The following is a 144,179-nucleotide window of genomic DNA, read 5'->3' as shown; positions in this document are numbered from 1 at the left end:
CTCTCCAGAGCTGCTTTTTGGTTTTGGTTTTTTTCCTACCATGATGATAAACATATATTGCCAAAATATTACTGCCTAATAGTTTGTGAGACCTCCCAAAGAAAGTCATTAAACTTTAGGGTTTGTTTTTTTTTCTCCAAGTTCTAAAATCCAAGGAAGGCACTTGGGAAGTTAGGAATGGACTAATTTAGACTCACACACGAGGAAGAAACAACCCAAAAATCACTAGGTAATGAGCCACTTGTCACATTGAGTGAGACTGATACTTTTAAACAGATGTCTATCCTCAAGAACTAAGCATGTGACTTTTTTCAGACAATATCCTGCTGTCTGCAAAACTTAGGGTAGAATGACATTCAAGTTGTATCAATTCACATCTTGACTTGTCCCTTTAATTTAAAATGTTATAAATGCTAGTTGTGAATATAATGGCCACATTTTATCTGAATCTGCCCTTCCTCTGCCCTGAAAATAAATTTACCATGCCTTAAACTGCCAGGTTCTGGCCAGGGAGAGTTTAAAAGACCTGACTTGTCTCATAATTTAGAAGCCTCAGTGCTCTTCTGTCATTTTTAAATTATAGGTAGTCTTAGGATAGTGAAGTTAAATCTCTAAAATGATTTTACTCAATGATGTTTTGTTTGTTTCTTAGGGCCAGGAAACTTGCTAGGTTATATCTCTTGAGATGTGCTCATTTCTTCCTTTCTGAAAATAAATGTATTTTGAATATGGGAAAATTTATAGCTAATAAAGGCCCCTAACAGAGCCTGTTTTGATGTTACTGTCCCCCTGGTTCCACTTTTACATAGAAAAGTTTGATTTGTGGTCACCTGGGTGAGAAGTTCCCAGTGAGAAATGTTCAGTAGGCCTTTGATTATTCAATAAGAGAGAGAACAGAACTAGTAGCCATCTGAAGGAAGATACAAAGATACAAGCAAGCTACAAGAGACCACAGGAGCCAATATACTCTCTTAGTGAGATACTGTGGTGAAAATTGGGCCAGTACCTGAGGAGTGAACTTTAGGTCAGTCCATAGTTTGTTATATGAGGTGAGGCAAAATCCAATAATCAAACTCAAAAGACTTAACAGAAAACTCATTGATTCCACAATTCCTAATTCAGTTCTGTAGTTCAAGTGTTAACACTGTTGAGAGACCTCAGTTGTCCTTTCTCATCTTGATGAATTCTAGTAGTTTCCACACCCAGGACCTCAAATCAACCTGGTTTGCATCCTCCTTGGTATCTTCCTAACACGTGGTTTAGACACATCCAGCCCAAGAGGCCCACAACAGGACTGCTCTTCATGTCTGTGCCACTCTTCACCTTGACGCTCTGCCCCTTTCCACTTCAGCATCAAGTGCCATGTCTTACACATGCTAATATATATCCACTCAGTGCCAGTCTGAAGCCTAAAGTGATCTTACTCTACTCCAAATTCCTATATTCCTTTAGGCACCCCAAAACTAAACAAGTTTAAAGTACTTAAACCCTAAGCAGCCTTGCACTTTCAAATGGACAATGTTTATCTTCATCCTCCTCTAAGGAGCTAATGGGAAACAAGAGCTGTACTTAATCCTGGTTGTTAAACATGTGTGGAGAGACCCAACAATCCCTCAGCAAGATTACACACACTACCTACTTACTGTGACCATCACAACTGCCCGTTGGCAATACCTCCCCTTAACTCTGCTGGCAGCTACCTCTGCCCTCCCATGTTCTTTCCTGGTCAGAAACAATGTTGGCACTTTTGCCTGTTTGAAGTTATGGGGTTTGTCTTACAATATCAAAAGATTCCTATCTCTTGACCGAGGCCGTCATACCTACGTCCCCTCTGGGAGTTGCCAGCGACTATGAGGTTTCCATCAGCACCTCCTGGGTTCAAATCTGATGGTGTTACACTTCTAGAACCCGATCTGGTGGATAATCCACAGCCAAATACCTGATCCAGGTCTCTTGTTCCTGCTCTACCACAAAAGAGCTGTTCCAAGGAACATGTTGGGCCTCACCACGCCCAAGAATTTCCTTAATCTCGGGCGGGGGCCCAGGACTTCCGGTGACACTCGGGTTCCCGGAACCGCTGTGTTCCCTGAACTTCAGGTGGCGCTATGACTCCCGGAACTGCTGGGTTCTGTGGACTTCTGGTGATGCTATGGTTCCCGGAACCGCTGTGTTCACAGGACTTCCGGTCATGCGCAGACTGCCATTCATAGAGTTGCCAGTCTTCACCATGTCCCAATTCAAGTAACTTACAGAAAAGACAAATCTCAATTATTTTTCACTCCGCTCTCCATTTAGAATAGAATTAACTAGGCAAACAAGTCGCAGGGAGAACTCTATAGCTCTTGCCTAGTTTTCCAAGCAAGAAACCAAACTGAATCGAAAGGGTAGTCTACTTAGAGTCACACATTTTTATAATGCTGCACTAACCGAGCATTTAATCAGATCTGGGCGTTTTCTTGTCTCACTTTTGGATATCTCTTCTTACATTGATTTAATTCCTTCAAGTAAAAGAGTAAATATGATTAAAGTTACTATCAAAGTTATACACATGCATAGAAGTAGCGCAATAAAACCTCTTTGTACAATTAATATAGGCCAACAAAAATATTTTGCAAACATTCCTTCCCCTAGATGGGCATCAAGATTAGAAGAAGTATCTCATAAGTGGATGAAGGAATATTATATTAAGGTTTACATTCTGGGAAATGCCATTTCCAAGGATTGCCAGAAAATACATTCTCATTTAGCATGGCTTTTCTCTTATCCCTTTTTTCTTTTTAATTTTGTGTATAATATTATGACAGTGAACAATGCTTGCAAACATAAACATCACCAGAGCTAATACTTTTTTTATTCAAACTAAAGTTCCTTCAAGTGTTTCAAGATAAAAGTGAGCTATAGAGACACAGATACAAAATACAGAGATATAAACAAGGTATGAGTTTTACAAGTTTACCAAAGTAAATAAGAAATAAAGGCTTGATTTATTCAGCAACATATTGAGCTGAGAATTATGTTTCCTAAGAAAACTTTTCAAGAAAGAAATTAAAATTCAAACTAAAAACAACAAATCTTAGTATATTTGTAAAGGGATGCAAAATACTGGAAGTCTTGAGCAGCTTTTTCTGAACAAAATATGCTTTTAATCAAAACATTAGGGAGCTTGTTTAGGAACATAAGCAGAGCACCTGCCAAGGTATGATGTTGTACAACTTGCAAGTCTCCAAACTATATTCATTGATTTTATGCACTTTAAATGTATAAACATAGGTCATCCTGAGAGCCTCATGTGAGCTTTAATGAAAAAAATGTACCATCTCACATAGCTTTGTATTGTAATCTATAATTACACTTGGATTTTATCAGGAAATCTGTAAAACTTTGAAAATAAAATAATGTGTAGTAGAGGCAAATAATGGCCACCATTTATCAGTTTGCTTATGATACTTTCAAAAAGCTATTAATCAAATAGTTAACCCCTTGTTTTAGAACTGTCAGCTTCACCCATAGAATTTTGGTCACTCACAGAAACCTGTAGGAATCTTTTCAGACACTATGGTTGTGTTTCAGATTATTTGTTCTAATTAAAAATGTCATTTCTGAAGCAGCACATTAACAGTTGACATTATTTACACCAATGCATGTATACAATATGGCAGAAAGTGTTACCCTTAACATTTTGCTTACTGAAATTATTATGTAACACAAACAATTACACACACTATTTAGAATGTTTTGTTCCTTTTTATTTGTTAAGAAGCTATTACATGCTAGCCTTCAAAGTAAAAGTACTGACCTTTACCTTTGAAATAGAAAAGCAACTAAAATAATACAAAGTCTATTTTAGCTTTAAATATTTCTCTAACTTCCCTCATGGTTTCTTCCATACTTATATCATCCTCTCTTTCCCAGATTGTTCAGGGTGTTTTCAGGTCCTGGTTAGCGCTCAATAATATCATCTTTCATAAGAACAAAAGTGAAGTGCTTACTTCCACAGAGTAATTAAAAAGAGCTTTTTTCCTTACATGGGCATTTTGCCACTAGGTTCTTCCAAGACAGACCTGTGGGCTTTTCACTCACACCATTTTCTACAAAGAATACCCAGGAGGTCCGAGGGAGCTGGACAAGAGCATCCAAGGAGGTGAACTTTTCTTCACTGTGGTACTCAACCCAGTAAGTACTTGGAGTTATTCTTCAAATAAATAATGAAAAATTACAATGTGGATGGAAACCATTCTAACAACTGGGGGGAGGGGTCAAATCAAAACCTAACATGAAGTCTAAGCTCTAAAACTGACTTGAATAAAAACTGACTTGAAGCCAGGCACCTGTGGCTCATGCCCATAATTCTAGCTACTAAGGAGGCTGAGATATAAAGATCACAGCTCGAAGCCAGCCCAGATAGAAAAGTCCTTGAGACTCTTATCTCCAATAAATTACTCAGAAAAAGCCAGAAGTGGTGCTGTGGCTCAAGTGGTAGAGTGCTAACCTTGAGCATGAAGAGGCTCTGGGACAGTGAGTAGGCCTTGAGTTGAAGGCCCAGGACCAGGAAAAAAAAATACTGACTTGAATCACATCTACAGCAGAAGACCCATCAATTCTATTAGCAATGGTGACATGACTAACATGGCGGAGTAAGCAAAGTAAGACACCAGACCCTCCTTTGTGTTGAAAAAATGTGCTGAGTTTAGACATTCTTGCTATTGTGTAATAGATTTTTTAACTAGTAGTTCTCCATCAATACAAAGTACCAGTTTTGTTTTGTTTTGTTTCTTGCTTAAGCAACCATTGTACCTCTCTCTTTCTTCCTCCCCCTCACTCACTTTTTCTTCCTCCCTCCCCCTCTCTTTCCCTTTCTCACTCCCTTTCCCATAAAGACAAAGAATTAAATGAGAAAATAAGGTCACTATTCTACCTTCATGTTAAGTCTCGCCTTCCTAGGTTACAGAACAACCCTGTTTAATGGGCCACTGCTCTGCTTCCTTCATTTCTTAATACTTGGGTATCACCAACATGAGGAACCATTTGCACATTTGCTTGAGGCAAGTCTTATAAATAGTGTAGTGAAAGAAGAACTAATTGAAGTAAGCTGTATAAGGAAAAGCTTTTAGTGATTTTTCCCTTGTGAGGGAACATAAAAAGGGAAGCTAAAGTTTATTTATTAGATGTGTGGGTTTGCCCCTGGTATTAGCAATATGCAAGATGAAAAACTGTAATTACCTCTAAACATGAACAAAAAAATCCTATCAGCTAAAATTAGAAATAAACAGAAAAACATTTGCAAGACTCCTGTCTCAACCATCATTTTTAGCTCCTGCAAATCAAAATGCACATGTTTTTCACCATCTCATTCTAGTCCACACTGGCCCTATTTTTCAAGCATCTTACAAAAATGCCAGAGAAGTTAAGGATAACTCATCCTTGGGGAAAACCTGCCAGTGTCTTCAAAAGTCAGGATGGCTTGGAATAGTGCAGCATTGAGCCTTCTGGGGGTTTATCCCTCTAGTTTATCCCTCTTCCAGTCCCTAATGTATAAATTATTCCGAGTTAAACAGAACCATAACTGGATTCTCCTAGATTATCTGTCTTTTACAAATGGCAGTATCTTGTAAGTCACAGCCTACAGCCTTCTCTTGGCTTTTAAATAAAGCCACTAGCCCACAGGCCAAAGAAATTAAGCCAATGTGTGATTATGGACAGGAGACTCCACTAAAATATTCATGTTTACATTTCTACTAGTAACATTCATTTACAAGACTCTGACATTTTACATTTCCTCTCATGGTTGAGCCATGAACTATGAACAACTCTTCTGAGTTCCTTTAACTCTTGGTCGCTTTGGTGCCTATAAAGTTCCTTAAATATTGCTTTTAAATATGCTTATCATGGTTACCTCTACCATTTGCAAAACAGTATTACAAATTTCCTTTACTACCAGGAAAGAACCTTCCAGGTTTGTGAATTCTGCTTTTTTCCTAATTTAGGATTCCTAGTTTTAAGCTAGATGAGAACACCCTGTTTTAAAGTCTTATTGGCTTCCCAGCTTTTGTCAATTTAATTCTACCACTGGGAAAAGCTGTCACTGTCCATGTGAGTGTGAGAAACAGGCCATGGGGGGGTTCTTGTTGTTCAGGATGGCAGGGGATGGTGTGCTAGGATGTACCCAGGGTGGAAGCTATGCAAATCCCAGGCAGTGTGGGCTTTCCGTGAAACATGACACAGTTGATTAGTTCACCTGCCGCTGAGGCACCCATATAAATAATCAGAGCACGGGTTCAGAGAACTGAAAATGATCAAAATGGCAAGAAGGCCTCACTGACAGAGTACACCTAGCCTCAATATATAAATCCCTCCATATGCTGTAGAAAAGAGACTGGTAGGGGTGCGTTTTAGTGGCTCCAGTTCCACCTGTTTTAGGAAGACCTGGTCATCCTTTCTACAGCATCCTGAATGTGGTGAGTGGAATCCTCATTCAGACAGGATTGTCCCTCTGAGAACCATGTTTTCCCCTCCCAGATGTTCTGAATGACAATGTCATCTCCTTCCTCTAGCATTCTGCTTTCTAATCCCACATTTGGAGCCTCTGCTTCTGGGCAACAGGCACATTCCCAGTGCCCACACACCAGTGGCCAGCAGCGTATGTCTCACACCAAAGCTTTTTTTGTTACTAATCCAAAAATAATTGGGATTGCCAGAAGATCCATGTTCTTCCCACTCTTAGCTGATATTCAAGGAAAATAAATATTATTATACTCTATATATAAGTTCACAGAACCAGCAATTAGTACCTGTATGCCCACCTTTTATTAAATTTTGTCTCTATGTTCTGAATTTCACATAGCACTCTTTCTCCATCCCTTCAACACCCTTCTGCCTAAATCTCCAAATATAAACTGGAAGTTGTGTTTCCTTTATCAAAGAAGAAGCATAAATATGGTGTAAGTCGTGAGTACCTTAACAGGGAGTAAAAGCAGGGAGATAAAATGAAAACCACAAAATTCACACAAGATGGTAGGTTGCATGAATAGAAATTAATCCACATTAGATTCAAACAGCATAATTTGCCTGGTCATGTACACTATGTGCTTGTCTATAAGATTCATCTGAAAGAAAACAACTTTTTATTCCTTTATTTGCTTTTATTGGTGTATATTAATCATAGCAAGTATATATATATGTATTGTTTTATAAAATGGGTCTCCTATGAACTTTTCATACATTTATGCAATGTATTTCCGTGAGATTCTCCCTTACCCCTACAGTCTCTCCCACCCACCCACCCACCTCCCACTAGTTTGTCCCCAGGTAGTTGCTTATTTTATACCGTTTTTATTGAAATTGAGATCCTTTGAGATAAACTAAATAGCACATAAATGTATTTTTTTCTTTGTAAGTCTCACCTATTTTACTTAGCATACTGATTACCAGTTACATCTGTTTTCCTGCAAAGGACATAATTTTATTTGAAAACTGTCTAACCAATTTGTTTGTCCACATAGTAATTGCATTATTTATTCTTTGGGTGCTTAACATTTCAAGCTCTTTTTATATTCTAGATATTATTCTCTTGTCATATTGATAGCTGCCTAAGATTTTTCTACCATTCTGTAGGTGCTCTTCTTTGATGTTCAGACATTTTTTCATTTGATTCCATCCTAGTTGTCAATTCTTGCTATTATTTCTTGAACTACTACAGTCTTGTTAAGAAGACTTAACAAGCCGGTGCCTTGATCTTTCCTCTAGTACAATTTCCTTATTCCTAATGGAAAGAGTATATTTCTTCCTCTTCTTTCCACTAGTACTAGGAAACATTCTGATAATAGACAGCTTTTATTGAAAACAAATGATCAGAGCATCTTTACACACTAGGAAAGTAGCTCCTGAACATGCTATTAAAAAGCTACCTGAGAGGGACAAGGCAACAAACAGTACAAGAAATGTATCCAATGCCCAACATATGATACTGTAACCTCTCTGTACATCAGTTTGATAATAAAAATTTGAGAAAAAAAAAAGCTACCTGAGACACGGGATAAAACAATTTATATGAAATATTCAGAATCTCCAGAGGGGAAAGTGTATCTCATGTTTATCATATATTTTAGGTGATTGTTGTGATCAGGTAAATTTGAGACACACTTCAGGGTAACAACAAAAAAATTAAAAATGGGACCTACGTCAAAGGTGTTAGAATTGAAGATGACCCCCAAATGAGAAATACAATGAAAACTAATGAATTTTTTTCTAAGTCATTGGAGAACTCTAACATAAACTGTGGCTTATAACTCAACATAACTCCTAATCATGCTTTAAAACATGGCTTAGTGGCCACCTTTCTTCAGGAGCTGCTTCCTCCGGCCTCATGGCCCCCACCTGGTATTTTTATAATGTTTCCTGCAGACTCGTTCCAAGTGCTTCCTACCCCCACTGCACTCCAGTGTTATGCGGCTATTCCTGTCTGGTAGCAAAGTATGGCTCTGCTTATTATTCCCAAACCCTCCTGGTGCCTCGCCAGGCTGCCTTGTACACAATTTTTATGAAGAACGTAACATCTTTTGTCAAGGAAGAAAACCTAGATTTTCTAATAACCTGGTAGCAAAGTTAAATGAAGATCTGTGCACAGAGGTTCATCTCTACAATCCCAGCTTCTCAAAAGGAGGGTTGTGATTTGAACCCAACTGGGCAAAAAGTCCATGAGACCTTCATCTCAATAATCAAGCGGGCATGGTGGTTCATAATTATATTCTCAGATCTACGATGAATACCTATTACCCTCACAACCAGAAACCACACAGACTCTCTCTCTCTCTGTCTCTCTCTGTCTCTCTCTCTGCTACACTAAAACTCACAATAACAATGTAGCAGCAAAAGACAGAAATGAAATTATTTTGTGTTATCAGTGTATCAGAGACAAAATATTTACTCGGTTCAAATTACGTCTAACACTTGCCTCATGGGGTGGTTATTTGTGCATTTTTCTTCAGTTTGAGAGGGGAATCTTTCCTCTCTGAGAGATTTCCACACATTTCATCTTTGTGCTTCCCACTGTGCCTCCTCACATGTTTGCAAGGCAGTGAGAGGTCACTTCATGTTTCAGATGATCCACTGAAGCACAGAGAGTGAGGTTGTCGGCCTTGACTTGATTGATGGTATATCCAACTGCGGATAACAGCCAGTTTAATAAAACTGCCTCAGAGCAGATTCCCTGCTTGCAAGGAAAGGAAATTGGAGGTTCAGAAATTTTTGTAAATGGTCTCCAGTCTTTCATGGGTCTTCACAAGTGAGGGGGGTTAGCTTGGCACAGGACAATGAGCCCTTAGACTAGAAAGGTGATCTGGTCAGTCTCCTGAAATCAGGGGAGCAGCTGGTCTCCGCATGAGGTGCCTCAGGCTGCTCACAGACACCCTAGTATTTTTTCTGATGAAAGTTTTGTTCTTCCTAGCTCTTACTCAGTGCTGTACTGCTGCAATACGCCACTTTTACACTCTGGGTGTAACATACATTGGCTCCTAATTGGTCTATGTTACCTGGCTCTGGGGCATTTGTAAATGATTTGAAATGTAGGGCATTACCTAGGAAAAGGCTAGTGTTAAGTTAAACTCTGTGTGTGTGTGTGTGTGTGTGTGTGTGTGTGTGTGTGTGTGTGTAGAGAAAGGCTGTGATAAGTAGTTATATCTAATGGAAAATGTCTTCTGTACTTTTAAAGAACTATAAATAAGCAGCTGTGTTCTTTACTCTTCAAATGATAAATTGTACTGATGTTGCTTATAAACTGACAAGATGTTTAAACCTGTAAAATCAACATTATTGCTAGGCACCAGTGCAGCACCCCTATAATCCTGGCTACTCAGGAGGCTGGGATCTGAGGATTGCCATTCAAAGCCAGCCCAAGGAGGAAAGTTCCATCAGATTCTTATCTCTAATTAACCATAAAAAAGTCAGACACAGAACTGTGGCTCAAGTAGTAGTATACCAGCTTTGAGGGAAAGGCTAAAAAAGCTATATTAGCTAAAAGCTAAAGGAGAGCACCATGGCCCTGAGTTCAAGCACCAATACTGGCATACACTCAGACAACACCAAAACTGTTTCAGGCATTTTCTATCCTCCATATTGGCTCTGTTTTTCTACCAGTAATGTTCTTTACTATTAACTACAGTATTGCAATTAGATGCCATTGAATGATTACAAAACAGTAAGAAAGCAAGAGTCATTTTTTAATATCCACTCTTAAGAAAATGACTTAGACTGGCTATTATTAAGAACTATAACAAAGCAGATAAGTAATGGAGTCAATTAGACAACTTATTTCTCATTTGTGTTTAGTTGAATCATTTGCACCTGGATACTTACACTTTACCAAAGCCAAAAGAAAAAAGAAAAAAAAGAACATATGAAGGAATTGTTCTGATATGCACAGTAGAAGAGAAATGGAAGCATTTGTTCCAAGTCAGTCATGCCACATAAATTAATCCATACATGAGTCCTACAAATCACAATGAACGTTCCTATGACCTTCCTCTATGCTTTGCCCTGGTTCCAGTAGGACTCAGCATCTGGGGATGCAATCAGAGAGGTCACTGGAAATGGAAGTTGGTATTGTTTTGGTTACCTTTAATCATGTTGGAACCCAAAACAAGCTAATGGTCCCCATGTGCAGCCCATATATCAGAGGGAAGAATAAAGCTGGGCCAAACACCATGGTTTAAAATGAGCAACAATGTTGGTACTTTTGTGAAAAATGCCAAATAACCAATCTAGGATACCAAGAAGTTCCTCCAAGGGAGTTGGATTCTCAAATTGAGCTGGCAAAGGATACTACAATTCCTTGCTTAATCCTCTCATCACTTCCCATAAGCTTTCGTCATAAACAGAAAGTCCTTCAGTTGGAGGACAAAAAAAAAAAACAAGCAAATCAAGTCCGGCTGCTTTAAACTATTCACCTTTCCCTTCCTGAATAGAATTTATTACTTTTTTCTGTGTCTTCAAGTCAGAATACTTTTGTGAAACTCTGAGCTCATGTGTCACTCATCCACACACTTCCCCCAACACTCCAGTGTTTGATTCTGGGTGTCTCCTCTAGCAGTACCTGAGCTTAACCCCAATATATAACTTTCTCTACTTACTATAACCTATACCTTCATCTTCTAATAACTTGAGGGTTCCCTCATTTAAAAAAAAAGTCCCATTTTGTATACAAAAAACATAAAAATTTTGTCACATGGTAGGTTCTGAATGAGTGGTAACTCATTAACCCTCCATGCCAGCAGGTGCATAATATCTTTTGAACTTGAAGGACAATCTGGTTGTACTGAAGTACCCACTCCCAGGATTCATTTCTCCTCAAGAGGGCTTGCCTGACAGAACTTTTATTAATTCTCAACACAGCATCTCCAGAGGCCTTTGGGAAGACATTCAGTGTCACCAGTAATGACAGAAATGCAAAGCTAAATATACTGAAGCACCATTTCTTTTCTACTGGATGTCAAAAAATGGGAGAAAAAATTAAATTAGCAAGGCTATAGAAAATGAAGGTACTCATATATTCTAGTAGGAATGCAAAAGGACATTATCCTTTCAGTGAGAAGCTCAACAACCACTAAGAAGTCTCCATACACATTTGGCCTGTGGTGTGCCCACTCTACTTTCAGAACTCTACTTCAAGGATCTATTTTTTATACATCACTTGAATGCACAATTTAAAAGGTTTTTATGGCAGAATTATTTGTACTTGAAGTAGTAGTTATAACTTGAGTATCTACTTGTACGAGACTGGCTATTTCACACCAGAAATATGCACATAAAAACAGAATAAGGGTTAGCCTCAAATCATACATGTAGTAAGTAGTATATACTAGATTGTATAAAAGTACTGGGAAGGATCACCAAAAATAATGAAATTGTTATGTGTGAGAGTAATGAGTGGAGGGGGATAGGAAGGTAAAAGGGGGGAATATTATACTAAGTATAGCTTTGGTTTTAACTTATGCAATGCTTTGCTTGGTCAGAATAATAAACATAAAAAGAGTGTCAGTATATCAAATAGATGCAAATGTGAAAACTGAAGACAAATGCATAAGTAACCCAACTATTTTAGAAATTGCATCCATTTGATATGCTAAGGAAAATGATTACTAAGATATTTTCAAGACTGTATATATTTAGTAAATGTAAGACCAAGACCCAAAATAGAAATATTATACTTTGGTGTGTGTGTGTGTGTGTGTGTGTGTGTGTGTGTGTGTATGCCAGTCATGGGGCTTGAACTCAGGGCCTGACCACCATCCCTGAGGTTTTTACCACTTGACCCCAAGCTCCACTTCTGGCTTTTTGGTGGTTAACTGGAGATAAGAGTCCCATGGGCTTTCCTGAAAGGGCTTCCATCAAATCACAATCCTCAGATCTCAGCCTCCTGAGTAGTAAGGATTATAGCCATGAACCTCTGGCATCTGGCTGAAATAAAGGAGGAGCACTAGAGACAAAGAACATTGTCCACAAGGGTATAGCTATTGGGCCTTATGATGCTCTGCTATGACTTGCCTAAACCTGTACTAATTATTCCCAATAAGGGAGACCATAGAGTCCATGTTTCTTTGGGACTGGCTCACTTCACTTATTATAATTTTTTCCAAGTCCTTCCATTTCCTTACAAATGGGACAATGTCATTCTTTCTGATAGAGGCATAAAATTCCATTGTGTATATGTACCACATTTTCCTGATCCTCGTCTACTGAGGGGCATCTGGGTTGGTTCCAGATTCTCGCTATGACAAATTGTGCTGCGATGAACATTGTTGTGCTGGTGGCATTACTGTGATTTTGTTTGTGGTCTTTTGGATAGATACCCAAAAGTGGGGCTGCTGGGTCATAGGGGAGTTCTATATTTAGCCTTCTGAGGAATCTCCATACTGCTTGCCAGAGTGGCTGAACCAGTTTACATTCCCACCAACAATGAAGTAGGGTTCCCTTTGGCCACATCCCCTCCAACAATTGTTATTGTTAGTTTTCTTGATATATGACATTCTTACTGGGGTGAGATGGAATCTCAATGTTGTTTTGATTTGCATTTCTTTTATGGCCAGTGATGTAGAGCATTTTTTCATATGTCTCTTGGCCATTCTCATTTCCTCCTCAGAGAAGTCTCTTTGTAAGTCTTTAGCCCACTTGATGAGGGGACTATTGGTTCTTTGCAGTTTTGTTTTGGAAGAAGGTAATTTTTTTAGTTCTGCATATATTTTAGAGATGAGGCCTTTGTCTTTTGAATGTCCGGTAAAGATCTTCTCCCAGTCTGTGGGCTTTCTGTTTATCTTGCGAGCTACGTCCTTTGCCGTGCAGAAGCTCTGCAGTTTGATGCAGTCCCATTTGTCCAACCTTTCTTTGATTTGTAGCCTTTCTGGGTCTTTGTTAAGGAAGTTCTGTCCTGCGCCAAGGAGCCCAAGTGTTTCTCCTACTCCTTCCTTTAGTGTTTTCAGAGTTTCTGTTTTGATTTCGAGGTCTTTAATCCATTTGGAATTGATTTTGGACACATAAGATGATGCTAAGTGAAATGAACTCCATGTTATGGAGACAATTGTTATATCACAGTTGTAACTACTTTCAACGTCCCATGTGTATCTGTAGCTTCTATTGATGATGTTCTTGTATCACCTTCCTGTGGTTGTACCTACACTATCTCTGTAATCTTATCTGAGTATATTGGAAATCGTGTATACTGGTATTGGAAGTAGGAAATTGAAAGGGAATACCAAATTTGACAGACACAGGGTAAAAAAAGACAAACAACTACAACAGCAATACTTGCAAAACTGTTTGGTGTAAGTGAACTGAACACCTCCGGGGGCGGGGGGGAGGGAAAGGGGAAGGAGGGGGGGTATGAGGGACAAGGTAACAAACAGTACAAGAAATGTATCCAATGCCTAACGTATGAAACTGTAACCTCTCTGTACATCAGTTTGATAATAAAAATTTGAAAAAAAGAACAGTGTCCAATGTATAACAGTTATTAATCTATATGTATAAAATATGAGAACCTCTAGGTACATGAAGTACTGAAGAAATGACTAAGAAGATAGAAACACAGTAGATCATGATAAACTATTTTCAACAGTAGAACATTCAGGATGAAGATCAATAAAGAAACAGAAAATGAGAACAATGCTATATGGCAAATTGTCTTAAAAGACAGACTATTCCATTCAGCTACAGCAGAATATGCTTTTCTCAGATGGCAATCAGCATAAAGAACATGTCAATGCACAAAAAAAATTTCCTTCAATGTTAAAAATCATACCAAGTATCAGTTCCAACCACAGACAAACTAGAAGTCAAGAACAGAAGGGAAAGTGAAAAATCTACAAATAAGTACAGATAAAAAAACATTTCTAACACTCTGGAGATCAAAGAAGAAAGAAAAAGAAAAATTAGAAAATATCTTGAGGTAAATGAAAATAGAAACATGCCAAAATTTATGCAGTTTGGCAAAAGCAATTCTATAAAGTTTATATCAATAAAAAAACTCAAATTACTCTACCTCAAGGAATGTTAAGAAACTAGAAAAAAAGAACAAATGAGCTCAAAATTAGCAAAAAGGAAATAATTACTGTTAGAGCAAACATCAACAAAACAGAGGACAAAAGCACAATTAAAATTAAAAGCTAGGTGTTGTTTTGTATTTTTGTTTTTGTTTTTTAGTACCAATTCTGGACTCAGGGCCTGAGCACTGCTCCTGAGCCTTTTTGCTCAACGTTAGCACTCTGTCTCTTGAGCCACACCCCAATGGAGATTAAATATACAAAAAATGAATTAATGTGATACCCTATATTTTCAAAACCCATCACCCCTTCATGACACAAAGACTTTGGAATAGGAGGAAATCTCAACATAGCAAATAAAGACTATACAGGAACAATATTAGTAGTAATATCTCAGCTATCTCTAACTCCATTATGTCCCTCTATTAAATAGGTGGATTGCAATAGAGAATAAGAAACCAAGCCAGCCAGGCTTTCAAAGGAAAAAGAACAAAAGACTCTACCTGTGCCAGGCAGTGCACTATTTGCTGGTCCCCCTGACCTTATTTAATGACCCTATTTAATTATGAAACTGTTTTATATGTATGTTATCTTATTTAACATTGACAGCAATTCCATGAGGTTTTAAGTTTGGTTGGTTTGAGGAAGATTTTTTTGTTTAGTTGGTTGGGTTTTGTTTGTTTGCTTTGTGGGTTTTCTGGCTTGAACTTGGGGCTGGGTTTGGCCCATGAATGTTTTTGTTCAGGCTAGTGTTCTACACTTGAGCCACAGATCCACTTGCAGATTTTTCTGGTAGATTACTAGAGATAAGAGTCGTGTGGACTTTCCATTGCCCTCAGATCTCAGCTTCTTTAGTAGCTAGGATTACAGGCATGAGCCACCAGTGCCCAGCTTTGTAAGATATTTTACAGATGAGGAAAACTGGTGTTGAAAAAGAATACATACTTGACCAAAGGGAAAGAAATAGAAAAACTGCTGTGTTCATTTGTTGTTCTGTCATAAGCTCTTTTGACGACATGACCCTTTCATTTTTAAGCAGACTAGAGCCACACTTCTTGGTCTAGTTTCTCATTCTATGAAATATATTCTATAAGCAACATTAGATCATGAGAGGAAGAACGAATGACACAGTAGAAGTGGATAACGAAAGCAAATTTTAAAAAAATTTAAGTCAAAAATAGCTAAAGTGCTCAAAAGCCATGCGATTGTTTGATGACAAGACAGAAACATAGATAACCCTGAAGTAATAATGTGTTGGGTTTCTTTTTTTTTTTTTTTTTTTTTTTTTTTGGCCAGTCCTGGGGCTTGGACTCAGGGCCTGAGCACTGTCCCTGGCTTCTTCTTGCTCAAGGCTAGCACTCTGCCACTTGAGCCACAGCGCCACTTCTGGCCATTTTCTGTATATGTGGTGCTGGGGAATCAAACCCAGGGCCTCATGTATACGAGGCAAGCACTCTTGCCACTAGGCCATATCCCCAGCCCCTGTGTTGGGTTTCATTTCCCATGTACTCAACAGTACAGAGGAAATTTAGCACAACTGCTTTGCACAAAGGACACCATACCTGTGTTTCAAGGGTTCTTGATAGATGCAGTGTTTCTCTTGTTTTATTTGTATAAGAGTTGAAAATCCAGTAGAAGAGTTAAAAACAGCAAAACCAAGGCCTTTCAAAGTTCAGAACCTGCCCTTTGCTTTTCTTCCAAAAGGCTGAAGAACTGTGTTGACAGCTACTTTGTTATTGAGATGTTTTGAAGTCTTTTGCTAGTACAGCTTACAACTGGGATTGAAGCATCCACCGAAGCTTTCTGTGCGACTGTGATTTAAATTGAAGGCTACGCTTTGTATAAACATGATTTTTGTGGTTTAACTTAGGCTGTTCTCTGTGGTCTTCCCAGGGAGTAGGAAGGCGTCGGCAGCACAGCTTCGCTTCCTGTGTAGGCTGGAAACTGTTAACAGCAAAGTTTGGAGACAGTCTGAGTGAGTTCTTTGCCATATGGTAAACTAAACTTGATATGAAAAATCATATCAGTTTCCAGTTTCTCAGAGCATTAAAAAGAAAAAAGAAGCAGCTCAGGGTTTATAAAGATAAAAAGCATCTGTCTGCACAGGAAATCCTACTCTGTTATTTCGCGAATGATCCCTACTTTCCATTTACCAATGAAATCACATCCAGTGAATTTCACAGGAAGTGATGCACCATTGTGTTTAAAATTCTGAAATCTGGATTTGTAATTCTGCATGACTAACTGAACTGGGAACTCTAGTGGTGTAGCAATCTCAACAACATAGCCCAGCATGGTCCTGATGCATTTATGTTTCCAAATGAAGGGAGATGGAATATTTTGCTAGCATGATGCTAACATAAACATTACTATCAGATGTCATTTTGTGTGTGTTTAAATGGTTCCACCACCATTTTCAACTTAAAAGGTCTCCTGAGCTTTCATACACATACAAAAGAAAATCTAGCACAGCTTCCCTCTGATTTCATTATCCTTCTCCTTGATACTGAGCCTCAAAAGAATTCTCTTGAGAGTCTTTCACCTAGATGCCCCTGTCCTTGAGTGAGTCTTCAGTAGTCCTTCTGAGCACTTGTTCTCTGTGACTGGCTTTTGGCTAGCTTCCTGGGTGTCATGTATAATTTTGTCATTTCTTTTGCTCTGAACCAACCATGCCATTGCTTTCTTTCCCACTGTATCATGACCCTCATCAGAGTCATAAAAGAAATGCATGCCCAGATCTCTGGCTTGGACAGTCACCATTTTTTAGAGGTGTTAATGCTACCTTTATAATAGCCCATATGGTACCATTAGTCCTAAACCTTGTCTTACTTCATCAATTCAATACTCCAGAATTTATCTTTGACTTCATTGACAGTTTCATTTCCCAGACACACCTGAAGACTTTCCCAAAAGAATCTCCAAAATCTAATCAAATAGATCTAATAGCCTATTCATGCTAGTATTCCCAACTAAATTCCCTGTAGCTGTGGAAAAATGAACATTCACTTCTCTTTCTGTTTCTTCTTTTCCTTCTCACTGTTATTTTCAATCTTTTAGAAACTTCTTGCTCTCAGTTCCTTTATTTCCATTCATTTCTCCAGAGTCATATTAATATCATGTATTAACCAGTATTATTCACCCATTGCCAAGTAGTGACTCCACTTACTAACTTACCTGGTTTAAAAGATGTTAAAAGTTGTTTTCCCTTTTTCCATGATGTGTGGACAGATTCATGACTAGAATTCACATCTGTGGTACAAGACTGTGCTCAGAGCAGCCTGATAGATCTTTTACATGATGACTGAGGGAGAAATTACCATCACAACAAAAGTCACCAATACAAGGTGAAGAGCAAAATTTACATGCAGAAATGACACCTTTAGCAGGATGCATAGGAAAATAAAAAATGACTCAACATGAAAGGATAAGCTAGGCAAACTTAGAACCTTGATATATGAAAGAATGTGCAGAAATCTGAGCAAATGAAAAAGTTAACATCTCTTAATGTGCAAGTTGGAAGAAAATAGTTAACACTCAAAAGAATGTGCCCAGAAATTGTGAAGGAAAATGCATACCAAAAGTGCAACATAAAAATAAACCAGATCGGGATGGGAATGTGGCTTATTGGTAGAGTGCTTGCCTAGCATTCATGAAGCCCTGGGCTTGATTCCTCAGCACCACATAAACAGAAAAATCCAGAAGTGGCACTGTGGCTCAAGAGGTAGAGTGCTAGCCTTGAGCAAAAAGAAGCCAGGGAAACTGCTCAGGCCCTGAGTCTCAAGCCCCAGGACTGGTGAATGAATGAATGAATGAATGAATGATGAAATGAATAAATAAATAAATAACCAATCAGAAAGTGAAAAGTATAGAATCAACATACAAGATGTCTCTTTGTGGGCCCAGGATGACACAATATTAGAGTACTTGTCTGGCAGGAATAAGGCCTTTGATCCCATCCACCACATCACAGAACTAAGTGTTTTGCTCTTTGCCAATGCAAAGAAAATACATAGGATGGATATTAAGAGCCTGCCACAGGAGGCTAGTTCTTATGTTCTTTTCTTTACAAGACAAACCTGTAAGATAATATCTTTTCTTCCTATCTTATTAACAAAAGAATTGAAATGGTTTCCTCAGATAAAATGTGCCCTCTCTTACCTCACATGGTAGGAAACCAAAACTAGAGGCCCTTTTACTAAATGTTCAGGCTAAACTATACACCTATGGCAAATGACAACAGCCCCAGCTGTGTGGTTTTCCTCTGCCTGCTGCGAGGATGTACAGACATACTAAAATTCTCTCAGCCTGGAATGAGGCAGGAAAAGATCTCTACATTCATTTATTTTAGTAATGCAGGCAATGCCAAGGTGGATTGGAAAGCTTGAGGACGAAGAACTCAATACGAATGGGGATTCTCAGTGTGGACTGGCCTGTCCACATTCACAACTGTCTGTCTGTGCCATTTTGTCAGTGGCTGAATCTCAGGCAGGCAGAGACTGCACAGCCCATCATTGCTTCTTTTTATCCTGTTCTTTCTTTCAACTCTAGTAAATGTCACTTAGAAGATTAGAACTTGTAGCAAATTTTATAGTACATCTCTGAAATGTTTACTTTAAAATGATGGTAGTTACTATTGAATTTGAGTTTAGAATAATAAAACCTATACACAAGTCTACTGAGAGCAGAAAAAAGGCAGTAAGGGCAGAAGTACCCTCTGGTTGAGCATCCCTCCCATGGCCTTGAGCAGTCACACATGTGGTCCCTGGGCATCACATCATGGTCCATTGTCCCTGGAAGACTTGCAGATTGACAGTGGACTGACTGGACCACAGAAGTGTGCATGGAGTGGGCACCCAGTCAGAGGGGCTAAAGGATGCATGGAGCGTCTGATTGGGCCTGGGGAATGACATGATCACAGGCTGTCTAATGATCTCCTTTCCTAGAGACACCTTATTAACAGCTGCACAGTTCACAGAGGCAGTGCTGTCAAGGGAGACCCCTCCTTTCTAGACAAGCTCTGCTTAGCTTTTTCTTCAACAGATACTTGTCATTTCACTTCCCTCTGTGTCCATGGACTCATTCTTCAAAACTATAGAGACAATCATGTTGCAATTTTTTAGTATTGCTATCCCCTCTATAATTTGTAGGTTTTTTTATTCCTACATTTAACATGCTAAATTCTTTTAAATGTCTCTTCACAAATTACTTCCTCTCAACTTCTAGGAGAAAATAAAACCCTCAAAGAGTTTGGGAAGTCATGCTCATACAATGAAAGTCCTAAAGTCACTTTTGTAATATTATAGTCTCTCTATAGCCAGTCTTGTATAAAAGTCAAAGTAGTGAACTTCTTTCAAGGTTAAAGCTTTTCCTAATCACCACTATCACCCTTCAGATCCAGCCCATTGGAAAAAGGAAACCCTCAGTGGGAAATGAAGACACAGCCTCTGTCTCTTCTCTGTTGTGGCTAGCTAGTACAGGAATAAAGGAGGAGGAGGAGGAGGAGGAGGAGGAGGAGGAGGAGGAGGAGGAGGAGGAGGAGGAGGAGGAGGAGGAGGAGGAGGAGGAGGAGGAGGAGGAGGAGGAGGAGGAGGAGGAGGAGGAGGAGGAGGAGGAGGAGGAGGAGGAGGAGGAGGAGGAGGAGGAGGAGGAGGAGGAGGAGGAGGAGGAGGAGGAGGAGGAGGAGGAGGAGGAGGAGGAGGAGGAGGAGGAGGAGGAGGAGGAGGAGGAGGAGGAGGAGGAGGAGGAGGAGGAGGAGGAGGAGGAGGAGGAGGAGGAGGAGGAGGAGGAGGAGGAGGAGGAGGAGGAGGAGGAGGAGGAGGAGGAGGAGGAGGAGGAGGAGGAGGAGGAGGAGGAGGAGGAGGAGGAGGAGGAGGAGGAGGAGGAGGAGGAGGAGGAGGAGGAGGAGGAGGAGGAGGAGGAGGAGGAGGAGGAGGAGGAGGAGGAGGAGGAGGAGGAGGAGGCAAATGGACTTAAATTCTCACCAACTTCCCAGCTAGTGCTTTCTACCTTCCAGGGCTCAGGAGAGTCACTGTGTGAACTAGCTGAGGAGCACTTACCCCATGCTCTGCAGACCATTCATCTGGCTGCACCCCCTCCCAGCAATACAACATGGCATCTACCAATCTCATGCTGTGGTCTAGGGTCTCCACACATTGAGGAGAAACTCCCACCTTCTCCTTTGGAAATGCCAATAGCTCGTATTTGTTAAACCTTCCATTTTCCAAACTCCTTTAGCTGTTAAGTATTGAAAATACACATATCATTTTCATCAGAAATTCTACTTCCAAGAATATACTTGCAAACAAGTGAAGGGATACACAAGCAATGTTATTTTCAATGGTATAAAATCATAAGAACTCATTGCAGAATTGCACTTTGCAGAATTAGACAATACCTACACAATCCGTATGAGCATTATTCTCAGTGTACAAATATGGAATAATCTCCAATGCTTATTAAGAAGAAAATTTTTAAACCCTGTGTACAATTTGCTTATATTTGTGTTTATACAATAAGGAAAGAAATGCATAAATGTAGTTGCTCTTATGTAAATAAGACACTCCTGAAGAAACACACACACACACACACACACACACACACACACACAACATGATATAGCTTCCTGATATGTCAACTAGGTTGCTGAAGAACAGTAGTAAACAGGATACCTTCCTAAGCCTTCGGAATTGTATACAATGCACTATTCCCTGTCCAAAAGAAGGCTGCAGTTCTAGCTACTCTGGAAGCAAATATAAAATGAATGGTGAGTTGAGGCAAGGCAGGTAAAAGTTAGGAAACTCTCTATCCCAACAAAACTTCTAGATGCACACCTGAAAATTTATAATCCCAGCCAGCTCTATGTAAAGCAGGATTAAGGTCTAAGGCTGACCTGACCTGAAAGGGTAACCTTAAAACAGCACAGGAGGCTGGGAATGCAGCTCACACATTAGAGTTCTTGCCTGGTAAGTGCAAAGTCCAGAGTTCATTCTCCACCCTCTTTCCTCTCAAAAAAAGTAAAGCTTTATAGAACAGCTATTCAGAAAAGTATGAAGTTGCCCTTAGAACCAGAAGGATATTACTGTTCTCTACCTGAATCCCTACTTACCCATTTATCCTCCTTAATAAGGTGAATTTTCTTATTCAACAGGCATTGCTAGACTTTGGTACTTAATATTAAAACCACTTATAAAAAGCCTTGTAGTTTACGTATGAAACTGTAACCCCTCTGTATATCACTTTGACAATAAATAAGTAATTGTTCAGAAAAGAAAAGAAAGCCTTGTAGTTCTTCGAAAATAGCAATGGAGTCAAGGCCGATTGTGATGAGGAGGAGGAGGATTCAAAGGATTTTCTGAAGTTTTTCTGTCACAATGCAATTTTGATGCTATTCAAGACTGAGACCACAGTTCAATTTCAGAACCCCAAATTCCTCTATATCTCCTGTGTAGCCCTTCTTCTAAAAAGAAAGGACACAATGAAAATGCTGACTCTAACAAGCTAGTTTGCCAAGTTTCTGTAATAATTTACTTTTAGAAACTATAACTCTTCATTAAAGAATAAGATGACTAACAAACAGATTTATTTCCATATGAGTAGGTTATTTTTTAATTCATAATTCAAAGTGACAATAACAAATTATAAGCAAACCCTAAATACCTGCTTCAAATGACATTTTGAAATAGGTGCCTCATCTAGTAACAATCTCTTTGAGAACTTGTTACCTTTTATCTCAAGTTAGAAATGTCTGATTGCATTTTCTCACCTGAGAATGTCCCTCCACCTGAAAGCGGCTTTGGGGCCAGGTGGCCTTAAGCTCCACTGATTCATAACAGTTTTAATTTTTTTATGTGTCCAATATTTCCACATCTTTGCAGAAATGCCTTTTTCTAGGCAACTTACTTTTGGTTAAGTCTTTTACAGTGCTTTATCTAATTGTGTCACCTGGATTGGCCTCATCCCAGGAAAACCACAGAAAAACTTCCTCACTGCAGTATCTCAGTGCCAAGCTTTATTTCTTGGACCATCTTGTTTCGATCAAAACTCTGGTATACACACCAATTGAGTGCTGGCATTTACTGTCATCAGAAGTAGTCACTGTACTCCATGGATCTCCCACAAATGTCTTTTTTCTTTTGTTCTTTGGGCATATAGTCTCTACTGGAGTGATGAGTTTCTGTACTAAACTGGTACCCACAAAAAAAATCTCCCAACATTTTTAAGAAACACTTGATTAGAGGGGCTGTATTAAAATAAATGTGTAGGGCTGGGGATATAGCCTAGTGGCAAGAGTGCCTGCCTCGGATACACGAGGCCCTAGGTTCGATTCCCCAGCACCACATATACAGAAAACGGCCAGAAGCGGCGCTGTGGCTCAAGTGGCAGAGTGCTAGCCTTGAGCAGGAAGAAGCCAGGGACAGTGCTCAGGCCCTGAGTCCAAGGCCCAGGACTGGCCAAAAAATAAAAAAATAAAATAAAATAAATGTGTGAATTTTTGAATATTTATAAACTTAAAAGTGAGTTGCCATCTTTCAAAAACCTAACGTTGTTTGGCCCTCATGCTCTTAGCCCTGAGCTTTTATGCTCAAGGCTAATGCTCTACCACTTGAGCCACAGCTCTACTTCCAGATTTTTGGTGGTTCATTGGAGATAAATATCTCTCTGACTTTTCCTGCCTGGTGTAACTTTTAACCATGATACTCAGATCTCAACTTCCTGAGTATTTAGGATTACAGGTATGAGCCACCAGCACCTAGCTAAGAACACTTCATTTGGTTTCCTTTCTCTGTTTTCATCCACAGTAGGAGGAAGTGCCTTAAAACTAAGAAGGAAAAATACTTTTCAATTCGAACATAAAAATATTTTCATGGCAAAATCAAATATAACTTTTGTGCTATGTTTCTGCTTTAAAAAAGAAAAGATTTTTCTCCCTCACTTTTCAATCCGTCTTAAGCTGTAACTGCATTCATTATTCTGCCACCTTGCGATTGGAGGGGAAGAGCAGCTGGTGTCTGGTCTCTAAATTGCTGCAGAAGGGGGCTTGTAGTTTCATGTAGAAACAATAGGAGAAGGGCACGAGCCATGGACACAATGCAAAATTAATTGCAGATTGGTAGTCTGAGAGTTGGAGGCACTTTCATGGCATGTAAACATTTGTTCGGAAGCAAGAGCCATAGTGAAGCATTAATCCAGTCGAATTACTCCTGGCACCTCACAGAAATGTTAATTGATCATCCATCATTACCTTGTAATAAAAGGGCTGATGTTGCAGTTCTGAATGTACAGCCAGGAAAATTACACAAGAGGTGTTAGTGTGATTAAAAAGTAAAAAAGGAAAGCCACTTCAAGATAAATTGCTTTGAATTACATTGACCTCGTCCCTATGCCTTTGTAACCTGTCCCTAATTGAGAGCAGTTGATTTACCCTACCAAGTCATTTAAAGCCTATCAGATCTCTACCTTGAAACACTTAGAGCATTTTGCCAAATTATTCTACAACTGAGCTTCCCTTTGAGATTTTAAAGTGATAACTAAGGCACATGGCCGGGTAAATAAAACAGTGCTCAATGAATCTAAACCTTAAAGATAAGATGACATCTCTTTATTTCCCTTGGAGAAGGTGACAAATCAATAAAAGCACTTGTTGGCATGCAACAGTAGCAGCACAGAACATGAAAGATGTGAACAACAAGAGGTCCCCTGCCAGAATGTCACATTTCTCATCCATAGCCAGAATAAAAAGGTTACGTTTCTGGAAATGGGTAACACTTTTGGAAAGAATGGGACTGCTACGTGGTGAGTGTGACCCCTGCCACACCCACCCATGAGAGAGCCAGGGAGCAGGCGCCTGCGTGCAGCAGGACCTTAAAAGGTGTTCTCTGCAGAAACACAGCAGGTGAAAACCTGTGAGATGAGCAAAAATGGTGTAAGGGAAGCACATTTGGGAATTATTTGGCCTCTTTTGAGAGGGGAGGGAGGATTTGAACTCAGGACCTAGGCACTGTCCTTTTGCTCTTTTGATCAAGGCACTCTTACAACGTGAGCCACAGCTCCACTTCTGCATTTTTTTTACTCTTACCTAGATGGATTAGATCTCATGGAACTGAAAGCATATGGGATGAAAAACACAGAGAAATATACTCCTACTGTAAAAACTAAAATACCTCAGTCTGCCATTTCTGGTGTCAGGTGGAATTCTAAAAAGGCACCTGCGTGCAGAGATGGGTGGGGCTCTGCTCTTCTGTGGCTTTTAGAGTGATTAGCTGGGGATATAAGAGACTGAGCCAAAGGGACAAGACAGGAATGAAGGAGAGTGGAGGAGAGAGGAGGGTTGAGAAAGGGGGAGAAGAGGACAGGAAGGGAAGGGAAGGGAAATCTCCAGTAAGAGGAGTTGAACCCTGGGGTGACAGAAATGACTAAGAAGAATATGCAAAGGTTCTGAGTGTGCCTTTGAGACGGAGGACCTTATGCGTTGTGATCGGAATAGCTTCCGTTGTGCGTTCTCTGTAACTGTGCCCTGCCATCCATATGTCTTTGTGAAATAATTAAATAGAAAAAATGATTTGAAATCTCCAATTTACTGGGTGCTGAAGCAGAGATGAATCTAAGGAAATCTAAGGAATCAAAGGGTGATGGCAGGAGAGAAGTTCAAGTCACTGATGACAGAATCCTGCCTGACAGAGGAAGTGATGAGAGGACAGGTTTAGGCACATACCTGTCTCATAATTCTTTGGGGAGTTGAGAGACTCGGCGGGTTAGGCTGATAAGGATAAGGCTGATGAGCTGCTGGGAAGAAGCTATAAATGAACAGCATTTCTCCAAAATGACGGTGACATTGATAGCAGTAACAGCTACTGTCTATTAGACAATTGCTGTGTGGCAGCATTACTTTCATTCCTACATATAATTGTGATGACAACCCTCTGAAGTGGGTATTGTTGTTAGATGGTTTGTTTTTCTTTTAGATAAGCAAATTAAAGCACAGAAAGTTGGAATCATTTGCAAAGATCTCAGAACCAATTAGTAGCTGAGCCCATGTTTATAACCACTGTGCAGGACAAAGTTAAAGGCATCAAGATATGGCTAGGTTCTACACTTGAAGGCTAAGGATCTGTTCTTCCACAGAATTAAGTTCAGTCTTACAAGTACTCCCTTAATTCTGGCAAATCAGGCTCAATATCAGCAAAAGCAATGCTATCAACTAGCTCACAACTCATTTTGCATAGTCTTTATCAGAGACATTAGCATTTTTACTTTCTGTGGTCATACCAGTAGCAAAAAAGTGCTGTATTACAGAACAATATTTCTTATGATGTCAAATAGTGAGTTCAAAGAGTTCAGGTGTATTCATGTCAGAGTTTATGGTATCTCTCATTTCCCATTTTCTGTCCAATGCAGACAGCATTCAAGTAACATCTATAGGTTGACTAATAGGTCTTTCATAAAAAATGAAGCAAGAAATTTGAAGTAGCAGCTAACTCAGTTCATACATATTGTATTCGTATTTATTAAGAGAAATAAAATTTGAAGTATCATTTTACCATGTTCTTAAGCTACATTGAAAACTGTGGCATATAAAATAAAAACTCCCTCTTAAATTAGAAAAAAACTTCTACATATAAGAATAATGTTCAGGGGCTGGGGATATAGCCTAGTGGCAAGAGCGCCTGCCTCGGATACACGAGGCCCTAGGTTCGATTCCCCAGCACCACATATACAGAAAACGGCCAGAAGCGGCGCTGTGGCTCAAGTGGCAGAGTGCTAGCCTTGAGCTGGAAGAAGCCAGGGACAGTGCTCAGGCCCTGAGTCCAAGGCCCAGGACTGGCCAAAAAAAAAAAAAGAATAATGTTCAGGACTGGGAATATGGCCTAGTGACAAGAGTGCTAGCCTCATAATACATGAAGCCCTGTGTTTGATTCCTTAGCACCACATATATAAAAAAGGCCAGAAGTGGCGCTGTGACTCAAGAGGTAGAGTGCTCCAGCATCTGTATGGAGATGGATAAGTAGAATTTCTGGGAAATCTTTGACATTCTGTATCATGATTCCATGCATTGTCTATACTCTTAACTTCTATCCTGAATGATCTCCCACTCCATTTTGTCTAGTGAACGTGTCTCTGTTTCAAACTGTTTATATCAGGAGCCATATTTCATAAGAATCTGTCCCTGAACTAGGTGCATGTAGGTGGGTATTTTCCTTTCTTTAGGCCCTGCTCTGTATACACATCATCAATCTTAACTTGTTCTCTTGGATTGAAGAACTCCTTCTTACTGATTTATAATTTTCTCAAAGTTTACTTTATTTGTTATTTTTCTATAATGCTTAACATATGTTAATGTTAATAAATATTTGCTAAAGAGAACTGTCCTTGAATTACCTCAAAAAAAAAAAAGAGGTAGAGTGCTAGCCTTGAGCAAAAAGAAGCCAGGGACAGTGCTCAGGCCCTGAGTCCAAGGCCCAGGACCGGCAAAAAAAAAAAAAAAAAAAAAAGAAGAATGTTCATAAGTTTCTCAATTGCCACATATTTTGATACGTTTTGAAGAGCAAAAGAAGGGATAATAAAATCGCACCAGCTAGGCATGATGAGATACGCATGCTAGCATGGAAGGCTGAAGCAAGAGGATTGTGAGTTCAAAGCCAACTTGGGCTGCACAGCAAGTCTCTTAATAAGATATTCCAGAACCACATAATTGAAGCTAGTTAAAAACATTATTCAGAAAGGTTACTTTTCATAGAGTTCTGAAAGGGTAAAAATCTTACTTATCAATTCCATAACTGCATCAATATTCTTGTAGCTGTTGAAAATGACCGCCCAATTCTCTTGCTTGTGAGAGTCCTGAGATTTCATAAATTTTCTAGCAGTGTGAATAGAAATCAATAAAATAGTCTTGACCACAGCTGGCTTCAAGTGAGAAAGCCTGAACAATTGATAGGATTTGTTCCATTGAATTGCTATTTCCTCTTATTCAGAATTGTAACCAATTACTTTCTTCTATATAACATCAACCTGTAATATAACTTTTTTCATCATCTCTACTAATTTATCTCAGTGAATTTTTTATATTTCTCTAACCCTTTCAACAAATGACTGGTTGTATTCACTATTATTATGATTAGAGTAACCATACTTACTATTCACTTATGACTATATATTTTAGAGAAGTACTAATATTGTATGAATTATTTTTATTTTTTAAAGCAGCATAAATACAGCACAAGTTGGCTCTCCTGTTGAAAATCTCATGCAGAATTCTTTCCCCTTATCAACAGCTAATCAACAAGAACTACTTGCATTAATGAAGACAGTAACTCATTTTTAAAAATGTCCATCTGACATTCTAGACCAAGTTGATTGAAATCAAATTTCTTTTATTATAAAATGTTCCCTATATTTTCTGTGTGTTTTTCAATGCATAAATTAAATCTAGACCCACTACTTCCATAGCAAGAGTCAATTTTATGTAGTCAAGCGCTAAAAACTTTTCTTCAAGGAGATATTTTGTATAAGGAATAATGGCAGATTCAGACTCAGTTAATGTGGAGAAGGGTTTGAGGGTGTTGCTGACAAAGTGTGACATTCAGGCATCAGGTGTTGTTATTCTAGCATCAAAGAAATCTAAAGCAAAGGACATACAGTGAATGCTAATAATAATTCATTGATTACTAATACTCATTAGCTGGAAATATTATGAATTAACCAAATTAAATGGATTGAGTTTACCAAAAAAAATCTCAATCCCATGAAAGCCTGATGATCCAAATATTAATAGTTTACATATCATAAGAGTATCATACAGTAGTAATATCTAGGCTATACTACAGTAATTGGTCTTACTGATCTTGTGTATATGGGTATATGGCAGCTATTAGATTTAAAACTAATTTTTTTGTTTCAAAAACATTAAAATTTAAGGAAATAAATACTCATTAAAGCTTGCTATATTCTGTATTATGCATTAATACTACAAGAAATCCTAGGACATGTTCAACATCAAAAAATACATTATGAATCATAATTTTTAAGTAATCCTAACAAAAGAATTCATAAGTAATTTTCAGGAAAAAAAAACAATAATCTAGCATTCTTTTTTTTTGTTTTTTTGTTTTTGCTGCCAGTCCTGGGCCTTGGACTCAGGGCCTGAGCACTGTCCCTGGCTTCTTTTTGCTCAAGGCTAGCACTCTACCTCTTGAGCCACAGCACCACTTCCGGCTTTTTTCTATATATGTGGTGCTGAGGAATCGAACCCAGGGCTTCATGTATACGAGGCGAGCACTTTACCACTAGGCCATATCCGCAGCCCCTAATCTAGCATTCTTATACTGCCTTCTTGTGTCAAAATCACTGGAGTTTACAATAAAGTTCATTTGTCTTTTTCAGATCAGTATTTTCATGACCCATTTGTCCAACTATGGGAATGACCGGCTGGGGTTATATACCTTTGTTAATCTGGCCAACTTCGTGCAGACTTGGACCAACCTGCGCCTTCAGACTCTGCCTCCAGTACAACTAGCTCGCAAGTATTTTGAGCTCTTCCCTGATCAGAAAGACCCTCTATGGCAGGTAAAACTGGCTCAATAAGCAATGTGGCTAACCTAAGTGTCAGACTCATTGCTACACATTGACCCAAATTCTCTGTTCTATTGCCTGTAGAAATTATGGCATTTTCACTGAAGGATTTAGTGATTGGGATGTTTCAAATCAGAAGTGTGAGATCAATATGCAGATGGCAAGAAGTTAAAGTAGATGGTAAACAGATTGGGGTTTAGACAGGTAACTACCTGATCAGCCTCAAACACATCTCCTGTCCTCTAATTCCAAACCATGTGAAAAGTGTCTCAGAAGAGTTCAGGACTGGTATTTTGTATGGCTTTCCAGTTGTTATAACAAGCATCTTTTCTTTGTAACTATCTTAGTTGCTACAAATCATTAAATGTTAGCCATTGCAAAGATAGGCATCTTTCCTGCTCACTTAATATCTTAAAGTACTTGAAATTAGTAAGTACTTGAAATTATTACTATTTAAGTGACAAGTTTAAAATAATCTTTTCCAAAACAGCAGTAAAACCAAAACAAAATTCAGCTTTATTTTAACTTCATATATCTACAGTATTAACTGACTAGAAATAAAAGTGATCCTGTTTACTTGTTTCTGGAACAGTATGAAATTACTGTAATCCTCTCCATAATACATACTTGGTAGTTAAAAATTAAAGGGTGTAGCCGAGCACCAGTGGCTCATGCCTGTAATCCTCGATACTTAGGAAATTGAAATCTGAGGATTGCGGTTCAAAGCCAGCCCAGGCAAGAAAATTTGTGAGATTCTTATTCCCAATAAACTATTCAGAAAAAGCCAGAAATGGCACTGTGGGTCAGGTGGTAGAGCACTAGCACTAGCACTAGCACCAAGAGGCTCAGGGACAGCCTCTAGGCTCTGAGTTCAAGCCTTGGACTGGCAAAAAAAAAAAAAAAAAAGAAAGAAAGAAAGAAAGAAAGAAAGAAAGAAAGAAAGAAAAGGAAAAAGGAAGGAAGGAAGGAAGAGAGAGCGAGAGGGAGAGGGAGAAGGGAAAGGAAAGGAAAGGGAAAAGGAAACGAAACGAAACAAAAGGGAAATGAAAGAAAGGAAAGTGTTCTGAGTACATCTTGCACAGTGGTTGCTGGTATTTTTTTAAGTATCATAGACCAAAAGCAGAATCCCTAAAGTAGCAATTCACCTTCATTGTGCCCTTTTGCTAAAATATAATCATTTTTCACCATCACAGCCTCTAGAGTTGCATTTTTAGATTCATATTTAATCCAGCTTGGAAAGCCACTTAAAGGAATTTGGTATCTCTTTAAATGGCATTATTATGGCTAATCCCAACCCCTTTGAAGCACAGCAAGAAAGCTCAACATCACTTAGAATAAATATCTGACGGCTTATATTCCAGTTCATTCCTGCAATCAAGAGTATTGTAGGATAGGAGGAAGTACAACTTCTTCTCAACACCCTCATTATTTTTTTAAGCAAAAAATTTAAAAAGCTGGCCACAATGGCTCAGACCTATAATCCTAATGACTCAAGAGTCTGAGATCATAGGACCACAGTTCAAAGCCAACTTTGGTGGCTTTCCATTTAATCATCAAAAAGCCAGAAGTTGGAGGTGCCACTGAAGCCTTGAGTAAAAAAGCCAAGTGAGAGGTGGCAGCATTGAGTTCAAACCCCAGTACTGGAAAAACTAAATAAATAAGTGAAGCATGGAGCTGTCAGGAGTAGAAAAGAATTAAAACTCTCGAATGTATGAGGCTTTTTACCCAATGTAGAAATCGCTCCCTTTTCACACCACCTCACTCTCTCAGTTAGGAAATTATTCTAAAACTTCTATAACACTACTTCTATTTTCCAATTTTTTAAGAAAAGAAAGCTCCATTGTTTCTTGGGATTTCTTATAAGGAAAAAACTGGAAACGTTTGCACTCAGTGGACACACACACACACACACACACACACACACACACTAATGCATCTCTGTATTCTTCTCCCATTTAGAATCCTTGTGATGACAAACGCCACAGAGACATTTGGTCTAAAGAGAAAACCTGTGATCGCTTACCAAAATTCTTGGTAATAGGACCCCAGAAAACTGGTGAGAACTTTTACCATTATGTTTAGCAAAACAGTGTAAAAATACAGGTGACTAGATAATAAATGCTTATTATAATAAGTCTTAAATTTTCTACAAAGTTGCTGCCTGAATATGTTATTTTGACATAAAATTTTTTGCCTCAATAATGTACCTAAGTGCTTTGTCCACATGTTTTTTAAGTGAAAAGGATGAAATAGATATCACAGACTTTGCAAATCTAGCAGTTGGTTTGTTAACACACTTTCCAAAAATCTTAAATGAGAACTGCCAATAACATTTCTAAAATCAAAACTGATCACATATTTACAAAGTGACTGCCAAGATTTTGTCAAAAGTCAATAGGGACCCAGAGAAGTTCCTAGAATGTTTTATAATAAGCCCTTTCCCAAAGATCATCTAACCTTCCTGATGTCATTTATTTGTAAACTACTTTTTTGCAGAGATGACTATTTTTACAAACCGTTGATAAGGTATACGGCAAGCAGAATTCCTAACTATAAACAAAAAATTATGCTAACAAAGGTATTTATTCATACCCAGGAGAAATTGTTTGAACCTTTTTCTTAAATTCCTGAGCATTTTTCCCCATAAATTCTTTTTTTTTCTGTAAGAATCAGGATTAAAATGAAGCCCGGCGGAAGCTTTAAAATGCTAGACACTCAAGCAGTATCCTAAGTGATAAATCATTTGGGGACCTTTGGATTCACAGGAAAACGCCACATTGAATGTTAGGGGGATGTATTCCTCTCCTAGTCTCTCTGGAACTAACCAACAAGACTAAGCAAAACCTATTCATTTTTTTTTTCATAGTGCCATTTGCAAATAGCAATCTAAACACAATAGGTAAGACAAACACATTTCTCGTCCTTATTTATCTCACTTGTCCTTATCTATCTAAAGTCAAAAGGCAACCAGGAAAACATGGAAGCTGAAGTCTTTCAGTGAGCCTCCTGGCCAACACTGTCACCACCATCACATCTCTCTGAAGCTTGGTTTACAAATTTGCCTCAGAGATCTCTGTGGGATGCATTCCTCCCAGGCAGTGCTTGACTAAAACCATCTGAACACCAGTGGTAGATTCAGATTACTGTTTGCCATTCTAAACTCAAAACCCTAAGTGTTTATGTTACTGTTTGGATATGGCTTTTGCCTTAAGAATGAGAACAAAACACAGAAAATGATTTTTATAGACCTTGATTTCCCCCCACCCAGCTTTATGGAGGTATAATTTATATCCAATAAAATTCACCAGTTTTAACTGTACTGTTTAATTGTACTAGTAGATATATATTAGAAATGGTCATGTAACCAAAGCATTCTGTTAAAAAAGAAAAAGGAGACCCTCTGTGGTAAATGCTCCCAACCATCGGCAACCACTTCCAGCCACTGTAACTTTACTTTCTCTACAATGTCACATAAATAGAAGCATATGTTTTATAGTCTTTTGTCTTTTCATTCACATAATACTTTCCAGATTCTCTGTATTTATTTATAACTCTGGTATCAGTATTTTCATGAAACAGATTTTTTTAATTTGACAAAAATAACACCTCAACTAAAGTTCCACTGAGAATTAAGTAGCCTTGTTTTAATTTTAGTTTTGTCAAAAGTATTTTTCCTAGATAATTTTTTCTCCTCGTTACTTGGTTAGTTAAATATTTCTCAATATTAAAACTGACCAAAAAAAGAAAAACTGAAGCTTTATAGGTAGTTGGTGTAAAATATGTGTCTGTAATTATGTAGCTGATCTACCACAGCCAAAATAGATCTATACCGAACAGTTTTTTCAAACTCAAGAATATGTATAAAGATGGAATTCACAATTTGGTTTTAATGACTAATATTTCCACTGATTATGCAAAATAATGAGCTTATTACCATTTTTCTGTTTATCCTAATGAATATTGGCCATATAAAATACTATAAAATGCAAACAAATAACATAATTCTTAAAAGTAGAATATTTCAGACTGCATTCTAAAAGTTAAGAAAAAGTTCAAGACCTCAAACATTTATTCTTTCCATTTATTCTTTTCCTCTGGGTTTATTTGTATTTTAGTTCTGTAGAGAGACAGGCATATTTTATATATTTATTTTGTTCTAATTCTATTTCAATTAACTTCTTTTTAAAAGCATCTTCCAACAAAAGCAATACTTGCAAAACTGGTGTAAACCAACTGAACAACTCATGGGGGAAAGGAAAAGGGGGAGGGGGAAGGGGGAATGAGGGAGGAGGTAACAAACAGTACAAGAAATGTATCCAATGCCTAATGTATGAAATGTAACCTCTCTGTACATCAGTTTGACAATAAATAAATAAATAAATGGCCAAAAATAAAATAAAATAAAAGCATCTTCCAAATATTCAGGTATGGCACTACTTAGGTAGAACTTCATATAACTTATCCACTGTGCCCTTACAAAGTCTTCACAGCTTAGTATTTTCTTCCTCAGCACCCAGATGAGAGAAGTTAAAGATATAGAGTGATTCAAGTTCACACACCTGATAAAAGTACTGGAAATAAAACTCAACCCCAGCATTAACCTGCCTCTGAAAGAATATGCTTACTCTAATTTACCACAAATTTCCAAGTAAGGGAGGATTTTCCCAAAAATAAGGTGTAGATATTCTTCCATGGTTCTTCTAATTCTTTGCTTTTCAAAAGGTGGCCACCAAATCAGCACCATACGCCTTGCCAGAGAACTTAGAAGAACTGTGAATTCTTGAGCCTCAGCATGGACTGGGCGAATCAGAAACTCCAGGGTAGGCCTGGGTATCTGTGTTCTAAACGGTTGTCTAGGTGACCCGGAAGTAAATGCACAAGAAGCCAGCTTGTGAAGAATGGTTTACTCAGATCAAGTGTTTCCCCCCATACCACAACAGAGGACACAACAGAGGACACAACAGAGCTCACACGGGGGCTCATGTAACCTAGGAGCACAATCTCCTTCTGTGCAGTTTTAGACAATATTGCTGTTAGCTGAGAGTCATTTAAACCATGTTTCTAGTGTCTAGAGAGATCTATATACATGATTAAAGAGAGCTTAGCAGAAAGATAAGACAATTCTAAGTTCTGTGCAAATGATATCATAACATTACTGTGAAATTAAGGATGGTGTATTTTCCAAGTGAGAGGAATATTACAAGGCCTTGTCTGATTACTATTGCTATCATATAATTGAAGATTTACATAAAATGTAAAGTAGTGTAAATCACAACAGTGGGGCAGAAAATGAGATAGACTACGCTACCTCTTAATTTGTACTAATAAAAACACTGATTCTATAGCTTGTGACATTGCTCACTTTAAAGGAAACTACGTTTTACTCCTCAATAGTCACAAGTCTACAAAGGTACAAATGACATGCCATTCTCTCTAATAAATGATAGCACTACATTGTGTGTCTAAGGAAGGATGCTACTTTCCTTCGGATGCTACTTTCCTTCATATTTAACGGTTTCCACAATTTTGACACTACTTCTTAAGTAGTACACTCAACTTTATGCAGATGTGTTAAAGGATTAAATTCAGTCTTGAGTCTAATTAATCTTGACAGGACTCGGAGTTTAACAGAGTATATGTATCAATTTTGAAATTTTATATAATATTTAAATAGTGGTATGTTTTATTGATATAGTGCTTTATTATCATCAAAACATCTGGTACATCATATCTTTGCATCTTCAGAGAAAACCTGTGAAATAAACAAAGCAGGTGATTTTTCCATCTAGGAAACTAAAGCAAAAAGAGAATTGAAAACCCAAAGCCATGATTGAACCAAGGTCTCAAGTTAGTCCTCTCAGTTCCTGTGCCAGCTGCCCTTCACACTATTCAATCTCCATTTTTTACAACCTGTTATTTTTAAATCTGTTTATCTATTCAACTTAAGTCATGGAGTACTCCTAGTGAATCTTCTTGGATCCTGGTAACATTAACTTATTAATGACTTTGCAATGCTAATCCTGTGCATATGTCTTTTCATTAATTTTAAACCTCTGTTGTCTTTGCAGGTACCACTGCTTTGTATTTGTTCCTGGTTATGCATCCTTCTATCCTTAGTAACTCCCCCAGCCCAAAAACCTTTGAGGAGGTACAGTTCTTTAATAGAAATAACTACCACAGGGGGATTGATTGGTAAGATGGGTTATTAGTATAAATCTAAAAGTATATGTACTGTGCACACTATAAACTTAGTGATCATATTTAAAAGCACATAGTTTATAACCATAAACAAAATGTGTCCTCTATGCCCTGGAAATTCACTGAGTAACATAAAGGAATACAAGTCACTCACCACCAGCTCTTCTCAGTACATGAAAGGATTTACTGTCTCAAGAGGCCTGTGTAATTTCAATTGGCCTTAATTATCTTTGATATCACAAATTTTAATTTTTTCTACTCATAGAGATTCATTTCCTGCCTTGCTCTTGAGCACTTCTCACTTGATGATGCTGTAGCCCACATGTACAACTTTTCATTACATAAAAGGCAAAGCAAACAAAGGAAAAAGAGAAATGAGTGTGTTTATATTTCATGAGTAATTCAAACTATTAAAAACCCATTAGCGATATGTGAAATTTAATTTTTTTTGGTTTTTTTTTTGTTTTTTGTTTTTTTTGTTTTGTTTGGCCAGTCCTGGGCCTTGGACTCAGGGCCTGAGCACCTTCCCTGGCTTCTTCCCGCTCAAGGCTAGCACTCTGCCACCTGAGCCACAGCGCCCCTTCTGGCCGTTTTCCACATATGTGGTGCTGGGGAATCAAACCGAGAGCTTCATGTGTAAGAGGCAAGCGCTCTTGCCACTAGGCCATATTCCCAGCCCTGAAATTTAATTTTTGCCTTTCCATTGAAATTAAAAATATATAAAGTATGCAAAGAAAATAGAATCAAGAAAAAAGTGAAGATATAGATAAACCATACAGTAGAAATGGATGGCACAAAACCACATACTAATCATATGTCTACAGGCATTTCTATTAATCCAGAAAAATGTGGCATAAAAAAGGTTTAATTCTTACAATAGAAACATATTTTGCATTTATTTTTGTGTAAAGAGCATGTACATTGCCCTCTATTGTCAAAGAGCATGATCTCCATTTTAGTAGAAGTACCAACAATTTCAAGAGTTGCTTGTGGATATTCTGAGTTAAAAGAGAAAGAAATAGGATATAATTTGAATACCTAATAGGATTAACATATATTTCAACTGCTACATAGTTTACAGTATTGCTGATTCTTTCCTAGTGTGCTTGGTATTTACTAATTGTGGGTTATTAAATGAGAATAGGGAGAATCAAGAAACCACCAGCTACGTCCGTTTCTATTTAATCACTGACTCTAATTTTTTAAATATATATAATGTTATCCTATTATATCTAAATATGTATGTATGTATATGTATAAAGGCATATACACTCTATATTTATATAGGCATATATAAAAATATTTATATGTGTATGTATGTACATATATATGTAAAAGAATAAAATCTTAACATCCAGACTAGAAGAAACGATTGAAGATTTCTTTGGACATAGAAGCAAGTACAATATTGAGAGTCATTGGGACTTCACCAAAACTACAAGCATAATCAATTTTTATCGTAAATTGTATCAAATAGGATCTTTTTGTTCACAAGCCAGGAATGTACATATGTACACAGCAATAATAACAAGAAGTCCTTCAAGTAATTTGTAGGAGATGGTATAAATAAATATAAAGCAAAAGTTCAATAAAAGATTTTAAATATAACTCACTAAAATTTCCCTAAGTACTAACACTTTTGATTGATAAATTGCACATTTATAAAAGGCAGTTAATGCAAATAACAACTAATGGTAACTGCAAATGTCAATTTTCAGCAGTAATTGCTGCTTTGCTCTCAGTCACATTAAATGTACTCACAGGATGCATCAGCCTTGTCTGCCGTCCTTTGAAATCAAGATCCCACAGAGTGGACGGTTGGGTGCCTCAGAAGCGCTAGGGCCATTTGAAGAATTACTTCGGGCACAGTTAATCTGGCTGCCTAAACTGATAAGCAGCCCTAAGCATAAGCTAAGGGTAAAACCAGAAAACTGTACCCTTGACAAAAATCACCAATATTTGCAATCAGAAGCCCTCCGAAAAAAAATAATATTTGATTTATACATGCATGTAAGTTTTATGCATCATTATTTTAACTGCATGACGATGTTGCAGACGGTTGGGTGGTGTATGGAAAGCCATTAAATCCTGTTAGTCTTGAAGACTCTACCATCGTGTGACCTGACTCTAAGTAAAAGTCAATTAAAGGGGCTGGGGATATGGCCTAGTGGCAAGAGTGTTCACCTCATATACATGAAGCCCTGGGTTCAATTCCCCAGCACTACATATACAGAAAATGGCCAGAAGTGCTGTGGCTCAAGTGGGAGAGTGCTAGCTTTGAGCAGAAAGAAGCCAGGGACAGTGCTCAGGCCCTGAGTCCAAGGCCCAGGACTGGCAAAAAAAAAAAAAAAAGCCAGTTAAAAATACTCAGGGCTAATGACAATCATGAATAAATTTTATATACCATAAAAGTCACTTCTTTCTGCTTCAAAAATGAAGCTCGTGTGTTACATGTTATGGAAGTAGAAAAGTTTAAGGGAGATAGCATTCACCTGTATCCCTCAAATTACATACCCACTCTATAATGTTCACATTATCCTTTGCATACTTGAATATTCAATCTCAAAAAAATACAAATAAACCTTCTTAGGGAACTTTCCGGTTCCATCCTGGAAACTTGAGCCTAAATCTTTTTCATTTTCTTTCTTGTTGATCAAACATATTTCAAGTGTCTCTAAATCCCAACCCCCTGCTAGACAAAAGTGAACCTACAAACACACAAGAACTGACCTCGCTTTCTCTATAAGCCAGGCAAAATCCACCCACTACAGTAAGTCCAACATCTGGAACAACTTCTAGAGATCCTCACAGGCATAACTATTCTGGATATAAAAGACTTCTGGGATGTCAATGCCATTTTTAAAAGCTGAAAGCTGTCTTAATTTTTTTATTAATTAAATTTTGTTGGCAAGATGTTATGCAAAAGGGGTACAGTTACATAATAGGGAAGTATCTTGTGATATCTTACATCTTCGTTTTTCTTTCCCTTCCCTAGACAATACCCAGTGTACCAACCACCAAGTTGTCTAATATTTTAGCACACATCTGCTCTCTTTTTTGTGGTTTTGGGGGGCTTTCTCAGAATGAACATGCCAGAGACTCACATGGATCAAATAGGGTACTACTAGACACCTGTCAACACCTTTGTACCCCTGAGCCCAGAATCAGCTCTTAAAGAAGAACCCTGAGATGAGTCACAGAAATCTATAGAGTGTACAACGGAAGAGATAGCAAAATTAAATTCTTCTAAATGTTTTGTGTATCTCTGAAAGGAAGTCATAAGGCCCTGTTACCAGCAATGAAACATCCAGAGGATATAAAAAAGATTTCTTTGCTTCTCTGAGTCTCCAGACATCACCTTGGGGCAACAGTTCTATTTTGCAATGTAGCCACAGCTGGACTCCTACCAGGAGTTTTATAATATGGAGTGACAACCTCTCACAGTTCAATGCTGTGAAAGTATCTCGTGATCTTTTGGCCAAAAGCAAACAACACACTATCAAAACTGTCATCACATGAATTCTAGTGATTGTCTTGTGTAGCAATTACTGAACTAACTTCTCTTGGCTGTCCCAAGTCTTGGTGGCTTATGAACTAAAGGGGAAGGTAGTAGCATTATTATAAAGTGTAAGAATCCTTACATGTGAAATTTTATAGCCTTCCTATAACAAAGCATTTTCTTTTCTCTAAAAGATATCCCTTTGTGCTTCAGGAATGCATATTACTATATGCTGGTTTCATTGTACCTGACAACTTTTCTGCAGATGGGATGTTAAGCACAACCCTTCATTTCAGTGCTTGAGCTGCAGGTGTCCATGCCTGTGTGCTTACTGCTTGTGATCTGAATTCCCATCACACTTAAGGATGACAACACTGGCCTTGGATTTTTTTTTTTTTTTTTGGACAGTCCTGGGCCTTGGACTCAGGGCCTGAGCACTGTCCCTGGCTTCTTCCCGCTCAAGGCTAGCACTCCACCACTTGAGCCACAGCACCGCTTCTGGCCGTTTTCTGTATATGTGGTGCTGGGGAATCGAACCTAGGGCCTCGTGTATCCGAGGCAGGCACTCTTGCCACTAGGCTATATCCCCAGCCCTGGCCTTGGATTTTTGATAGGCATTTATGATTTGAAATATGTACGTACGTTTCAAACCTTTCAGTAATTTTTCTGAGATATAAATAACTCTTTATGAAAATATTTAAGCAAAGAGATATGTTCTGTTCATTGATATTACATGATTAAATATCAAGTTAGAACAACACACTCATGGAAATGAAATTGTTTTACTGGGACTTTAAAAAATCTTGTCTAAATCTTTTTTTTAATTGAGTTGACCCAGGTTCCAGTGGCTCACACCTGTAATCCTAGGTACTCAGGAGGCTGAGATCTGAGGATTTCAGTTCAAAGCCAGCAGGGAGAGGAAAGTCCATGAGTCTCTTATCTCCAATTAACCACCAGAATACCAGATGTGGCACTGTGGCTCAAGTGGTAGAGTGCTAGCCTTGAGCTGAAGAGCTCAGGGACAGTGCCCAGGCACAGGATTCAAGCCCCATCACTGACAAAAAAAAAGATTTTTTAAATTGGGCACTGGTGGCTCACTCCTATAGTCCCTAGCTATTCAAGAGGCTGAGATTTGAGGATCATGGTTCAAAGCCAAGCCCAGGCAGGAAAGTCCAGAGACTCTTATCTCCAATTAACCAGCAGAAAACCAGAAATTGAACTGTGGCTTAACGTGGTAGAATGCTAACCTTGAGCAGAAAGGTTGTGGGACAGCACCAAGACCCTGAGTTCAAGCCTCACAACTGACAAAAAAAAAAAATTGAACTGAGTATAATCTTTTTGTTTTTCTACTGGTGGGAGCATGCGCGCGCGCCCACATATTTCACTCAAGGCTCTACTCAAGCACTCTGTCACTTCAGCCTCACCTCCACTTCTATCTTTTTGCTCGTTACTTAGATATAAGAGTCTCACAGATTTTCTGGTTAGTTTCAAACCACCATCCTCAGTTCTCAGTGTCCTGAGTAGCTAGGAGTATAGGAGTGGGCCACCAGAGCCCAGCTATATCCTCTGTTTTGATCAATATTTTTCTTTTTGTTGGAATACTTACATTTATATCTGTATAATATTTCTGAATTTAGATACATTTTATGGTTTGGTTATTATTGCAGCTTTGATCACTGTGTCTATACTTTTTGTTAACTCATATCTTTTTTCTGCTACTAAGCAAAATGAAAAGTTATTCAGAAAAAAGATTTCCAAATGCACTATTAATGTTCTGGACATGAATCCCTTGCTAACTATGAAGAACAAATGTCTTTTTTAAAGACAGAAGGGTTTTACTTAAGAGATAAATGAATTTGTGAATACTTAATGTCTTCAGTTAGCAGGATAATGTCATCAGACTCAACTATCCTCAGTAAATCAGCCTTATTTTGGGAAAAATATTCCTTTTGTAGGTACATGGATTTCTTCCCAGTTCCATCTAATGTCACTACTGACTTTCTGTTTGAGAAGAGTGCCAATTACTTCCACTCAGAGGAAGCTCCTAAAAGAGCTGCTTCCTTGGTTCCCAAAGCCAAGATCATCACCATTCTCATTGACCCATCAGACAGAGCATACTCCTGGTATCAGGTAAGGAAAAGATAGAAGCCATCAGGGGAAAGAAAGTATGCACTCAGAACTCAGAGGGTTCCCTCTTGTTACAGCCACCATCTGGAGTTCTAACAACAAGGAGAAAAGGAAAGGAACACCAACTGGATTATATCTGCAGGAAAAAAAAAAATTTCTTGTTTCCCTGAATAAACCAGATTTCTCAGTAATTTGTATTAATTTAGTCAATTTACTTAATAAATGATCCATGAAATACAGAAATTGAACTGACATGTTGAATTGAAACACCTTTGTACAGCTACTTTAAAATAATTTTTAAATTGTATATAAAAAAAATAAAGCAACTAAGGTATAAAAGGAGTAATGTTGCTGGGCACTGATAGCTCATGCCCCTAATGCTAGCCACTCAGGAGATCTGAGGATCGTGATTTGAAGCCAGCCCAGCAGGAATATCCTTGAAACTCTTTCTCCAATTAAGCACCAAAAAAAAAGTAGTTTTTGTAAAGAAATATGTATTTGTATATATCTGCTTCTTTTTTTTTTTGTGAGTCCTGGGGCTTGGACTCAGGGCCTGAGCACTGTCCCTGGCTTCTTTTTTTTTTTGCTCAAGGTTAGCACTCTACCACTTGAGCCACAGCGCCACTTCTGTCCATTTTCTGTATATGTGGTGCTGGGGAATTGAACCCAGGGCTTCATGTACATAAGGCAAGCAGTCTTGCTACTAGGGCATAACCCCAGCCATATCTGCTTCATTAAAAGTTGAATGTTTTAATAATTTAGAGTCTTTTCATTAGTCGACTTTTTGTATATGCCATAAAGGACAAGACAGCAAAAATTCAATGACTGCATGTTTTATGGCCTCTGTTGAAAGTCTGCCATTGTATTGCAAAAATGGCTATGATGATATGTAATTGGTTAAATGAGTAAAGGTATCTGTGTTTCCATAAAAATCAGTAGAAACAGACTATAGACCACAGAATGCTGACCCCAGCTCCAAAAGAACTTAAGTAATGTTTGCAATGAAGAACCGATTTAATGATAAAGTATATACAGTAATTCTTCCATCCTGAAATCCTAACATGTCTACACCTGCTCTTTTTCTCATATATTCATTTTCACTATGTTTCTGATATTGATTTGAACCTAGTGTGGAACCTATCACTTTGATACAATAACAAACTCTACTAATACTCATCAAATATATTTTTTACTTTAATAAACCATGAATAATAACTAGGAAAAAAGGCAAACCTCTTCTAGTCATTTTTTGTTGTTGTACTAGGGCTGGAACTCAGGGCCTAGGTGTTGTTCCTTAGGCTTTCACTCCATGCTGAGGAACCTTATTCTGTAGTATCATAATGATCAGAGGCTAATTCCCTGTATTCTCAGTGACTCACACAGCTCCCATCTCCATACAAGTGTGATTTTAAACAGCTCACTTCTTGATCACTGTGATACTACAGATTAAGGTTCCTCAGGATAGAGCTCTTTGGTCAGAGTAGCTGTCCCAGGTCCTCAAGTGAAAGGACAGATGGTCATAAAAGGCTCTGTTTCAGGGACAGAGTGGAGAAGGGCTCTCACAAAGCAGATGGAATCCTATATGGTGCATGGGTGATAACCTAAATAATAGTAGAGCCACCCTCGAAAGCTAAGACCCAGGGAAATCCACAATTCCTTATCCATGCCAAATATAAAGCCATCTTTTAAGTAAAAACGTACATCAAATTTTATGCTGGCAGATTTGAGTTTGTGCCTTTTACCTTTTCTGTCAACTATCTTGGAAAAAAAGAGAACGAAATCCTAATTGACTCAAAAGGAGAAGTAGAAATTGGAGCATGGGCAACCACTTAGCCCTTGAAAATTGGGAATTTGCAGAAAAGGAGGTTTCAAGGCTAACAAAACAGCCTAAATACTGAAAATAAATCACGCTCCTGTGGCAAAATGCAAGCCTTAACAAAATGTAGTTTGTAGTACAGTGCTTGAATCCCAATTGCAGCAAATTTGCTATTCAACTAGATGTGGTAAACATCCACAAACTCCTCACTAAGCCTGAATGTTTATTGCTCAATTTAAGAAAAAAAAAAAGGTGATTTTTTTTTCAAACCCATGGGCCTGCGCCTCAGCCATTATGAGATACTTTCTGGTTTGGATAGCTGCTTTCTACATTTTCTGTACAATAAACGATCCTGATTCACTGCAAAGGTTACCATTAGATAAAATAATCTTGGCTTTTAGATGCTAGGTTATGATAAAAGCTATGGATTTTGGATAATGTACATGTCAAGAGTTTTCAGTGGTTTCTCCATTTAAAATAGCTGTTAGGGCTTTTCTAATCTGAAACTGCATTACTAGGTAGAGCAAGAGCTAGGAGAGTGCTTCTTTATTATGGATATTCACAGGGCATGATAAATGATTTGCTTCTGTGCTGAAAAAGAGACGTCTGTGCCGCTTTCAAAAGTTTACTTCCAGAATAAAAAATAGACAGCAAGGAAACAACTCAGGAAAGTTGGTTAAGGAAGCCTGTCAACAACAACAATAACAACAAAAAAACTCAGCTTTTACTATGTAAATTCTTTTTAAAAATACACTCTGTCATAATTTTAAATTTTGGTGCTCCAAGTGAAGAGTTTCACCCTTTATTAATTTCAAAACAAATAGCTCTCCATCAGAGATGACTCCTTCCTTTCGCTCTGAGACTTGTCACAAAAAAATATATATATATATATATGTATATATATACGTATATATATACATACATACGTATATATATACATATATATATTGGGGGTTGGGGACATGGCCTAGTGGCAAGAGTGCTTGCCTCCTATACATGAAGCCCTCAGTTCAATTCTTCAGCACCACATATACAGAAAACAGCCAGAAGTGGTGCTGTGGCTTAAGTGGCAGAGTGCTAACCTTGAGCAAAAAGAAGCTCAGGCCCTGAGTCCAAGGCCCAGGACTGGCAAAAAAAAAAAATGGTTTTTCATTATTAATGTCTCTGGTTCAAGTCAGCTGAGTTGGCCACCTTCTCCTACAGCATCAGCGATCACACGAGGACCCTGCGGCTCTCAAGTTCAGCTTCTACGAAGTCATCACAGCTGGGCCGCGGGCGCCGCTGGAACTCAGAACCCTGCAGAAGAGATGCCTGGTCCCCGGGTGGTACGCCAGCCACATCGAGAGATGGCTTGTTTATTTCCCCCCATTTCAGGTACGAAGCAGTAAGCATTTTCATCATGAACAATCGCATTAAATTGATGATTTTGCCTCAACCACACAGGGATTGTAACTCACTAAAAGATTACTCACTTCCACTCCTTAGCTGTAAATAATGGGACTGTGGCAAAGAAAAATAGATAGGCAGAGGGATAAAAATGGTTTAATTTCCTTTCGAAGAGTATTTCAGGACAAGTGTCCCTGCTCCATTTTCTAGTGGAAGTCTGTCCTTATAGAATTTCTGAAGCTTCTGCTCTCTGGTGCTTATTCTGATGTGAATAAAGCTTGAAAGGACAAGATAAATATTGTTTTGTTCAATTAAGTGCCACTGCTTTCCTTCTGAATTAACTTGCTGTACTTTTCATAAATCCCAAGGTTTTTTATCCCCTCAGATTCCTAGCTTCTCTTCTGCCCATCATGAAATTAGAAGACAAAGCCAGTCCATGTAATGGGCTGGATCAGAAATCCAGTGACAACAGATGCAGTGCGGCTTTGTGTACTCGCATCTAAAACCATGCTGTCCAGGATAGCAGCTGCTACCACATCTGGCTAATTAAACTTCTATTAGAATTAAGTAAAAGTTGAAACTCAGCAATTCATTGGCATTAGTCATATTCCATATGCTTACCAGCAATGTTAGATACAGAAATTGCAGGATATGTCTATCATTGAAAGAAGTTCTATTGTAGATTAGTTCTGGTGTAGATTAGGAACAAACACTAGAAAAGAGGTATGCAGAAGAATCACATTACAGAGGGCTTCATTAGTGCCTACTAACATTTTCCTGGGTCTACCATCACCAGAATAACAAATTCCTGGGTTTCTTGAGGAATTTTCTATCCCCATAAAGGTTCTCTTTGAACCTTCTCTTCTCCATGTGAATTACTGAAGAATTTCTTCAAACTATATGGAGTTTCTATAGAGTTTATTTAGAATTTCTTCAAGCTACACTGGGAGTTCTATGCTAGGGTCCCACCTCCATGGGTTCCGCATATCAAATCTGGTCACTGACTCCAATGTGCTAAATAAAGAGATGAGCAGTACCACGTGAAGAGAAAGGTTTATTACACAATGGAAGCACACTGTGGGAAGAGGTAAAGCAAGCATGTCCAGGTATAGACCTGAGCTTTAGGTTTTAGTAGAGGATGAATTGGGGCAGAGGGGAGAGAGGCAGGCGCCTTGCAGGTAAATAGTTCCAGTCGCAGGTGTCATCCAGTTGATCTAGGTGACCAACATCTGAGCATGCTCAGGCAGCTGGTGGCTGGTCAGGACTAGAGAGACATTGTTGTGTAGGGGCCGGTTTCAACTCTTGTCCCAAAGTGTGATTCACCCCTCTTGCCTTCTTGGATTCCAAGGCAGCTGCAGAAGGGACTGCAAAGAGAAGAGCTTGGAGCACTGGCACACAAAGTGGAGGCAGACATGCCAAGTGTCTCCTGCGCTTCATGATCATTGTGGGCATTTGCAGGTACAAGCAAGGAGTCGGTGCTCTGCAGGAAAAATAGTTTCCAATACCCATCATATTCTTCCTGATTGAGTTGTGAAGGACACATTCTCAGTCTCATTACAGCTGTGTTTATCATGACCCCTCTTTTCTATATCCTCTGTCATCAACATGACTGAGGGAATTCATCGCTTTGTTTTCAAATTTGGTTTCCATTCGTGGTTTCTGTAGTCACCTTTTTAAGCACCCTTGGTCCTTACGAGAGGTGTTTGTTTTCATAGTGTCTGCAGACTTTTCAGGCAACAAAACACACTAGCGTGCTTAATGATCATGATTTATTTCTTGTTCCAGGTCATTAATGAGGATGACCTAGTTGCATCTAACGGCATGCAAATCCCCTCAAGACAGTCTCTGAATAAGTGCAGAGCATAGAGATTTTTTTCATTACAACAACTGACATATATTTCTTCAACTGTCTCTTCCTTATTATTATTCCTTTGGTAATTTAGTTGCTAATTATCGATGGGCAGCAGCTAAGAACAGACCCCGCCACAGTGATGGATGAAGTACAGAAGTTTCTAGGCGTCTCTCCTCATTATAATTACTCAGAAGCTTTAACGTAAGTTTATATTTTAATTAGTTTACTAAAGTTTTACCAGAGAACTTACTTGAAAGAAATTTGTGACTACATGATATAATTGTCTGGTGAGCTGTTTCTTAGGTATTAATTATCTTCTTTCTCTCTTTCTTTCTTTTTTTGCCAATCATGGGACTTGAACTCAGGGACTGGACACTGTCCCTGAGCTTTAGCACAAGGTTAGCACTCTACCACTTTGAGCCACAGTGCTACTTCTGGCTTTTCTGTTTAATGTGCTACCCAGGGCTTCATGCATGCTAGGCAAGCACTCTACCACTAAACCATATTCCTAGCCCTTTAATTATTTTTTAGATTGGCATTCATCTCTGGGGAAAGAAGCTTTAAACTGTGTGACCATGACATGTTCTGAGCCATCTGTTGATTCCTAATTACACAAAGATTTGCCCTGAAAAGAAAGTAGAGAAACAAAATAGTTGTAAGGCACCAAATCAACAACTGACCTTAAGAGACAATATAAGTTGGTAAGGGCCAAGCCTACTTAAAGGACAGCATTGGGTATATCAGAAAAATAGAGAGGAATTCATTATGGACTTTCATGTGGATTTCAAAACCAATGTCATGCACCAGAAAATGACCCACTAGGTGGCTGAATACACAATGGTGGGCTTCTTGACTCACTGTAAATCTGACTGTATCATTCCACCTTCAGAAACCTCAGGAGTCATGGCACTGGTTTAATATTTGGGGTTTGTTCTTGTTATTTGTCTTGTTTTGTTTTGTTATTGGTTTCCTCTGCTTTGTTTAGGTAACTAAGACTAGGAACAGGTAAAAGAGGCATGAGAATATCAGAAAGCACTCCTTATAGGATGCTCATTTACCTGAGCCTCTTTACACTTTGCACTCTAGGGAGGCCCTCACCCACCTAGTCCTGAGTCTATGTTTTTATACCATTACTGGGCTCAAACTCAGGGCCTGGGCTCTGTCCTTTAGCTCTTTTTTGCTCAAGGCCAGCGCTTTACCCCTGGAGCCTCTGCTGGCTTTTGTTGTGGGTAGTTAAAAATAAGAGTTTCATAGCCTTTCCTACCCAGGCTGGCTTCAAACTTCAATCCTCAGATCTCAGCCCTCTGAGTAGCTAAGCCTGCAGGTGTGAGCCAACAGCTTCTGGCTCTGAGTCTAGATTTTTAAATAGGATTTCTACATGACACTGTCCTTTCATAGTGGTTTGCAATCTTACGACGGCCAGGCTTCTTCCTAGCTCATGTGCCTGAAGCACAGTTAGATGAGAAGGACAGGGTTATGGAATCAGTCCATGGTGCTTTTCAGTTTAAAACTCAGTTCCAGAGATAAGTGATTTTCCTTTCATTATACATGTTACCAGGTGTCAATTTAGAAAAGTATGAACAAAGTATCTTTTACCTCTCAGCCTCCCTGGCAGTGACCAGTTGGGAAGGAAACCTCAAACACTGCTTGCTGCTTACATTCCCCACAAGTCATACACAGAGACCTGGAAGAGATGCAGTTTGCTTTGAGGACAATAGAGACGTTTTGAGCTTTCTTCCTGAGAGTCGCTTACTTTTCTGTCACTATTAACCTACAGATTCTGTTCTATGTATCCCTACCACTGCTAAAGTCTTGTAGATCTGAGTTCAAGTATTAACAGACACTAGCCTTAAGCATTTAACATCTGACTTAACCTTTGAGAAAGCTGGGTGACTTTTGCTACAGTTTGAAATCCAAGTCCACCTTCTGCCTTCTATCTTTTTAAGTATCTCTTTAGAAGAGAAAGCTTTTATTTTCTAAATCGCTTTCTATTTCAAGTCAGCTTATCTTCGGGTGTTTTCTTTTATAGAGCATATGGCAAGGCATTGTATTTTCAGAAAGAAAAGAGAAGTAGAGTATTCTATAAAGACATAATCTCTTTCTTATGGAATGGCCCTTGACCTGCATGCTGTGTATTTGTCTCCTCTGTATCCAATTCAGCAGCAAGGTCTTTTTATTATTATTATTCAATTTCATTGCTGAGAAAAGGCAATGTAAACTAAAAAGAAATTAATGCCAAAGAAATGTGCTATGTACAAAGAACAATGGGCCATTTCATACCTGGGATGTATCTGCCTAAAGTTCCCTATTATATGATTCTCTTTCCTGGTTGGTGGGCTCAGTGGGTAAGCAAGAGAGTAGAATCACAAGATAAGCAAAGAAACCACAGTTTCTGGTCCAGCAGGGACCCGTGGCTCTCACCCTGCTGATAAAGATAATGCAGTTCCAGTCAGTTTCTTTCTCTATTTTCTTGCCAATCATCCATTGGCCTGACAGAGCTTGTAAAAACCAGCAGTGCTCTTGTAGAATATCTGGAAGCTTTATGTCATTGTCTTGGGTCTACAGTGGCCTTTCTTCATTCACCCCATGCCCTTTGAAGTTGCTTATCTGAGTTCTGTCCCCACTGAGCAGTTCCTTCAGTAAAGTAATGTTGTACTCACAGCTGTTTTACGGTGCTCTTTGAAATGACCGTAAGTACTAAATGTATATTCTCAGAAATGACCATTACACAATTACCAAGAGACCTTTTTGTTTACTTTAGTATTGCTTATTTCCCTGCTAATGATAGTAAAGGTTATCTCTTCAATGCTTAAGAAGGATTTCTTTCAGTTAGTTTTGCATGGATGTATTAAACTATAAACCAATACAAATCCTCAAGTAACCACATAAATTTGTAGCTAGTACAACAGAACTAGGTAAAGGACTTGTATACTAAGGGTTATGCTATGCAATCTTGCCATGCAAGAATACCCTAAGAGGTGTCTAAACTGGTAGTTTTCAACATAGAAATCCTAGTGTCTACATATGTAACTGTAATCTTTGTACATCACCTTGACGAAATTAAATTTTTTAAAAATCTTAGTATCAAAACTATTTTCAAGAAGAATGATTCCATTCTGAAAAAATCTTCCACTATCAAAGTGCTGTTTATTCCTTCCCATAATTTCTAGGGTATGTGTGTAAGAGAGAGGGACACACACACACACACACACACACACACACACACACACACACACAGAGTATACTGGGTCTTGAACTCAAGGCCTCACATTTGGCTTTTTCTCTCACAACTAGTACTCAACAACCTGAGCCATTCCTCCAGTTCCAGCTCTGTGCTGATTAATTGGAGCTAACAGTCTCACAGTTTGTCTATCCAGGCATCTTCAAACCAAGATCTTCAGATCTCAGCTTCCTGGCTACTGCCAGGATTCTAGTGTGACCCATCAGCACTCAGATCCTTCCCACAATTTCTAAGGAAAGTGTCAAGAGTCCCAAATATGAATCATTAGATAGTTTGACATCTTAAAATGGCTTACTACAGTCATTATGTGTTTTAAACACTTCAATTATGTTTAAAACAAATCTGTTTTTTCCAATGGGTTTGAATGTGATATAAATGCAAAATTCCCCATTTAATTAAAGTAAGTTGCTACCATTTTACACCTCTTGTTCAGCATAACTTTAATTCCAAAATAATAAATTGGATTGATATAGTGGTATTAATTTTATTCCATCTACATGTAATACAGTGTTTTCAAACTGATTAATCATTTGAAAGAACCGAGGGAAAGAATGCCTGACATGGATGTTTCTAATTCATAAACACTAAAATGGAAAATATAAGCTGTTAATTTTCCCATAAACATATCCATTCACAGCTATCACCTAGCCATCAATGACCAAGGCAAAAGAAGTCTTCACATTCAAAAAATACTAGTTAAATACCTGAACCTGGCATTTCTCAGTTAATGTCATTATTAAGCCTAATGAACGAAAGAGTGTTACATGAATTTTTAATTTGCTCTGAAAATTGCACCAAGTGAGCAATGAGAATCTAAAGGCCAGAGATTGAACATTGTATGTGTGTGTGTTGTGTTTTGTTTTGTGATTGAGCTTTAGCACAATCGTAAAAGACAGAATCTACTTCAAAATTCAGAAATATTTCAGTCATTTCTAGTATCCTTTTCCTTGCAACGAAATTTATATTGCCCAGAAATTCTTTTCCAACCCACTGCCAATGAGTTTGAATTTTTAAAAAAAATACCATATTTTTAGTAAAGAATAGCAGCACATTGACTATAATCTGTTGTTTCTTCAGATAACCCACAAGAGAGTACCTAGAAATATTAAGTATTGAAAAGAAAACAAAGTCTATCCAGTTTCTTTTTTATAATTATTATCTTTAAGTAGCACAGAGGGGTGTCATTTAGCAAAGCTGTAAAGCACACACACACACACATACACATGAAGCAGAATTAGAACTCAGTCAATTATCTCTGGAACCCACACTGCCAACTGCTTAAGAGCTTCCCTTCCCATTGGCAAAAGATGTTTGAACAAGAGAAAAACAATACTGTGCATTTTTCCTAATCAACAATATGTCAACAAAAAATACTTCTTTAAGAACTAGAATGTTCAAACTAGCTTTTTAAAGTGGCATCTGGTTTAGGCAAGTCACAGCAGAGGATCACAAGAGCCCAATAGCTATACCCTTATGAACACATAAGATGATACTAAGTGAAATGAACTCCATGTTATGGAAACGATTGTTATATCACTGTTGTAACTACGTGCTATGTGTAACTGTAGCTTCTATTATTGATGATCTTCTTGTATCCCCTTCCTGTGGTTGTACCTACACTATCTCTGTATCTTATCTGAGTATATTGGAAACCGTGTATACTGGTATTAGAACTAGGAAATCGAAAAGGAATACCAATATCGAGAGACACAGGGTAAAAAATGACAAACAACTACAAAAGCAATACTTGCAAAACTGTTTGGTGTAAATGAACTGAACAACTCATGGGGGGTGGGAAGGAAAGGGGGAGGGAGGTGGGGGGAATGAGGGATGAGGTAACAAACAGTACAAGAAATGTATCCAATGCCTAACGTATGAAACTGTAACCTCTCTGTACATCAGTTTGATAATAAAAATTAAAAAAAAAATAAAGTGGCATCTGGCACAGAGACAGAAACCATCTCCTGACACACTGTCACTTTACAAATAAATATGTAATCATACTTAGGCAAATTAGAACCACATTGATATACTACTACATGCCCATCAATATGGCTAGAATCCAAAAAACAAACCAGATAGTTATAAATCCAAAAGAAATTACTAAATGTTGGCAAGAATATAGAGAAACTGGAGCCCTTGCATACTAGCCATGTTGGAAAGCAGTTTTGCAATTTCTTAACAATTAGACAGAAATCCACCAAGTATCCAATAATATTGCTAGGAATCAACCTCAAAATAAATAAAAACCTAAGACCATTAAAAACAAAAACTGCTGGCAGTGTTCTTCATTACAGCTAAAAACAAGAAATAATCCAAGTCTCCAGCAACTGGAGAATGATTTAATTTGGTGAATCTATACTAGAAGATAAAAAGGAAATGTCCTTAAGCACCAAACTTATAGTCGAAAGGTTGTGTGTCTAAGATCGAGAAATGGGAGATGATAATTGGGCCCCAGTAGGCTTCTTTGATTATTTTTAGATGATAGAGATATTCTAAAATGATTGTGGGGATAAATTTACTAAGTATCCTTGAACTGTATACCTATAACAGTAAAGGTTATGACTTCTAAGTTGTGCCTTAAGAATAAAATGTGGGAAGGCTGGGAGTATGGCCTAGTGGCAAGAGTGCTTGCCTCCTACACATGAAGCTCTCAGTTCGATTCCCCAGCACCACATATATGGAAAACGGCCAGAGGGGGCGCTGTGGCTCAAGTGGCAGAGTGCTAGCCTTGAGCAAGAAGAGGCCAGGGAAGGTGCTCAGGCCCTGAGTCCAAGGCCCAGGACTGGCAAAAAAAAAAAGAATAAAATGTGGGAAAGTGGCCTTGTGGCTCAAAATGCTCAAAATGCTAGAGGGCTAGCCTTGAGCTGAAGAGCTCAGAGACAGCACCCAGGCCCTGAGTTCAAGCCCCACAACTAACCAAAAAAAAAAAAAAAAAAGAATAAAATGTGGGATTGAAAACATGGGCAGGGTGGCAAAGTGCTTGCCTAGAATGCACAAGGCCCTGAGTGGCTGAAAGGATAGGAGAATAAAATTTGCCTTACTAAAACAATTCATTAGGGGCTGGGATATGGCCTAGTGGCAAGAGCGCTTGCCTCGTATACATGAGGCCCTGGGTTCGATTCCCCAGCACCACATATACAGAAAATGGCCAGAAGGGGTGCTGTGGCTCAAGTGGCAGAGTGCTAGCCTTGAGCAAAAAGAAGCCAGGGACAGTACTCAGGCCCTGAGTCCAAGCCCCAGGACTAGCCAAAAACAATTCATTAGATCACAAGAAGTATGGCCACTTTTGGAGAGAAACGATGAAAAACAAACCTACACTAATAACCACAATAATGATATTTCAATTTTGCACTTCATCTGCCGTTTTTATACGGAAATGTTACTTAACAGCATTTCAGACATACTTTAACCTTTTAAGTGTTATCTGAATCCTCCTTTGTTTTCATCTGCTTGAGGTGGATCATGTTTCAGTGCAGAAATTAATGTAGAACTGCCAGTGGTTAAATGCTGATATTCTCCTTTGAGAATCTTGGTACCCAGCCCACAGATTTCTTCCAGTTCTTTCTAGATATCCCCTGGTGATAATCCATAGAAGCATGAGCCCGTGCAATCAAGTTTTGTGAAAGACTACTATGTGCAGGACTTCAGGAATGCAGAGATAAACTAGTACTGTGGGGGGCTGGGAATATTACCTAGTGGCAAGAGTGCTTGCCTTGAATACATGAAGCCCTGGGTTCGATTCCTCAGCACCACATATACAGAAAAGGCCAGAAGTGGCGCTGTGGCTCAAGTGGCAGAGTGCTAGCCTTGAGCAAAAAGAAGCCAGAGACAGTGCCCAGGCTCTGAGTCCAAGCCCCAAGACTGGCAAAAATAAAAAGCTAGTACTGTGTCCAAGACAATAGAGTCATAAAGGCAGACACCACATCACACATGGCCCTTCTTCCGGAGGGGCTGAGCTATAAGTATGGCAGCCAGTGCTTATGCAGAAAGCTTGTTTCCTTCCTGTTCCATTAGACCTCTGTAGTTCTAAGGCTGTTATTAGTGGTCCAAAGGCTATTTTTGAGAAGCACACTGCTGCTCTTAGGAATAGATGTGGGAGATCTTTAGGTCTGCCAGACTTTCTCAGATGAGCACTGGCACAGTTTGGTTTGTGGGCTCAAAATCACAAGGCCGCTTTTCAGCAGCAGGCCCACATCCTCTGACTGGTCTCTGTGAGGAAGTAGCCTCTCCCCTAGGCCACCTAGAAAATGATGACTTCCCTTCCTTCTGCTTTCCCATGCTGACACATTCACACACCCCTACCTGTTATCTAATGCTCAGACATTTGTTCTTGGTCTCTCTCACATACAGAATTTTTACCTCAATAAAACCCTGAGTGATATCCTGCTGCATGATATCTAATCAATTAGCAGATATGAGAAAAGAGCCTTTTTATTCTTTTATTCTTAATTTCAATACATGTGAAATTCAAAATTTCTTAGATAAGCCTGTCACCAGGCTGCTCAGTCTAACACACAGGGCATACCTGTCCTAGCCATGTATACTACCCGAGGTAGTAGCAAAATAGCAGCAGCTGCTCAGAGTCTGAATTTTGATCATGAATATTTAAAACATGTCAGAATTCAAATTCAGAAATGGATGATAGCAAAATATTAACGAAAAATAGTATTCACAGAAACAGTGCTTAGTAGTTTTCCCAAGGCTTTTCTGCATAAATTTAAATAATACTGTGTTTATTAATGCCTACTTCAGTCCTCTGAACATAAAATTAATTAATTCAGTTGTTTCATCTATTGAAACAAGAACATACATTTCATGAAGATGTATCATGTTGGGTCATGATCTTATACTGCCTTTAATAATAACAAGGAAGAAGTAGGACGTGATTCATTTATTTTGTCTAATAGCCAAAGCAAGACAGGCAGTAACCTGAGTTAACATTCTTTCTCATAAGGCTGTCATTATAAGTTCCACAAAATTAGCTACATACAGACCATACAAACACACATTAAATCAGGCAGAGTTGAAAAGATTTTATTGATGTGTAATTTTGCATACAACAAAATTTTCCAATCACAATTAGACAATTCAATTACTTTTAACAAACATACATAGTTGAATCCACCACAATGAAATCAAAGAACACTGCAATTCATCTTGAGTTTTGTCATGTTCTGTGCATTCGAAACTTTCCCCTCATTCCTGGATTCTACTAAGTAGTCCATGTGCTTTCCAACTTTTAGCATATTTTTGACATTCTTCTGTTTTATCAGTAAGTAGCATTCCTTTCATCAACTGATGGACAGAAAAGTTGTATCCATTGTTGGCTATCATAGACAAATAATTTCTATCAGCAACATTGATATTTCTATTTGTTTCACATATCAATCGTTAAACTTAGACATGCCCATGAATTTTTAGTTTTAATTTTCATTTTCCTGATGACTGATGATAATGCTGAGTAAATTTTCATTTGGTTATTGATCATTCACATTCATTTTTTTTGGTTAAATGTCTCTTTCAGCTGGGTGCTGGTGGTTCATACTGTAATCCTAGCTACTCAGGAAGCTGAGATCTGAGGATCAGTTTGGAGCCAGCCAGGGCAGGAAAGTCCAAGAGACTCACCAATTATCTACTCAGAAAAGGCCAGAAGTGGCGCTGTGGCTCAAGTGGTAGAACACTAGCCTTGAGCACAAAGAAGCTCAGAGACAGAACAAGCTTCAGGACCAGTATTTTTTTAAGTCTCTTTCAGTGTTTTACTCCTTCGTCTTCTTCTCTTCTTCTTCTCCTCCTTCTCCTTCTCCTTCTCCCTCTCCTTCTTCTTCTCCTTCTTCTTCCTTCTTCCTCTTCCTCCTCCTCCTCCTTCTTCATTGTCAAAGTGAAGTACAGAGGAGTTACAGTTTCATATGTAAGGCAAGTACATTTCTTATCCCCTCCTCCCTCATTTTTCCCATCTTCTCCCCCTTCCATCACCCCCGCCCCGAGTTGTACAGTTGGTTACACCAATTGGTTTTGTAAGTATCGCTATTGCAATGGTTTGTCCTTTGATCTTTTGTCTCTGTTTTGATATTCCCTTTCCCTTCCCTAGTTCCAATACATGTATATACAGTATCCAGGGTACTAAAATCAGTTGCAGTAATAGCAGAGGTAAAAACCACAGGAAGGGAATATGAGAGAAAAAAATGTTACGATTTCACATGGCATGTTGAAAATAACTACAACAGTGATATACCACTTATTTCCATACTCTGTTTTATTGGCATTGTTATCTTTAAGTTAAATTGTATATGCCAAACATAAGTCCCTTAATAGATATTGTTTCACAAATATTTTCCTCACAGTCTGTGGTTTACAGAACATGACAAAACTCAAGATGAATTGCAGTGTTCTTTGATTTCATTAAAGTTTTGCCTGGTTTAAAGTATCTTAGAAGAGCAAAGCTTAAAATTTTGTTGAATTCAAAATTATAAATATTTTTAATTCATCCAAAAATTTTTGCTGAATCCAAAGGCTGAAAATATTTTGTTTTCTTTTGGGGGATGTTTTTTGGGGGAATTTTATTATAGTTTGATCACCTAGGTTTAGTTCAATGATCCATTTCATGTTAATTTTTATAGAGTATAAGAGTTAAAGTTCTTTATTTCTAGGTAATATCCTGAAGTTTTTCCTAGTGTAATTTGCCTAAAAAATCAATTTCTTCTCATTGAATTAGCCTGGAACCTATTTTTTTAATTAGTTGGCCAATTACTTTGTAGATCTAATTCTAGATTATTTGTTTTGTTCCATGGATCCATTGGTCTCTTGATGTAAATATGACATAGATTTGATGATTGTAGCATTACAGCAAATCTTGAAACCAATAATTATAAGATCTCCAGCTCTCTTCTTTGTTTTCAAAATGTTTTAAGCTGTTTTAGCTTGTCTAGGTCCTTCATATATATATATATATATATATATATATACATATATATGTATATATATATAATTTTCAGTTTCTCTGACTTTATAAATCATATTGAGGTATTGTAGAAAATGTACTGATTCATTATAAATAGCATCTAAAACTGTTTCCTTTTGTATCACCCTAACTTCTATCAAAAATGAGCTATAAAAAGTATTGGAAGGAAAAAGAGGATTTGTAGAAATCCTAAGTGAATTTCTCAATTTAGTAGGTAAATTCCTGGTAAATAAAAAAGGAAATATTTTTCTTTAAGATTTCAAAAATACATTTACTACTATAAGAAGGGATTGCTAACAGAAACTACACTATGGTTTATAAGTGCTCTTTTTAACCATCTTTAGCATGAAAGTAAGGCAGGATAAAGCACTTGTTGCTAATGACGGGGCAGTGAGGGGAAAGAACTCGAACACTCAGGATGCAGAGGTGGTTTACTTGGCGCAAACCCAAGGGAGAGCTCTTGTTAGACAACCAGGGACAAGATGGAGTTTAGAATCACAAGAGATGTACTAAATACTTGTCAGCTTATTTTCTCAACTATTTTTTTACATTTTATTTCATTGTAAAGACGATGTACAGAGGGGTTACAATTACATAAATAAGATGAGTACATTTCTTTTTGAACTATGTTACTCTTTAAGCATTTTTATTATGTATTACACACCTCAATGAAACTAATAAAAACGTAAATGATCGGAAAAAAATAATTTTCAGTTTCTGCCAAACAAAAAGGCCAATTAATCTTTTAGATGAACTCACTCTGAATCTGTAGATGAATTCAGATAGAGTTTACTTTTTTTTTTTTTTTTTTTTGGCCAGTCCTGGGGCTTGGACTCAGGGCCTGAGCACTGTCCCTGGCTTCTCTTTGCTCAAGACTTGAGCCACAGCGCCACTTCTGGCCATTTTCTGTATATGTGGTGCTGGGGAATTGAACCCAGGGCCTCATGTATATGAGACGAGCACTCTTGCCACTAGGCCATGTCCCCAGCCCTAGAGTTTACATTTTAGATAAATTTGGAGAGTTGACATTTTTTAAGTACTTAGTCTTCTGATCTAAGAACATGATATAGGTCCTTTGTTTCTTTTAATAATGCTTTGCAGTTTTCAGTATGGCAATTTTTTGTTAACTTTATCCTCGGGTATTTTAGTGTTTTATGCAACTTAAGTGCTTTTATTTAAATTTCCAAAATTGTTCACGAAATTTTTGAAAAATACTGGGAGTAGCATTCAGAATAATATAAATTGAAAAGCAAAGGAAAAATAATTACAAACAGTAATTCTAACAGAAAAGAAAGTATGGTAATAGAACTATTGTACAAAGGCATATTGTACAAAGACCAAAGAAAAAGTAATTATAATAGAGAAGTATGGTAATAGAACTATTTTTAAAAAGACAATATGGGGCTGGGAATGTGGCTTAGTGGTAGAGTGCTAGCCTTGAGCAAAAGGAAGTCAGGGACAGTGCCCAGGCCCTCAGTCCAAGCCCCAGGAATGGTAAAATAAAAAAAAAAAAAAAAGACAATATGAAAGAATTACCATTAGTCTTATTTTCACTTTTATATCCAATCATGTTTATTATTCAAAGTTTAAAACTTACTCAGAGACAATGAAAACAGAAGTCCTGGAGCCTGGAAGCCAAACTTGTCATGAACAGAGTAGTGAAAAAGTATATAGTCCTAGAAAAATAAACCTTTCTCCCTTTTTACTTTTGATTAAATTTGTATTTAGTGAGAGAAAGAGCCAAACTGTGCTGAGTTCTATAGGATGGAAGGAACGATTTCCTTAAAAGATTATACTAAAGACACCAATGAGAGTAACAAAATATTTTGGTAAACTGAAATGCAAATTTAATATGCCTCTGTTACTCTTATTATCATAATGGCATAAAAATCTCATTTGCAGGCCCTGTTACTTTAATATGGAATTCATACCAAAAGACTATAGCTCTGTAGGAAAAAAAAAGTTAAATGAGCCAGACACTGGTGTTACACACATGTAATCCTAGCCACCCAGAAGTCTGAGATCTGAGATTCTATTCAAAGCCAGCCTAGCAAGGAACATCTGTGAGATTCTTAGCTCTAATTAACCACCCCAAAACCAGAAGTGGAGCTGTGGTTCAGTGCTAGAGAGCACTAGCCTGGTGCACAAAAGCTCACGAACAGTGCCCAAGCCCTGAGTTCAAAGCCCCATGACTGCCCAAAAAGAAAAAGTTAAGTGAAATATAGTTGGAGAATTCTAAAAATAATCATTCCATAGCATACTGAAATTTTTTCTCTTACCTGACTCTGTAGTTGAATGATACAAGTACTATCTAAATCCACAGACACAGATGAAGACTGATTTGTCATTTTTAAAAGGAATTTGAAAAAATGTAGACTGAAACTTCATTAACTTTTTTCTTTCCAGATAAGGGAGACAGCCTTATTAATTTCTATTAATGGGAGATCTTGTGCTGAATTTTTTTTCTATTAAGAATCTGGCAAACTTACAAATATGACAGATGGATTGAGAATTCAGAAGTGTGCCAAAATATTTTATGGAAAGGGCTGAGCAGAAAATATTCTAGTTTCTCTAGTTACAGACTGACACCCAATTTTAAGTATATATGCTAATGGTCAAGATGTTATATAAACTGCTTAAAAATACTTTTTGAGTTGGTTTTTTTGTTGTTACTGTTTTCTAGATTTGATTCTCACAAAGGCTTCTGGTGTCAGCTACTGGAAGAAGGTAAAACGAAATGCCTTGGGAAGAGTAAAGGGAGAAGATATCCTCCAATGGATTCTGATGTGAGTATGGCACTCACAAACCAAATGTGCAAGGTGATGAACAACAATACCATGTAGATTCTCTAAAAAAGCAACTAAAGGCAAAATTCAGTCTTCCTAAAAAGTAAAAGTGACATTTGGGTTTCAGTACATCTAAGTTGGCTTGCTTTGATGTTTCAATTACATTTTATTACTGGCAATGCAAGAATAAAAGAAAGAATAATAGAATTTGCAGTGGTGAAATCAAACAAAAAGCTTAACTTCTCCCTGCAAAAATACTGGCACCTGCACAGAAATTTTAGCATGAAAAATGTTAATGAGGGGCTGGGGATTTAGCTCAGGGGAAGAGCACCTGCCTGGCAAGTGCAAGGCCTGGAGTTCAGTCCTCAGCTCTGGGAAAAAAAAAAAATGTTAACTAAAACCATGACAGGAAATATACTAACTTGAAATTGAAAATAAGATCCAAAAAAATTTTATGGCTAAATCATTCTGTAATAGTAAATGTACTAGAATAATACTATTGCTTATTTATATACTAAGCTTTGAACTGTTCGTATGCTAGTAAGATAAGAAATTAATATATTTTTCAGCTATTAGACATTCTAACAGACAATTTAGGTCTTAGAGAAGGGAGACATGCCTACCATAGTACCTAGTGTTCTGTGTTTATTCTGTTCAGAATGGTGGCATGGAGAACAAATTGCTATATAGCTCTTTCTTAGTTTGTATAGTCTGCATTTTTACAACAATGCTCAGTTCATATATAGGAAAATGTATTCATATTTTTATTTCATAGTCCATCTAGATAGCTTATATACCTGGAATATAAGAATGCAAGGAGGTTATGAACCCAGAAATTTAAGTAAGATTTAACAATAAATCTGAATTTATTTGAAAAGTCTTGTCCCATTATAAGGCTTTGAGGACCATTTGTGGTGTCAGGCCTGCTTCTTCTCAATAAGGTCCCAATTATATTCTGAACAGAAAGCATGGCAGAGGGAAGTTCTCTTGTTTTGCTAAAGAAATTACATTCTCAGGACTCTAGTACCAAAATACACCCTTGAAGCTGTGAAAACATTCCTTAGACATTAAAAGAATGAAGAAGGCAATATTTGAAAAATAGTTATAGCTAGAGTTGATAGAGATATTGACAGTACTGGGGTTTGAACTCAGAGTCCCTCCCTTGCTAGGCAGCCACTCGACATGAAGCATGCCTCTAGTTGTATCGCTGCACTGGTCATTTGGAGATAGGGTCTCCCTCCCTACCTGAGCCCACGATCTGCCTGTCTTGTGCTTCCCTCCAGAGCTGAGATGACAGATATCTGTCACCTCACCAGCTTCCTCCACTTGGAAGGAGTCTTTTTTTTTTTTTTTTTTTTTTTTTTTTTTTTTTTTTTTTTTTTTGGCCAGTCCTGGGCCTTGGACTCAGGGCCTGAGCACTGTCCCTGGCTTCTTCCCGCTCAAGGCTAGCACTCTGCCACTTGAGCCACAGCACCGCTTCTGGCCGTTTTCTGTATATGTGGTGCTGGGGAATCGAACCTAGGGCCTCGTGTATCCGAGGCAGGCACTCTTGCCACTAGGCCATATCCCCAGCCCCTGGAAGGAGTCTTTTGAACTCCTCGGTCCAGGTTGGCCTGGATCCATGACCTACCTCAACTCACCCTCCCATACAGAGTGATGAGAGGTGTGCAACACCACACCGCCTCCAGCTATGTGGTTGAGGGGTCTCGCACATGTGGCTGAGCTGGCTTCATACTGGGACCCTCCCAATCTCAGCCTCCAAGAAAATTAGAACAACAGGCATTAGATCCCAGCACCTGGCTAACACATCCTTACATGAAAGCTACATATTAAAGCTAACACATTTCAAAAACAGTATGAAATGTCTTTTTCTGGTACTGAATTTTTCTTCCATTAATGTAGACACACTGATATATTACACACACAAAAAATGGTGGTAGGGACAGATAGGGAAAAACAACATTTCAAGATATAAATTCTAGATCTCTCAACAAGATACCATGAACTGGGCACCAGTGGTTCATGTCTGTAATCCTAGCTACTCAGGAGGCTGGGATCTGAGGATCACGGTTCAAAGCCAGCCAGGGCAGGAAAGTCCATGAGACTCTTATCTCCAATTATCTACCAGAAAACTGGAAGTGGCACTGTGGTTCAAGTGGTAGAGTGCTTGCCTTGAGCTGAAGAGCTCAGGGACAGCACCCAGGCCCAGCATTCAAGCCCCACAACTGACAAGAAAAAAAAAACATAACATACATAATACAGATTGGGTTTTTTTTTTTAAGGGAATATAGCAGCTGGTTTGTGGAAATAGCTTCCGAGAGGAAGTAAAAATTAAGAAGCCTCCACAGAGGTCATGGAAATATAAACATGTAGATGGACTAGGGAAAACAAGTGTTCACCTTGCTCTTTTCCTCTCCCAGTGTGCAGAGAAATGCCAGAATCCCTCACCCAAGATTGTCAACAGCACATTGTACGATGTGCTAACTCAACAGTCCCCCTCCTTGATAGAAATTCTAATCCAGATCTGGTTTCTGATATTTAATCATAGTCAAAATACATAAAATATGCTTTAATAAGCAAGCTCAAATGTGCTTTTCTTTCTTCCGGCCCTCTCAGAGCAGAGCATTTCTGTCCAGCTACTATCGCGACCACAATGTGGAGCTCTCAAAGCTGCTGCACAAACTGGGGCAGCCTCTACCCTCCTGGCTGAGACAGGAGCTGCAGAAAGTGAGATAGCACTGAACAAAAGAAAAAAACTTCTGAAGAAACCACCCTCCATGAGATAACACATACCTTTCCCAAAGCTTCCAGAAGCTACCAAAAGGCTGTCAAAATATAATATATACCTCTTCACAAAAGAAAAAAACAGTTCCTTCCATGTGCTGGCATGTGGATGATGAGAAATAAAAGGGAGGAAAAAAGGAGACAAAATTTTATTACAAGCCTTGAAGCCTATGGCCTTCCTCTTAACCCATATCTGAGCCTGTGGGATTATCCTAGACTACTGTGCACTCTTGTGGAAGTCAATAGCAACCAACATAAATAACAACCACAAATGCAGGACTGCTGCATTTCACAGTACTAGATACACTTTTGTATAGCAACGAAGATTGTGTCTCTGTAGATTTTTAGATCACTGTTTTCCTGTACAATGTTTTCTTATTTGTGGATTCTATAAAGTATCCTACAAAATGAGAATCAAATAAGTAAATAAATAAATCACAGTGTAAAATAAAATTCCAAAAGCAACACTTGTGAAAAATGCCTGCCAAAATTCAAATCCACCCCAGTATTTAAAAGAATTACATATCATAATTTGTGCTACATTAGAGGGTGGAAGAGTTATCTATGGACTTTATTTGCATCAAAAATCAAAGGGAGAGATGTGCTATTGCAAAGAAGAAGTCATGGTTTACATATATAATCTAGGGCATTTGTATAAAAATTACTTATTCTTCCATCATAATAAAACATATAGTATTGCAAACCTGTAGATGGTGAATAGAAACAGAGTAAATGACATCAACAAGCAATAATGTATTTTTTTCTCCCTCTAAGAGGGAGATATGGTTGAGAACTCTATGCCTATAAGCTGAAAATCTATTCCAGTCCTCTAGTTCTGTAGAAATGCATGCATACAGTCTGAGGTATGTGTCATCTCCAGAAGCAAGCTGACTTTAAAATGTGAATAGCTTACTTTTGCTGTTTCCCAAAACACAACCCACTCAGTGTAAACCAAGGAATTTCCCTAGATACTATGTTTAGGGTATTTACATTTAAATTTTTGATAAAATGACATTTGCCAGGTAGTTCAAAATGAAATTGTACAATGTACAAATTTATAATTTTTTTAAAAATCAATTCATGTCAGGCATTGGTGGCTCACGCCTGTAATCTTAGCTACTCAGGATGCTGAGATCTAAAGATTGCAGTTTGAAGCTACCCCAGACAGTCTGTGAGACTCTTATCTCCAACCAACCAGCAAAAAGCTCGAAGTGGAGCTGTGGCTGAAATGGTAGAGAACTAACTAGCCTGGAGCACAAAAGCTCAGGAATAGCACCCAGGCCTTGAGTTCAAGACTCAGGACTGGCACAAAAGAAAAAAAATGTCTTAAAGCAAAATCATTTGGTCAAAAGGTGAATCTTTATGCTGACTGCTGTCTCCTTTGAAGCATCACATGGCAAATGTACTAAGAAAATTGCCATCCTTTTTCACTAGGAGGCTCAAATATAGAAAGGAACCAGTAGTTATATCCAAGGTCATGTTTTCCTTTGGCAACAATGTTTCTACCAATAAAAGAGAAAAAAATGAAAACTGATCCATATATAATTTTAAAGATGAGACTGTACTATTGAACTTCTAAATAAAGTTACCAGTGGCATCCTGTAGCTTGGTAAATAAATCTACTCAATAGCCAAGAGCTCAATCACGCTCAAAGCAAAGGAGAAAAAAGAAGAGATGGTACTACAATCAATAGTTTTGGAAAGAGCATCACATTCTAGAAGTCATGAATGATTTCTGTACCATATGCCCAAGCAGATTATATGTTAATCAGAAAGTAACATGGATAGGGAGAAATGAGATGTAATGTCATTAAAAACTAGCTCTGTATAAAATGCCCTTTTCATTGCTTAAAATATAGAACTTCCTCGGGAAGAAATGAAATGGTGTTTATAGCTGTAATACTCTTGTCATTCACATTGAATGAAAATTATTGGAAACATTTTTTTTCTCTGAGCTTTTTAAAAGAAAAAAATCTGGATATAATTCTGATAGTGGCATGGTACCTCATATGTATAATAATAAACTGATAAGAAAATGAAGATTTGGGATCTGGTGATTTTAAATATTAAGTACTGAAAGTATACACTATATTGGGTGAGTGTGTATATGTGTGTGTGTGCGTGTGTGTGTGTGTGTGTGCGTGTGAAAGTATGCACTCCTTTTCTCTGGGGAAGCCTGATTGATACATACAGTTTGGCATGGAATCCATCAACAAGAAAATCTACAAACTATTTTGTGTGTGATTCTCACCAATAGCAATAGGATTGAAAGGCAGCTAATTCTTTTCTTTTACTGTTCTCTATATACTTTGTGATATTAACTGTTTCAGAACCTTCAATTAATTCACTTATTAATATATTAAATTTATTTTAGTTTCCCCGTTGCAATGCCCTGTAATGATCACATGTATACATATATACATATGTGTATATTTACATATATATGTGAAATGATACATAAAGCCCTGAGACTATATAGCATTTTAAGCTTGCATATAATCTGTCTGTCTGTCTGTCTATAGATATAGACATATAATTCTATTGGTGCTATTAATACTTATAGTTAGTTCAACCCTCTTCCAACTTTTATGCTCTTTTCAAACATTTAGTAGACTGGAGGCTTGGATGTTGGATAACATAACAATTTAACTGCTAATCTTATCCAAAAACATCCCTATCACCATACCTCAAGATAATGTTTAACCAGCTATCTGAGTATCCTGGGCCACAATCTAGCTGACACATGAAATTAGCCATCATATTTACCCAGCAATCCCTTTCTTTCAAGGGTGTCAAAACAAATTTTACCGACTAAATGCTTACAGCATAAAGTCTCCAAGTACTGTTAGGAGGAATATATTTGTTTTCCACATTTTACAGTACAGAAAAATGATTTAAACTGAATGAAATGTGAGACATTTCCAAAGCACACAGAATCTGTGACAAATTTACATCAAGCTGTCTATATCAAGCTTCTTCTTGGTTATGATGGAATAAATTAAATGTGGGAAATGCCTGCTGTCTACATTTCTGCTGCCAAAATGTTCTATTCAAATCAATAACAGAAATAGAAACAGGGACTTGCTCTGAAACATTATGCACAGTTTATACACTTAGACCAGAAAGATAGGTTTTCTTTCTTTATTTGGTACACAACATTCTGAACCAGAATAGTGTGTGTGTGTGTGTGTGTGTGTGTGTGTTGTCATCACTTTAAATAGAAATGCAAGCTAAATATGTTATATATTCCTATATTCCTAAGGTTTCGGTATGTTATGTCAAAATTTAACATCCTTCCATAAACAGAACTTTTAAAAACCACAAGACAAATACACAATAAAAAGTAAAGTATCACTTCATATATAAATGAAAAGATAGGTAAAGTTAAAAGAATTTAAAGATTATGGACTGGAAGATGTGGATCAAGTGGTAGGCCTCCTACCTAGCAAGAATGAGACCCTAAGTTCAAACCCTAGTACCACCAAAAAAGAAAATTTAAAGATTGTGAATTGTGAAGCAAGAAAAAAAATAAAAGTAAATTCTCACTCCCATTTATGAGCAACTTGAGAAAGCCCTAACATTTTCTAACCCCAATTAATGTCCACAGTACAATTAAAATAGCAAAGAGGGTAAACTGGACTTCAACCCTATATCTGTGATAAGTGATGAACATGGGGAAACAACTTTGGGGGTTCCATTTTCCTAAGGGGAGTAAAATACAATTATCAGTAACAAGAGGATATGGTTTGTTACCCTGCTTTTATTTTACCATATGGAGATATATCCATTATTACCATATTTGATTCTGTTTCTCACCTTCTCTGCCACAGGGGCAGGACCATGATTGACAAAGTAATAAAAATGGAAGCAGAAATTAGGCTGAATAGTTTAACTTTCCCCATGGATCTACCATCAAAAAAAAAAAAAAAAACAGTTATTCTAGTCTCTTCTGGCTTGTGTTAGGTTTAGCAGGAATTGACATGTAGGTATATTTTTATTAGTGTATATGTACATGGTAAAGGGGTTTTTTCATAACCTTTCTCTACACTCACCTAACGTACTTGGATCATACATATTCACCCCTCTGTCGCTCTAGTATGACTCCTCCTTTGCTGTTCACCTCCATAGTAGCCCCCCCTTTGCCTTCATGATCTTGTTTTTTGTTTCGTTTTGTTCTCCCTTCGCTTCCACAAATGTGAAAAAAATGTAATAGCTGTCTTTGTGGGGCTAGATTATTTCTCTTAAGGAGATGATCTCCATTTTCATCCATTTTCCAGCAAATAAAATATTTCAACTAGGGCTGGGAATATGGCCTAGTGGCAAGAGTGCTTGCCTCCTACACATGAAGCTCTAGGTTCGATTCCCAGCACCACATATATGGAATATTTCAACTAAATTCCACTGTGTATACATACCACCTTTGCTTTACCCATTAATGATCACCTGTGTTCTTTATCTGGGATATTGTGAATATTCAGTGATAAACATAGGTAGGCAGGTATCTCTACTGAATGCTGACTATATTGTCTTGAGTATGCACCTAGAAATGGGTATGTCTGGGTCAGCTGGTAGTTATAATTTTAATTGGGGGGGGCTTCCATATTGGCTGGACTAATTGGCATGAATGAAGTGTATTTATTAGTGCTTAAGAGTTTCTTCCCCACCTCCTCCACAGCACATGTTAGGTTTTATTTTATTTATTCTATTAGTTTAGGTGGTAGTAGAGTTTTGAACTTGAGGTTCTGTGCTTAGTAAGCAGACACTGTACCACTGGTTGTTTTTTGAGATAGGGCCTCCTTTTTTGTCCAGGTTGGCTTGGACCACAATCCCATTTACATTTCCTGTCTTGGGATAATATGAACCACACCCAGCTTCTATTGAGATGGGGTCTCCCCAAAGTTCTCCTTAGAGTAACCTTAAATCATACTTTTCCTGATTGCTACCTCCCTAGTAACAAAGATTATATGCATGATTTACCAGCACCCAAATGTTATTACTGCTACACTTGTTATTATTTTCTTGACAACAGCCATTCTGACTGAGGTGAGACAGAATCTCAATGTAATCTCAGCTGACTTTTCTTTGATGGCTAAGAATGTTGAATTTTTTTCAGGTATTGATCTAAAGCTACAAATATTACCAAAAGAAGAGTCAGATACAAAACCGAAAATATAAATACATACTGAAAACCTAAGAAAATGTAGAAAAGTATAAGGGAAGAAAAACAATACAAATAAGCTCAATATGTCTCAGCTTTCATGTGTGGAGCCCATAGACACTGCTTCAAGTTGACAAATCAAAAAATTAACATGAATAGATAATCAAAAGTGTAGTTAATTAGCAGAATTTGACAGAAATGGCAAAAGATTTACTTTTGGCAAGTATGACTACAGTACAGGAAGAGGGAGAAATAATAATGGGCTTTTCTTTCCAAGTACTTCTATTTACTTTGTAGCAACAGCAGCAAAATATTTTACCATTCAAAAATGAGTCTGTAAGCACGCAGGACCAATAGTGCCCATGTTGAAAGAGAAGCACAGAAGCAAGAGGGACAGCTGGCCACATCATCAGATGTTGGCTGTTATTCAGGAAATTAGCCAATCCATGGCCTCTGCTGTCGTTTAGGGTGTGAGCAGGCTGGTATGGTACAAAGTCCTAGTCTGTGGATCCCTGGCAGACCTGAATCCCTCAAAAAATAATTGTCAACGTTGCTTTCCTCTGTACCCGGCAGTTTATTTTTCTTTGGAATATTGTATGTAGTTCCCACAATTGTTTTCATTATCCAGTTTTCTCATTTATTAGACATCTGAGTCTGTGCTGATCGCCAAGTACTATACAGGTAAGAAGGATGTGCCCACACCCTAGCCTCCAGCAGACTGAACACTGTCAAGGAATCATTGCCTTTTTCCAGACACCCTACAGTAACATCGTATTTAACAACTTCAGACAACAGCAAATGAACTAATTGTCTACCAGATTGATCTCATGTAATAAAAACATACATACCAAGTTTAAATATAAATAAAAGGTCTAGTGTGTTTCAATCATATTAATAGACTATGTTCCTGGAGGAAATTGGCCTTTTCCAGTAGAATCTAGTTTTCAGTATTCTCTTTAGGTCTTTATTATGATAAAAACTGACGTGTGCAAGGTATGTTGGTAGAGCCATTAGGTACGTTGACATTTTCACGACATCATTTACATATACAGCAACACATTCAGGTATGCAATCCTAAATGAGCCTTTATAAGGCAAAACCTTGTAGTGACTTAAATGCTAATAGTACAATGGAGCCATCTAGTGGCCTCAAAACATTGATGTCCATGTCATTTTGTTCCAATCCGTCGAGTTTCTTTTATTTTTTATTTTATTATCATTAAAATAGTTGTTCAAAGGGGTTTCAATTCGACAGGTCAGTTTATGAGTATGATGCATGATGATCAGTGTCAGCCTTTCCATCTTCTCCCTTATCTGTCCCCCCAATCCTCTCCATTATCTTCATACACAATGACTCAAAGGTGTTTTGAGATGGGTTACAGAAGTGACTGCCTCCCGTCATGAAATATCTATAATGTACATGATCAGGAGAAAAAAGTAGACAACAAATAATTTTAACAAGTCATCAGTAATCTTACCTTATATTAATATTTTACAAATATCAGATTCCAAATACTGCAGAAAAGTAATGTCTTCCAATAAGGTCTTCCATCTTAATATACCATATTAAGTTAAATAAGTAACAAATCATCCAAAATGCATACTAGCAAAAGCAAAAAAAAAAAGCTTCACTAAATTAATCATCACACATTCCCTGAAAAGGACTGAAAAAAAGAGCAGGCTTTTGAGATGACACAACACAAGCATCTCCTCTCATTAAAGAACAAATTTCTACAGACCTTTCCACTTAAAAGGTCATGGAACTTCTGAACCAGGCTACTCTGTGTAAGGAGCTTAAGAATACTACTTATTAAACTTCTCTAAATATATACACAATAGATGTTTCATGATGCCCAGCATTCACTCAGTAACAGTGCATCCTGAGTCTGAAACTCCTTTTTATGTTTTTCAGTCTGAGGCTTGAATTCAGAGTCTGGCACAGGACTACACCTCTACACCTTCTATTTTTACTATTTTTACTTTACTATTTTTACTTTTAAGATAGGTTCTCACTTCCTACCAAGGCCTGAGCTGGGATCTACCTTCTCTCGGTTTCCCTTCCTTACTGAGATCCCAGAAACTTGCTATCACATCCAGCTTCCCATTAGTGGGAATGGGGAACCTCAAACTCTGCTGTCCCAGCTGTTCTGGAACTATAATCCTCTTACTGTCAGCCCCCTCCCAATGCAGCCTGAGATAACAGCCACCATGCCAATGCACACGGTCTATTTGAGACACGAAAAATATCTCAAACAGAACACATTCAAAACCACTCCTGACTGCTCACTCCTTCTCCCCAACCTGCCCTTCCTGCAGTCTCCACTGCAGCAAGTAACAATAACAAGAAAGGACAGTTGGTTTTCTCATATCTTACAATCTTTCATATTTTATACAAGAAATACCAGCATATATTGTGAACTATACCATAAAAATATCTTCAGAAGTGACTCATTTCTTTCTCCCACTACTACTATTAAGTCATTCTCACACCTTATGTTGCACCAGCCTATCTGGCCTCCCGTGACCTAGAGTCCTTCCTACATGGTGCTTTAAAAGAAAACCTAGGGGCTGGGGATATGGCCTAGTGGCAAGAGTGCTTGCCTTGTATACATGAGGCCCTGGGCTTGATTTCCCAGCACCACATATGCAGAAAACGGCCAGAAGTGGCGCTGTGGCTCAAGTGGCAGAGTGCTAGCTTTGAGCAAAAAGAAGCCAGGGACAGTGCTCAGGCCCTGAGTCCAAGCCCCAGGACTGGCCAAAAAAAAAAAAAAGAAAACCTTTTTCATGATGTCAAACTCCAGTGGCTATCAATTTACTCAAAAAAAAAATGTGTAATGACTGATCTGGCCAGATCATTATCTTTCTAGCATTGCTGCCACCTTGCCTACACTATTCTATTCAATCTAGACTCATGCTGTTGCAAAACTGAATTATTCTGAAGCTCTCTAGCTTAAAACAGTACTTCTCTTACACATTTTCATTTGATGTTATTGGCTTTACTATTTAGTTAACTGATACAAAATAACTGTACACACATAGGGTACCATGTGATCTTTCAATATATGTACCTTCTTGCTATTTTGAAGCAGACAGCAAATTATTAACAGTAGTTACCCTCACTGTGCTCTAAAACTCCAAAACTTATTCCTCCTATTTTCTAATTTTATGCCCATGATGCAACCTCTCCTCATCTCTCCTTTCTTCCCTACAATAATATGGCCTCTAATAATTACAGTTGTAGTTATTATTATTATCATCTCATATTAGAAGGACTATATTTACATCTCCACACGTTAGCACTGTATTCCAATCAATCTCACCACCTCTATAGGTCTGGTATTTTTTCCTTTTTATGCTAATATCATATTATTGTGGTTACTGTTTGTAGTATATTTTGAAATCAGGTAATAAAATGACTCTAGCTTTATCTTTTTACTAGGAATAGCTTTGACTATATAATCTTTTGTAGTTCTATGCAAATTTTAGGATTCTTAATCCCAATTCTATGGTGACTGTTGTTGGGTTTCTGATAGGAACTGCATAAAGCATTTGGGTATTGGCATTTTTAAAAATGTTTATTCTTCCAGTCCATGTACATAGATACTCCTCTCCCCTCCCCCACTGCTGTCTGTTCTCTTCAATTTTTTTCATCAGTGGTTTTAATTTTCATTGTAGAGATCTTTTAACCCTTGGGTGAAATTTATTAATTAGGATTTTTATATTGATTGCAAATGTGAACATTTTGAATTTATTTTTCAGGTCGGTCACTACTGGGAAACAGAAAGTACAAACTTTTATGCTGAATTCTATAACTTTACTGAATTCATTTATCAGTTCTAATAAGATCTTTGTGGAGTCTATGGTTTTCTATAAATTATTTGTCTTCCTATAGGTCATTAATCAATGTATGGCTATCCATAGCAACAAGCAACTATACTGTAATGGTTACTGCTGTTGTCACCTCAGGGCTGAAATCCGTTTCTAAGTTCCGTTTCTAAGATCCGTTTCTAAGTTCATTCAAATGGCTGTGGACGGGACTCATTTATGGTCTGCTGGTCTGACACTCTCTGTCCCTTATTAGTTGTTGGCCAGAGGCTGTCATCTGCTCCTTGACACAGGGCCTCCCTAACTTTTTCATCAATATAAGCAATCCCAAAAGGCAATACAGAGTCAAATTAACAGAGAGGCAGTCGTGGGGCTGGTTCTGTCCCTGAGCTTTTATGCTCAAAGCTAACTCTCTACCTCTTTGAGCCACAGTTCCATTTCTGATTTTCGTATTTAATTGGAGATGAGTCTCATAAACTTTCCTGCCCAGGCTGGCTTTAAACCACCATCCTCAGAATTCAACCTCCTGAGAAACTAGAATTAGAGGTATAAGCCACAAGCACCTAGCTACAAGTCAATCTTACCACCTCTCTATGTCTGTTTTTTTCTTTTTTATGTTAATGCTATACCATCCTGGTTAGACTAATCTCAAAAGCAACATTTTGTCTCTATACAGTCAATGCATACCACAAGGCATCTGTAACCTGCCATACCCAACATGGCACCACTGAGAAGGGACTACTAGACACTGAGAACATTCTTCTTCTAGATAGCCACATGTCTTCTCCCTCACTTTCAAGTCTCTGAGCTAATAGTATCTTCTCAGCAAGACTATAATTTGTTAAAACTAGAACAAACCTTTTAAAATGTTCAGTTCCTACCTCCTCCCCAACACTTCTCGTTCCCTTCCTTGTTTTCTGTCTCTATACCATTTACTACCTTTAGCATACCATAGCGTGGTTCAGTAGTGTGATTGATTTCTACTCTACCTTCACTAAGCTAACATTACATTTCCCTTTCCTCCCGTGAAGTTTAAGACTAATAAGGGCCCCAGGAGATTATTTTTGTAGGACTCAGTAGATGAAGTAAAGTGACAGTCATATACTGCACTTTTTACACTTGGAAGGCCTGCACTGGGCATGAGAACATGTTGCAAATGGTATAAGTTGTCATCTATCTAGTGACTAATCTTGTAGGAATAAGATAGTAGCAAGTTATGTAGATTGCTCAATTCATGCCAGATCTCTCAACTTCAACAAAATTACAGAGGTTAGTAGCCTCTTCAACATTTTTTTTTTGCATTTTCATCACTGATGATTGGTAACCATTTCAGTAATTTGTTCAACTAGTAGTTAAAAGTGTACTAGATCTTCTGACATTTATCTCTTAAATATGTTTATAACATTTTGGGTTAAACAGCACACACACAAAAAATGTTAATGGTATGAGATTTGAACTCAGGGTCTTGAACTTCCTAAGCAAATGAAAGCCTTGCCTCTAAGCCCTTATTTTTTGAGCAGATGTAAATAACTGCCATATGTGCATGCGTGTGTGTGTGTGTGTGCGCGCACGCGCGTATGTCAGTTGTAAAGCTTGAAATCAGGGACTGGGCCTCTCTATGACTTTTTTGCTCAAGGCTAACACTCTACCATTTGAGTCACAGCTCCACTGCTGGCTTTTTGGTGGTTAACTGGAGATAAGTCTCACAGACTTTCTACCAGGCTGGTTTTGAACTTTGACCTCCAGGCCTAAACCTCCTGAGTACCTAGAATTGCAGGGGTGAGCCACTGGCACCCAGCTAGTAATTGCCATTTTTAAAGAAAGAGAATGCACAAGAATCTAATGTATTTATAGGCTTATTGGTATAGAAGAAATTACAAAAATTTAAGCTTGTTTTCCAACTACATCAGTTAAATGAGAGCTAAGCAGCAATGATTGTGTGGTTTCATATAGGAGGCAAATTTAAGAAATTTAAAAAATACTTGTTTTGATTTTTTCACCCCTTATTTCTTAACAGTATAAAACGTACACAATCATTCTCATGAGATGCAAGCCAGCAAGGCCAAAATTGTTAAGAGGAAATAATGAAGTCTCATCCTTAGTTAACTTGTACAGTGACTTTTCATATATATGTGGGCATGATTTAGAAAGTGTGTACATGAAACCCCAAGGTGTGACCAAATAAACTCTCAACAAATCTATAGGAAATGTCTTCAAGTTGTTCGTTTTGTTTGGGGAAATGTGTTCGCATGTCTAAAATGGTGACTTTTATTTCCAAGACACAGGAATAGGTAAATGTTTTTTTATCTATGGCCTTAACCTGTAGCATGGTTTTGGTGCTTATACATTATTGTATACTGAGTCTCTTTACTGAAAGTATGCACACGCACTGAATTCCTTCCATTGCAAATCCAGATGTGCTTTTAAAAAAACAAGTTCACAACAAATGACATCTGGTAATCCAAGTGATTTTAATATTCACCGTTGATTCATCCGAGGCCAAATTTCACTGTGAAAAAGGAGCAAAAAAAAAAAAAAGATGTGGTGACGCGTACAGACCGTGGAGGGCACTCACAAGTGGGATCGCCACGGCCGCAGCCGCCCCGCAGCGCGTCAAGTTGCCAAGTCCCGCGACAGGATCACGGAAGAAATCGGTTATCACTCCGCGGTCTCCCGCGCTCCGCCGCCCGGCGGGAGGAGTGGAGAGAACGCGTCTAGAAACGTCGGCAGAAGAACGACAAAAAAAAAAAGGAAAGAATTATTTTTATACAAGTCACCGTACCCAAAGGTGCAAAGCCGCCGTGTGACTGGAAGATAGAGCCCGCGTCCGCCCGCACCGCATTCCACGATCTCGCGAGAGGCCCGCCGCTCTCTTCCCGCCCTCCTCCCCACCTCCCCCCCCGTGCGCATGCGTCTTGCTCAAGGGCCGGGTGACCAGGAGAAAAAGCGAAAAAAGCCGCGAGAATAGAAAGGCCAAGTGGAGGAGGCGTGGTGGCTGGTGGAAAGGGTGGAGCTTGACGGAAGGGGTGGGGCCTGGGGCGGGCCCCGGCGAAAAGCGTGCTGGTCCCCGCCCTCCGCGGCACTTCCTCCGGAAATCGTCATCAGGTCTATAAGGGAGCGTGCGCGGGGACACTCGGCCTTTTTTGCCCGGGAGTGCGCGCGGCTTGTCTCTTATCCTATCGGCAGCTGGGTTTCTTTCTGGACTCAGTGAAGTGGCGGAGATCCAAGAGTCCTGCTGTGGTGGGAGATGGCGGCCTGCGTGGAGAAGTCTGAGCCCACTTGGCTGCTGTTTAGGCCCCGGATGGACGCGTGCAGGGCAGCGCCATTAGGCCCAGGCCTTAAAGCCAGGAAGGGACCGGCGGTAGTTGGAACGCCGCCGGGTGACCACCGAGAGCCCGTTCCCTAGTTACATAGCACGCCCTCAGGAGTCCACCGTAGCCCATCCCGCTGGAGACAGCGCCTAGCACGCGGAGCTCCGCCTCGCTCTGAGTGAGTAATACCGCCTTGGGCGATTTCCTCCGATTTCTCCATGGATCTATGGGACCTGTCAGCCGTGGCAGTCTCCCTTCCTAGCCATGGAAGAGCATGATTCTTGCTGATTGGCAAAGCTGTCACCATTTTGTTGGTATCAGATTCTGACTTGCACAAGGAACATGTGTCGTTTATTTGCAAGCCTACGGGATATTTGATTTACTAGACAAGAAAACTCCCCTGAGCTATTCTTCAATGTTTTCTAGGAGGCCTGGACTCGTTGCTGATGAGTGACGGAGAAAGTGGCCCGTTTGCTTTTCTGTGAGTATTTCTGAGTCAATCTGAAGTCATCGGCAATCCTTTGCCGAGATTTGCAAGATTGCTGGCATTTTGTAATTTTGTCAGTTGAATGGAAATAACTGAGGCAAGTGCATGGATGGCAGTTTTGTAATACTAGTTTTCTCTTGTTACAGATAACAAACTCAATGACAGTGGATGAAGTGCTCAGCGACTAACAATGGTTGGCCAAATTTTCAAACCTTGGGAATGGATATCTTGAATAATTGAGGCACTATTTTCAATGTAGGCTTGCATTGTTTTGAGTTAGTGTTTTAATTTTTTGTATAAATAAAATGGTTCGAAGATTGGTTGCATACTTCTTGACAAAATCATGGAAAGAGAATACTAATTTTGTGGAGCTAGGATGAGTTATGAGATTATAGAATTTGAGAAAAATCTATCATGATTCACCTTCTCCTTAGGGGGAAAACAGGGTATTTCGTAACAAAAGATGCAATGCAAGTTGAGAAGCTACATAGTTTATTAACACAAATGCACACTGACCATTTATACCCGATAAAGTTGTACTTGACAGTTGGCTATGGTGAATGCGTTCATTGATGTAACATCAATGAATCAGACTGACTGAAAGCCACCTGTTTACTGGCCTTGAAACATTCCCTGCTTCATGATATTGTTATAAGAGCAGCCAGTGGTTTCTTTGCAGAATGGTGTAAGCTGTACAAATTGCACTTCTCTAAGCCCTTGTGCAAGTGGAGGCCATGTGTGAATGCTGCTGGAAAGTGATTGAGGTGGTGGGCTTTCAGGAATGTGTGCATGATGCTCTCTGCATGAAGCATGGTTTGCGCATTTACAAAGTATGGAGCACCTCTAGGTTTGCACCAGTTTTGTGGAACAGGCTTAAAGAGGGGATGTAAATTGATGCAGGAGGGAAGTCGGGTACGTTAGAGACAGCCATGTATAGGAATATTTACACCCTTACTAGAAGTGCTGGGACTTGAAGGTCTCCTGGCATTCACAATAATTATTGTGTTTTGAGAGTTGTGCCATGTGCGGTTAGTTAGCACAAAGATTATGCCAACTTGCCCCTTTTGAGAAGTCTGGGCCCAGCAGCCAAGGAGCAGAGCCATCCTGAGCGAGAAAGTTGATTGTGAAGACTTTTCCCATGAGCTACCATGAGAAATAGTGCAATCAATGATATTCATCCCCAACTAACAAAAAAGAATGGAATGTTGAGAGTAACAGTCTTCAGGGAAGAAGGGGGGGGCATGTGGTTTCCATTTTTTTGCACTTGAGTTCATGATCTTCCATCAGCCATATAGTTTCCTCATTCAGAAATGAGACCACTGTAGTATCTTCTTGAACTTTAGTTTCAGACGATCTAGAATGTGACAGTTTGTGATTTGTGCAAGGAAGACAAACTAGTTTGTGAGGTTGGATTTTATAAGCTTAGTGTTGGGAAAACCTGTCAGTTACTGGGACACTCCAGTAGATGGCACACTTGTTAGTCCTACAAAACTGATACCATTAGTGAAGTTTGCATATGTTGCCAGAAATCCCAAATTACCATGTGGCGAAACTTCCTCTGAAGAATATGCAATTGGAACTTGTATAAGCAGTCATACTGCACAGTCAGTGGAGAATGTTGGAGACTGCATGCAGAAGAGATTACTTAAGTGAGGTTTTTGTTCCTCCAGTAAACTTGGTAGCTAGTGATGCTAGTTTAAAAGCAACCAGTATTGAGGTATATAACTAAAAGGGTTCACATGTTTTCAAAAGCAGCAAGTGCTGGCAGGAAGAACACAGACCTCAACCTCCAGTAGTTATCACTTCTGAATTAGCACTGCTAGTGGGGCTGATGGGTTTCCATACCCCCACTTTAGGTTTCCAGGAGCTAAAGTCTGGTGATGCTTTTGATCCAAGGTACAAAGGCTGAGACTTTGGTATAAACACCAGGGGAATCCTTAAGTCCACAGCCATATCCCCAAGATGTCACTCCATACACAACCCAGCTGTCTCCAGACCTCTGACACACAAGTGGTCCTCCACTGTCTCCCTGGCAGCTGTCGACACTAGTGTGCTCATGGAGGGTTCCTGCACACAGCATTCTCCCTGTAAACCGGCCCTTGTAACGTTCTTCACAAAACCTCTTGGGAAGCAAGGGAATGGCTGCTTGTTGGAGTGTTCTTGAATAGGCTCGTCCTAGTCAAACCAAATGAATTAGTTGATGAAATCACAGCTAATGATAGCATCACAATAGTAAACATTTAATATTCAAGAAAATGAAATCACGGAATTTCTGTAGTTCAAAGTTTTAAACTATAAATGCCATGTGTAATACTATATATTTTTTGTTGACTTTGAGTATTACACAAGTATGCCAGGGAGTGATCTAGTACTGGAGCTGGAGGTCCACTTAAGGCTAACACCTCCCTTTCTGGATTTCTGGTGGCTAAGTGGAGTCTGCTTTGTCAGCCTAGGCTGGCTTTGAACCATGATCCTCAGATCTCAGCCCCCTGAGTAGTTACGATTACAAGCACAACTTTTTAAAGAATAACGGGTTCTGAGCTAAAACGAAAGGGAAGCTGTAAAACACAATTTCTGCAGATTTTACAGTTTTGCACATTTAAAAGCTAGAAGTATATTCAGTTCACATAAGGATTACATTAAATTTCAGGATTAAGTAAACACGGTAAACAGCACTGCTGGTTTATGCCTGTAATCCTTCCTACTCAGGAAGCTTAAGTTTGAGGATTATATTCAAAGCCAGCAAAGATGAAGAGATACTTAATCTCCAATCAACTAGAAGCCAGAAGTAGAGGCCTGGCTCAGTTTGTAGAACATCAATCTTGAGTAAAAAAGAAGTGTGAGCTCAAGGCCCCTGAATTCAAGCCCACATACTGGCAAAGCATATATACATAAATACCTAAATAGGCATGTGGTAGTGTACAGAATAGTTAAGGAATCAAGCATTGGTCCTGCTTTGCCATGTCAACACAGGTTTCATTTTTGCCACTCTGAGTGTGAGTATTCTCAAACGTTGATGAGCCATTTGGTGCTTATTCCATGGCTGAAATGTACAACTGACATGTTCTCCATGATGACGTTTTCTTGGATGTAGACCCATCAGAATCCCCACTAAATAAGGATAACGGCTATTAAAAATTCTATAATTTACTTCCTTGGTCATTTATTTATTTATTTATTTTGGCCAGTCCTGGGCTTTGGACTCAGGGCCTGAGCACTGTCCCTGGCTTTTTTGCTCAAGGCTAGCACTCTGCCACTTGAGCCACAGCGCCACTTCTGGCCATTTTCTATATATGTGGTGCTGGGGAATTGAACCCAGGGCCTCATGTATACGAGGCAAGCACTCTTGCCACTAGGCCATATCCCCAGCCCCCTTGGTCATTTCTGTTCAGATATGGTATCAAAGGGAAGTGACTGAATTTTCCCATATGAAATAATTCTGACTAGCTTCTGATAAAAATCCATTTGTTTCATGAATCAACATATACTTTGAGATAGCATACTTGGATTTTTTGGAGTTAGGAAATAATTCCTTCCTCATTTACCCCATTTACCTTGAATCACTCCCCATGTTTTCTTAATATTCTGTTTCTGGGATAAATGCTTTAAATCTTGCTACTGTAGAAGGCTAAGTCTAGTTTTAGTACACTTAATCCAAGTAAGATCTAGGCCTGTTTTGACACCCATTCTAAGCAAGTCCTGATAAAAATGTTCACGCCATAATCCTAGCTACTCAGGAGATCTGAGACTTACCTCCAATTAAGCATCAAAAAAGCTGGACATGGCAGAGCACTGGCCACTAGCCTTGAGCAACAAAGCTCAGGAATAGCTTTCATTCAAGCTGTACTTCAACCCTGGCCCTGAGTTCAAGCCACAAAAAAGGATTTAACTACAGCAAGATGATTCAAAGACAAGAACAAACTAAATGCTATTTGTGTTTAAGGTTTGCAAGAATAGGAAGGGAGAATGAAGGAGAAACTTGTGAGTTTCATTGTGTGTTCTTCATCAAGGAATTCTCCATATTTAGCTTAATCACGGTCTCTATGGGAAAAAGACAAGTCATAGACTACCAAAGCCCTTTACAGGGCCAACTACATTAAACTCACCTGAAGACTCATGCCTGGGGTGCTATATCTGAGCTAGTTCTCTACCACTTTGAGCCACAGGTCCATTTCTGTAGATAAGAGATTCACAGACTTTCCTGTGTGGGCTGACTTTGAACCATGATCCTCATATCTCATTAGGATCACAGGTATGAGCCACTGACAGCTGGCTTAGAAAAGCTTTTTAAAATATACACTGTCCAGGGGCTGTGACTATGGCCTAGTGGCAAGAGTGCTTACCTCATATACATGAAGCCCTGGGTTTGAATCCTCAGCACCACATATATAGAAAAGGCTAGAAGTGGCGCTGTAGCTCAAGTGACAGAGTAGCTAGCCTTGAGCAAAAAGAAGCCAGGGACAGTGCTCAGGCCCTGAGTCCATGCTCCAGGACTGGTTTAAAAAAAAAAAAAAAATATATATATATATATATATATATATATATATATATATATTGTCCAATCCAACAGTATGGGGTAAGGTCTTAAAATCTTTCCCAGTCCTCTCACTAGACTAGAGAATTAAAAGTGAATAGAGGGCTGGGGGTATAGCCTAGTGGCAAGAGTGCCTGCCTCGGATACACAAGGCCCTAGGTTCGATTCCCCAGCACCACATATACAGAAAACGGCCAGAAGCGGCGCTGTGGCTCAAGTGGCAGAGTGCTAGCCTTGAGCGGGAAGAAGCCAGGGACAGTGCTCAGGCCCTGAGTCCAAGGCCCACGACTGGCAAAAAAAAAAAAAAAGTGAATAGAGCATTCTCTACCTGTGAGCTCCACTAGCAATTTGTTTCTCAGCTGGTGCTAAAGTTGCAGACAGACCCACAATCAACTCATGATGTGAATCTAGATTCAAGCTTGGCAACATCTCCAAACATCTAGGTAAGCCTGAAGCAATTTAAGATCTCATTGCCTGATATACAACTAAATGTGGCTAATGGCTGACAAAGAAAAGTGCCCAACTTTGCTCATTTGCTCCATTGTGTTAGATTACCTGTGTCTCCCCATCCTGTTATATAACAATTGGAGGCAGTTTTGTGTGGCCTCTCTCTCCGGAGGGGTAAACATGCTGGCAATACGTGACTACTGATTCGGGCACACTGCTCCTCCGGTCCTTGTAATCTCACCAAGGCAATGTCATAATCACTGCTATCTGGCCGATAGTCCCTGTGAATCACAATTTGTTGAACTTCAATTTCTTCTTCAAACTCCTCCGGCACAAGAGTATGATAATCCCCAACCCGAACAGCATAGTTCCTGGTATTGTTGCCGTACCTGAGAAACAGGGAAAACTAATGAGAAGCTAGTTCCAGGTACTGGAAGTTAGTGACTGACAGCCAAGGGTACTAGCAGAGATATGGAAATCTCATTCCAACTTATTAGACACTTGGTGAATATAAACCACCTTTGTCTGTCTCTCACCCAATGCTCATTGTCTCCTGGGAACCTGTTGCAATTACCTCTTATTTCCATTTATTTCACTATGAAGTCGAGATTGCCAGTTAACCTTTAGTTTCTGCGGAGCAAATGTGGAAAATAAGTGGAAATAAAGATTAACTACCGGGCTGGGGATATAGCCTAGTGGCAAGAGTGCCTGCCTCGGATACACGAGGCCCTAGGTTCGATTCCCCAGCACCACATATACAGAAAATGGCCAGAAGCGGCGCTGTGGCTCAAGTGGCAGAGTGCTAGCCTTGAGCGGGAAGAAGCCAGGGACAGTGCTCAGGCCCTGAGTCCAAGGCCCAGGACTGGCCAAAAAAAAAAAAAAAAAAGATCAACTACCTATCAATTCTCCACCAAAGAGAGGAAAAAGGATCAGAAGAGGAACAAATAACACAAGGTAGAATTATCGTACTGTATTTGTCATCTTCATTTTTTTAAAATTTTTACAGGGGCAGGAAGTATGTGTAATCTAATCTGATACCCCTCAAAGACAATATTTACTTATTCCTACCATGGAGACACAACTATTCCCTGTTCACGTGTACCCCAGGTCAGCATATATACATTTTTTTTAGCGCTCTGTGTGTGTGTGTGCATGCGTGTGGTGGTACTAGAGCTTGAACTCAGGATCTTATATCTGCAAGGCAGGCACTTTTACCACTTGAGCCAATCTGGCCTTCACTGACTGTAAACTAAAAATGAACCATTTATCTTAACAAGAAGTAAAAGGCACCATTCTTGTCAAAATGAAAGATTAGAACCTATAATTTTGTTTATTTTATTTTTATTATTTTGTCAGTCATGGAACTTGAACTTGGGGCCTGAGTGCTATCCAAGAGCTCTTGCTCAAGGCTAGCATTCTACCACTTTGAGCCACAGCTCCACTTCTGGTTTCCTGGTAGTTAACTTGAGATAAGAGTCTCTTGAACTTTCCTGCCCAGGCTGGCTTTGAACCACAGATATCAGCCTCCTGAGTAGCTAGGATTATAGGCATGAGCCACCAGCACCTAGCTGTATCTATACTTTTTTCTTTTTTTTTTTTGCCAGTCCTGGGGCTTGGACTCAGGGCCTGAGCACTGTCCCTGGCTTCTTTTTACTCAAGGCTAGCACTCTGCCACTTGAGCCACAGCACCACTTCTGACCATTTTCTGTATATGTGGTGCTGGGGAATCGAACCCAGAGCCTCATGTATATGAGGCAGGCACTCTTGCCACTAGGCCATATCCCCAGCCCTGTATCTATACTTTTAAAGTGGTTCTAATTTAAGGAAATGGATCCACTAAGCCTAAGCATGGAATCCCCCACTCCTTTAAGCCATTATTAGAATAGATTTAACACTTGAGATTTGAAGAGCAGCCTACAGAAGTCTGGATTCATTTCCCAGTAATAGTTGTCTTCTACAGTCATCTCTCCTAGTGGATATAATTATATATTTCAGGGATAAAACTGGCCCTGTAAGCCCCTTCGAAACATATACTGTGGTTCTTGGATTCTCAAGAAAGCATAAAAAGAAGCCTCTTTTTCTATGTATTTTAAGGGCTTGCTAGTTGAACTTCAACCATCTTTCTAGGATTTGCTTTTGTCCTGAGTTTGAACTCAGGAATTTTTGCTTACTTGGCTGACACTCTACCACATGAGGCCCTCTTCAAGCTGGCTTTTTACTGTTGATTTTGGAAAGTCTCACTGACTTTCTGTGTAGGCCTGGCTTTGAACCATGATCCTCCAGCTTCCTAAGAAGCTACGATTACAGGGGTAACCCACCGACACCCCATAGACTATGTTTATTATATTCACAAACACTTCTAAAGTAAACATTTCTAATTTTGACTGACACATCATTCCATTATTTGCTTTGTTGAAATGCCTTCCACTCCCCCTCAAACAACTTGGGTGAAATTTTCAGACAAGCTTGAGTAAGAGAGAAGCTGAAATCCAGCAGTTTAGTAAAATTAAATGTCCAAGTTTCTCTGGGATTCTAGGGCTAGAAAAGACAGGCACACACACGCGTGCAAGCACGCACACACACACACACTCTAGTATTAAAAATTCAAGCTAGGAGCAAGTGGCTCACATCTGTAATCCTAGCTTCCAGGAAGCTGAGATCGCAGTTCAAAGCCACCCTGAGAAGAAAAGTCCATGTGAGACTCATCTCCAATTAACCACTCAAAAAAATGCAAGTGGCACTGTGGCTCAAAGTGCTCAGAGTGCTAGCCCTGAACAAAAGGGCTCAGGGCAGTGCTCAGGCCCTACGTTCAAACCCTATCAGAAAAAAAAAATTGAAGAAACAGTTTAGGTTTTAAGGTCAAATTTTGTGTGTGTTTATTCAGCCTGTACACACACATCTGCTACTACTAGAATCTGTTCTTTTCTGGAGGAAACTCCAGAAGTTGCTTAAAGTTGTTTATAAAAACAGTTCCAGCTGCTAAGGGAGTAACCTCCTCAGTAGAATATTGCATTGAGCCTTACAGATACACAACATGTACACAGGAAGTAGTTTTAGCGTGACCCAGGAGAGTGTGCATGTCAGCAAAGACCTCATCCTTTACAACTCTGTTCTGCCACATAGAAGAATTGTGTCAGCCATCTGATACACTGTGTTCCTAAAAAAGTAAGTCTCATTGCTTGTCTTTCTAATTAGAAAGATCTACATATTCTTGATTTTTCCAAAGCAATAATCTCTTGATCATTTCCAGCTGCTATGACATTCCTAGGCAAAAAGTCAACAAGATAAAAATCAGGTAAAGTTATATTCTACACACACACACACACACACACACACACACACACACACACACACACACACACACAAATAAAGGAGTCCTTGTGCCCAGTATAGGCATTCCTCTAAAATAGTGTTTGTTATAAGAATGGGCAGTTAGAAAGGAGTTTCCTGCTCTGGTTCTTTTCAGTTATAAACAAAAGGTCATTGCAAGGTACTTTGCAGAAATGATTTCACATAGAAAGAACAGTGTATATGGTGAAGGATTCACAAGACTGCTACCAAAAAAAAAAAAAAAAAAAAAAGAAATGTTTTCCCTTGACTCTGCTAAAAAGATCTGACATTCCAAATGTGCTATGGCTTTAACAATGGAGAAAATGTAAAACAAAATTGCAGCAAGCCTGTAAGTAGTTCCTGGAGAGAGACACGGGTGTGGGGCAGGTATCACCCAACTTTGCTGTGTGTGAAAGCTGTGAGAGAATGACAGATCACCCACGAGAAGGTGGGTGCCCTATATTTATTAAATGTGTATGTACCCTGTATGAACTATGACTGTCCTATATAAAACACAGTGACTGAGGACGAGGATGTAGTGGCCTTCTGACTTCATCCTCGCTAGGCCATCGTTCCTACCCTAACTTAATCTAAGGATTGTAGAAAATAGATATAACTGAAGGGGGGGGGGGGGACATCAAAGGGTCCCCTTCTACATCAGAAATAATTCAGGAGGTAACAACCGTTCGTGAGTCTTACTGCTCAGAAATGACTGCTCAAGAGCACTAGCCCGAAGCCAGACACTGGCTGGTGGTTCACGTCTGTAATCCCAGGGACTCAAGAGGTTGAGATCTGAGGATTATGGCCTGAAGCCAGCCCAGGAAGGGAAGTCTGTGAGTTTCCTAGCTCCAACTAACCATCAAAAAGCTGAAGCGGCACTGTGGCTCACAAGGTAAACTGTTAGCCTTGTACAAAAAGAGGGGCAGGGCAGTTCCCAGACCCTTGAATTCCAGCCCCAGGACCCATACCACCACCCCCAAAAAGAGCACTGCCTGTATCACAGCATTCAAGATACAAGTGTCAGAGTGCCTGGTGCACACACACAAAAATACCTTCATTTATTCACAGGCCCCAGGCTTGACAAAACAGAGGAAATGCGAACAGAAAGAATAAGGAGATAAAGGAACTAATTTCAAATACGAAATTCAGACACACACCCCACCCAGCTAGTAAGCATTAAACTACCATCATTTACATATGCCTGGCAAGAAATCTAAAAGGAGTAGCTTCTCAAAGCATGACTCCATGCGACAGTCTGTTTCTCATGACTAAAGGAGGATTAATAGAAACCCAAGTCCCTGAATCTAGATTTAAAAACAAACAAAAACACCTGGGCTTTGTTCTAATCACTAGGACCTGGCTCTATGCCTTTTCACAAACTCAGTGCAATAAGGGCTAGAGTAGCTGTAGGCCCTTCAAACAGGAAGCCCCGAAAACCCAAGCAGATTACTGGCACAAGATGTAACACATTTGCTAGGCAGTGTTCCCCTCCTCTCATTAAATAAATCTTGCATCATAGCCAAAGCATATGAAAATGCTGCATACCACAATCTGCTCTTTAATCAACTGTCCTTACCTTACACCAAGCAGATAACAGGAAAAAATTCCAGATGACATCTGGAAGGAGTTAAACGTTGATCTACGGTTAAAATAATCAACATCCTCTAACTAAAAGCCCAACATTCTTAAACACAGCCACTATTTGCCAAGGGGACCCTCACACACACTTTTAGCATGCAACAATCACTTAGGATGACCTACTGTGTGCCAAGTTACATAGCAGACACCTGGTGTATAAACAATAATGAGACAGAGACTGACTCTAGGTAACATCTAAAAGGAACAGGCCAAGGGAGGAAAAACAGTATGAACAAATTCAACCTGCCCCCCACCCCACCCCAAAGCAAACAAACAAAACACCTTCAAAGGAGCCAAAACACACATCAAAGTTTTTAAACCTAAGTGAAATTATTTGAGCTATCTTCCTACTTCTGTTCTTCAGTCCTTGAACCCCCAAGACAATAACTTTTAGCTGAGTTGAAAGGCAAGGAGTCTTGAATAAATGGGGGAAATCTAAATATACCATAGTGATTACTTTATCTCAGCCCTAAGCTCCTAAACAGACTTCTTCAAGTGCATTTCCACGTCTTCAGTCCTTCCTTTTGTTAATATACTTTCCCTCCCTTTCGCTCTGTCCTTAATAATCACCAATGTTGGTAGTGAATTTCACACTTAATAAAATACTTTCATAACAATTTGTAGACCTCACTATGGAATAGAATACTACTTAACTTCACTTTGCAACAGAGCAAAATGAGGCTCCAACAGGAGAAATAATTTCTAAAAAGCTACACAGTTAACCAAAAAGCTGGAACTAGAATCTGGGTCTTCATAGGCAAATCCAAGTTTTTTCTGTAACACGGTCCTAACTTCTGATTTCCATTGCCATGTCTCAAGACCTTCTATCTTTCTTTTTCCACCTCTCTCTCTCTCTTTCTCTCTCTGTCTCTCTCTTTCTCTTACTACAATATTATAAGTGGTCTCCCTCTTATAGAAGAATATAAAATAAAAGCCCTACCAGTTCCTGCCATAGAGATTTTTAAATTTTTAAATCACTCCAGAAAAGAGGCATACAAACACATACGCAACGATGTTTCTATTTTTCAACCTCCTTCATGCACCCTTATCTGTTTTGCCATTCCCCTTTAGATCTCTCCCACACAACTTCAAATGACTCATCTCCTAAAACTCTCTTTGATCATATTTCAAGGTTCAAAAGCCTTTGGTGTTTCTCACACCTTAGTGAGTAGAACAGAAACCCACAGCTCCAGCATTCCAGCCCTGACTTAATTTGTCTAAATCTGCTACTGCTAGCCTTCCAAGGAGGCTCACCCCTTCTCCACACTGCCCTCTCAAACAGCCATTCTTGGTTTCAACAGACTGCAGAACAAATCTCATCCACCCACTTGTAGTCCAGCCCATCTTTGTACTGTCCTAGAGGTGAAGAAGCAGTAACAACAAAACAAAACAAAAAAAAAAAAAGAAAGAAAGAAGCAACCACAGAAACTTACCTTAAAGCAAAAAGTGTCTCACCTCCTTCTAACATTGGTCGTATTTGAAGCAACAGGCAATAGCTACTGAATGTCTTTCTGCTTGCCCTTTGAGGTGCATCATGATGTTTCTTGGTGGCATGGCACTCAGAACTAAGCATAGTTCTCTCTAACAAACTGAGTGCACTTTCCTGACAGTAGGTTGAGCACAGGAAGACAGGACAGCAGGCTCTTTCGCTGCTTTTTCTGGACACTGGGCTATCATTCGTTGCTAGCCAAAACTGAATTAATGTTGTAGGCAACCACATGACACCATGGTATGAAGTAAAATGGTGGGCCACTAAAACCTACGAGCACTTCTCACTTGTGCTGTCTAAGCCACATTTCCTGGAATTAAAGGCAGCATTTTACTTCATCTTTCTACTGTCTTACTAGAATCTGCCTGTCTTTTGCTATCATGATCTCACATCAGTTCTTGGGGGAAGCCCTACCATAACCCCCTTCCCTCCAAAAATCTACCTTCTTTTCTCCCTGACTCCAGAGCTCCTTTTGCCACCAGGGTAGTGGCTCCCTGGGGGAGGGGGGGAGGAGGTTGTTTTTTAGATGCCACCTCCCTCACTTCTCCCAAGTGCTGTCACGGCACAGGGCTAGGCAATCCCAGGGGTCCAAGCTGATGGTGACATGGGGAGGGGGATACGCACCTCTTGAAACAGTGAGCCGCAGTCAGCGCCCAGCAGCTACTCAGCAGAGTAGCACCACAAAGGAGCCGGCCATCTCCATGCCGTGACTTTAGCCGGAGGGCCACCTGCCAAGGCCAGCCGCCCCTGCGAAGAAAGCAAAGCACACAGCCATAAAAGGAAAACAACGAAAAATGCCTGGAAGAACCGTGACTTTCAGGGCTTGTGGCTGGTGAGAGGCTCAAAGGCATCCCATGCCTGAAGGTCCCTTCCTACATTCAAATCTGAACACACCACACAGAGCAACTCTGAAGATGTGCTTGTGGGCTTTTTAGGCATCACACCAATTGCTGACATATTTAGAAACACGTTGAGTCTGCTCCATTTTGTGTGATTTGAGTGTGGCTCTTCTCCTCATCCCCTAACCTGAAGAAGGCACTGGTGTGGCTCATCTTGGTCACCCTAGCTACTCAGGAGGCTGAGACCTGAGGATCGTCATACAAAGCCAGCTCCGGAAGGAAAGTCCATGAGACTCTTATCTCCAATTAGCCACCAAAAAAAGAGCCAAAAGTAGAACTGTGGCTCAAATAATAGAGGCCCAACCATGAATGTAAAAAGGGACAGCCAGTGCCCAGGCCCCAGTACCAGGACACACACATTCGGATAGGGAGATAGGCAGATAGATAGATAGATAGATAGATAGATAGATAGATAGATAGATAGATATAGGCAGATAGATAGATAGATAGATAGATAGATAGATAGATAGATAGATAGACAGGCAGATAGATAGATAGATAGATAGATAGATAGATAGATAGATAGATAGATAGTCAGATGATAGACAAACAGACAAATAGATACCCAAAGAGGTATTTAATAAACAAAGTGCTGACTTCCCATTCCTAAGTTCAAATAAAATGTCCTATTACAATGAGTCAAATCAGAAATGTATATATTCTAGATTAAATGGGTCTGTACAATTATACATTTTTTAGGTTTCCTGTCAAATTATTTTGTCCCTGCCACATCATATTTATCTCATCTACACGGGCTAGAGACATAAGACTATGATCTATGTAAAATTAGTAGAGGTAAAAGAACAATGATATTATCATTGTGATCTGTACTTAATTTAGGAAATAAATTCCTATGTAACCATAGACAATCCCAAGTTTGTAGCATAATATGGATATAAATAACTCTGTTCGGTGGAAAAATTACTTTACATAAATTTTTACCTTAAGGAATTTTTCCCACCAATGATCCGCTTCTGCCGATGGTGCAGTAATCGCAACCCACAAACAAAGGACGGGGTGTCTGAAGAAGGAATGGATGAGGCAACTGTCACCTGTCAATAGTGGACTAAACACATGACGAACACCTTTCACTACTGATCCCTCCTATATTTTACATGCCTGCTCTTTTCACATGATAGGATAATTTTTACAATTAAAAACCATTTTTTCCTTGAAGCAATTACTTTTTTTTCATTGAGGCAATAATACACAAGCAGATGATGAACTGTATGGAGTTTTCCATCACTCAGCTCGGAAGGGTTTCATGGGCTGCTGAATGGCTCAATGTGCATCCCCTGGTAGTTACCAAGGTTATAGAAGCTGGTTATAGAAGTTTTCCTGACATTCAAAAACATTAAGAGAGATAATCGCTAAGGTAGTAACAGTCTAGGTCTCTTTGTAAATACAACCTTCTTCTAAGCCACAGAGGAATAAAGCACACACACACTCCTCAAAATAGAATTTTTATCTGAATTTACATTTACTTGCTCATGTACTATGGTAACATACAAAAGCCAGCTTCCCAAGATTACAGATTTCTGTCATGAACATACAAAAGCAAAGAGTTAGATTAAAAATATATGAGGAGCTGACACCTGGTAGCTCACACCTATAATCCTAGCTACTCAAGAGGCTGAGATCTGAGGATTGAGGTTCAAAGCTAGCCCAGGCAGGAAAGCCTGTGAGACTCTTATCACCAATTAGCTACCAGAAAACTGAAAGTGGTGTTGTGGTTCAAGTGGTAGCGTGCTAGCTTTGAGATGAAGAGCTCAGGGACAGTGCCCAGGCCCAAAGTTCAATCCCCATGACCGCCAAATACACACACACACACACACACACACACACACACACACACACAGAGAGAGAGAGAGAGAGAGAGCAAGAGAGAGGGCTGAGGGCATTGCTCAAGTGGTAGGAATGCTTGCTAGGCATGTGCAAGGTCTAGGGTTTGATTTCCTGGATTCAATCCTCAGCAGCACACACACACACACACACACACACACACACACACACACACACACGCACATATTACATATAATAGACATATGTATCATATATAGTATAGTATTTATAATGTATATAATATATAATGTATACATGCATTATATATGTTACATGATAACATGTGTTATGTATAATGATAAACATTATATTACATATCAGGTGTACATGTATATGTCATATATATGAAGAGGTGATATACAAAAGATGGGTAAATATACAAAGTAGATTTTTTATATAGAGATAATTTCTTTGCCTAAGAATATATATACAAAATATTTACTATCTATGTAAGAAGAGAATTGTGCCAAATGTATGAAGATTGAATCTTTGTAATAACTAAGCAGAAGGGAATCAACTGTAATTCACTCTTTTTTCCTTCCTTCCTTCCTTCCTTCCTTCCTTCCTTCCTTCCCTTCTTCCCTCCCACCCCCCTCCCTCCCACCCCCCTCCCTCCTTTCCTCCCTCCCTTCTTTCCTTCCTTTAGGGTTTGAACTCAGAATCTCAAAGTTGCTAGGCAGGCACTCTACCATTTGAAATACTTCACTAGCCCTAAAGTAGTTAGTTCTTGATAGAGAAAGTATTTCAACAATATATTAATTTGCCAAATGACCTCAGAAGTATACTGTCCAAAGCTGAACTTTCATCACTTAGGATATGACTCATCTAGATGACATTGCAAACTATAAGCTATTAGAAAAACAACAATTTCCAACCATATCCAAATCGGGTCAATGTATATAATTGCCAAGAAAAGGACGAATAAAATACTGAGCAAGCAAAACTTAAAGTTTACATCATTCTGGGACAAGGAGTTCCAAATCACAGGGAAAGAAATCTATTTAAAGCTATACACTAGAATAAAATATTTAAGAGACCAGACCAAGGTCTTTTAGGAAAGGATCCATTCTGACCAAAAATCAATGATTTCCATCTGTTCATCTTACACAAGTCACCAACCCTTGACCACCATAAGATCAGTTTGTTGATAATCCAGATTCCATTTTGTAACTAGTCTGACATGACTGACATCTTTCTATTGAGGTATGGTACCATGGCTTGCCATGAAAAGTATCAAGATAAGATACAAAATATCAAGATAAGATTCTATGAAGGTCTAAAAAGGTAATAAAAACAAATCCATGATATCTGATCACTCATATTTTCAAATAGGCTTACATAGTCTATTATAATTTATGTTTATGACTTTTCTGCTGCTTAAGAAATTTGAGTCTAAAGAATTAGTTGTAATCAATTCAGAAATATAATAAAAATTATTAAAAGCCATTTAAGTTAAGTTGTCATCAGCATTTAGGGAAAACTGTGTTACCACACCATTTTCCCACATTTTGAAGCTCACAGATATGAAGAATCCCATTAGCAATATTCAAATAATTTATTACATTGCCTTTGACACTAATTATATGGTATTTAAAACAAAAAAAAGAGACTGGCGTGGTGGAACTTGTCTGTGTTCCATGCACGTGAGAGGGTGAGGCAGAAGAATCTGAAGTTGGAGGCCAATAGGGGCGACATAGTGAATTTCAGGCCAGCCTGAGTGCACACAGCAAGCCCCTGTCTCAATTATCTGAAAGGAGGAGGAGGAAGAGGAGAAGCCGGGAGAGGAGAAAGTGGAAGAGAAGGAGGAAGAACTGGCATGGGAGGGGGTGTTGGGGGTTGGGTAGGGGCAGAGACATAGACAAAGAAACACGGACAGAAACAAGAGACAGAAACAGAGACCAAGAATGCTCAGGTGCATGAGGTGCATTCAATGACAGACTTTCAGGCTGGGCACTGGTGGCTCACATCTGCAATCCTAGGTACTCAGGAGGCTGAGATTTGATGATCTAGGCTTTAAGCCAGCCAGGCAGACAAATACTAGAGACTCTTATGTCCAGTTAACCACCAAAAAAAAACCCAGAAGTAGTAGAGGTGTGGTTCAAATGGTAGAGCACCAATTTTGAGCAAAAAAGCTAAGTGAAATGCATGAGTCCCTGAGTTTCAAGTCTCAGTACTGTCTATGGATTCTCAGTACTGTCACTGTGGATCCTCAGTACTTTCTATGGATCCTCATTACTGTCTATGGATTCTCAGTACTGTCACTATAGATTTTCAATCTGGATCAAGAAGCAGCTGGCTATTCTTTTCATAAAGCAAAAGCACAGATTATTCTAAAGTAGCTGATTCTCCTACTCATTCATTTAAATCAATATTTACTTCATAAAACCTGATTTCCCTAAGAGAATTCTAAGTAAATCAACTTATTGGGCCATACACAGTCAGTCTACTACATTCTACCTTTTCTTATGTTATGAATTTCAGAGAATAAGAGTTTACAAAAGGGACTGGGAATATGGCCTAGTGGCAACAGTGCTTGCCTCGTATACATGAAGCCCTAGGTTCAATTCCTCAGCAACACATATATAGAAAATGGCCAGAAGCGTCGCTGTGGCTCAAGTGGCAGAGTGCTAGCCTTGAGCAAAAAGAAGCCAGGGACAGTGCTCAGGCCCTGAGTTCAAGGCCCAGGACTGGCAAAAAAAAAGAGTTTACAAAAGGTAATTTTTAGTTTCGAAATATATTTAGACTTATTCCTGCCTGTTTAAAACATTGAGAACTGGGTGGAGAAGTGTCTGTTGTTGGTGGTTGTTTCTTGAGACATCCCTGCTCACATTTCTTTCCTTTTTGTGAAGCAGATGCCAATTCTCAATTTTCAAACCTGACAGCTCTATGATATCCAAAGTAGAAATACAGAGAAATGAAAGAATGTAAAAGAAGACTAATCTCAGAGATGACAGGGTCATGGAAAGCCATCAACCAAGAACCTTACCATCCTGGTCAGCCCATCTCAGCACATTTCCCAAGAACGAAGCACTGGCTCTAAACACCGGCACAAGTAACACAGGGCTGCATGCACTCTCCTTGCACGGGACTGTCACAATCAGGGCCCCGTGTGTGGGAATGAGGTGGAAGTGAGTAGTTTTTCACGTGTTCAGGCCCCACGGAGGAGACTTACCTTTAAGACTGTTACCTGATGCTTTCTTGCCAAAATAATCACAAATAACCCCTGCATCTTCACTATGGCGGCAGTTGTGTCTTCCGATCTCTTGCTTGATGCAGTCAGCCAGGGACCGCTCATTTCCCGTGCACTTCACATTGTCCATGTGGATGGGGCCTTTTCCTTCCCCAAAATAAGCCATAGATCTTGCCCTGGCAGGACCCCTGCAAGCAAAGCACACTTAAAGGGTGTAGAGACTCAGTTGAGCATCCACACGACCAGAGCACAAGATAGTCACGCTGTTCATTAACACGGACATAGCCTGTACATGACCAGAAGACTTTCATTCATGACTGTCCATAAGTTGAAATGAGAAAAGCAGTAACTGGGGCTGGGAATATGGTCTAGTGGTAGAGGGCTTGCCTCTCATACATGAAGCCCTAGGTTCAATGCCACAGTACCACATATATAAGAAAAGGCCGGAGTGGTGCTGTGGCTCAAGAGGTAGAGTGCTCTAGCCTTGAGCAAAAAGAAGCCAGGGACAGTGCTCAGGCCCTGAGTCCAAGCCCCAGGACTGGCAAAAAAAGAAAAAAGAAAGAAAAGAAAAGCAGTACCATCTTCCCTGCCATGCCCCATAGATGCTGTAAGGGTCTCGTTTTGCTTTTGCTTAGAACATCACACTAAATGGCATTTCAAAAAAAAAAAAACAGCTAGTTTTAAACTCTGTATCAGAGGGGGAAAACAATTTTTAACACTCACAGTATAATATAAAGCTGGATGCTGGTGGCTCACACCTGTAATCCTAGCTACTCGGTAGGCTAAGATCTTAGGTTCAAAGCCAGCTCAGGCAAGAAAGTTCATGAGCTTCTTATCTCCAATTAACCACCAAAATAAACAAATAAACAACAACAACAAAAAAAACCAGAAGTGGAGCTGTGGCTCAAGTGGTAGAGTCCTATCCTTGAGCACGAAAGCACAGGGACAGCTCCTAGGTGCTAGTCCAAGCCCCAGGACTGGCACGCACGTACACACACACACACACACACACATACACATACACACACAGAGTATTATTGCCAAGGAAATTTTAAGATTAAGTATCTAGCCAAGTCCTAAGAACTGATTTTTTGAGTCCTTTAGATACAAAGGTACAATTCTTAAAAGAGAATTAAAAATAGAAGGCAGACTTACTTTTGACATATTTCCTTTTTTTTTTTTTTTTTACTAGCACACTACCTTTTTAAAAATGTGCAAATTAGCAGGGCACTCAAATTTGTGACTCAAATCTGTAAGCATAGCTACTGAGGAGCTGAGGATTGGGGGATCATGATTTGAAGCCAGTCCGGGCGTAAATATTCATGCGACTCCATGTCAACCCCATGGCTTAGCACAGTGGTGTGAGCCTGTCGGGACATGGGGAAGCAAAATGGAGGACTGCAGACTAGGTGAGCCTGGCATATACAAAGTGAGACCCTGCCTTGAAAATAACCAGCAAACGCTGAAAAGAGCTGCAGGTGTGGCTCAGGTGGCACAGTTACTGCTTAGCCAATCCTCCCACTTTGTGCCATTACACAGAAAAAATGTATATGCAAATCCAAAAACTTTTTAATGCAATAAAATATTTCAACCAACATCAAATTTAAAACTCTACTAATAAATTAACAAATATGATTATGAAAGACAAATCTTCAGAATTTGAGTTACAAAGGGGCTGGGTGCACAGCCCAAGTGCTAGAGCACTTGCGTCGCATGCACAAGGCCCTGGGTTCAACCCTTAACACCACCCAAAAATATACATATATTTATATGTATACATGTATACATATGTGTAAAGATATATTTACAATATTTGAAAAGTAGAAAATTATCCTACTGTTCAAGTATGTATTAAAGAGGGTATAAACAATAGGTAAAAAGAAAACTTCAATAAATATTAAATTAAGAACACCGCTTTACTAAAAATCACCCTAAGATACTGAGATTAATTCAAAAGATGGTTGTAATGGATATTTACAAGGCTGAAGCTATCTATAGCTTAAGTACTAGAACCCCAGCTGTGAAAAAACAGCCAAACAATAGTATTATGCCCTGATTTCAAGTCCCAATATAGATACACAGTCCTCCAGACTGTATGTATTTATATACATGTGTGTGCACATACAAAAATACACACAGACTCATATACATGCATACATATACATCTTCTGCAAAGGATGAAAATTTTACATTTCAAGGATGAAATAACTATACTTCCTATAGATCCAAGTATTTTCTCATCATATATTTCTAACAAATGACAAGATCAAATTTATTTATAATAATGATTAACTTTTTTTGTTGTTGGGAGGGGGCGGGGCTTGAACTCAGTGCCTAAGCTCTGTCACTGAGTTCTTCTGTCAAGGATAGCACTCTGCCACTTTGAGCCACAGCACCACTTTCAGTTTTTGAGTGGTTAATTGGAGATAAAGAGTCTCACAGGGACTTTTCTGTCTGGGTTGACTTCAAACCATGATCCTCAGATCTCAGCCTCATGAGTAGCTAGGATTACAGGTGTAAGCCACCAGTGTCAACTACAATTTAACTTTAAAATTTTATACACAAATATGTCAAACGTGAACATTTGCAAGTATTTCGATGTAAGACACAAATCAGATATACTTTAATTTTGATTGCCAATAAAATAGTAACTGTGAATGCCCAACGTATGATACTGTAACCTCTCTGTACATCAGCTTGATAATAAAAATTTGAGAAAAAAAAATAGTAACTGTGACACCATTAAAAACATCATTTAAACCAGGCATGGGTGGCTCATGTCTGTAATCCTAGCAATTCATGAGGCTGAGATCTGAGGATCTCAGTTCAAAGCTAGCCTAGATATAAAAATACTTTGAGACTCTTATCTCCAATTAGCTACCAAAAATGGTAGTTAACTGAAGAGCAAAATCTCAGACTTTCCTGCCTATGCTGGCTTTCAAATGTGACCCTCAGGTTTCAGCGTTCTGGGTAGCTAGGATTATACTCATGAGCCTCCAGTGTCTATTAGACTCTTCCTAGATACTTTTTAAAACTTTCTTATGTGACATATTGTATATTTATAGAGGGAAACTAGAAGACACTATTTGTTACTTCTTTTTTTTTTTTTTTTTTGGCCAGTCCTGGGCCTTGGACTCAGGGCCTGAGCACTGTCCCTGGCTTCCTTTTTGCTCAAGGCTAGCACTCTGCCACTTGAGCCACAGCGCCACTTCTGGCCATTTTCTGTATATGTGGTGCTGGGGAATCGAACCCAGTGCCTCATGTATACGAGGCAAGCTCTCTCGCTACTAGGCCATATCCCCAGCCCCTATTTGTTACTTCTTTATACTTCCTAATTAAGAAAATATACTGCCTACATTTTCAACTGAGTGGCATTAGGTTTAGGGAGCTGGGGGCATGGCTCAAGTGGTAGAGTCCCTACCTACTATGCATAAGACCCTATGTTTAAACCCTAGTACTGCCAAAAAAGAAAGACAGAAACTAACTGCTTTTATATGGAAGTCTAATGAGAACAAACCTCAAAACAAATCAGAATGGTCATCAAAAAAAATCCAAATAATGAGTTTTCTTACTTATAGCCAAGCTGCCGACAGATCACAGTCGCATCCTTGTCAGTCCATCCATCATCACAGATTGTTCCCCACTGGCCATTGATAAAGACCTCTACTCGCCCTTCTTTCTTATTTTCTCCATCCATCAGTCTGATAGGAAAACCTAGTCATGATTCAAAAGTATTAGAAAAGCCAAACCAGCAAACTTATGCTAAACCATGAGACTTCACAAAATAGCACTAACATATGAAACTGTAACCTCTCTGTTCATCAGTTTGAAAACAAAAATTAAAAAAAAAATAGGGCTGGGGATATAGCCTAGTGGCAAGAGTGCCTGCCTCGAATACACGAGGCCCTAGGTTCGATTCCCCAGCACCACATATACAGAAAACGGCCAGAAGCGGCGCTGTGGCTCAGGTGGCAGAGTGCTAGCCTTGAGCGGGAAGAAGCCAGGGACAGTGCTCAGGCCCTGAGTCCAAGGCCCAGGACTGGCCAAGAAAATAAATAAATAAAATAAAGAGCAGATATAAAATCAACTGGACAATTTTTGAGGGAGGAAAAGAAGAGATAGCAATTAAAAAAATCTATCTTCACTTCTATGTATTTTTATGTATTTTGAAATTCCAAAGTCAAGGTGCTCACATTGCTTGACCTTGTGTCCCCAGCCTTCCAAACATTGCCTGGTATCTAAAGAAAAACTATTAGTTGTTTGTTAAATGAATGAGCTTTTAAATACTAAAAAAATATTAACCTGGAGTTGTGTTTACTTCATATCTTAAAAAGAAAATCTATGAACAGAGGCAGGCATCAATGGTTCACACCTATAACCCTGGCTACTCAGGAGGCTGACATTTGAAGTTTGAAGCCAATCTTGGGCAGAGATATCTGAGAGACTCCCAACCCCTAGGCAGCAAACAAGACAAAAATGGAGGTCTGACGCACAAGGTAAAGCACCAGCCTTGAGCAAAAAAGCTATTCGAGAGTATAAGGCTACGAGTTCAAGCTCCATCAATCAATCAACCAACAAACAAATAAATAAATAAGAAGATGAGTCAATCCTGAGATTAAAGTTAAGGCCTACCTATAACTATTTGAACATCTATTCACACATGCAGAGATACATACCATAGTTGCATAGATGTATAATAATAAAACTGTGATTTTATCTTGGCAAGTGTCTTGAACACTTCCTTCTACCTTTGTGTCTTTGCTGGTATTGAGGTTTGAATTTAGGCCCTTTTGCATGTTCAGTTTGCTTACTTTAATGGTCTTCTCCCCGTTTAGCTAAGCCTCCAGCTAAGCTTTTAAAATTGTTTCTTTTTTATTATCTTTAAACAGCTATACAAAAGATTACAATTCAACCTGGCAAGTTATGAATACACTGATAAATGCCATGCTTTCATCTTTCTCTCCCTTCAACTCTCCCAATTCCACTCAGCCTCTCAGCCCAGTTGTTTGCTATTTTGAAGACAGAATCTCAGACTTTTCTTCACAGCTTCCTGCAAATCTCACCATTTTGAGTATCTAGAATTATAGGCATGGGCCACCAGCACCCAACTTTCCTCTATATTTTTTATTCATGTTTATTCTGCCCTTTTCATCAGACATTAAGAATATGTCTAGAATGCTTAATTGCTGTTTGAAGATCTTTCCAAATTATCCCAGGACTATGAGAGAAACTAGTTACCTGTTATCCAAACATGAGTCTGAAAAAAAAATTATAATTTGGGAACAGGAAAGATACCAGGTAGGGAACTTTCTAGAAAAGTGTATTTTAGAAAGAGGGGCTATTAAATCCAATGAATCCACTCAGAACCCCACTGAGATCTCTGAAGAAGCAACAGATAGCTGGTGAAAAAGACTGAACAGACCTCAGGACTAGAGAAGAATAAAATGCGGGAAGAGAACAATCTTGTTTTTATATAAAATCAAGGCCTAGCCAGGGACCAGTGGCTCATGTCTATAATCTTAGGTACTCAGGAGGCTAAGATTTGAGGATCATAGTTTGAAGCCAGCCTGGGCAAACAAATCATTAAAATGCTAGCCCTAAATGAAAAAGCCAAGAGAGAATGTGAGGCCATGAGTTCAAATCCCAGTATTGGCAAAGACTTATGACTCAAGATCAATGAAAATCAAAATAAGTAACCAGGGGATGGCTAAATAGATACTTCTGGTTCTTCCATCTTTTAGACACATGCGATTATAAACACTTTCCATGAGAAAGATTTCCATGTCACAAAATGTGTGTGTGTGTGTGTGTGTGTGTGTGAGAGAGAGAGAGAGAGAGAGAGAGAGAGAGAGAGAGAGAGAGAGAGAGTACAGGTTTCACCTGTGGAAAGACTCAAAGATTATTTTCTTGGGAAACCAACTTGTAAGCAAAGTACCAAGGATGAGGAATACTTCATGCTCTGGCCAGTGATTAGAGATGGGGCAGCTGTGAACTAGAAAATCTCAGGAGCAGCGACGAGTACTCACCATGGGAAAGTCGGTGCCCATCGCTGCCAGGATAGCAGGCGATGCCCACGTCTTCTCGGTGGCTGCAGTCATGGTGGCCCCATGGCTTCCTGGGACACTGCAGGAAACTGTTTTCCTTCCCCGAGCAGCTCACATCATCCAGCCATATGGGCCCCGCGCTTTCTTCAATATGGTTTGCAGAGACTTGTTTGCCATATCTGTGGCAATGAAATAAACATTCTGCACACGACTGCTGCCTTGCATTTCAGGGAAGCATAACACAAACAAACTAATTAAGCGTCATGATTTCAGAGGGCAAGCATTCGATCTTTTTCTTACCTTGGAGACTCAGAGTGGTGTTTGCTTTCATCATACGTTTTAATCCTCTTAATAATTTCTAATTGAGTCCATAAGTAACTAACTAATGGGGGATTCGTTCTTGTGTCTGTCTTCAGTTTAACCATTCAACTGAGGTGATTAATTTCCACTTCCCTTTGTAAGAATCCCTGGGAACTGCCTGTCTGATTTTGGCCTCTGATGAGATTTCTGAGCTCATGACATTTCATCCTCTCCCTTACAGCTCTTTGGTATTCATTCTCTTCTCCAAAATGAAAAGCATGTTCCTTCAGTGATTATAAAGCCAGGGGCCCAACCCAGAATAAAGTTCTGATATTAGTCCATGAAAACCAGAACAGTGATCATACTCTTAGCTTTACATGTAAGTTTCATTTTTATCAACTTTGACACTGGTAATCCAATTGACTTTCTATTATTTATTATGCCATATACATGCATAAAGAATTATATGCTGTGAAGTTGAAAATAAGTATAAAACTTTTTAGATCAGTCTGCACCCTCTCTCATCCTCCTTTCAATTTTCCTTTGGTTCCTAAAATAGCCAAGCTTCCAGAAATCAGTTCGCTTAAAAGATCATTACAGGGCTGGGAATGTGGCTGAGTGGTAGAGTGCTTGCCTAGCATACATGAAGCTCTGGGTTCGATTCCTCAGTACCACATAACCAGAAAAAGCTAGAAGTGGCGCTGTGGTACGCTCAAGTGGTAGGGTGGTAGACTTGAGCAAAAGAAGCTCAGAGACAGTGGCCAGGCCTTGAGTTCAAGCCCCAGGACTGGCAAACACACACACATACACACATACACACACACACACACACACACACACACACACACACATCTTTACAGTGTTCTACAAGTCAATGTAATTCATCTATTAGTAATAAGCTTCATGTCAGTCATTTCTCTCACTTAATGCTTTTATTATTTTGACATTAAGAATATAAAAAGTGCTAGGCACTGGTGGCTCATGCCTATAATCCTAGCTACTCAACAAGACTGAGATCTGAGAATTATGGTTTGAAGCCAGGCTGGCCAGGAAAGTCTATGAGACTCTTATCTCCAATTAACTAGCAGAAAACTGGAAGTGAAACTGGCTCAAAGTGGTAGAGCACTAGTGTTAAGCAAAAAGCTCAAGGGCAGCACCCAGGATCTGAGTTCAAGCCCCATGACTCAAAAAGGCTCTCTTAATTTACCATGAGTTTCTCCAATTGTTTTCCTATGCACTCATTTATTAAAATCATTTGACCACATGACATTTAAAAAATGACATTTAATCGGGGCTGGGAATATGGCCTAGTGGCAAGAGCGCTTGTCTCCTACACATGAAGCTCTCGGTTCGATTCCCCAGCACCACATAAATGGAAAAGGGCCAGAAGGGGCGCTGTGGCTCAGGTGGCAGAGTGCTAGCCTTGAGCGGGAAGAAGCCAGGGAAGGTGCTCAGGCCCTGAGTCCAAGGCCCAGGACTGGCAAAAAAAAAAAAAAAAAAAAAAAAGACATTTAAAACAATGCACCTTTTAATCCTAATTTTCTCTCCTCTCATCTTACTAACACATCAATTGTAAATCTCATATTGCCATCACTTTCTTTTTTTTTTAAGTTTTCATTATAAAACTGATGTACAGAGAGGTTACAGTTTCACATGTTAGGCATTGGATACATTTCTTGTACTGTTTGTTACCTTGTCCCTCTGCCATCACTTTCAATTTGTTCCATCTTCCTAGAAAAATAAGGCATGTGTCTGACATGTTATATATAACATACATATACCAAAGCTGAGGCTTGAACTGAGAGGCCTCACAGACTTGCTTGGCTTTTTCACTCAAGGCTAATGCTCTACCACTTGAACCACATCTCCATTTTTAGCTTTTTGCTAGTTAATTGGAGTTGGAATCTTCTACATTTGTCTTCTTGGGCTGATTTTGAAGAGCAATCCTAAAATGTTAGCTTCCCTCGTAGCTAGGATTACAGACATGAATCACTGGTACCCAGCGCCAGGAAGTTATTTTACTTCAGTATTTTATTAGTGCCAAGAAACCCAAAATTTGCCCTTATTCTCTTTCCAAATCAGTATTCTTTCAAAAGTGTCTTTGTAAACTACACATAGCACATGCTAACAGCTACACAGCATAAGAACACTTTTAGAACTAGTGAGTCATCTATGTATGAAAGAAAAGCTGAATAGAGTTATGAAAGAAAATAATATGATATGGAGGAGAAAATTACTATCACTCAATTCTTTTCATTAATGATGAAAATATATGGTAAACAATGGGGTTTATGAATCTCTGAATTCATGTAAATAAATCACAGCTTCCTGTGTAACAGGCTCACTTAAATATAAAATGATATGTGCTAAGCAATTCTTGTTAACTGTCAGTAATTATCTGGTTGAACTTCATACCCTTTGACCTAATACTTTGTTTGTTTTGCCAGTCCTGGGGCTTGAACTCTGGACCTGGGCACTGTCCCTGAGCTTCTTTTTGCTCAAGGCAAGTGCTCTACCACTTGAGCCACAGCACCACTTCTGGCTTTTTGAGTAGTTTATTGGAGACAAGAGTCTCATGGAGTTTCCTGCCTGGGCTGGCTCATGATCCTCAGATCTCAGTCTCCTGAGTAGCTAGTATTATAGGTGAAAGCAAGCCACCAGCACCTGGCTTGACCTGATAATTGAATAACTTCTGGCTGGGTACTGGTGGCTCACACCTGTAATTCTAGCTATTCAGAAGGCTGAGACTTGAGGGTCATGGTTCAAAGCCAGCCCAGGGAGAAAAGTGTAAGATTTTTAGCTCCACTTAACCACCAAAAAAGCCAGAAATGAAGCTGTGGCTCAAAGAGGTAGAGCCCTAACCTTGAGCACAAAACCCCAGCCACAGCACCCAGGCCCTGCATTCAAGCCTAGTACTGGCAAAACAAAACAGCCGTGCCCAATAAATTTCAAATATGAGGTAATTATACCTATTTAAATATCCTCAGCAGCACTATTTATAGCTAATATAATATGAAATAAATCTTTACCTAAAATTAACTTGAATATTATATAAATTATGACATGACTATTTAGTGGGCATTAGGTTACATTATGACTTGTGACTAAAAAAAGTGCAGACAAAACTCCAATGTTCAGGGGCTGGGAATGTGGCTTAGTGATAGAGTACTCACCTAGCATGCATGAAGCCCTGGGTTCAATTCCTCAGCACCACATACACAGAAAAAGCCAGAAGTGGTGCTGTGGCTCAAGTGGTAGAGAGCTAGCCTTGAGCAAAAAGAAGCCAGAGACAGTGCTCAGGCCGTGAGTCCAAGCCCTAGGACTGTCAAACAAACAAACAACTCCAAAGTTCATTATTAGAACAGATGTAGTTATATGTACAAATTATAATAACTAGAGTATAAGAGAAAAATGATATAGTATGTTTTTTCTTTTCCAAGTTTCTCTTCTATATTCTTTTTATTTATAAGTTTATACATATTAATTTATAAATATAAATATATATATACTTAAACACAGTATTTTATTTTGTTTCTAAATGTTCTCTTTTATATTGTTTTTATAAATTAATGTGTATATGAAGTTATATTATTTAATTGTGTATTTAAACATGGTTTATCCCAGCAAAGGGTTTTTAAAGGTTAGTGCACATTTGTAATTATCTTCATCTCAAGCTGAAAGGAAACAATGTCAATCATTTAGACAGGAGAACACTACTTCAGGCATGACACAGAAATATGGGAAACAAAGAATGGGCATTCATGGGCTTCCTTCAAGTATTTGCTCAAAGGCATCATTTGCCATTACTGCAGCCAACATCAGTCCTCACACTGGAATGCATTGTGCATATGACATGCAATACACTGCCCAAAGTGCAAAACTCAGCAAGGCAGTTCTGAAGTTCATCTTGTGACAAGGGTGCTATTTTTCTCAAAAACCAGTGATAATTATCACCGCACTCTGAAATGACACTGGGCTGAACTGCAATGTTAGACACCATGGTGTCAAAACTAACAACATCCAATAGTAAAGAACCTCAAAGGACATCAAGTCCTTAACTGCATGGAAACAAAGGCCCTAAACTTAGAAGTCACCACTGGCTGAGCAGCTGACTGATGAAAATGGCAAAGAATGGTTATTTATCATCTTAGAAAATATCATTAGATAGATAGATAGATAGATAGATAGATAGATAGATAGATAGATAGATAGATAGATAGATAGATGGATGGATAGGCAGGCAGGCAGATAGATGTGATGGATGGATGGATGATGGATGGATGGATGGGAGGATGGATGGATGGGCAAATGGATAGGCAGATTGATATATATGATAAAAAAAAAACACAGATAATGGATAGAAGACACAGCTTAGCATTTGGCTGCCTCAGGCAGCGAGACTTACTTAAATCCCAGCTGTCGACAAGCCACGTATGTGTTCGCCTCCGTCCAGCCATCATCACAGACCGTGCCCCACTGGCCCCGGTAGTACACCTCCAAGCGGCCCTCATGGCTCCCTTTCCCACCTGCGAGGCGGATGACTCCATCTGCAACAAGAAGGAGATGCAGGGTCTAGGCAAACCAATTCTCCAAAAGCAAAAAGGCAAAGCAGCCCTTCCATGTCACCACAGCTATCACCAAACTCAGGCCTCCCTCTATGCTCTTCACTAAGTATTCATTCCTATTCTCTCAGTGGTGACTGGCGTCATGCGTTGTTTCTGACATCTACCGCAACATACAGCTCTTCCTCTGTGAGTAGAAAAATAGTTTTTGAAGTACATATTCTGATTTCTCTAGATGAAACATTGGGAAATTTTTTATAACGAAGCTGTGTTTATGCCTAAGCTGATATTTAAAAAGCAAGAAAACACTGTAGCTTGGAAATAGCTCAAACTCTAAACTGCAAACCAAAAAAATATAGAACTATGAAGACAGAAAAAATTATTCTGGAATAAGGAAAATTGTACCATGTCCATACTTTATTACTCCATGGGAATTCATGAATGATAAAAATTAGGGACTTTATGTGCTTTTGTTCTTGTATTGATAATAAGGATATGAAATCTAAATCTTTATTAATAATGAGTAATCAGAGAACTCTATTGAAAGTTTCTAAATAGACACATAATAAATAAATGTAAATCAAAAAAGGTAGATTCAAAACTATGTCTATCCAAAAATATCCACCTCCCCTCCCTCAATAAAACATAATTTTGGGCAAAGGTCAGAATTTTCATGACACTCTGGGATCTTTTACAGCAACTAAAAGTCTTTTAGAAAAAGAGCTTGCTACTCATATAATAAATTACCACCTGCAACAGTGACATGCTCCCTATTGTCATCACAGCAACAATACAAGTTCATAATCATTTTGAAAAGGGTAAAGTGGCAGGAAATTAAGTATTCTTGCTGAATTCTGATATAAGTTAGAAATGTGCGGTGCTGCTAATAAAAAAAAACACAGTATGTACCCATGTGGATAAAAAGATGCATATTTAGAATTTCATCGGCCCCTAAGAAATTAATTCTTTTTTTTTTCTGTGTGTGTATGTGTGTGTGCAGGGGCTAATGCTCTTGCTTGGTGTTGTCACTCAATGCTGGGGTTCAACCACTTGTTGCTGGTTAATCAGAATTAAAAGTCTCTCAGATTCGTTTCCTGGGGCTGGCTTTGAACCTGGATCCTGCAATCTTTTTTGTTTGTTTGTTTGTTTGTTTTGTAATTTATTAATTAAACACAAATTTTTTGACAAGGTGTTGTGCAAAAAGGGTACAGTTACATAGTAGGGCAGTGTGTACATTTCTTGTGATATCTTACACCCTGTTTTTCTTTCCCTTCCCTAGGTCAGGTAGACATATATACAATACACAATGTACCAAGAACATAGACAATAGCCACATGGCCTACGCCCAAGAAAATTCGCCTAGGGCTTTAAATGTAATGTCGACATTAGACAATAGGTCGACAGTAGTCTTATATGAACGTACATATATAGCTTTTGCACTATTGTATTCCACTGAGAGGTCAATTTTTGACCTTTATATGTTGAGTAGTTGTTTAGTTTTAGTTACATAATGTTGGGTCGCTGACCCAATCCTGTGGGAAATACCATTTGACAAGCAGTTTTTGGTTTCACAGACCTGGTCTCTACTGTCTTTCCATCACCCCTTCTTAATAGTCATATATCAGGGAGATCATGCCCCCTTTGTTTTCTGTTTTCTAGGTGGATCCTGCAATCTTAGCCTCCTGAGTAGCTAGGATTATAGGCATGAAGTTCCAGCAGCCACCTTGGTTTTTCTGAATGAGTAAACAGAATTTTTTTCTCTTCCTGTTCTTTTCCTGTTCTCTTCCTGTTCTTTTCACCAAATGTTATTGGTTTGAATATGAAATCCTCCTCCCAACCATGATGGCTGGTGGTTGAATTGAAGCCTTGGCCCTCTGCTGGTGGCACTATTTGAGGAGGATCTGGAACTTTAAGATGCAGGGCCTAGCAGAAGGAATAGGGAGGGGCAGGGCGGGGTCTGTCAGCCATGGGGTAAGCGGCCTCTGCCAAATGCTTCCTCTATCATCACAGTCAGTCATGGGCCCAGAAACAATAGAACTAAGGACTATGACACATCATAAATGTTCTCCCATCTGTACAACACCTTAATAACAATAAATACCTATTATTAATAATAGTAACAAACACAGTTATTTAGAACAACGAACAATAGTTTTAAAAAAAAACTAACACATCATAGAAACAATAAATTTATGACAACCCAACTTCTCTCCCTTTTTATTTTTCTTCTTGCCTCCAAACATGTAAGTATGCGCACCAGGAGCAACTCTACTCTGACATGACCTTCTTACAGCACATGACCTATTTGGACAGGCACAGCTGAAATGGGGAATACGCTGAAAAATGAGCTCATCTGAGTTAATCTGGTTTCCTTAGCAATGTGCTTTAAGCAATAATCACATCAGTACAGTTTTATATCACTAGAAACACACTCTGAGAGCCAAACTCGTTCATCAGGGAATAAACTAAAGCTGTAAGAGTAAATCTCTGTGATTTATCACTGCATATTTATTTTGGTTATTGGGTTCTTTATGTTGCAACAAAGTTACATTTTCTGACCTGGCTTTATAAAACTTTAAAGGGAAAATTTCAGGAAAAAGATAATGAGCCAGGCGCTAATAGCTCATGCCTGAAATTCTAGCTAATCTGGAGGCCGAGATCTGAGGATCATTGTTCAAAGCCAGCCTCTGGCAGGAGAGTCCCTCAGACCTTATCTCCAGTTAATCATTAGAAAACAAGAAGTGGAGCTGGGGCTCAAAGTGGTAAGATGCTAGGCTTGAGCCAAAAAAAAAAAAATAGGTAATAAATATGAAGATCGAATTTTAATATACAGTGGTACATTTTGGAGAAATATTCACCTGTTCATTTAATAGTAATATTCAAATAATGAAGTACAGAAGCTGTGGGCTGCCAAGATGATACCAGAGGTTGGGGTAGGAGTCTTACCTGTTAGAGGGGTACAGGACACTCCAGCATCTTCTTTATGCAGACAGTTGTGCTCTCCCCAGGGGCTCTTTGGACATTGATCAATTGAAAACTCATTCCCAGTGCAGCGGACTTCATCCAACAATATTGGACCAGATCCTTCCCCAAAATATGCTTGACTCCAGGCCTTGGCGATGCCACTGAGAAAGCGTTAGAACATAAGAATTCTGGGCTCAACAACCAAACTTTTCTGACCCTTGTCTTGTCTCTGACAAAAACATCATTAATTCACTGCATGGGTCACTCACGCTTTTCTGTATTTCTCGTTTGTTGTGTTTCTTTATATTTTCTGGCATCATGTATGTCAGTATTCTCAAATAGCTACCCTTCTTTTCGAGGAGGAAATGGCTGTCCAAACTAAAGATCAGGCTCCTCTCCTTCTAGATGACTTGGTTGGTCTCATAGCATTGGATTTATGGTTCTGTCCACTTATAGTGTACAGTGCATCAAGTGTGCTGCGGAACTATGAGCATATCCATTCCTGAACATTCCAAATCTCCCCAGTTCAACTGCACCATGACTAAGTGTTACCAATGAGTGGAGGAAGCGGGAATCAAGTGTCATTTGCAGGAAGTGTCCTTGCCTCTCGCTCTCCTTCCTGCTCACTACAGGGCAAGGGGGATGGCTGGGGCAGGAGAAGCCGACCACCCTCCCTAACGTGCTAGATGAAAGAAAACCAGTGTGACTCAAGTGGTAGAGTGCCAGGCTTGAATTAAAAAGTCAAGCCAGCTACTAGTGGCTAACACCTGTAATCCAAGCTACTCAGGAGACTGAGATCTGAGGATCAAGGTCCAAAGCCAGGCAAGGCAGTAAAGTGGTGAGATTCTTATTTCCAATTAACTACCAAAGAAGCCAGAAGTAGAACTCTGGCTCAAATGGTAGAGCACCAACCGTGAGTAAAAGGAAGCTCAGGGACATCACCCAAGCCCCTAGTTCAAGCCCCAGGATCAGCACAAACAAACAAACAAAAGCCAAGGGAGGGGGCAAGACCTTGAGTTTAAGCCACAGGACTGGCCAAAAAAAAAAAAAAAAAGGAAACTTTTTTTTTTTTTGGCCAGTCCTGGGGCTTGGACTCAGGGCCTGAGCACTGTCCCTAGCTTCTTTTTGCTCAAGGCTAGCACTCTGCCACTTGAGCCACAGCGCCACCTCTGGCCATTTTCTGTATGTGTGGTGCTGGGGAATTGAACCCAGGGCCTCATGTATACGAGGCAAGCACTCTTGCCACTAGACCATATCCCCAGCTCCAAAAGGAAACTTTTTTAAAGGAAAAAAATAACTGTTAACATTGGCCAGATCCTGATGGCTTGTGCTTTATTCTAGCTACTCAGGAAACTGAGAGTTGAGATTTGCTGGTTCAAAGTCAGCCTGGCAAGAAAAGATCATGAGACTCTTATCTCTAATTAACTAGCAAAAAGCTAGAAGTAGAGCTGTGGCTCAAGTAATGCAATGCCAACCTTGAGTGAAAAGAAGTTAAGCAAGAATACAAGGTGCTGAGTTCAAGCCCTAATATGGGCACAAAATAAGAATAAATAAATAAAAGGACAATAGAAAGCAAGCAAAAAGGTCTCGAGTCTTGGGAATATACAACTCAGCAAACTAGTGTTGTGCCTGCCACCCCTAGTCTTTTCTTGCTCTTTTTTTTTTTTTTAAGATTGTGGTGTTTGAACTCAGGACTGCACATTTGCCAGGATGGTACTCTGCCGCTGTGCCATGTCTCAAGCCATGCTTTTTTTTTTTTGGCCAGTCCTGGGGCTTGGACTCAGGGCCTGAGCACTGTCCCTGGCTTCTTTTTGCTCAAGGCTAGCACTCTGCCACTTGAGCCACAGCGCGGCTTCTGGCCGTTTTCTGTATATGTGGTGCTGGGGAATTGAACCCAGGGCCTCATGTATACAAGGCAAGCACTCTTGCCACTAGGCCATATCCCCAGCCCCTCAAGCCATGCTTTTTGTTGGATATTTTTAGGGTAAGGTCTTGCTTTCCTTCAGAACACATGCCTGGACAGTCATCCTTATCTTCAGGCTTCCCCCACATGCTGGGATCTCTGTCACCTGCCACCACATCCCCTTGCCTAATTGGAACTGAAGCTCTCTTCACCGTCCAGGCTGACCTTGAACTGAAATCCTTCTGAGCTCCACCTCCTGGGTCACTAGGACTACAGGTGTGAGCCACTGGCTTCTAACTCGTGGAAGAGAAATAAACTTTATCCTAACATTGTTTACGCTGCTATTACAATTAGGTCTTGGTGACTGACAGCTAAACTGATCCCTAATGAAAACACCTTCAGCCAAATGTATTTGTAGTTCATTTACTTTTCTCACAGTTCAACTTCCTATCATCTCCTCTATTCCTAGAGTTGGATGAAGGTGTGATCACTTGTCAAAATAATTAATAACTCTAGAAATTGTGTTTTCACCTCCAATTTGCCTTTTAATTTTTAGACTTGTATATGCTGGTTGCTAATAATATTGCCTCCAGTCCCTACTAGTTTTTTCCTCTATTATCTTGATGATTTTGTTCATGACATAACTGTCTTAAGAATTTACAACCAAAATATTAAAATTGACTAAATGGTCTTGATAGCCCCATAATGGTAAAATCTTAGAGTCCATTTTGTGGTCTGGGAATATCTTGTTTGACTCCTTTTAATAGGTATTATGAAGTGGCATTTAAGAGCACTGTTATTTTTTATTTTATTTTTGTCAGTCCTGGGGCCTGAGGCATTGTCCCTAGCTTCTTTTTGCTCAAGGCTAGCACTCTACCTCTTGAGCCACAGTGCCACTTCTGGCTTTTTCTATATATGTGGTGCTGAGGAATTGAACCTAGGGCTTCATGTATGCAAGGCAAGCACTCTACCACTAGGCCATATTCCCAGCCACACACACACACACACACACACACACACACATATATTTTTTTGGCCAGTCCTGGGGCTTGGATTCAGGGCCTGAGCACTGTCCCTGGCTTCTTTTTGCTCAAGGCCAGCACTCTGCCACTTGAGCCACAGCGCCACTTCTGGCCATTTTCTGTATATGTGGTGCTGGGGAATCGAACCCAGGGCCTCATGTATATGAGGCAGGCACTCTTGCCACTAGGCCATATCCCCAGCCCCAACATATATATATATATATTTTTAATAACAGAAATATTTAGTCATTAAGCACATCTTTACCAGTAAAGCAAATAGTTAGGATGAATTTATTTGTTCTTTTATCACCTGACCAATTTTTTGTTTAAAATCCACAGAGTATAACAAAAGGAAGAATAAAGGAGTGTTTACGGTGGGGGAGGGGGCACAAAAGAAGCTGTGGAAAGAAATAGATTTTCCTGTTGAAATATCATATTGTGTGTGTAGTTAATACTTTTTAAAATTTGAACAAGAGAGGAGGTGACATCGTCCAAAAAGAAATGTACTCTTTACCTGCCTGTCGTAACTGTAACCCCTCTGTACATCACCTTTATAATAACATTAAAAAATTATTGTAAGATCCTGACATTTGAATTTCTCTCTGATGTTTGCAGAACAGTGGCTCTAAACAACCCTGCTCCTCCAACAAATATCAAAGAGTAATATCTGGAACTCAGGGGACAAATGTGAGAGCACATCAAAGAGGTCCTAACACAGATGATGTGGTCCAAATGACTTGACTTCCTGAATGAGTGTTTTGTTTTGTTTTGCTGTGGGAAATGTAACAAGTGAACAGAAACTCTAAATGCTCCATTGATGGGACTGTTTTTAGTGAAACTTTCAGTTGTTTCAGAGAATGTTCACATGGATTACAGAAAGGCACAAATCATACATAGACAGATAGATGGATAATCTTTTAAGCAACATCTTCATCCCTTCCACCCACCCCTTCCCTTAAATATTTCTCAGTTCTGTGGTATATACAATGAATCCTTGCCTACATTCCACACCCACCCACTTTCATTCTTCTACCTCTCCCCTTGGCCCTGCCCTCCCTGCTTGCGAGTACCCATGTCCTGGTACTTATTTGGTTGGGCATTGACTTAGTCTTTTTAAAGAATTATGCTATTTGTACTCTCCATAGAGTCTATTACACTTGAGTTAATTCATCGTTAACCCCTTGCTTACCACCCAGATTTATAGACACATTCTAGTAACCACAAATGAGGGAAACTATGCAACCTGTTTCTCTGAGTCTGACTTACTTCACTTAGTATAATTTTTCCTAAGTCTTTCCATTTCCTTATGAATGGTACAATATCATTCTTTCTGACAGATGAGTAGAATTCATATTTTCTTGACCCCTCTTGTCTGTTGAAGGGTATCTGGGCTGATTCCATATCTTGGCTATAGTAAACAATACTTCAATGAATGTGGTTGTGCTGGTAGCTTTTGTGTGGCCTTGTTTGTGCTCTATTGGGTAAATGTCCAGGAGTAGAACTGCTGGGTTATAGAGTAGGTCTATGTTTAGTTTTTTGAGGAACCTCCATATTGCTTTTACACACACACACACACACACACACACACACATATATGTATATATATAATGTCCTTCTGTATCCATGGAGAAGATGTCCCAAGATATTTAGCAGATACCTGAAAGGGCAGATATTACCAAGCCCTGTGCATATCATATACACCTATGATAAAGTTTCATTTATAAATTTTGCATAGTAAGAGATTGATGATAACTTTTACCAAAATAGACTGATTCCAATAAGATACTAAAATAAAAGTGACCTGAATGTCTCATCTCACAAACTATCTTACTATACTATGCTTATCCTTTTCTTGTGAAGACATGAGGTGAAACACAGTTTTACACAGCAATGGGGTGAAGGGAAGGATAAAAGCACAGGGAGACAGGACAACTGAACACAGCACTATGATACCATGACAACCAGCCACAGAGAGGAGGCTGGGGGACTCTGTGCCTACACCAGGACTGGATCGAGCAGGATGGGATGAGATTCATCCAACTACTAAAAACAATTCAAAACTCATGCCTACAATCCTAGCTCTGCAGGAGGCTAAGATCTGAGGAGCTTGGCTCAAAGCTGGCCTAACTGCTTTGTTAAATGGCAACTCTATGAGCTGGGATGTAGCTCAGTGGCAAAGCACTTGCCTAGCAAACGCAATGTCCTGGTTCAATCCCCAGTACCAAAAAAGAAAAGACAAAATAAATACAGTTGAAAGCAACAAAAAGAAACCAAACTAAATGGCAGCTCCTTTATACAACTACTTTAAGATTATTTTAAAACTTTAAGAAAACAAATTTTTACCATTTTCACCACTCTCAACATAGGTAGAACTGAGTATTTTAATATTTTCTGATCCTCATGTTGTAAATTTGTTTTGTTTACTTTAAAGCCATCTTTAAAATAATACATACAAAATTAATGGACAGCCCTTAAGACACTTGATAAATGTATTCTTTTTATTACATATCATAAAGTGATAGCCTGAAATCTATCAATTTATGACTCCCCCCCTGCCCCCCGCCCCGAGACTGAGACTCAAACTCGGTATCTGTTGCTTTTGGTCATTGGCTGGTGTTATGCCAAGTCGCGAAACGACCACCAAGAAGACCACCGAGACTCAGACGTTACGAAATGCAAAAGCAAGGCAAGGCTTTATTCAAGCGGGCCGCAGCCCCGGGGCCTCTTCCTACTCACAGACACAGGTTAGGAGGAAGCCCTGAGCTGTGATTGCACAGAGCTTATAAAGGTAAAAAACAAAGTTACAGCAATCAGGTGTTCAAGCAAGCAAGATTAGGACACGGGTACAAATCTGATTGGCTCAGGGCTCAAGGCATTCTGGGGGGCGGTTAGAGTTAAGCATTCCCAGGCAGTTAGAGTTCTTGACCGGCTGGGCCCTAATAAGCTTGCCCTGGGTTTGCTCATAGTTTAAACAGACAACAAAACAGGGGCTGCCTGAAAATGGGGTTTACTTTAACTCTTCATTCCCCCCTTCAGCTGGTACTCTACCACCTGAACCATGCCTCTATCAATTTATGATTTCTACCATTTCATATTCATGTGGTAGAGACATACATAATCAGAGGTAAATATTTTTAAGCATTTTAATGCATGAATTGTTTCACAAAGGAAAGCTAAGCATGGATTCCCTTGTAACCTCAAAGTTTGGGTAACAACAGGATTGAGAGTTCACAGCCAGCCTGTGTTACATAATGAAACTCGGTGTCCAAATGACTACAGGCACAACCACAAAACTTTACGAAAGAAAAGGCTGTAGTAGACTAAACAAAACTTTCTTTGTGCAAAGAAAGTGTTGATGTTTCTAGGAAAATAATTTCTTAATCAAAATGATACTTTCGTTGTCATCTATCATGCTGTGAAAAAAACAAAATGTTTAAATGTTTCTGATACTGGAAGAGATCCTTTCTCTCAAAAGAAAATGCATTCACGTGATATTTACACCACAGTAAACAGAAGAACAGCTCAACACCCACTAAAAGTAAGATTCAAAGTTTATGGAAAGGCTGCCAATAATGTCCAGAATTTGGAGCGGGAGGATTGAGTGACAAAAATGTATTGTTCTCTTTTTTTTTTGACCAGTCCTGGGGCTTGGACTCAGGGCCTGAGCACTGTCCCTGGCTTCTTCTTGCTCAAGGCTAGCACTCTGCCACTTGAGCCACAGCACCACTTCTGGCCATTTTCTGTATATGTGGTGCTGGGGAATCGAACCCAGGGCCTCATGTATACAAGGCAAGCACTCTTGCCACTAGGCCATATCCCCAGCCCCGTATTGTTCTCAATATATTCACATATGCACTAATATTGGGTCAGAGGAGAAGAGAACCGTTTGTGGAGCTGTGTGCCTGAGGCCAGGGACCCCTTTTACAGAGGGGGAGCAAGGTAGCAGAGAAGAGAACAGAAGCCAGTGAGCAATCTGTGACCACTGGCTAAATCCCGAATGCCACCTGGGTGAATACTGGCTGGCTGGCCTGTGAGCTAAGAGTTGTTTTCACATTTTATTCATGATTGGAAAAATAAAATAAAATGAGACTATAATTTATATGGGTACAAATCAAAGGTGACGCAGTTTTGACTATCCCAAATTTGAAAGAAGCCACTCTAAGCTATCGTCTAAGGCTGCTTTTATGCTCACATAGCACAGCTGAGCGGCAAGAAAATCCAAAATCCTTATCCTCAGACTTTTTACTGAAAGAGTTTGCAGATCACACTGCTCTCTAGAAGACATAGATTAATGAAATGGAACGTGCGGTCTCTGACGTACCCATCACTGAGGGTTGGAGATCAGAAAAGGAGGAGAAACAGGGTGACAGGATGACGAATGAAGATCACAGGCAAGCCAGATGGGGGAACTCAGAGCAGGCAGATCAACCCCTTGGAGCTTTGCCAGGAAGGAAAAGAAGATCTATTAATGGAAATTTCAGTGGGCACGATTCATTGAGCCATGATTAGGTCTTGCAAGTAAATCTGGAACCAGAATGGGATAATAGTACATTTGAGCCCCAATTTTAGAGCAGACAGAAAAAATGAAATCCAGATGTTTTAAAGATGGAAGAGATGGCACAACTACTTAAAGATAATAAAAATATATTTAAAAGCAAAAGATTCTAACTAGTTTTTTAAAAATGAAAGAGACCATGCTTGGGTGATCCTAGCTACTCAAAGAGGCTGAGTTTTAAGGATCACAGTTCAAAGCCAGCATAAGCAGGAAAGTCCATGAGATTCTTATCTCCAATTAACTGGAAGTGGTGCTGTGGCTCAATGTGGTAGAGCACTAGCCTTGGGCAAAAGAGCTCAGGGACAGTGCCCAGGCCCTGTGTTCAAGCTCCATGACCAACCAAAAACAAAACAAAAAAATTTAAAAAGAGGGGAAGGGGAAGAGAGAGTAGATAAAGAGATGGACGCAAGACAGGAAGGAAGGAGAGGAAAAAAAAAAAACACTAAAATTTTCCTAGACTAAAAAAACAGGAACATTGTTCTTACAATGTTGGACAAAAAAAATTACCAAGCAAGAGAAGAAAGCCAAAACAAGAAAATGAAGACTAAAAAAAAAGGTTCAGTGCTACCACAAACAAATCGAAAATACTCATATGGCAAAACACATCAAAATCAGAGTCAAAGGCAAATCAACAGAAAAACTTGTACTATGCAGCGACAGCCAAACAAAGATCAGAGGAATGAATAATAACATTATCGCTATACTTTAATAAAATACAAAATGATCACTTTGATAGAAAAAAATAGAGCAAGGAAGAGGACCAACATATTCACAAAAAGAGAATGAATGACCTGTGGTCACTGACCGTCTGAGATGCCCAAGGTCACCATGGGTCAAGTTAAAACAGTAATAAAGCAGTCTTACCTAGCACACTGCTGGAGACCTAAAAGGTACATGGAATTTTTGTATACCTCATGGGCTAAAGAAGAACAAATGAAATCCTTTTTTTTTTAATGAAATACTTTTTATTCCCAGGAGAAAGCATCACCTATGGGTTGTGATTGAATTCAGATAGCCTGGGACAAAGTACCTGAACTAAATGCTGTTTCAGTATGTCTAAGGCAAAAGCAAATGGCCTGGCTAATTACCTTTGAACAGAGTCTTTACCATGACATATAACACATGATGGGATATTAGAACTTCTAAATGGGGACCACAGGGGAAGTTGCCATATGAAATCCACTCATAAAACACTACTCTGTATTATGACTTCTTCCTGACATGGTTCTCTACATTTTCCACTTAAACATCCTTTTAGTGATCATAAAAATGTTTACTGAAAATATGATATAAATATGTATATATATACATTGTATAAGTGTATATACATATGCATATGTATACAGATGTATATACAGATGTATATATACATATATGCATATGTAAATGCATTTATGTATATATACATATATTCTATACATGTATACATTTATATATGTATATATACCATATTTCTTTATAGCTTCTTAAAACACACACACACATACACACACACACACACACACACACAGTGAAGTACTATTCAGCAATAAGGAGGAATGAAATTATGTCAGTTGCAGAAAAAATGATGGAATTCATCCCAGCACAGTAACTTACACCTGTAATCCTAGCTACTCAAGAGACTGAGATCTAATGGTCATTATTCAAAGCTAGCCTGGGTAAAAAAAGGTCCTAGAGTCTTACATCCAACTAACCTCCAGAAAAGATGGAAGTGGAGCTGTGGCTCAGGTGGTAGAGCACTAGCTTGAGCAAAAAAGCTCAGGGGCAGCAGCCAGGCCCTGAGTTCAAGCCTCCCCTCATACACATACAAAAAGATAGAATGAGATATCAGCATGTTAAGTGAAATAAACAAGACTGAGAAAGATAAATATTGCATGTTATCTCATATGCAGAATTCAAACCTAAAAAAGAATGATAGAAGTGTAAAACAAGGAGCTATTTGGGGGATGAGAACTAGGAGGGGAAAGTGAGAGGACAGAGTGAGCGGAGGTGAATATGATTAGAATACTTCATATTTACATATGAAAATAGTATAATGAAACCCATTAAAATGCTTTCAGGGTGAATTTGATAAAAAAGCATATACTCATAATTGACCCTTTGAAATGAAACCCCTTTGTACCACTACTTAAGGTTAAAATTGTTTTAAAAGAGTAGGAAAGCCAGGTGCTGATGGCTATAATCCTACCTACTTAGGAGGTTGAGATCTGAGGATCACAGTTCAAAGCCAGCCGTGGCAGGAAAGTCCTAGAGACTCTTAGTGCCAATAAACTTCCAAAAAGTCAGAAGTGGAGCTGTGGCTCAAGTGGTAGAGTATTAGCTTTGAGCACAAAAAGCTTACAGTGACTTGCCCTGAATTCAAGTCCTAGGACCAGCACAAAGAGAGCCAGGGAGTGAGAGAGAGAGCGAGAGATTGAGAGAGAGAGAGAGTGTGTGTGTGTGTGTGAGAGAGAGAGTGTGAGAGAGTGAGAGAGAGAAACCAAAATGGGTGAATTTTATCCAAGTATATTATACATAGATATGAAAAGATCACAATGAAATCTCTTTGTGCAAATATATAGTAACACTAAACCAATCAAGAATAATTAATAGAATAAAGCTGAGGGAAATCATGAAATATCAACTAGATTTTCTGGCTAATATGGAGGGTTATTTAAATTTAAGAAAATAATATTTACACACGCTAAAATTCCTTCCACCAGGCATTAGGACTTCCAGGTGCCCTGGTGCTGCCTTCCAGGAGAAAGCCAAAGAAATGTAATGGTTCTGCTCTTAAGGAGACCCTATAGGCACCAGTTTGAGGGTCACAGTTCAAAGCCAGACAGCAGAAAAATACAAGAGATTCTTATCTCCAATTAACCATCAAAAAGCTAGAAGTGGCAGTATAGCTCAAGTGGTAGAGTACCAGCCTCAAGAGGAAAAGCTAAGGGACAGCACCCATGCCCCCAGTTCAAGACCCAGTAGTGCCAGAGAGACAGACAGGCAGACAGAGGCAAAGACAAAGACCTTATAGTACTGGGGAGAGCAGCATAAAACTCACAATCTCAGAATATCAAACTAAGTGCTATGCGAATTCAATAAAAACGGTGTTCTCTGGCCTTCTTTACAAAAATTATTTCCATATAACTTGCCAGTTCACCCGTGATTTAAAAAACAACATGTCCTAGCACTGCCCCAACTGGCTTTGAACCATGATCCTCAGATCTCAGCCGCCTGAGTAGCTAGGATTACAGGCGTGAGCCACCGGTGCTGAGCTCTTTGATCTTTTATTTCACTGTTGCTTGAGAAATTTTTAAATGTTTTATAAACTGGGATCTGGCATATGGAACCACTCAGTAGGAATCAGTTCTTACAGATGAGGGAGTGGGCCCCTGGAGTAAAATGCTAGTTGAAAGCATAATCAAGTGTTACACATTTTAAAATTTGAGTTTCTTCCTTTTTTCTACCTTCTTCCTTCTTCATCATGCTGGTCTTGAGCCTGAACTCAGAGCCTGGGTGCTGGACCCTGAGTTTTTGTTCTCAGGGCTAGCATTCTATCACTTGAGCCCCAGCTCTACCTCTGGCTTTTTTTGGTGGTGAACTGGATAGAAGCGACTTTCCTGCCCAGGCTGGCTTCAATCTCAGCCACCTGAGTAGTTAGAATTCCAGGTGTGAGCCACCAGTGTCCAGCTAAGCCCTGTTTTTCTTGTCTGTAAACTAAGGATAAAGACCTCATGAGGTTAGAGGAAGGATTCAATGAGTTAGTATATAAAGTGAAATAAAAGATCAAAGAGCCCAGCACCGGTGGCTCATGCCTGTAATCCTAGCTACTCAGGAAGCTGAGATCTGAGGATCATGGTTCAAAGCCACCTGGGGCAGGAAAGTCCATGAGACTCTTATCTCCAGTTAACCACGAGAAAACTGGAAGTGGTGCTGTGGCTCAAGTGGTAGAGCACTAGCCTTGAGCTAAAGAGCTCAAGGACAGCACCCAGGCCCAGAGCTCAAGCCTTGTGACCAACAAAAAAGAACATTGGTGGCTCATGCCACTAACCCTAGCTTCTCAGAGGCTGAAATCTCATGAACAGGTTCACTTAGCAAAGTTAACTTTAATATCCAATTAACCATCAAAAAGCTGGAAGTGGTAGAGCACCAACCTTGAGCCAAAAAATCTAAGAAAGAATGCAAGGTTGTGAGTTCAAGACCTAGTACTGGCACACAAAAAAAGAAAATATTAAGCAGTTTACAGCAGAAGGATATATACAAATATATATATATACAAGATATATATATATATATATCAAGATGGAGTCAGCTCTGTTCTGTACAACATATATATATGTGTGTATATATACATATATATATATATAGTAGAAAAAGGGAAAGGAAGGGGAGAAAAGTGGAGGGAGAGGGGAGGAGGAAGGGAAAGGGGAGGGGAAGAGAAGGGGAAGGGAGGAGAAGGGAAGAGAAGAGAACAACTAAGAAGAAAAAAGTATCCAGGATTTACCAAAACAAAAAATCCTATGTTGTAAATGAACTGAACAACTCATGGGGGGGGAGGGAAGGGAAAGGGGGAGGGGAAGAGAAGGAAGGGGAAGGGAGGAGAAGGGAAGAGAAGACAACAACTAAGAAGAAAAAAGTATCCAGGATTTACCAAAACAAAAAATCCTATGTTGTAAATGAACTGAACAATTCATGGGGGGGAGGGAAGGGAAAGGGGGAGGGGGAGGGGGGAATGAGAGAGGAGGTAACAAACAGTACAAGAAATGTATCCAGTGCTTAATGTATGAAACTGTAACCTCTCTGTACCTCAGTTTGACAATAAAAATGTAGTAAAAAGAAAAAAGAAAAAGAAACCATACTTGGAGAAAGATCTTTCTGTCTCTCCACTACTATGAATCATCTAAATAAAATGATTCCTGTTTAAAAAAAAAATCCTATGTTAGTTACGGCACATGATGTCACAGTTACAGACCATGCTTCTAAGGGTTCAGAAAGACACCAAGGAAGCACAGGGAAAGGATGTCTGAAACACCTCTAGCTCCCACTTACTGGGGACATAAGATTTCTCAGTTTACATAATTTTCTGATAGCTGGATGCCTCCTTCTTTTCTTCTTTCAAGTGCTGGGCTAATCAGATTTAAGCATCTTAAGTAAAATAATTTCTTTCGTATTTGGAAAGCTTGCCAACTACCAAAACACGTAGACACCATTAAGAGGATGAGGGTCAACAGGAGACCACCTCACAAGAAACAGTACCCACCACTCGGGGGGGGGGGTACTTAGCAAAGCGAGAGAGACAGAGATGGAATACACTTAAGAATAAATCATAAAACGAGACAAACAACAATTATACTGTCTGCTATCGACCATGTGCCATTGAAAAATGATTTCATCTGAAAGCACTTAGCCTTCAAATAAACAAAACAAACTGCAGAGGAAGAAGAGATGCAGAATAGTGCTTTAATGCAAATGCATGGGAGAAAACAAAGATTAAGCAGAGGAAAAGTACACAAACAACATCAGTTCAGAGTATTCGAGTGTATATAATGGAAAGTGTTACAGGGTCCAGGCCGGGGGGGGGTGGGGGAGGTTCCACATGCCCTCAAGAGTCCATCACTTAGACAGTCTCAAGCAAAAAGATGGGTTTACTGGGGAAACAAAAAGCAAACTGCCCAGCCAGGGACACAGCACAGACTCCGGAGCTGCCACCGTTCCCCTGAGCAGTCCTCAAATTGGGGTTTATAAAGGCAAAAGCATGGCACAGATGTAGGGGCTTGACACAGGGGGTAGAGCAAGCAATAAGTTCACAGATGTAGGTTGACGCAGGAAGTAGAGCACGCAACAAAGCAAGCGTGGCACAGATGTAGGAAGTTGACACAGGGGGTAAAGCAAATAGCAAGCTAATCAGGCCATTTACAGAAGCAGAATTTTGGGGTCAGGTTGACCTAATCTACTCCCCCCCAACATTTCCTATGTTTCCCTAGTCAAGATGGAGTCAGCTCTGTTCTGTACAACATCCTTCCTTTTCTTGTAGCCTAGTCAAACCCTTGACTTATTTCATTACCATTGAGGGGTGTGTACTGGATAGGTAGGACCATCAGTTGTATGGCCCCAATTCTTTGTGTAAATGACAATGTATTAACACATGGGCCAATTCAGTTTCCTGTGCCTCTTAAGTGCCTAAGGTTGGCCAGTGATATCTGTGAGGTCCACCCCCAAGAGGGCTCCATGCAGGTGCTCTCACCTGTTTAAATCTCCATGCAGTTACATAGGTTAACTGGCACACCTGGGGGCAGTTACCTCCTTCCCTTGTCTGAGATCACACCCTAATCCATCTGGACACACCCTAATACACTTGGACACACCTCCCACCCTAGGCATCACCTGGAAGTGACTCTCTAGCCTGCCACATGTGCTTTATCCAATTTTCTTAATAGAGCTAGTCAACTCAGGAGTGGGAAGGTTACCACAGAATGTCCCCCCAAAATCTTAGTTCCAGCAGATCCAAAGCAACCTTCCAGCAGGAAATCAGTTGTGTGTGATGAAGTCCCATCTGCTTTTACCATGGTAGAGGTTATAGATTCTTCCAGATGAGACTGTCAGGCCATCCTTGATTTCACCCCAAACGAAATGGGCAGGGGCAGTGGCTCCAATAGAATGTCACACCTGCTGGGTTGCCTGCAACTTTCTGCATAGACTAAAGAACCATCTCTCACATGTGCAAGTCTCCACTCTTGTACATTTGTTACCACTGTTTTCCATGCCTCTAGTTTATCCTGCCTCATCTTCCCCAAAATGACTCTGGTACCTTGATCTTAAAGGAGAGCTGACGGGCGAAGATCATCCATCTTCTGTAACTTCTTCAGGCTGACTCAGAGATGCTGACCCTACCTAGCGGGTTGCCAGTATCAGATGTCCGTTAGGAGCGTTACTCCAGACTGGAAATTACATACAACAGTTAACTTTTAACAACTGCACAGACCTCTTCTTGGGCTACATCATTGTAGTCTTTATAGTCTTTTAGCACTCTGGTTTGCAGAAGCATTTTCCTGATTGGCTGTGGAACTGATCTCCAATAGCCTAACAATGCCTAAATTACCTTTATAGGCTTTAGACAGATCTCAATAAAGACAGGATCTTAGGTCTACAAGCTTCCTTTCCCAAACAGATATGCCAGCTCAAAATTCACTCAGGGTTGGGGGCTGGGAATATGGCCTAGTGGCAAGAGTGCTCGTCTCGTATACATGAAGCCCTGGGTTCGATTCCCCAGCACCACATATATAGAAAATGGCCAGAAGTGGCGCTGTGGCTCATAGTGGTAGAGTGCTAGCCTTAAGCAAAGAGAAGCCAGGGACAGCGCTCAGGCCCTGAGTCCCAAGCCCTAGGACTGGCCAAAAAAAAAAAAAAAAAAAAAAAAAAAATTCACTCAGGGCTTTGAGCAGATGCAGGGGGTTGAGATTTTAAACTATACCCCCATTTGACAAACTTAGCTTTACTACGCACTATCACAGATGACTGGCAAGTTCCTGCCCAATTAGACAGAAGACATGTGCATTAGAAAAGCATGCTTACAAACTATTCTAGGACCTTCAGGCTGTGATTAACTTTTTTTAATTAAATTTTATTGACAAGGTGTTGTGCAAAGGGTACAGTTACATAATAAGGCAGTGAATACCATAAATGACTCTAGGATCTGATGCCATCCCAGCAGTGGCTTACTCCCTCTGGATGCTCTATCACTTTTGTCCCAGGAGTGACTTTTCCACTTGTACTGAAGTGCCAGACTTTGAAGTCAGACCCACTTTACCACGCGAACCCCACTTTACCACGTGAACCTGAGATAAGCAGGCCCTGTGAGCAAACCCAGGACAAGCTTATTAGGGCCCAGCCAGTCTAGAACTCTAACTGCTGGGAATGCTTAACTCTGACTGCCCCCAGAATGCCCCGAGCCCTGAGCCAATCAGATTTGTACCTGTGTCCTAATCTTGCTTGAACACCTGATTGTTGTAACTTTGTTTTTTGCCTTTATAAGCCCTGTGTAATCGCAGCTCCAGGCTTCCTCCTAACCTCCGCTGTGTCGGTGGGTAGGACAAGGCCCGAGTTGCAGCTCGCTTGAATAAAGCCTTGCCTTGCTTTTGCATTTCAGAACGTCTGAGTCTTGGTGGCCTTCTTGGTGGTCGTTTTGCGACTTGGCATAACAGTACAGTCGCTGGACTTGAACTTAGGGCCTGAGTGCTGTCCCTCAGCTCTTCAGCTCAAGGCTAGCACTCTGCCACTTTGAGGCTCAACACAACTCACAACTCTGTTCCCAGCACTCTGCTGGCTGATTAGAGACAAAGACTCTCACAGGGACCTTTCTCTGCCTGGGCTGGCTTCGAACAGCAGATTTCAGACCAGTGAGTCTTACAAAAGGCCACTTTACTCCAATTAAAAGCAACCAAGTGGTCCACACAGTAGTTCTTAAGCATGCTCTTATCTGGAACTGATTTTTGTTTGGTTTTTTGCCAGTCCTGGCGCTTGAACTCAGGGCCTGAGCACTGTCCCTGGCTTCTTTTTGCTCAAGGCTAGCACTCCACCACTTGAGCCACAGTGCTCCTCTGGCTTTTTCTAGACATATGTGGTGCTGAGGAATCAAACCCAGGGCTTCATGTATACGAGGCAAGCACTCTACCACTAGACCATATTCCCATCCCATCCTGGAACTTAAGGGTCAAAGTTACATCTGACAAACTTGTAGGAATCGTCTGTCCTTCCTTGTGGCCTTTGCTTCAGGCTACTTATTTTAAAAGCCATTTTTTTTCTTCAGTATGAATTACTGCCTAGAACATCTGAACTCAATTGAGGTTTTCCTTAATGCAGGAATTACAAACACAAGAATCCAACTTAGCATCTTCGCTTTTTCAATACATCCAAATTGCAAAATGGCATCGAAATCAAGTTACATCATACTGTTATGACCAAGTCGCAAGAAGACCACCAAGAAGACCACTGAGAGCCAGACGTTCCTGAAATGCAAAAGCAAGGCTTTATTCAGGCAAGCTGCAGATCGGGCCTCGTCCTACCCACTGACACAGTGGAGGTTAGAAGGAAGGCCCGAGCTGAGATTTCACAGAGCTTATAAAGACAAAAAAACAAAGTTAAAGCAATCAGGTGTTCAAACAAGATTAGGATACGGGCATAAATCTGATTGGCTCAGGGCTCAAGGCATTCCGGGGCGGTTAAAGTTAAGCATTCCCAGGCAGTTAGAGTTAAGCAGGGAGTTTCCTGACCAGTTGGGCCCTAATAAGCTTGTCCTGCTAGCCCGGATAATTGGTGGCCTGGGTTACTCATAGTTTAAACAGACAACAAAATGGGGGCTGCCTGAAAATGGGGTTTACTTTAACTCTTCAATACAAATAAACTTTTTTTTAACCTTTTTAAAACTTTTCCAATTTTTAATACCTCCCAAGGGGCAGTTTTAGAAATACCAATTGAATCATTCATTTTTACCATCAGGTTTCCAGTATTCATCTGAAAACAAGAGACAGGATGAAGAAAGGCCTCCACTGGCCTCTCCTACAGAATGGGCATATACTCATCTGACTTCTTAGAGCTTGAACTGCCTAGGTGCCAGCTTACCCTCTTCCACCATGCATGGACTCCCCCTATGGCCTGTCCCATCATGGACTTCCCCCAGGGCCTGTCCCACCATGTGTGGACTGGCTAAGCTACACATTTGCCATATCATGGCTCACTCCTGAGGATAGGCTCACAGGCCTGCCCCAGGTTTTTCCTGTCCTTTCCTGAGAAACCCAAGCAGTTCTTTACCCGTGATAATCATTAATATCCAAATTTCTAACATTTAGTCCCAAATTTTAACAGTAGAAATAAATTTCAAGTTCCCAATGCCTTTGCTAAACCAGATAGCTTGATGACAGTGCCACAGCCTTATGCATTAAGATGCCAAATTTTTCAACCACAAATTACAGAAAATCTTTTTAACTGTTGTTTCTCTTTAAAACAACACAACGCAATATCCTTTTAGACTTTTGGTAACGCCCAAACTTGATGACCATTTTGGAGCTAAGCTCACCCATTTTTATATCATGCTGACAGTTTTTCCTCTTGAACATGTTCACACACACACACACACACACACACATTCATGCAATAAGATCTTAAAGAGCACAAAAATGATCATTAGGCCATACATTTTCAAGAGATATTTTGCCAATCTTACACTTGCAGGTGATCAGGATTTAAGATAAAACACAATACTTTTCTGCTGAGATAGCTGGAAGGGGGTTCCCTGGACTAAGACTCAGCCCACAGACAGCACTTGACTGTAGTCTTTAGCCCAATTTACTAGAGCATTTTACACATCAATTGACCCTGTAAGTACCTTCAGTTGGAAGGTACCAGAGGGTGATCTCTTAGCCCACCAGGTGGCCTGACTATCTTAGGCCAATTTTAGGTAGGAGCACTTCACAATTTCAATTTGTTAACTTTAGCTAGATGTTAGTACAATATCCTCACTTGCCTGCACACTCCCAGCTGCCTCATTACAGAAGGGACACAGCACAAAGCAGGCTCTGAGGTCCCCTATAGAGACACAAGACTGAACACAAGAGACTCAAGACTAAGGCAAACACAGAATTCAGAAAAACATAACACAAAACAGGACAGAGACACAGAGAGATATGGAAGATTTAAGGCCGCTGCTGAGGAATTCACAGAGAAGATAGACTATAATAGATAGCACTGACCCTGCTACTTCCTCTTTCCTTCTCTGGCCTCCTGTCATGAGGCTCAAACTCCTCTCCCAGCTCTTTGGCTTCCTGGAGAATCTGGCCTTTCTCTGCAGTGGTGAAGAAAATGTCTAGGAGTTGCTGGACATCAGCCCAGGTGGGTTGATGAGTCAGAAAAAGAGTAGCAAGCAAAACCATACACAGACACAACCATACACAGAACGAGGAACAAGATCAACATACATGTCCTCCACTATGAGGACCTTCAGAAGGGGGGTCAAGGCATCCCTTAACCACCCCAGCCTTAGAGAGCTCCTGCAGCCAGCTTCTCTCTGCCTTAGGTCCACAAACAGTGCACTTTTCCAATACAGACAGAACCACACAGATGGGCTCACAGACTTATAGACAGGCCCACAGGCCCAGAAACAGACACAAACACAGACCAAGCTCAGACACACAAGACACCTGCACCTCTGCCTACACCTCCAGAGGTTTCTTTTCTTCACATGGGCATCTTCCCCCAAAATAGAAGGTGGTTAAGGACTCTTCCCAGTCAGGGAACCAATAAAAGTTACAGGTTGGGTGGGGGAGGCTCCACATCCCCCCAAGAGTCCACCACTCAGAGAAAAAAGATGGGTTTGTTGGGGAAGCAAAAATCAAACTGCCCAGCCAGGGACACAGCACAAACTCAGGAGCTGCCACCGTGCCCCTGAGCAGTCCTCAAATTGGAGTCTATAAAGGCAAAAGCATGGCACAGATGTACGGGGTTGATGGATGCAGGGGGTAGAGCACGCAATAAGTTCACAGATGTAGGCTGACGCAGGAGGTAGGGCATGCAACAAAGCAAGCATGGCACAGATGTAGGAAGTTGACACAGCGGGTAGAGCAAATAGTAAGTTAAGCAAGCCATTTACAGAAGCAGAATTTTGGGGTCAGGTTGACCTAATCTACTCCCCCCAACATTTCCTACTATGTTTCCCTAGTCAAAATGGAGTCAGCTCTGCTCCCTACAACAGAAAGGAGATCTATAGCTGGTGGAAACTCTTGATTGCCTTTTGCTATTGTTTGGATGTGTCCCCAACCACCAGTGTTAAAAGCTTGGTCCTCAGGCTGTGTTTCTAACAAGACACACCATTAAAGGGTGGACACTAAGAGCTCACCCTGGAGGAACACTGTGGAACCCACGGCTTCCTCTTCTCTTCTCTCTTCATGTTCCAGCCTAAGGCAAGCAGGTTGCTAGCACATCACATAACCCTAGCCATGTTGTTTTGCCTCCCTCAGGCCCAAAAAGCAAAGGGAACAATTGACCATGAACTGAAACCCCACAACTGTGAGAGTAAATGAACTTTCCTCTTCAAGCTGACTGTCTCAGGTATGTGTTATAGCAACACAAAGCTGACCAATACACTCACACAATTGTATTTGCTATGGGGAATTCCCAGAGAAAACCTTCGCTATGATTGAAGCCTTTATAGTTCTGGGGTGTTTTTTTCCAGAGCTGAGGACTGAACTTGGGGCCTTGCGCTCACCAGGCAGGTGCTCTTCCGCAGAGCTAAATCTCCAGCCCCTGAAGCCTTTAATCATTGCTCCAAACATGAATCTCCTTATAGAAAGACAGCAATGAGTTAATCCTTGAGAATAGACATTAACATCCTTCTTAACCCACCTGAATGTTTAACATTAATGTCCTTGTGAGTCTGTTTTCTCTCTCTACCATTCACTATTGGAGTTGGTCATATAGCTTGAGCTCAGAGTCTGGGCACTGCCCTGAGCTCTTTGGCTCAAGCCTAGAACTCTATCACTTTGCACCATAGCTCCACTTCTGGTTCTCTGGAGATAAGAATCTCATGGTCTTTCCAGCCCAGAGCTGGTTTTGAACTGTGATCCTCCGATCTCAGCCTCCTGAGTAACTAGGATTACAGGGGTGATGTACCAGCACCCCAGCTTTAATAATGATTATTTTGTGTCAGTACTTGGGCATAAACTCAAGCCCTCACACTCTCACCTGACTATATTTTGTTCGAGCCTAGTGTTCTATCACTTGAACCATACCTCCACTTCTAGCTTTTTAGTGATTAATTGGAGATAAGAGTCTCAGACTCTCCTACCCAGGCTGACTTTAAACTTTGATCCTCAGATCTCAGCCTCTGGATTAGCCAGGTTTACAGATGTGAGCTACCAGCACCCAGTTCAACATGATCTTTAAGAGCTATTCATGCAGATGAAAAAAAAACAAACTTTGACTCTTATGTGCTTTGTGGAGCTTGAACTCTGGGTATGGGCACTGTCCCTGAGCTCTTCAGCTGAAGGTTAGTGTTCTATCACTTGAACCACAGCACCACTTCTGGTTTTCTGATGGTTAACTGGAAATAAGAGTCTCATGGACTTTCCTGCCCCAGCTGGCTTTGAACCACGATCCTCAGATCTCAGCCTCCTGAGTAGCTAGGATTACAGATGTGAGCCACCAGTGCCTAGATCACATGAATTTTTTTTTTTTTTTTTTTTTTTGGCCAGTCCTGGGGCTTAGACTCAGGGCCTGAGCACTGTCCCTGGCTTTGTTTTTTTGCTCAAGGCTAGCACTCTGCCACTTGAGCCACAGCGCCACTTCTGGCCATTTTCCGTATATGTGGTGCTGGGGAATTGAACCCAGGGCCTCATGTATATGAGGCAGGCACTCTTGCCACTAGGCCATATCCCCAGCCCCAGATCACATGAATTTTTATAACCATTCTGATGACTGAAAATGTAATTAATATTCAGTCTATCATTTAAATTCATATGCAATTTCTTAAAAAAAATACTACAGCTTGTCTTTTCTCTACAGAAATATATTAATCAGAGAATGGAATCAGGATCAACCGAACTTTCAACTTCAGGAACTACAAGAACCTAGGAAGTAGACTACATGACATGAGTGAGAAGAAATGGGACAAATTCAGCAGGTAGAACTCCACAACTAGCTTAATCTCATATCATATATGTGTGTGTGTGTGTGTGTGTGTGTGTGTGTGTGTGTATTCTATTAAGAGTCAGAAACAGAAGATCCAGAGACATTGCACAGTCCTGCAGCAAATTCTGATTTGGGCAAACAATCCATCAAGAACACTGTGGGGCCAAAAAGGAAAACTTGAGTGTCATGAGAAATCAAACTATACTAAGAATGATTACCAGTTGAATTCACCATAATGGCAATTTGCTTATGTAAGACAATGTTCTTATTTTTAAAAGATGCACACTAGAGTACTTAGAGATAAAATGTTAACATGTATATACTTTGAAATAATTCAGTGTAAACATTAGGTTTTGGAAAAGACATGAGACAACTGTAAAAAAAAAAATTCCAAAACAATGAACACACATAGTTCAAGGTTCATGCTGTGATGTCAAGGAAAATGGTTCACAGGACAAAATGATACATTTACAGATAAATCTGCATAGCAAGGGGCTCCCACAAGGTGTGAAATGTAACTTCTTAAATATGGATACTAAATTATTCACTTTAGAAAGATATACTAATATAATTTTAGATTAACTTTTCTGTTTTGGCAGGGCACTGGTGGCTCATGCCTATAATCCTACCTACACAGGAGACTGAGATCTGAGGATTGTGGTTCAAAGCCAGCATGGGCAGGAAAGTCCATGAGATTCTTATTTCCAATTCACCACCAGAAAACCAGCAGTGGAGCTGTGGCTCAAATATTAGAGCACTAGCCTTGAGCAAGAAAGCTACCGAACAGAACCCAGGCTGTGAGTTCAAGCCCTATTAAAAGCAAAACAAGACAACAACAACAAAAAGTTTAGTTTTGTTATGCTCATGTTGAGAATCACAAGACAAGGATAGAAAATTTGAAATTGTAACAATATTCCAGAATAATCCCAACTTAAAAAGCATGCCATGTTGGTGGTTATGTTACTGTATTTCCTGAAGTCCTCCCTTCCATTCCCTATATGAAAACTACTTCCTTTGTATATACAATATATATATACATCCATATATATGAATATATAGTATATATCTCTATACACACTATAAAGACATGAATTACATATAATTTAACCACCAGTTAAATGTTAATGAATTATAATAAAAATAGGGGATTTCCGCCCCCCCAAGAAAACATCATTCTCCTTCAGACTACAGACAGGTCCCAGCTACAGAGTGCTTGCTCTTCAGGGAGCCTCCTGCTTTAGGACAGAGAAGCAGCCTTTTAGTTCTGGTCAAGGAAACGTGCAATTGAAACAAGCAGCACCTGCCTTTTGGGTATGGAATTAATAGACCCAAAGTAAAATGAGAGCGGGAAAAACAAACCTGAGGCCGAGCTGCCTGCAGACCACCTCAGCATCAGCAGAGTCCCATTGGTCGTCACAGATGGAGCCCCACTGGCCAGCGCGGTACAGCTCCACCCGCCCCTCGTGCCCACCGCTCCCTCCGGCCAGGCGAATGGCAGGCGATGCTGGGCCTGGCGACAAGCAGTTGACAACCAGTTAAACGTATCTGTACAGTGATCCGTGAGAGCTGATACATTTCGTTTCCTCCCTTTCCCACTAACATTTAGTAAGCCACAGCAGTGACAGAAGCACATATACATTCTACTTAATATGACTACAGCAGTATTGACCAATTAAAATACCCCAGCCTGGGTGCGGGTGGCTCACACACATAATCCGAGCTACTCAGGAGACTGAGATCTGAGGATGGCAATCTGAAGCCAGCCTAAGTAGAAAAGTCTGTGAGACTGGGATCTTCAGTTAACCAGCAGAAAAAGCCAGGGAAAACCGGAGCTGTGGTTTAAATGACAGAGTGCTAGCCTTGAATAACAAAGCCCAGAGAGAGAGCCCAGGTCCTGAGTTCAACTCCCAGGACCAGCACACACACACACACACACACACACACACACACACACACACACACAGTCACATTTTCATCTTCCCAAGAAATACAACGATTTTTCATTTGAAAGATAGTTTAGCAAAGAAGTTGACTCATATTTTACTTGTAGATAAAAAATTCTCCATGTGTTTTCATTTATTGTTGCTATTTGCTATAACCCATACCTACACACATGATCTTAGACTTCGTATGTTTTGGAAAAGCTCCAAATTCTAGATGACAAGACGCTTTTAGTAAATGTAATTCTCAAACTAAAAAGATGTATTAAAGAATCATTGATGTGCCCTAAGGTAGAGTCAGTGTTTGCTGATGTCATGTTCTCATTTAGTTGACCAGAAGAAAGTCTTCTTTCATGCTTATTTCTTTTTTTTTTTTTTTTTTTTTTGGCCAGTCCTGGGCCTTGGACTCAGGGCCCGAGCACCGTCCCTGGCTTCTTCCCGCTCAAGGCTAGCACTCTGCCACTTGAGCCACAGCGCCGCTTCTGGCCGTTTTCTGTATATGTGGTGCTGGGGAATCGAACCTAGGGCCTCGTGTATCCGAGGCAGGCACTCTTGCCACTAGGCTATATCCCCAGCCCCATGCTTATTTCTAATTCATCATTGTGTTCAGTATGAGTTTATAAATGACCTGCAAATCATCTTCATAGCATGATTATGAACAAATGGAGAGATAACAGTAGGTAAAAGGAGAGGAGAGAAAAGGGGGGGCATAGTTGTACACGTCTATAATCTCAGCACTCAGGTTGGGCAGGAGGAGAAGAGAGAAAAGAGAGAAAGAGAGGAACGAACACAAAAAAGAAAAGGGAAACTAAAGTCAAAGCAGATAAGCAATGATAACTATGGATAACTTAAAATGTTAGACATTTTTATCAATGAGGCTCAACAAAGAGTAAAACCAAGAATGGACAAAAAAAAAAAAACCAACAACAACAACAAAAAAAAACTCAGCACATTACTATACCCACTTCATGTCATCCGGCACCAGTGCTCATGAGCAAAAGGATCCTTAACCAGAGGATGAGAGTAAAAAGAAGAAAATGGGAAAAGTAGAAGATACACCAATTTAACATGCATCCCACATACCCCAAAAAAGATTATGGCTCTCTGAGCCTACATTATCCTGCCCTTGACATTCCAGCCCATTAATGTGGATAGCTCTAAACAGAGTCTCTTTCTTTCTTTCTTTCTTTCTTTCTTTCTTTTTTTTTGCCAGTCCTGGGCCTTGGACTCAGGGCCTGAGCACTGTCCCTGACTTCTTTTTGCTCAAGGCTAGCACTCTGCCACTTGAGCCACAGCGCCACTTCTGGGCGTTTTCTATATATGTAGTGCTGGGGAATCGAACCCAGGGCTTCATATATACAAGGCAAGCACTCTTACACTAGGCCATATTCCCAGCCCCCAGAGTTTCTTTCTTGTGATGGAATCTTCATAATATATGCCTGCCTTCTGGAAAATTCTACTCCAGCAGAAACTACTGCCCTGTGCTGACTGTAGGCATTTGAGGTCCTAGAATATCTGGCAAGTTGCTCTTTTCAAGAAAAATGCAAAGAACAATATTGTAAGCTGGAGTAGCCTCAGCTTGTGGTCATACATTAGGTGTGCAGACAACCTGCACACCTAAAAAGATAGCTATTCACTCCTCTACTTACATTTGTAAGAACATACAAATACCTGCATGCCTAAATCATACTGTTAATAACCACACACTTACCTCATAAGAAGCTTGAAAGAATTCCTGTTTCAAGTTGTTGATTCCTTTTGTAGGAATTGTGTTAGCTACCACCCAAAGAAGCCTGAGAGTATGATTATATCTCATTATACAAAGTTGTATTTTGCCTCTCCTTTCATCATGATTCCGTTACCAAAATAGGTATATATTACACAGTACGTACTTTTATAGCCAAATCATATTTAAAATGTTTTCAAATGAGTCACTATTTGAAAATTAAATGGAATTCAAAGAGTTAGATGCACTTTTTTTTTTTTTGGCCAGTCCTGGGCCTTGGACTCAGGGCCTAAGCACTGTCCCTGGCTTCTTCCCGCTCAAGGCTAGCACTCTGCCACTTGAGCCACAGCGCCACTTCTGGCCGTTTTCTGTATATGTGGTGCTGGGGAATCGAACCTAGGGCCTCGTGTATCCGAGGCAGGCACTCTTGCCACTAGGCTATATCCCCAGCCCTAGATGCACTTTTAATGAGGATTCTCTTCTTCCTCTCTCTTTCTCTCTATTCTCTCTCTTTGTCTGTGTGTGTGTGTGTGTGTGTGTGTGTGTTATGTGTGTGTATATGCCAATATTAGGGCTTGAACTCAGGGCCTTCAGCTCTTTCTTAGCTTTTTCACTCAAGGCTGGTGCTCTACCACTTGAGACATGTCTCTACTTCTAGTTTTTTCCTGGTTAATTAGAAATAAGAGTCTCATACACTTTCTCCTTGGGCTGGCTTCGAACTCTGACCCTCAGATCTCAGCTGCCTGGAATCACAGATATGTGCCTCCAGTATCCAGTTCTCTATTTCCTTTTCTTTTTCTTTTGAAACCTGGGGATTAGACATGAGGCAGCATCATACATGATAGGCAAGTGCTCCACCACTGAACTATTCCCCTCATCTTGAAGATCATTTGACTGTCAACTATGATGATTTAAACTTATTTCTTATTTAAACCCTTTAGGAAATGACTTAACTAAGACATTTTTATCATCCAAGAGCATTTTTTTAAATACAGTATAACTAAAACCAGAGAATTTCATGTTAAACATGGAAAACATCCCCCATGACAGCAGCTGCTATCTTGAGGTCGCACTGCCCTCCAGATGTCTCCTTCACCCAGCAGTATATTTTCTTTATCTCCTTGACAACAGATACCGCGCCTATCATGGGAATACAGCCCAATCCAGAAAACAGGCTTGGCTTTGCCTAGTCCTCCGCCTTTGGAAATATGTGGTCCATCCTAGATTTATCAAATGGAAGCACAAATTCTTATCAAAGCACTTGGATTTGTAAAGATGGGAGACATCAACAAAGATGGATGTCGAAGGAAAGGAAAGGGAAACGACTGGACTATGTAAATTTCCAGGGAATCAAAACATCAGATTAGAACTTGGATTGATTACCTGACAACGTCAATCAATACTGAAGATTGTATTATTGTATGGCATCTTTACAACTAACAATTTATATTCCTGATCCAGCAGAATGGCTGAATCCAGTGTGGCAAACATGTTCATAAGAAGGAGGATCACCATCCAGGTGACCCAGACCTAAGATCCTAACCATGAAAACAATCAATAGAAAAGGCAGTTGGAGGTGTGGTTCGAGTGGTAAAATCACCTGCCTAACAATTACAAGGCCCAAGTTCAATCCCAAGTTACCTCAGAAAGGAGGGAAGAATATCTGAATAGCTTTGTACCAGAATCATGGCAGAGGCCCTGTAAGGCTTAGGCTCTGCTCTGAACTCAGCTAATACCACTCTAAGCTAGAAGTCTCATGTACTCTGTGGTTTCTAGTATGTAGAAAGAGAAGTTTGCATGCTTCAAGGTTCCAGCTCAATACTGTAGACTAGCACTTTCAAACTGATAAGTCTGGATGTGAGGGCGATCTGGCTGCAACATCTGTCATCCCATTGATCGCCAGGGTTGATTCGCCTGATCTGGCTGGCTAGGCGGGTGTCCCCTTCCTCCCTCACCACTCCATGTGCATCCCTCCCGAAGCTGCGCGCTCGGTCGAAGAGGACGACCATCCCCCATAGAGGAGGACAGGTCTTCAGTCAAGGGTATAGCTGCGCTCCCCTGCTAGAACCTCCAAACAAGCTCTCAAACTGCTAAGTCTTGCTTCCAGTAATGATGATACAGAAAGAAAAAAACCATTTGAAATGTTTAAAACCATATGTGCCAACAAGTCTGAAATTGATAAACAAAATAATCACATGCAGATGGATCTGCTTTCAGCTAATCTATCCCACATATTTTTATGCATAAGTTCTGGTGTGCAAAATTGATTCTAAATTAACTGATTAACATGGTAATCTCTGTAATTGTCCCCTTGCTACAGTTTCCCCAAACAAATAGCAAATACTTGGGAGCTACCCAAAACAACAATGTGTCCTCACCACCACAAAGTTGTGTTACTCAATTTCTATTGTGCAATTCTTGTATATCAAAGAGAAAAGTTACTGAAAGATATTATTAGCAACCAGATTGGTTTATCTGAAGTTTATGTTTGCAGGGTCACATCCATCCTTTCATCCATCAGAAAAATTCAAAGCCAGCAGCTAGTGGCTCATGCCTGTAATCCTAGCTAGTCAGAAGGCTGAGATTTGAGGATTGCATTTCATAAGCTGCCTGGGCAGAAAAGTACTTGAGACTCTTATTTCTAATTACCCACCAAAGAGCCAGAAGTGGAGGTATGGCTTAAGTGGTAGAGTGCTAGTCTTTGAGAAAAAGCCAGAGGGTGAGGCCCTAACTTCAAGTACTCAAAGTGTGTATGCACGCTCATATGCGCATGCACACACACAATGATAGGCCAACACACTGTTATTATGTTGGGTGTTCTTATTCTCATGGTGTCCTATAGGAAACTTTATTCTTTTCTGATTTTCAAGGGCAATAAAAGCATCTCTGTTTATGTGCACAAAAAATGACGCTGACACCAACAAACAAATTTATTACATTGGCTGGCTCTCAAAGGAAAAATACATCCTACCCATTTGAAGGATTCAATATTCACTGATAAAATCAACAATAAAAGGCAGCTGCTGGTGGCTCATGCCTGTAATCCTTGCTACTAAGGAGGCTGAGCTGAGGATGGAGGTTTAAAGCCAGCCGGCTCAGAAAAGTCCATGAGATTCTTATTTCCAATAAACAAACAAAAAACTGGAAGTAGAGGTGTGGTTTGTGTGATAGAGCACCAGCCTTTGTGTGTGTTTGTTTGTGGAGCACAAGTAAAGATTGGGTTATTCCATAGACAGAGCAGCTTGGGTTGTGCGCAATCATTTTATGACAGCATTAGCCTTGAGTGAAAAAGCCAAGTAATAGTGGGAGGTCATAAGTTCAAGCCCCAATACCGGCACACATAGCAACAAACAATCACAGGCCCATCACACTTCATCGGATCTGGACTTACTCCTTCAGCCACCAATTTATCTTCACTCCCATTGAAGGAAAAAAAATCATTAATTGTAATGCAATATATTAACCCTCATTGTAGCTCTATTAGCAGAAAAATCTGAACAAACCTTAGGCCTTTATGATTTGTCTTTACTACATACACAGCCTCCATCTCCCCAATGTGGGGATAGGAATCTTTGATGAGACTTCTTCCTGTGTCTTCACACCCGCTATTACAAGTCATTGAGTAAAACCCCAAAATGTTTATAAAGCGCAAAGCCCCCCCACCATTTTAAACATGTATTTTCCATATCAAGGTATTTTCCATGCTTTCTGAAAATACATGCCAAGAAAATTATATGGAATGTGTTAGGAAACACAAGTAAGACCTGAAATCAGAAGAGAAGAAGAAAACCTTTGATTCTAAATCTGAGCCTTTGGCAAAACTCTATAGTACAAAGTAGAAAGATGCTAGGACCCATTACCACTCACTCATTTAGTTTTATTTATTTATTTTAATTATCTTTTTGGTGTGTGTGTGTGTGTGTGTGTGTGTGTGTGTGTGTGTGTGTATGTGTGTGTGTGTATACCTGTCCTGGAGCTTGACTTTAGGGCCTGAGAGCTGTCCCAAAGCTTTTTGTGCTCAAGGCTGGCACTGTGCCACTTTAGCCACAGATCCACTTTCAACTTTTTGCTGGTTAATTGGAGGTAAGAGTCTTTTGGATTTTTTTTCTGCCCAGGCTGGCTTCAAACCAGGATCCTCAGATCTTATCCTCATATGTAGCTGGAATTACAGAAGTCCTGGCACATGGCTCCATGCTTTTTTAAAATGAGTATCACACTCTATTTTTGGGAGGGGGAATAATTAACAACCTTCTATCAGTGCTAAATAAAATGTTCTCTCTTTCCTCAAGCCTCTCTTTTTTCTTTTCAAGGGGCTGGGTATTAAACTTAGGACCTTGAGAATTCTAGCCAAACACTCCACAACTCAGCTACATCCCCAGCCTTTATGTTATCTCTTTCTAATCTAGGTAACAAGAGTCCAATTATAACTTTTAGACAAGTAAAGTGGAAGAGTGTGACTAATATCTTGCATTTGAAATATGAGATTACATCACACAGGAAGTTTTCATCATAATGATTTATCATTCCATTTTCACATGAGGTCATCCACAAGAAACAAAGTTAAGAGCTCTTCCTTATACATCTGCTGTAATTAGCTTTGTTATATCTTCCCTCTATTTGATTTGTTCATCCACTAAAGAAGAAATAAAGTGCTTTGACCAATGTGAGCCTCGAGCAACAGTCATGAAAATTCTATAGATTATGTCTATCATGTCAAGATGTTAGTTTGCAAATGTGGCTTAGGAAACTAGCCACTCGCAGCCATGTTTGATGAAATTGAACGCTCTGGGAAATTCACTTCTACTTACTGACTACCTCTATTAAGCTGTCCCAATGTTGATAATCTTGTCATTCTCTTCAGTGTTTGGGAGAGTCAAAATTTAAATGAGAAAGATAACAATTCAGTGTGAATCCAGGCCCTGTTTCTCTTTCCAGTGGAACTTGTGGAGCAATGACTGGAAAACAGCAATTGGAACAACTAAGCAGAGATTAAATTAAGTGCAAATTTAGCCCACACTGATGGCTCACGCCTGTAATCCTAGCTACCTCAGAGGCTGAGATCTGAGAATCGGGATTTGAAGCCAGGCTGGGGGGAAATCCTCCATGAGACTATCTCCAATTAACCATCAAAAAGCTGGGAATGAAGCTTTTGCTTAAGGAGTAAGTAGAATGGAAAACTTGAGCAAAAAAAAAAAAAGCCAAATGAGAGTTTGAGACACTGGGTTCAAGCCCCAGAATGGTCATAAAATAATAATAATAATGATGATGCAAACTTAACCATTTCATAAAATTCCGTTCAAAATTACCTATAATGTCCTTTATTTTGTAAAGAACTCAAGAAATGAAGAAGAAAATTGAGTCTTAATAAAAACTTCTGAGGTAATTTGTACTTTTCCAAGTATTATATGCAGTTTGATAAGAATTTTCTACAAGCCTTGTAAGTGTAACATTCACTCATTTCTTTTGTACTGGCTTCCTGGACCATCACTATTAGTATCCACATTATCATCATTAAAACACAGAAGAATTTAAGAAAAGCACATCATATTTCTTGAGATAAAACAAAAATCCAACTTCATTCAAACACAAGGCAGCAGTAAGTGGGGCAAGCATTGGAGCACCAAATTCTGATTCTTCAGGAGAGAAACCAGGCTGGGTCATTCATGTGATAGATCACCTTCATGTCATTCTCATATCCCAAACCTGTGTAACCCAGACCAAGCAAGAGAAGGCGCTGGGATAAGAGGAAGTGCAGAATATTTTTAAAAGAAGCATGTCTGAAGAATTCAAATGCATTTTAATAGGACTTTTAAAAAAAACACATAATAGTATGCATATCACAAATACCAGCAATTTCTTTATCATTATTTCTTTATATTTCCAAGGGTTTATTTCAATGAAAGAATCCATTTGTTTGCCTCCACCATTATTTGAAATGACACTTAAATTAATATTATCCTCTCATTCTCATTATTTAACTTTTTTTTTTTCTGGTCCTGGGGCTTGAATTCTGGGCCTGAGTACTATCTATGGGCTCCTTTTCCTCGAGGCTAGTACTCTATGCCTTGAGCTACATCTGTACTTCCAACCTCTTAATTTTTTATAAAACCTTTTTATTTATCTTTGTGTGTGTGTGCACGTGCGCGTGCGGGCGCAGGCGTCAAGAGCCTAGTCACTATCTCTGAGCTTTTTCCTCCCAAGGCTGGTACTCTACCACTTGAGCCAAAGCACTGTTTCTGGCTTTTTGCTGGCTAACTGGAGGTAAGAGTCTCACCGATGTGTCTTCCTGGGCAGGCTGAAAACTGCCTTTATGAGATCCCACCCTCCTTAATTGTTAAGATTGCAGACACGAGTCACTGACACCCAGCTCTGATTTTCCTTATTACTATTTTAACCTCCTCTTATTCCCCACCACCATCAAATAACTTAGCGTTGAAAGAAAGTTCTAGCAACCAAAACACAGTGAAAATCCTCTTAGATGTGATAAGGCACTGAAGCGTTTATAGCATCTACACCAAAGTCTCCCCAGTAGTGACGATGAACACCCATCATCTCAATTACTGAGGAACTTGTGAACCTAGTAAAGAAGGAAGATGATGATGCACTGGTAGCTACTCAGGAGGCTGAGATCTGAGGATGTCAGTTCAAAGCCAGCCTGGGCAGAAGTGTCAGTAAGATGTATCTCCAGTTAACCAGCAAAAAGCCAAAATGGAGCTGTGGTTGAAAGTGTTAGAGTGCTAACCTTGAGTAAAACAGTTCAGAGGTAGTACCATGGCCCTGAGATCAAGCCTCAGCTTAGCAGCCAAAAAAAAAAAAAAAAAAAAAAAAAAATTGAATGATGGCCACAGCCCTCCACGGCAAGGGTGAGTTTCAATCTATGAGCTACAGAAAAAAAGTAAAGCTAGTGGCTTTACTTTTTACAGCTGGTGGCTCATGCCTGTAATCCTAGCTACTCAGGAGTCTGAGATTTGAAGACTGTGGTTGGAAGCCAAATGAGGCATGAAAGTCCTTGAGACTCCAATGAAACAGGAAAAAGATGTAAGTGGAACTATAGCTCAAGTGACAAAGTGACAGCCTTGAGTGACAAAGCCTAGAGAGAGCAGTGAGGTCCTGGTTGAAGGCCCAGTACCAGCACAAACATGAACAAATAAATAAATAAATCCATTACTTGTTAGACAGTTTGGTACATATACTTGACATTAGATGAGTAAGCATATTACCAAGTCTTATACCAAATGCAACAGTGGAAAATACATTAAATAGCCATTTTATGATTTCATGTCTTCATTAATACCCCCCCATCACAATATCTGAAAACAACTGACATTGTTTGTAAAGAGGGCTAGATTAATGTTTTGGTTTTTAAAAAATATTGTTATTATAAAGGTGATGTACAAAGAGCTTAGTTACATAAGTCGGGTAGAGTACATTTCTTTTCGGACAATGTCACCCCTTCCCTCCCTCTCAAGCAACTTTGATCTCCTTTCTTACAGACTATCTGGTAGCACTATGCTTATCTATAATTATATTGACCATTGATCTATAATTTAAATCTGTTTTGGCATTGTAAAACAGTAGATTTTATTCACATTACCCTAAGTTAAAATGAAATCAAATCATCTCTTTACACACTGGGCTTTTCCTTGGGCCAATATCCAACTGAACTATATATTCATCCATTAGTTCTCATCTATAATTCATACTAATTGCTCATTTATTATTCATGTAACTACCTTTAATGCTAAGAACAGAATTGGAATTAGTCTACTTCAAAATGAGAGAACATCCTCTCCATAAGCAATTCTGTCTATGTTGAGCTTGTTAGACATTTATAAATCTTATAAATTATTCCTTAGTTTGAAACATCATATGATGTCATACAAAGGAAAAAGATTCAACCCATGGTTGAGTTACAGCATAAGAACAATATATACATATAAATGAGACTGAAGGTGGACAGGAACACGTGAGCAGATCAACATGACATGATTGTTTTAGAAGGGGCAGGGTGCAGATCTGGGAATCATTCTACTAAAGTTTGGATTGTTGCTGTTCCCCCAAAGGCTATGTGTTGGAGGCATGACTGTCAGCCCTAGTCACTCTTAAGAGGTGGTGGATCCTTAAAGGGCGGGGCCTAGTGAGAGGGGGTGTGACCTTGAAGGGGCTATTGGAACCATGCTGTTCTGACTCAACAGGCCTCAAAACAACCGAGCCAGGTGATCAATGGATAGACTGACATTTCTGAAACTCTGAGCTACAACTAATCTTTCCTCCTTTCAAGTTCACTACCTCATGCATTTTTTTCATAGTAATGAGCTGAGAGATTCTTTCTAGTGAAAATCTCATTTATAAGAGTGTTACCATTTATTCTGTTTGTGTCACTCCTCAATCATCAATCACCTAAGACATATTTACGTGGTATAAGAGGAGTTCCTAGCACAGTACCAAGCAAGTTGTTCCATTCATAGTGTCATTCTGAGACTTGAGATGTGATTAGCTTTCCTCGTCAGGACACAGTATCTTATTACAGGGATTATGAGGGACATCAGTTGGTTTTCCATAAGAAACATTTCTGTAGAAATGTGACCACAACTTAACAACCCTTCAGGTCATAATCCTATAGGTTGTCATTATGTTAGAATGGTCACATAGATATTATGGTGCCATTTTGTAAAACCACATAGGAAGTTCCCCACTGATGTCCCATATTTCTGCTCCTGAGCCTCGCAGAGATTAGGCACAAGAATGGTGAACTCATCACTCTACCCACCACTACACATTCTAGGAGGATTGATGCACTCCCTTAGCTGTCTTTATCTGATAAATCAACCTGACTACCCTTTAGAAAGACACATTCCATTCTTGATCCAGATGTGAGAATTAGAGCTGGGATGTAATTCAGTGGCAAAGCACTTGCCTAGCAAGTGCAACATCCTGGGTTCAATCCCCAGTACCAAAACAGAAAAGACAAAAAAAAATTTAAAAACCAGTTTAAAAACAACAACAACAGGGGGCTGGGGATATGGCCTAGTGGCAAGAGTGCTTGCCCCGTATAAATGAGGCCCTGGGTTCAATTCCCCAGCACCACTTATATAGAAAATGGCCAGAAGTGGCGCTGTGGCTCAAGTGGCAGAGTGCTAGCCTTGAGCAAAAAGAAGCCAGGGACAGTGCTCAGGCCCTGAGTCCAAGCCCCAGGACTGGCCAAACAACAACAACAGCAACAACAGATGTGAGAATTACTCAGGACTCTGAGGCTTAGAACCCCAGAAGCTATATTTTAAGAAGTACTTAGGTGATTCTAAACCCTTCTCACAAGAACTAAGTCCCAGGCTGATGGAAGACATTATAATCTCCAGAAAGATTTTTGTTACAAATCTGCAAGTTTCATAAAGCCAGTTTTAGGCATTACCTGTCTTGCTTTTTGACATTCGAACCACAGCAACGTCCACACCCTGCCCTGCTCACCTGAGTTCCTACTTAGCCCCTTCCACTTAGATACAATCAACTCTCCACCCAGGGGGCACCAACTTCCTCATTTCTCTGGATGCAACAAGAAACCTGATTCTAGCCACCAGTTTATTTTTTTGAGGATCACTTTACCATACATTGTTCTTTTCTTTTGTCCTGGTTTTCCGTAAAGGAAACAAAAATATTAAAGCCTAGAGACTAGAAATAATGTCCTTTCTTTTAACATAACTTGCTTCCCTTCTTTCCTTCCTCCCTTTTATACCTTCCTTTTTTTTTCCTTCCTTCCTCCCTTCATCCTTCCTTTTTTCTTCTATCTTCTTTCTCCCTTTCTTCCTTTCCTTTCTTTCTTCCATTTATTTTTATTTTTACTTACTTACTGCCAGTCACTAGGGACCTGGGTACTGTCCCTGAGCCCTTTTGCTCAAGGCTAGCATTCTACCACTTTGAGTGACAACTCCACTTCCTGTTTTCTAGTGGTTAATTGGAGATAAGAGTTTCATGGACTTTCTTGCCTGGGCTGGCTTTGAACCATGATCCTCAGATCTCAGCCAGCTGAGTAGTTAGGATTATAGGCATAAACCACCAGTGACTGGCTATTTCTTTCCTTCTTTCCTTTCACTCTCTTTTTTTCCTTTTAGGCTAGTCTATAAGTTACCAAATGAGTACTACTACACAGAACAGATATTTCTACATTATCTGTAAGTGAAAAAAAAATGGCACAAAATGAGCTTTGAGGTGAAAATGTACATACCCAACCCTATTTACTCCTGCATTCATGTTCAGAAGCCTTTGGTATTTTCCACAGTAACATACTAAAACTCCTTCATAAGGTTGTGAAAATTAAATGAGAAAACAAGCATAAAGTGCTTCCAGCATCTGACACAAAATGAATGCACAATAAATCCTACCTGTTGTCATTAAACAGGGTTATTCTGTGTACATACCCAGAACTAGAAAAGTCCTTTGAATTAACCTGTTCAAAACCTGATTTCTTCCAGAGGAGCAAAACCAAAGTTCTCAGGGTTGAGAGTGTCTTACTCTGCATTGAAGCGGCAAGGTTTTCTAAACCAAAATTTAATATTCTTTCAACTCTCCATTTTTTGTTGGAACTCCTGAGATGACTGAAATTCAAGAACAGGTAAGGCTCAAGGCATGCTAGTTGTTTCCAAAGGGTTGAGTTGTGCCTAACCCGACTAGTAAATGACAGAATGAGAAGATTGAGTCTGTGAAAATAATTCAGTCACAACATAGCATTTATCTCTTCTTGGGTGGTTTCTTTTGTTTCACTTGTGTTCAATTACCTTCTACATAAAGATTACACAATGTGCAGGAGTTTTTGTCTGGTGAGAGCCATGAACTGAAAGGCACTGGAAAAAAATTTAAATTTCTATCCAATTAAAGGGGAGGGAGGTGGCAGGAAACCAAAGGACAAGTTATTCTCATCAGGAAAAGACAACCGTGTGTCTGAACCAAAGCAATAGATCACTGTCCATTTTGAGATTTGAATTCCTTTTAGGTTTGTCTTTACACAATTTAAGGAGAAATGGGGTCTTGCTTCCTATACATTCATTATTTTGTAACAATTCTCTGCCCTTATCTACTTATAAGAGTAATTAGAAGATTAAAAAACTGCTAGTGTTTCTTTCTCTACAAATAATCTCCTATGGTAAACAATGAGGTAATGCTATGTGGCTCTTTGCTTAATATCACCTCAAAAATTTTTATAGCCATATTGGCATTCCGATCATGGAACATGAGGATGGCGATGACTTCATTCTCCGGGATGAAGGCAGAATGATCTTAACCTTTCTATCATGTTCCTTTAACTCAGAGTACTAATGAAATTGAAGGCACTAATAAATAAAATTTCTGTAGAAAAAAAGATGACATTGTAAAAGGCTACCTCCAAATTGCCTCTAAAAGGGACAAAATACATGCCTTAGGATCCCAGTTCAGAAACTCCTGCCTCAGAGCTCAGATGAAAAGCTACCAATTTTGTTGTTGTTATTTTTTTTAGGAGAAACTCAAACTTTGAAAGACATAAGGATTTTCTGTCTTAGTTGTTATAGAAAGGGGGGAACTAATCTTAAAACTCCAACAATTCGAAATTAAGCTCTGTTTAGAGGCATATTATTCAATTCGTTAAATCTGTTAATGGGATGCTTCTATTACCACAAACCTAAAACATCTTACAGATGTTGTTTTTTTTAATGTGTGTGCTGGCACTGGGATTTGAACTCAGGACTTTGAACTCTTTACTTGGCTTTTTCACTCAAGGCTAATTCTGCCACTTGAGCCACAACTCCTCCCCTTTCTTTTTATCATCACACCCTGATTTTTGTTGCTTTTGTTGGGTTTTGAAGAGTTTTTTTTTTGTTTGGTTTTTGTTGTTGTTGTTGTTTTTACCATATTGTGCCTCAGAACTGACCATATTCTGAACTCTGTATTTTGATCTTTTTCAAATACAGGCCAATATTGGGAGCAAAGAAAAGAAAGTCAGCGCCATTTTGCCAAACCTGCCTTACAAGGAGGAAAGATTAGTGTTTGTTAAATCATAGTATTTCCCTTCCCAAAATAAGTAATGAAGAACTGGGGCTGTGGCTCTAGTGGTGGAACACCAGGCTTGAGTGGAAAAGCCAAGGGAGAGCTCCAGAGTCCCGAGTTCAAAGCCCAGTACAGACAGCACCAGCACGCGCGCGAGCACACACACACACACACACACACACACGTAATTTAACCTCTTCCTTTGTGTCCTGAATGTTTATAACGCACCAAACTGGCTGATCTAAAGAGGCCATTCAGCATGTACACGCCCAGCCAAGGCAGAAACACACACACACACACACACACACACACACACACACACAGCACATCTTGCTACCCTACACTGGCTGTGTGACAACATACCTGGCAAAGGCCCTTGCTGTGTCCCCCAGAAACTCCCCTCTTCTCTGCCCTCCCTCCCCTGCCCCTCATTGCTCTCCTGCTCCCCTCCCTCCTTTCCGGTACCTTCCCTTTCCCTCCCTTCTCCTCTGCCCTCCACTCCCTTCCTCCTCCCCTTCCCCTTCCTCCTCCCTCCCCTTCACATCCCACCCCTCTGACCTCTCCTCCCTTCTCTTCTGCCTCCACTTACCCTCTAGTCCCTTCCCTTCTCCTCGGCCCTCCTCTCTCCCTCCCCTCCCCTCTCCCCCTCTCCCCCTCTCCCTTCCCCTCCCCTCTCCACTTCTCTCTCTAACCCCTCTTCCCTCGGTGTCTCTCCCCTCCCCTCTCCCTTCCCTTCTCCTCTCTCTCCTCTCCCTCCCCGAGCCCGGCCCGGCCCGGTCCCCGGCGCCCCGCGGGGCTCACTCACCGCGTCCGCAGTCGCAGTAGCCCCAGTCCACCTGGCCGCGCGCGTTGCGGTGGAAGCACCAGGCTCGGCCCGCGCCGTCGGGGCTCCGGCACCGGTTGTGACGCCGCGCCCGCAGCCGATGCCAGCCGGCGGGGGGCGCCCGCAGCAGGAACGGCGGCACCTCGGCCCAGCGCAGGCACGGGGAGCCCCGGTCGGTGGCGTTCAGCCACGGGCCTCCCGGGGGGCAGCGGCCGGGCTGGGGGGCGCGCGGCGGGGCGCGCGCGGAGAGCGCGCGCGGGGGACGCGGGGAGCGCGGCGGGGCGGGCGGGGACGGAGGGGGCAGAGGGGGCTGGCGGGGAGAAGTGGGGACCGAGTCAGCGCCCACCACTTCGGGAAGCGCCCCGAGCATCAGGGCCAGCACCAGGCGGGCGGGCGTCATGGTGCCGGCGCGCCGGGGTTTGGTCCATGCTCGCCGGGCGCCTGGGATTCCGAAGGGGAGGAGAAGGGGGCGGGGCGCGGCCGCGGCGCCCTGGGACCCCCCTCCGCCCCCTTCCCGCCTCCTGCCCGCCCCTCCCTGGTCCCCTGACCCCAGCCCTCTCCCACACACCGGGGGCGACTCGATCCCCAACTATCTGAGACCAGCTGCGGGGAGGACCGGCGAGGAGAAGGCGCGGGGCAGCCGGGAGTGGCGAGGCTTGGGGTGCTGGGGACGGGCTGAGGCTGCAGCTCTCACGCGGGACCCCGTCCCAGGCTGAGGACGCGGGGCGCAGTGTTACCAGCAGCCCGACCCCCGCTCGCCCTGCCCGGCTGCCACTATCCC

At 39.9% G+C, this 144,179-nt stretch overlaps 2 protein-coding genes, 1 long non-coding RNA gene and 1 other non-coding gene across 5 annotated transcripts in view; 3 read left to right on the top strand and 1 right to left on the bottom strand.

Annotated features, from left to right (window-relative positions):
* The window catches only part of LOC125341474 (bifunctional heparan sulfate N-deacetylase/N-sulfotransferase 3), a 139,572-nt gene extending 76,812 nt beyond the window's left edge, over nt 1-62,760 (top strand). The window contains exons 6-14 of one of the 2 annotated variants that reach the window (XM_048333535.1): nt 4,045-4,173; nt 28,905-29,087; nt 31,053-31,149; nt 35,162-35,285; nt 40,746-40,920; nt 43,937-44,107; nt 46,063-46,172; nt 58,857-58,959; nt 61,576-62,760. In XM_048333535.1, the coding sequence (XP_048189492.1) occupies nt 4,045-4,173; nt 28,905-29,087; nt 31,053-31,149; nt 35,162-35,285; nt 40,746-40,920; nt 43,937-44,107; nt 46,063-46,172; nt 58,857-58,959; nt 61,576-61,695 (1,212 nt within the window). In that variant the 3' untranslated portion in view covers nt 61,696-62,760. Of the gene's footprint in view, nt 1-4,044; nt 4,174-28,904; nt 29,088-31,052; nt 31,150-35,161; nt 35,286-40,745; nt 40,921-43,936; nt 44,108-46,062; nt 46,173-58,856; nt 58,960-61,575 lie in introns of those variants that run through there. The other variant, XM_048333536.1, reaches the window with a different exon arrangement.
* Nucleotides 62,761-73,877: 11,117 nt separating this feature from the next.
* LOC125341479 lies at nt 73,878-74,850 on the top strand. The gene is made up of 2 exons (XR_007208991.1): nt 73,878-74,516; nt 74,669-74,850. It is a non-coding gene; the product is annotated as an uncharacterized LOC125341479 (long non-coding RNA).
* Nucleotides 74,250-74,381, top strand: LOC125341731. Its single transcript, XR_007209069.1, has one exon. It is a non-coding gene; the product is annotated as a small nucleolar RNA SNORA24 (small nucleolar RNA).
* A 1,509-nt stretch (nt 74,851-76,359) lies between the features above and the next one.
* On the bottom strand, nt 76,360-143,798 carry Prss12 (serine protease 12). Its single transcript, XM_048333367.1, has 11 exons — nt 143,381-143,798; nt 128,257-128,407; nt 105,744-105,922; nt 102,641-102,782; nt 97,918-98,114; nt 95,464-95,605; nt 91,874-92,079; nt 87,802-87,880; nt 86,585-86,707; nt 79,612-79,892; nt 76,360-76,697 (listed from the first exon to the last, which is right to left on the bottom strand). Exons 1-11 carry the CDS (start codon nt 143,796-143,798, stop codon nt 76,390-76,392), a joined length of 2,226 nt encoding a protein of 741 aa, XP_048189324.1. The 3' UTR covers nt 76,360-76,389.
* Between the last annotated feature and the right edge of the window lie 381 nt (nt 143,799-144,179).

The sequence above is a fragment of the Perognathus longimembris genome, chromosome 24 (genome assembly GCF_023159225.1).
Source record: "Perognathus longimembris pacificus isolate PPM17 chromosome 24, ASM2315922v1, whole genome shotgun sequence".
In the NCBI taxonomy this organism is placed as follows: Eukaryota; Metazoa; Chordata; class Mammalia; order Rodentia; family Heteromyidae; genus Perognathus; species Perognathus longimembris.
Note: the sequence above shows the minus strand (reverse complement) of the source record. Positions and strands in the feature narration are given on the sequence as shown.

Bases quoted from the DNA above. Each gene is read 5' to 3' on its own strand.
- Prss12 (XM_048333367.1), bottom strand. From the start codon at position 143,798: ATGACGCCCGCCCGCCTGGTGCTGGCCCTGATGCTCGGGGCGCTTCCC. The intron at 92,080-95,463 runs GTAAGAAAACTC...CTTTGCTTGCAG, and splicing joins TGTCGGCAGCTTGGCTATAA to GGGTCCTGCCAGGGCAAGAT. The intron at 79,893-86,584 runs GTGCGTATCCCC...CCTGTTTCTCAG, and splicing joins GCGGCTCACTGTTTCAAGAG to GTACGGCAACAATACCAGGA.